Raw genomic sequence first — 121,896 nt, 5'->3', positions numbered from 1 at the left:
GTGAAAAAATGTTCATCATCATTAGCCATCAGGGAGATTCAAATTAAAACCACATTGAGATATCACCTTACACCAGTTAGAATGGCCAAAATTAACAAGACAGGAAACAACATGTGTTGGAGGGGATGTGGAGAAAAGGGAACCCTCTTACACTGTTGGTGGGAATGCAAGTTGGTGCAGCCTCTTTGGAGAACAGTGTGGAGATTCCTCAAGAAATTAAAAATAGAACTTCCCTATGACCCTACAATTGTACTCCTGGTATTTACCCCAAAGATACAAATGTCGTGAAAAGAAGGGCCATCTGTACCCCAATGTTTATAGCAGCAATGGTCATGGTCGCCAAACTCTGGAAAGAACCAAGATGCCCTTCAACGGACAAATGGATAAGGAAGATGTGGTCCATATACACTATGGACTATTATGCCTCCATCAGAAAGGATGAATACCCAACTTTTGTAGCAACATGGATGGGACTGGAAGAGATTATGCTGAGTGAAATAAGTCAAGCAGAAAGAGCCAATTATCATATGGTTTCACTTATTTGTGGAGCATAACAAATAGCATGGAGGACAAGGGGTATTAGAGAGAAGAAGGGAGTTGGGGGAAATTGGAAGGGGAGGTGAATCATGAGAAACTATGGACTCTGAAAAACAATCTGAGGGGTTTGAAGTGGCAGGGGGGTGGGAGGTTGGGGTACCAGATGATGGGTATTATAGAGGGCACAGATTGCATGGAACACTGGGTGTGGTGAAAAAATAATGAATAATGAATACTGTTATGCTGAAAAAAAAAAAAAAAAAGCCTCTGCCTTCAGCTCAGGTCATGATCCTGGGGTCCTGGGATCGATCCCTGCATCAGGCTCTCTGCTCAGCAGGGAGCATGCTTCCCCCCTCTCTCTCTCTGCCTGCCTCTCTGCCTACTTGTGATCTCTATATGTCAAATAAATAAATAAAATCTAAAAATTTTTTAAAAAGAGTAAACAAACAAATGAACAAAAATTACCTCACTGTAGGCTGTCTAAAAGAAGCTCACTTTATATAGAATGATATGGATAGTTGAACATAAGAAGATGGGAAGCAATCAAAAGGAAATGGGAATGGTTATATTAAAATTAGACAAAGTAAACTTTAGAGCATAAAAAGTCGCCAGGAATAGAGATGGACATCATTATATAATGAGAAAAAGGCCAATTCACCAAGAAGACATACCGATTCTGACTACATATGTACTAACACCGCAACATCAGAGTGGATTGGACAAGTATTAAGATCTGGAAGGGAAACAGAAAAAGCCATAATTTTTGTTGAAAACTTCAATACTCCTCTCTCAGTAATCAGCAGACCTCATAAACAGAAAACCAGCAAAAATATAGAAAAACTGAACACCATCAACCAACTAGATCTAACGGATATCTACGTAACACTTCACACACTCAACAGCTGAACGCACATGTCCTCACCAGCGTGTGGAATATTCACCAAGACAGATCATATCCTGGGTCCATAAAACAAGCCCTAACAAATCTGACACACAAAATAAATTTTTTGACCATCCTACAATTAAACTAGAAATCAACAACCAAAAGATAAGAGGAGCATCTCTAGACATTTGGAAATTAACCCACGTTTCAGTAATTCACGGGTCAAAGACGAAGTCATGAAGGAGATGAGACATACTCTGATCTGAGTAAAAATGAGAAACAAAAATGAAAACCCTGATTATCCAAGTGGCCATGTCCATCAGGCCGGGGAGAGCTCTGTGTAGAGAGGAGCTTTTCTCTGATTCAACGGTTTACTTTCTCTTCAAAGGCACTGCTTTAAATGCTGATGTTAGCCAACAGTTACCTGGGACAGAATAGGCAAAAAGCTTAGGAATCCTGGATCTCCCTGATAAGATTGATCCTTATAATATGATATGGCCAGGCCACCAAGTGTAAATGTCACTGGGCTCTGTAGGAACTGGCCGAATGCAAATGAGATCAGCGGTCCAAGAGGGATCACGTGAATGCAGGGTTTGGCAGGGCCCCCAGAGCACAGGCTGTAACTTCTGAAGCCAGCCTTCGCAGGAACTTTTCACAGAAGTCAAACAGCTCAAGCAGAGTCTAGAGATGTGGTAGAAACCAGGGGGAAAATGTGAATTGTTTTCTTCTAAATAAGGAGATCAGTGGATAAACTGTGCTTCTCCAGTCTGGGCTTCAAAGGTCTCAAAAGTAAGTAAGTCTGATCTGCGTTTGGGGGTTTTTCTTCTTTGCTTTTTTTTTCCCCCCTCTTGCAAAATTAGAAATAAGCCTTTAGGACTGAACGCTGACCCTCAATGGGAAAATCATTTTGAAAACTAATGGGCTGTTTTGATGTTTTTGAATACTCAGTGTTTAATATGATGTAAGTGAAAGCACAGAGTTTGAATATAGTGTTTTATGAAACAGTATGCAACTGCTAAATGATTTTTAACCAGAAACTGACTGTGGAAATAGGCCAAAATTTGCTGAATTGGGGAAGAACTGAGTATCTTGGGAATTGATTTGTAAACCTGAGTTGTTTTCAAAGTGATAGTTATTTACTTTTATTGCACAATAATGTGAGGGCATTTTGGATAAACTGTTCTATGACTCAGAGACTGTTTACCAGAAGCATTTACAGAAATATTTGTCTTGTCTCTGGCTCTCATTTTTAGGCTCTGAGAATTTGGGAAACGTTAGAGGCTATCCAGGATTTTTTACTCTATGCACAGAATGTCCTGAATCAGAATTGAAAAATGCCATGTTTCCTTATCACAATACTATTTCAAATGCACTTTATTTCTGTAAACAGAGAGTTCAAGCATTTTGCTCTGAATCTAACAACCGTCTAAGAGGAGAAAACTCAGAGCCCTCCCAACTTGGAACTGTCTACTGCATGATAGTAAGGAGATCAGGTTGTTGTTAGTCTTTTGATTAACTACAGAACATCCATGATGGAGGGAAATAAATACTAATTTCCGACGGAAAATCAAAGGGACTGGAGCCAGACGGAAGTTCCTGTGCTATATTGGGCTGCAGCAGATTCTACAGTGAGAGATCCCCTCTTTGGTCTTTGGCCAGCTGATTCTCCTGCCCAGCCTTGCACAGTCCCCTTAAAAATGTCACACGGAAGTCGCTGCACTAGGAACGGCCTATCCCTGGATACCTAACCTAATGCCTTTTTTTTTTTCCCCCTTTGGTTGGGGGGCGGGGTTTGCCCTCTGGGAACTATCTTCCTTTCCCCAGCTGCCATTGCCTGGACTTTCTAACCTCTTCACAGAACCTGCTTCCCCCTACACATGCCTCTTAGCCTCCTCAGCAGACTTGTCTGATCTTTCCCAGCGGAAGTGTTCTCTGAGGTTATCTTGGCTCATGTGGCTCCCATCAGAACTGGCTTCTGGACATCTTCCTTGAGCATTGTCTCTAGAAAGTAGCAGAGCCCTCAGGGTCCTCCTGAGGCGTGAATGGGATGACAGGTTCAGACAAGGGCACGTCTCTTCCTCATCGTGATGAGGGACGTTCATGGCAGCCATGTGGTTTCCTATCCCAGGCCAACATTACAGATATGTGGGAGGAGGAGAATGCTTGCCTCGAATTCAGGACTTAAGAGCCGGCTCTGTGCTCCGAAGTCCTGACTCATCTACCCAAGTCACATCCCTGGTGTGCTCATGTGAGGCCAGTGACAGATGGGGACACTACAAGAAGAAAGATATTTTTCCAGGAAAGCCCCTAAATTAAGAGTAATCATCAAAGGAATAGCTTTTATAAGTCTCTGTCCTATCTTTGGGACAGGAAGAAAACATGGGGGGAAACTTGATAAATTTCAGTAGAACGTAGTATGGATAAAACTAGAAGCAGAGTAAAACCATGAGAGACTGTGGACTCTAAAAAACAATCTGAGGGTTTCGAAGGGGCGGGGGGTGGGAGGTTGGGTGAACCTGGTGGTGGGTATTATGGAGGGCACAGATTGCATGGGGCACTGGGTGTGGTGCATAAACAATGAATTCTGGTACACTGAAAAGAAATTAAAAATATAAAAAATTATTAAAAAAAAAAAAAGCAGGCTTCAAGTGAGAATAAAACATAGTGAAAGATCATCCAAAAGGAAAATTTATACATGACTAAATTCACTTCTTAAAAATATAGCATCTATCAGCTTGGATTTCTAAAAATAAATTATGAAACTTTCGCTTTTTTTTCTGTTTTTATACACAGAAGAACTCCATATTTTATTTTTTTAAATTTTATTTTATTTTTTCAGTGTTCCAAGATTCATTGTTTATGTACCACACTTTCTTAATCACATGCACATTTAAAAAATCTATTTTTTATTTTTAAAAAAAGATTTTATGTATTTCTTTGAGAGAGATAGAGAGCAAGAGAACATGAAGAGGGGGTAGTGGGTAGGGGCAGAGGGAGAAGGAGAAGCAGACTCCCCACTGAGCAGGCACCCTGATGTGGGGCTCAATCTCAAGACTCTGGGTTCGTTCATGACCTGAGCTAAAGGCAGAGGCTTAATTGACTGAGCCACCCAGCCGCCTTTCATTCTTTTTCTAAATGTTTAGTAGAATTCACCAGAGAAGCCATCTGGTCCTGGGCTTTTCTTTGTTGAGAGGTGTTTGATCACTGATTCAATGTTCTTTCAGCTTTTCTTTTGTTGCGGATTTCTAGTTTCCTATCCTCCTGGTCAGAAAAGATACTTAGTATAATCTCAATTTGCTAAGACTTGTGTTGTGGCCTGCCATACAATCTATCCTTGTAGCTGTTGGGAAGTCTTGGATATGTGAGAGCTGCTTCTCCCGTCCTTGAGTGACAGCCTCTCTCTGCTTTGTGTCATTGCTGGCTTCCCAAGCAAATCTCAGCAGCAACTCACCTTTGCTTAGGGACAGGGAGGTTTCCTACCCAGCCATGGTGGTACATGCCAATTACTTTTTACTTCATGCAAGGTCATGTTGTGTCAGCTAAGGTGTGTTTGGATAGGTGGTATTGCAACCCACGGACAGTCAAGCCATGGACACAAGGAGGGCACTGGCTTTGCAACAGGGATTCTAAAGGAAACAAAACTCTGGGGGGAAAACTCTAGAGCTGTCACATTCCTGATCTTGAGTCAAGAGCTATTGAAAACACACAGGGAAACTTTCACCATCCCAGCATTTTGCATTGGAGAAGACCATTTGGTCAGAGCAGTAGGGGGAGAAAAAGTCTCTAGGAATAGGAAAAATGAACCACTCCGAGACCAAAGGGGAGAGCCTCTTCTTCCTGCAATGTCTATTCAGTCCTCCTACTGACAAAGCTTTCCATCATGCCGGCTGGCAAAGAAAACTGTTTTAAAAACCCAGATCCATTTTCAGAGAGCAGGCTGCAAAGAATGAATTTTGAGGCAATAAATTGATCACTGACACAAGGCATGACCAAAAAAAAAAAAAAAAATAAGAGAATAAAGAGTTTGGAAGTGGGAAGAAAAGAAAGCCAGGGGAGTCATAACATGCTAACTTTGGAACTCACAGATTGCAATAATCAGGTTGGCCCTTTCCTGTTTGCGGGGTATATCTTCTCATGAAGATGTCACATTAATGTTATCTTCTCCTTTTTTTTTTCTTATTAAGCAGGGCAAAATGATGAAGAGAGAGATCAGTGTGTGTCAACAGACTTGGGCATTATTATGCAAGAACCTTCTGAAAAAATGGAGACTGAAAAGAGAGTCCTTTATGGTATGATTCAGTATCCCTGTTACTTCTTATTTACAATGTAGAAATATATCTTCCCTGGGAAGTAACTATACTTTGTTTATCTCTCCTTCCAAAAATCAGACCAAAGCAGAAAACCTTTCTTTATGAGAGAAGGAGCTGTTCCTCAAACCTCAAGCTGTCCACAGACATATCAGTTGACATGGACCCCAAGTCGAGGTCTAAAGGCACTGAATTCGACCCAGCAATAGAAAATCCAATAAATATTTTAAAAGTCAGTGGTCACATGTTTGCTAATGTTTCTACTCGTGGACAGTCAGGTTTAGATACTGAGATTCTGAAGGCATGGTTAATCAAGATACTGACATAGGGAAGTGGTATATTCTCTTTTGAATCCCTTTCTCTTTTTTTAAAAATAAATTAGTCTCTTCAAAAGAGCAGAAAACTTGGAGATGTCATTAGTGCCAAGAAGAAAATTAGCATTAGCTCCTATCATTTTTACCATATAACAAAAATCCTGGTTGAGCTTTGATCTCTTCCAAAAATCAGATAGATATAAATTAGTAGCATTTCTAACTAAATCACAACTTTGATATATATCTAGTCGTGAATTTCTTCTATCTTCATCCATTTAGGAAATAAAGTGATGTCTTATTGGAAGTTTGCAGGTGACCAATAATAACTAAAAAGACAGTATTTCTCCAGTTGCCTGAATTGTGCTGAGTTTCTACTACCAGGATCTTGGCATGTAGCCAGTATATTACTTCTAAGTTAGCAGTGCCTTGGAACTGTCTCATGTAACACTAAGCTCTCAGTAGAACCAGAAACTGGATGAGTAGGTCATACCAGCTGGTAATACTTTGTAATAGCTTCCACTGTTGCCTCTCACCTTTTCATGGTCCGTGCATGCTTTAGACTGGTGCTGTGATCAATACATTTGAATCCTTTTAAGAGCTCATTGGAATTACTCAGACTGCTGAATTTTGCACTGTGCATATTTTCAGGGGTTCATAATGTGGCATATATTGAAAGCAGAAAAAAATGTACAAGACAAACTGTATGACCAAATGATTGTGGATAACTAATACAAAATCACAATTTTCTTTATTCTTTCTCTTGGATTGTATAGGAATGGTTGACCCCATTGCTCCTCCTACTTTGCTTGTCTGTATATCCTACTAGTCATGAATTTAATGATTTTTCTTCATTGCCTGCCATGGACCTGGGACGGGTAGACTCATTTAAAGATTCTACATTTTCTGTTATATACACACCTGTCACCAATACAACCCAACAGATAATGAATAAAGTAGCTTTAGCTTCCTTCATGAAAGGTGAGTTTTCTAGCAACCAAGAGGAATTTCTGATGTCAACTTTTGGTTCATCTGACTGCAGATGCATGCTTTTAATTTGTATTTCAGTTGATAAGCTGTGGTAATTGTCAAAATTTATAGATTACGTGAAATTGGGTACAGTCTCTCAACAAAGAAATCTTGATCTTGCATATGGTTTGGGGAAGCATGGAATATAGAGTTTGGCAGATTTTGAAAAACAGGAGTGTCTAATGGTTGACCTTTGGCTGTGGAAGCATTGTGACTAGACAGAGATTGTCACTCTAGCATTTGCTTATTATTAGAGACAAAAACAGTGAGTCTTTCTTGAATTTGATTATGGAAATTTTATCTCCAGGTTTTTACTACCAAAAAAATGTCTTACTAATTTGAAGATTCTATTGATGAGTATTCTGTGTTTCAAATTTTCACCCTTCATCATTAAGATACTTATCGATGAAAAATAAGAAGAGCATTATGACTGTCAAGGTCGCTTTCCTGAAGAATAATTTTCTGAAATCAGGAAAAACAGCCTAGTGAATAGACAAGAGAACTAGTCTTAGAGTCCAAGAACAATTTGACTAAAAATACTTCTGTGACTGGGTCCATAGTGCATTTTGCAAGTCATCAACTTCTCTGAGCCACTTTATCACCATACTCAAAATAAGATCAATAGTACTATATTTTTTGTGAATACTTCAGTTGAGAATGAGAGAATCCCAATTCAACCTGTCTCAAAGAAAGGGGGGCATCTTTTGTCTAACTTTAAGGAAATGAGTATGGATAGAGATGGGTCAACAATAGAGGAAGAAATATGTCTCCAACTGTCGGGTCTATAGTATTGTGTGCTAGACTCATTCTCTTACTGGCTCTCCCCAAATAGAAGCAGACTTAGTCTGCAGAATCTCCATATGTAAGCCCTACCACAAACAACTCCACTGAAAAGTATACAGACCTTTCCCAACTGTTCAAAATTATTTCAGAAATTAGACCCATTGGAATGATAAGCTGTGGTAATTGTCAAAATTTATAGATTATGTGAAATTGGATTAGTGTTGCTCTTGGTCCACCAAGAACGAATCTCACTGAATAGAAGAATACAGTATTGTCACTGTTATACAGTATTGGTTGAGTTCCTAGTCATGTTGCAGACCATATCCAAACCACATGGTATGTGAGTGGAAGAGTGTCAGTATCCCAAATGAATTTTAGAGTGTTTACCAGAAGGAGGAGTGAATGTCAGGCAAATAAAAACAATTCTTCTTTGCAAATATAAATGCGTACCTCAAAGGGAAATCTATAGTGATTGGCCCATAAATGTGAGTTGAGTTATAATTTATAAACAATTGAGAGCTTGCACAACTTTGTGGATAGACTAGAAATCATGAAATTGTACAGTTTAAAAGGATGAATTTTATGTTATATGAATTATATGTCGATTTAAAAAAGAACGTAAAAATGTGACTTGGGAGCACCTAGGTGGCTCAGTCAGTTAGTTAAGTGTCTGACTTTTGGTTTTGGCTCAGGTTATGATCTCAGGACCATGGGCTTGAGCCCTGCATTGGGCTCTGTACTAAGCATGGAGCCTGCTTGAGATTCTCTCTCCCTCTCTCTTTGCCCCTCCCAACAATCAATAAATACCTACCTACCTACCTACCTATCTACCTACATACATACATAAAGTGACTTAGGAAGTACTAAGTATCAATTTTAAACACCATAATTCCTCACCATGGGTATTACTGTAAGGGGAACACCCAATCTATAAAGTCTCTCCTCTTTGCTCTCCTATGTTCATGATTCTACTACAGTTTATGTAACCATTAATTTTGTGCCTGGATCCTGACCTCCTACCTGTATTCAGTATCCAGAAGACCACCTCTGTGTAATCTGCATTTAGTGTCCCACTATTAGGAGTCTCTATGGCCACAGTTCCCAAATTATGTTGGACTTTTCTTTCCTGTCCATGCTTCACTTCACACTGCCAGGACAGGTGGATGAATGGTTTACATCCAAACTTACTTCCCCATCATGCCTCACTAACCACCACCCCCTTGCTTCCACCTGAATTTTCATGTCTGCACTGTGGGTCTTCCCTACAAACACTGACTCCCCTTCTGATTCAAGATGGTATTCTGATCTGCATTGTCCACTTAAGGTCTGGTCTCCCTGTTTATTCAAGCTGTGTTTGCCCTCATCCTCTGGCTCACAGATGTCCTCCTGGGGCAGAGGGGCTCACAATGCCATAACTTTGTGCCTCCCAACAATATCCTGGTTCAAGGTCCCATGCAACTGGGCTAACAAATATTCATTAAATGACTATTGTGTACAAGGTCTTTACATCAAGTTTATCTTTACAATGACTGCATTGTTATCTTTGTTTAATAAATAATGTAATTGCAATTATGATATTCTTTAATGTTCTCATGACCTAGATTTTATAGAGTTTATTCTGTAGTAATAGAATATTATTCTGTATTATATTTTCTGTACTTTGTAGTAATATTCTGTGCTACTAATATAGATATTATTGTTTATTTTATAATGTAAATTGAGTGATAAAGCCTATATGGTTTACTCAAGATCACATGGATGTAAGGATGAGGTTCCAGGAAAAAAAAATAGTTCTATCAAAATAGAACTTTTTCTCCTTTTTCCTCCACATGCATCTTCAACACTCCCACCCCAATCCACAACTTTCTTTGCTTTCCTTCTCATTCTTTGAAACTAAATGAGATATTTGTAATGCATTGTACACAATATCTGCTGAAAGAGGGATTATTTTAGCGATATAAGTATGTTCAATTGACATATTTTTTAAATTTTTTCTTTTTTTTTTTAAGTGTACTTACCCTACTGCCAGGATTGCTAAAGGAAAATGAATTTTTATAATTATTTTCATCTGCTATGGACCAAAGCCTAATTGTGATTTAAACACAATGATCTACCATTCGTGATCATTTTTTTTGCCAACATTGTAGATTTATTTTAATATTAATTCTCCTGTGAATAGTTTAATTGGTATGGAATGATATTATATGTGATTAAAATTGGTTCAAGAACTACAAATGAAAATAAAATAAGGGGCACCTGGGTGGCTCTGTTGGTTAAAGCCTCTGCCTTCGGCTCAGGTCATGATCCCAGGGTCCTGGGATCGAGCCCTGCATCGGGCTCTCTGCTCAGTGGGGAGCCTGCTTCCTCCTCTCTCTCTGCCTGCCTCTCTGCCTACTTGTGATCTGTCTGTCAAATAAATAAATAAAAATATTTTAAAAAAGAAAAGAACTAATCTTCATGTAGTTCTTCTGAAGAGCTATGTCTTTTCCCAAACTTTTTTCTCCCTGACCTACTCAAAGTTGATATTTGATTGTGTTTTATTTCTATAAAGAGCTCTAGTGGAAAAAATGTTCATCATCACTAGCCATCAGGGAGATTCAAATTAAAACCACATTGAGATACCACCTTACACTAGTTAGAATGGCCAAAAATAGCAAGACAGGAAACTACGTGTGTTGGAGAGGATGTGGAGAAAGGGGAACCCTCTTACACTGTTGGTGGGAATGCAAGTTGGTGCAGCCTCTTTGGAGAACAGTGTGGAGATTCCTTAAGAAATTAAAAATAGAGCTTCCCTATGACCCTGCAATTGCACTACTGGGTATTTACCCCAAAGATACAGATGTAGTGAAAAGAAAGGCCATCTGTACCCCAGTGTTTATAGCAGCAATGGCCATGGTCGCCAAACTGTGGAAAGAACCAAGATGCCCTTCAATGGACGAATGGATAAGGAAGATGTGGTCCATATACACTATGGAGTATTATGCCTCCATCAGAAAGGACGAATACCCAACTTTTGTAGCAACATGGACGGGACTGGAAGAGATTATGCTGAGTGAAATAAGTCAAGCAGAAAGAGTCAGTTATCATATGGTTTCACTTATTTGTGGAGCATAACAAATATCATGGAGGACATGGGGAGATGGAGAGGAGAAGGGAGTTGGGGGAAATTGGAGGGGGAGATGAACCATGAGAGACTATGGACTCTGAAAAACAACCTGAGGGTTTTGAAGGGGTGGGGGGTGGAAGGTTGGGGGAGCCAGGTGGTGGGTATTATGGAGGGCACGTATTGCATGGAGCACTGGGTGTGGTACAAAAAACAATGAATTCTGTTACGCTAAAAAGAAATTTAAAAAAAAAGAGCTCTAGTGGGGCACCTGGGTGGCTCAGTGGGTTGAGCCTCTGCCTTTGGCTCCGGTCATGATCTCAGGGTCCTGGGATTGAGCCCTGCATTGGGCTTTCTGCTTCCCCCTCTCTCTCTGCCTGCCTCTCTGCCTACTAGTGATCTTTCTCTCTGTTGGGCAGATAAATAAAATCTTTAAAAAAAAAAAAAGAACTCTCGTAAAAATAATTTATCATGACATCCTGAAGTTGGTCTCCTAGTAATTTACTAACAAATATATTCCCTTCTTGTAATGACAGATGCAAAAGTTTTGGGGCTGTCCGAAGAAGAAAATATTAAAGAATTAATGTCAGATAATCCTGATGAAGTTATACAAGTTATCTTTACTAATACATTCTCATATCATTTGAAATTCTTGCTGGGATACAGAATTCCAACAAAGAAGGAACACAGGGACCATGAAGGTAAGTTTCCAGCTATGTAACTCCAATGCTCTCCACCACAATTATGGCATAAATTGTACATAAGAATGGATGTTAATACAACAGATTTTAAAAACCCTATCTGCAATGTGATGTCAACAGGATAACCGACACATTTAAGAAATGTACATTGGGATTTGGTTTTATTAACATGCTGTATTAGATGGTTGTTACCTATGGTTTCATAGATGGATACATACATACACACATTTCCATATATGCATGTGTACATATACATGTATATTAAATGGAAGATGTAGAGTAAATTTGTTTATGGATAAAATAGAAGAAGATTCTCTTCAGATGTGTCCGTAAGCTTATTTTTGAGGGCCCAAAATGAAGAGGGCACCAAATCCAGAATGATTGATTATTATTATTAATGTTGTATGATTTTTCCAATCTCACTAACCAAGAGATTTGGGTTTTAGCTACATAAGAACAGGTGAGAAGATCTTGGGTTTATATGAGATGAAAATTTCTGTATTAATTTGGAACTTGGAGAGACTATATATTCAGGGAATGGATAGACAAGAAAAAATGCCAAGATGGTTTTTAAAAAGAATGAAATTATAACTAATTAAGACAATATGCTATTACCATAGTAAAACACAGATAGAGCAATGAAATAGGAAAAAACCTGGAAAGCTCTCACACAAATTTGAAAGCTAACATATGACTGAGAAGATACTGTGACTGGTGCTGGGAAAATCATCTGTCCATAAAGAAGAAAGTGAAATTATCTCATACTAAACAACCAATTCCAGGTACAGAACTCAGTGGGGGGAAAATCCTGTAAACTTTCTAGAAGTCAATATAGGAGAATATGTTTGTAACTATGGGATAGAATAGAATTCTTAAACAACAAAAAATAAGTAAACTATAATAGAAAAGTTTGCTAAATTCAACTAGATCAAAATTAAGAAATTGTCTTTATCAAAAGACATCAGAGAGATAATGAAAAGTTAAGGCAAAACTTGTGATGGAGTATTTATATAAGCAAAACTAACAAAAGGTCAATACCAGAATATATAAAGATTTTCTCTAAATAAATAAGAAAAAAAAAGCATAGAAATAGCAGAAAAGTGAAAGATATAAATAGGATCCTCATAAAAGGAGAAACACAGACCAAGAATAAACAGTTGGACCTGCATTAGTAATCAAGGAAATGCATTTTAAAACCACATGTGATACCATTTTATATATGGCCAAAACCAGTAAATAGAACAATACAAAGTACTGGCAAGGATACATAGCAAAGAAAACCCAATATTATAAAATATTTTAAATGTTTAAAATAGAGAAATTTTATTTTTAAGTTGAAGATATCATAATCTGTAGCCCAGCATCATGGAAATTTTATTAGTGAAAGTCTCATGCCTGTGTTAAAAATTTGCTGCCTATTCTCCTCTCCTTCTGAGGACATGGAATAATTGCTCTGTAGCTATAATTAGATACCTAGATTCAAAGCATTGAAAAGCAGATGTGAGTTCTCTATACCCTTTCCTCACCTATTTCTGCAAGCCAGATGGAAACTGTCACCTTGGGACCCTTAGGTGTGAAACAGAGGACCTTACCCCACTCCTTGCAAAGACCTTTGCTGACTCTGTAGCATGAGTAAGAAGTAAACTGTTGCTGCAATAAGACATTAATATCTGGAAGATCGTTTGTTACTAGGTGTATTATTGGCTATCCTGACTGATACACCCATATTCATGAGAAGACATATATAAGGACTTTCATAGCAGTGGCTTTTTTTAAAAACAGCAAAAAGAAAAAAGAAATTAAACAAATTATTATTAATGAGAGTACAGATAAATACATTGAATTGTATTCCTGCAATGTGGTTCTACACAATCATATGCTGGAAATAAAAAAAAAAAAAAAAAGAAAAGAAAATATTTGCTAAGAGTGTAGATAACACGTTAAGTGTTATCTACAACAACCACAAAAAAAGAACACAAGGAAATTTTGGGAGGTGTTGCTTATGTCTGTTACCTTGATTATAGTGATGGCATCATGGTTGTCCAAATTTATCAAGTTACACACATTAAATACTGCAATTCTCTGTAAGTTATATCTCAATAAAGCTATTAAAAATAATACTGGGGCACCTGGGTAGTACAGTTCAGCTCAGGTCATAATCGCATGGTTGTGAGATCGAGCCCCACACTGAGCTCTGCACTCAGAGAGGAATCTGCTTAAGATATTCTCTCCTTCTGCCCCTCCCCTGCACTTGCTCTAAAATAAATAAATCTTTAAAAAATAAAAAATAAAAAAAAATAAAAAAAAGAAGAAAAAATAGGGCCATTTATATAAATTTCAAAATCATACTATAGAGCAAATGAAGCAAAATGAAGAATGATGACTCTAATAAGATAGATAATATAAAGTTTAACAATTTAAAATTACATGTGTGGTTTGGGGATACATTATAGAAGCTTAATGGCATATATAAACACAAAGTTCAGGAAAGCAGTTAGCCTCTTAGGAGCTTGCTGCTAGGAAAAGCAGTAAGATCATAGACAATATACAGAGGATTCCAGTTGGATTTGTAATGATTTCTTCATTTATAAAATTTGGCCATGGGCACATATGTGTTGATTATATCTTTGTTTGTAGGCCTGAATGATTTCCAGTGATTTTTAAATATCTAAAATGTTAATGAAACATGCATTTAATTCCAATACTCAATTTTAATTTTTTACATTAAGTATCACCATCTCTTTAATGCAATTTAATATTCACTAGACTGGTAGACTTTTTTTCTTTTTTGCAGTAAGATGTTTTTTCCTTCAAAAGATGTTCTGATTGACATGATTTAAACATAGTAAGTTATCTCCTCTGAACTCCCAGTTGTTCATTATTGCCTGTGTTGTATGTAATGTTAGGCAAAGTTCTAGTTCTCAATCCATATGAGACCTACTAACCTTTGAAAAATATAAAAAGATTATTTTGACAATACAAAATCATAGAAGAGAAGAACTTTACAAAATTTTTGATGGATGAAGAAACAGGGAAGGTAGTGTGAGAGAGCATAGTATATTCGAATTTAATGCAGAACATCCCCTATATGTGCTCTGTCTGCCGTACTTTGAGAATCATTACTCCGGTTTATGTTTTCATAGGCCTTCAGTGAAAATAACAACATTTATAATGTGCGACCATTGTAAAGTCCACTGTTTCTTATAATAAGGCCTGAAATAATCCGTAGTGATATCTATGGGTTTCTTTTTTTCTCTTAAAGCTCATTGTTCTGAAATGACTGAAAATGTTAGCTGCCAAGTTTCGCAATACTGGACGAGAGGTTTTGTGGCTCTTCAAGCTGCTATCAATGCAGCTATCATAGAAGTGAGTACAAATGTTCCGTGCTAACTGATGTTGCATCCAGATCAATGCTATTAGACACCTCAAAATGTTCATGAAATTAAATATAAATGGTAGGTTTGTTCTTTCACTTAATCACTGGTTTCTTTAGAACAAAGTTTATTTAAGTTTCTATATGTCATGGGGGCTACAGACATAAATAAAAGAAAAATTTTCTCTCCCAAGAATTTAGCCTTGTCAGGATGCCAGGCATACAGTAGGAACATTATTAGAGCCCAAATGTCTATCAACTGACGAATGTTTAAGGAAGTTGTGATATTTATATATAGATATAGATATATAGAGAGACATAGATATAGATATAGATATAGATATAGATACATAATGGAATATTACTCAGCCATCAAAAAGAATGAAACCTTGTCATTTGGAATGACCTGGATGGAGCTAAAATGTATTATGTTAAGCAAAATAAGTCAGCCAGAGAAAAACAAATAACATATGATTTCACTCATATGTAGAATTTAAGAAACAAAACAGATGAACGTAAGGAGAAAAAAAGGGGGGAAGGCAAACCGTTAGAGACTCAACTATAGAGAACAAACTAAGGGTTGCTGGACGAGAGGTAGGGGAGGGATAAATGGGTGATGGGGATTAAGGAGGACACTTGTGATAAGCATTTGGTGTTGTATGTAAGTGATGAATCACTAAATTCTACTCCTGAAACCACATTACACCACCTGTTAACTAACTAGAATTTATTATTTTTTTAAAAGATTTTATGTATTTATTTGACAGAGAGAAATCACAAGTAGATGGAGAGGCAGGCAGAGAGAGAGAGGGAAGCAGGCTCCCTGCTGAGCAGAGAGCCTGACGCGGGACTCGATACCAGGACCCTGAGATCATGACCTGAGCCGAAGGCAGCGGCTTAACCCACTGAGCCACCCAGGCGCCCACTAACTAGAATTTAAATAAAAACTTTAAAAACAAGTTATTAGAAAGGGAAAAGTAGGGTCGCAGTGGGGTATAAAGTGTCTGTAAGTAAACAGGCTTAACTTCTCAGCCTAAAATGCCATGGGAGAATTCCTAATTTACATCACTTAAATTTAAATTTAAATTTAAATGAAGCTTGAGGTAAGAGTTGCCAAGTATATAAGGTCATTAATGTGTGTCAGGCACATTATAAGGCAGGGTTAGGCAGGGAAGTGATAAAACACATAGTCAATTTTGAGAACTGTGAGAAGCTCAGAATGCCTGGAGTCAGTGGTCCAGTGATTGAACACAGAAGTGAAAATTTAGACTAGCATCAGATCCAGACTTAACAGTTTTGTGTTCAGAGGAAAACAGACAGCTGAAAGAAAACAGAGCATGCCATCCATGAATATACAAATTTTGTTTATTAATGTATTTTCTCAGACTGCAACAAATCATTCAGTGATGGAGGAATTGATGTCCGTTACTGGAAAAAATATGAAGATACATCCCTTTGTCAGTCAGGGGGGCATTGAAGCTGATTTCTTCATTTTCTTCTGCATTATTTCCTTTTCCTCGTTCACTTATTATGCATCTCTTAATGTTACAAGAGAGAGGAAAAAGATGAAGGGCTTGATGAGGATGATGGGTCTTCGGGATTCTGCATTCTGGTGAGTAAAGCATAGCACAAATAAATAAATGTAGGGATTTAGGAAAAGTGGGCCTCTTCAGAGCATCAGTATTCAAACCTACTCATTTTCTAACTCTTTCCTATGACTGAGATAAATTGTCATTGACGTAACACTTGCCAAGTTAAGGCTGTGAGTTACTGTGCTTCTCAAACTGAAGGAAGAATAGCACGTTTGGGTTTGGATAGTGGTTGTGAGGTAGGGATAATGAGGGATGCCCGTTGAGTCTACTGGTTGTGAGGTAGGGATAATGAGGGATGGCCATTGAGTCTACTGGTAAGAGTGTGGTAGAAATGGTAGATTTGGGTGTCAAAGCTGATTGGAAATAGAATTCAAGCCAGCATGGGACTGAAAAAAGAAAAAAGAGGTCAAAGACAAGGGGCTCTTTTGAGACTAAAGGTGGGGTTTGATGGATATATTTGAAGGAACAAGCTGGCAGAACAGGCTTGTGAATAGGGGCTGGGTAGTTTGAATTTAAAATGCCAGAAGCTGTGTAATTCCAAGCATGGACAAGGTTCTGTGTGAGAAAGAACTTGAGAATGACTTAAAAACATGGAGGTGGTGTTCATAGTGAAAAGGAAGTAAAATAACACAGAGGCTAGGAAGCCACATGGAATATGCAAATAGCAATAAATTTGCAGTCTGGAAGAGAATGGTATAAGTCAATATTGAACTGCTTATTGAATTAATATTGGAGGGATGTATGACAGAGCCGTGAACTCTAACAGCTCTAGAGCCAGAATGCCTGGACTTGAAATCATAGGTACTTCAAATCTTTGTTCAGTAGGTTCTTTGTCTAGAAAATGAAGAAAATAATGACGCTTCTGCATAGAGCCTTTGTGAAAATATAATGATTTCATATTTGCTAAGTTCATGAAAACACTTACCAGTGCAGAGTAATTGCCGTACATGTAGGCTGTTGTTTTGCTGGTTTTGCTGGTGTTTTGTTTTCATTATTTCATTATACCCTTTAAAGAATGTTCATCAACATGATAAGAGAATTAAACAAAGGAAGATGAACTATCCTATATCTCTGAGGAAATCCATGAAGCTCCTCACCCCTAGAGAGGCCCCAAAGAGGAGAAAAGACCTGAGATTCACTGAGTTATGATGTACTTGGACTATGTCCCACTTGGACATAACTTCATTGAGCTGATACTGTGGTATTATTCCCAGTGTCTAGAACAATTAAAAAAAAAAAGATGAGGGATTACAGAGTTTGCTCAAGGTCACAGAGTATGAATGCAGCAGAAAAACATGTTTGAACCAAAATCAAATAGACTAGAAGACTATTTTCTCCTTTTCCTCACAGTGATGTGTGTGTGTGTGTGTGTGTGTGTGTGTGCGTGCGTGTGTACATGTATGTGTGTGTATTTTTCTGTAATTAATTTTAGGACAAAAAATATCCCTAATTCCTAAGGGATTTTTCCCTTAATTACCTTATATTTACATATCCTGAAACTCAGTAAGTATCTACTAAAAGAATGAATGCATCAATGAATACAGTTAGAATCCATTCTAGATCCTCCTTTCAGTGGAACATGAAATTCTAAAATAACATCTTGTTTCTGTCCTAGGCTCTCCTGGGCTCTGCTCTATGGTGTTTTCATCTTCATTATGGCACTTTCCTTGGCACTCATTATAAAATCTGTCCAGTTTGTCATTCTGACTGGCTTCACGGCGATCTTCACCCTCTTCTTCCTCTATGGATTGTCTTTGGTGAGTTGGTGAATTAAGTTGCTTTCCATCCAACTCTTACCCTAAGGATCAAGTGTTGGTTTCTAAACAGGTAATTATTCCCCATCTCCCTTTTCTTCACTATCCACTGTTTGCTTGAGAACATCCATGTATTTGATTTGTAGTGGTTTTTTTTTTTTTAAAGATTTGTAATGTTTTGTAATGCCAACTTAGAGTGCAATTTATAGAGCACAGTTTTGTATTATAGACAAAAAATGTAACTCTAATTTTATATGTACAGTTCCTTATTGTGTTATACTAAAAATAATCCTTAGGGAAATATAAACCAACCGGATCTTCTCTCATTTTAGATAGCATTGGCTTTTCTAATGAGCGTCTTGGTCAAGAAATCTTTCCTCACTGGTCTGGTCGTGTTCCTTCTCACGGTCTTTTGGGGAAGTTTGGGATTTACAGCATTGTACAGACAACTTCCTACGTCCTTGGAGTGGATTTTAAGCTTTCTTAGCCCCTTTGCCTTCACGCTTGGAATGGCCCAGGTGAGAAACAGCCCAACACTTTGAGAGCATTTCAGAAACATTTTTCCTGTCTGGAATTCTGTTGTTTATAGTCTTTTCTATGATTAGCGTTGTCAGATTCAAAGCCTCAGTGCAGACTACTGTTACATTGTAAAGATGAACTTTTTAAAAAGATTTTATTTATTTGCTTTGGGCACCTGGGTGGCTCAGTGGGTTAGGCCTCTGCTTTCAGCTTGGGTCATGATCTCAGGGTCCTGGGATCGAGCCCTGCATCGGGCTCTCTGCTCAGCATGGAGCCTGCTTCCCCCCCTTCTCTCTCTGCCTGCCTCTCTGCCTACTTGTGATCTCTCTCTCTGTCAAATAAATAAATTCTTTTTTAAAAAAGATTTTATTTATTGAGAGAGAGAGGCAGAGAGAGCAAGAGAGGGGAGAGGATGAGAGGGAGAAGCAGACTCCCTGCTGAGCAGGGAGCCCAATGGTGGACTTGATCCTGAGACTCTAAGATCATGACCTGAGCTGATGGCAGTCACTTAACCAACTGAGCCCCCCAGGTGCCCCAAAGATAAACTTTAAAAAATTATTTATTTATTTATTTGAGAGAGAGCAAGTAGGGGAGAAGGACAGAAGGATGGGGAGAGAGACTTCCAAGTGGGCTCTGTGCTAAGTGCAGAGTTCAATGTGGGGCTCAATCCCAGGACCCTGAGATCATGACCTGAGCCAAAACCCAAGAGTCAGCGGCTTAACCGACTGAGCCACCCAGATGATTCTCAAAGATGAACTTTTAAAAGCTTTGGGCATACTGAACTCAGCAAAATAAGCCATTTGGTGAGTGAAAAAAAAAAATAGGTCAGCATATCATTCTTCAGAGATGATCTAAAGCATTTTCTTTGGCTACTGATTAAATATGGATTTGATATTGCAGATTGAATTCTAATTATTCTAGCTCTTATTTTGACTTTATAATTGAAAAACAAGTGAATGTATAGACCACTGTATAAAAGAAAAGAAAATCAAAACTTAAAACCATAGGGGTGCCTGAGTGGCTCAGTGGGTTAAAGCCTCTGCCTTCAGCTCGGGTCCTGATCCCAGGGTCCTGGGATCGAGCCCTGCATCCAGCTCTCTGCTCAGCAGGGAGCCTGCTTCCCTCTCTGTCTCTGCCTGCTGCTCTGCCTAGTTGTGATCTATCTATCTCTCTCTCTGTTAAATAAATAAATAAAAACCTTAAAAATAAAACTTAAAACCATAATAATTGACGAGCAAATTACATTTCTGCTCATCGAATGTCATTTCTGTTTATCTTATTCTCACATTGAACTCACTTTGCTGTCCCTCCAATTAAATGGCAGTGTTGGTCCTTGCATACATATCTGTTATTTGGTTCTTAGTGAAAGGATTATTCATTATAAAACACCCATTAACTTGAACATTATACCCCACTTTTCGCATAGGTTCTCCTTAAACATACCAGTTTTGTTTTGTTTTTCTAAGAGCATGAATTCTTTCTCATGAAGCCATTTTCAAGCAGGACCACACCTTTTTCCTGTCCTGTGTCTTATTTGGTAAAAATTTATCTAAGGTTAAGCTCAACTGTCATCTCCTATACTTCCCTGCCTCCTCCTATTAGGAGTTCAGTGAACACTTAGGTAGTCAGGCAAGGGTCCCCAACAAGAAAACAGAAAGCCAAGACAGTTAAGATGAAACCACACTAGCATCTTGTTTTATGGACTGCAGAAGACCACAATGGCATCCCGACTAGCAGCCTCTGCAGAAGTGACTTTTGCAACATCCTGAAGCAAAACAATTAACCATAAAATGTGAGGTCACTACCACAAGTTGCAGTTCATGTCCAAATGTCAGCCCAAAGACCATCAACATGTGGATAACACAATAGGTAGTCAGGTGTGTGATCAAAGCCCTCACTGGCACAACTTAGAGACCAATGAACAGGGACCCACACTCAGGATGCTCAAGATACATCTGCAAAAACCTCAGAAAAACCCTAGACTTGAACACCAAAATGGCAACTCTCTCAGGCCCCCTCCCTCTCCGGGAGCATTGTATGCTCACTCAATAAACTTTGCCTTGCTGCCCACCACTTTTCATCTGGTCTACCTCTTTATTCTGTGAAGTGGCGTGACCAAGAACCATGGGCATGAAGGCAACAGAAATCCTGTAATAGTCCTAATGCTCCAGTTTCATTTGGAACATAATTTAACCACAGCAATTACTTAATTTCATTATAGTTGGGTTACACACCTTCCACAAGATTTGAGAATTGTAAAGAAGGCAGTTTTACTCAACTTTGTGCTCCCTGTAGGAGGCAAAAAGTAGCTCTTACACGTTTATGCTAAACCCAATTGTTAACCATTTATCGCAAACCTGATATCCTTTCATTAATTACTTCTTAATTTTCAGCTTCTGCGCTTGGACTATGATTTGAATTCTAACGCATTTCCTAATCCATCAGACTATTCAAATCTGATAATAGCAACAAATTTCATGTTGGCTTTTGATCTTCTCTTCTATATGGCACTGACAATTTATTTCGAGAAAATTTTGCCAAGTAAGTACAGTTATGATTAAAATTGATCATCATTTCCTAAAGACACATCTAACACAGGTGTTATTTATATTTTGAAAACTACTTTGTGCGTCAAAGGCAATGAACAAGGTCATTGCCAACGGCCACATTAGTTCTTTATTTCTTGTTACTTGACTGCTCAGAACTACAGCTTGTATTTTGTTTATAGGGTCACTGATCTTTGAACTTCACTGTGTTCTAAATGCAGTTTGTTTCTTTTTTAAAGTGATGCTTAGAAAGCTATTTCCTAAATGCGTCTGGCTTGGTACTCAGTCATAGAAATTTACGGTTGCTTTTGCCTATTTTGCTCAGTGGTTCCAATTCAACCCTGAGATTATGATTCATTTTGTCAGTGGTGGGATGAGGGTAGGTACATTTTTAAAAGTCTCCCAGACTAGGAAAGTCAATAGGTCATATGTTTTTACTTCGATAGTAGATTTCAGGTGTTTTCACTGCACACACAGAAAGATGATAACCATGTGAGGTGATGATACATTAGTTAGCTGGATGGTGGTAATGTTTCACAGTAAATGCCTATATTAGACCATCACATTATACAACTTCCATATATACAGTTTTTATTTGTTAGTCATACTTCAATCAAGCTGTAAAAATTATGGAAATTACTAATGAAATAAACACATTGAGCATTCTTCTTTTCAAGTCAATGACTCAACACTTGGTCAAAAGATCAGACGAGAAAGAGTGAGGGCCAAGGTGCTGAGAAGTGTCTAGAAACAGCGAATCAATCGTGTTGTTGTTTTTAGATAATCCCTTAAGAACAGTCACTGTCTCTGCCTTTCCGAAAAGTCCAGAATAATAGATGCCAGGATCTACAATTTTGGCTAGAACATTTATGATACACTTGGAATTATTTGTACCATCTGTTCATTAAGCCTGAATTCTAACAAGGTGACTTTATTCAAAATTCTGTGAAAGATGAGCAATATGAACGAAGAAAGGAAGATTAACTGACTGAAATAACAGAATCATGCAATGGTGAATCTGGTGGTAGAAAGGACCCAGTCAAACTCTATGCTTTCATTCACTAGATTTCCTCATGAAGGGAAAGAGATTAAGTCCTAACTAATAACATACCAATTGGCAGGTGTTTAGAGAGTGTTTGATCAATATTGCATGAAGAAATGACTAAACACAGGAAAAGTACATATACGTTTGAAAACACATCATTATTACACTGGCGGTTGTTGCAGAGTATTAGCGAAATGTAATTTTTTTTGCGTCATAATGTCTCTCCACTTGTAGGGAAATAGAAATGCCAAGTAAATGCAAATACATTGTGGATTTATTTCCAGAAAGGGGGTCATGCAGAGTAAATTTGCTTCAGGGGAAAGTTATTATTTAGGGATGGGATAAAACATAAATATAAAGGAGTTTTTAAAAAAAAAATTCCTCTCTGTTAAATTTCAATAAATTATTTTACCCCTTTCTCTCCTTTCTTACAGTGTATCCCTCATTTTCATTAAATCCTGTTCTGTTTCCTCTTGGAATATTTGTATCCAATATTACTGGATACAAATTCTTGATTTCTCAATTTGTTCTCCCTTTGTGGGCGACGTGACAGCTGGACTCCTAGATAACATTTGGCATGCGTGGCAAGTCTTGCATTTATATTCCAATAGTTGGCTTTCTCAGGGTCAAGGAAAGTCTTAACATTTAAAATCCCCCTTGGATATTTTAAAATTCCAGTTGCCTTTCTTCCTGTAGGCACAATTGTTATAATAGAGACATCTTAGTGATTTTTTTTTTCCTTATGCGGTCTACACCTATCAAGGAAAACGTATGCATTTCCTGTGTTGATGATGCATTCGGGTGTCTGGGCAAAGAGGTGACTTTGCTCTGCTTTATTAGGGTGACTCTTTCTTTTAAACTGGTGATTGACCCAATATTTGTCTCCTGTTCATGTAGATGAATATGGACATGGGTACCCCCCCTTCTTTTTCCTGAAGTCTTCCTTTTGGTCACGGCAACAAAAAGCTGATCATGTGGTTCTTGAAGATGAAATTGACTCTGATCCTTCATCTAATGACTCCTTTGAACCAGTGTCTCCAGAACTCCATGGAAAAGAAGCTATCAGGTATGCAGATGGAGAGCAGGCCAAAGACTGAGAAGCTAACAGCCCCTGAGGCTAGCACGGTTCTCTTTTGTGCCCTAAGGACAGCTTCCACCTAACCCCCTCCACACTACCTTCATCATTTCCCACTTCAAGTTTAGAGAAAAATTCCTTTAACCTGTTTTATCTCATATCATGATATTTACATTAAATGCAAACTTAGATTTCACCAAACAAAGATAATCCAAAGAAAACATTGCCTGGATTCTCAATCTTTTATCTGCTGTCTCTCTTCTCCGTCCTTGGCTTCTCTCATTTCTTTACCTGGTCTCATTTATTCATACTTTGCCTCTCCTCCTTTATCATACTCCCTACTTTTTTCTTGCAGTTTTTTTCTCTTTCTTCTATTGATTGCCAAGAGTAGGAGAGAGGAAGGGAGAAAGGATCTGGAGACAGACACAAAGGGAATTAAGGAAGGTGTGCCTTAGAGTGTCATGCACATCCTGGTTCCCAGATGTATGTTTCATTAGAGGCAGGCAACTTTTCTTTCCAGATAAGAAAATAGGAAGAAAGTCCTCAAGATCCCAGGCTTTTCACATCCTCCTTGCCCATCAATGACTCCCCAACCGTCAGCCCTCTGTGAATGGTCTCAGATTACCCTACCCTACAGAGCTTCTATAGCCTGTGTCAGTTTTTATTTCAGCCTGTTCCATATTTTATTTTAGCCTGTTCCTCTATCCTTACATTTGTCCTGTGGCCTAAGCTATGTTTAACTTTCAGAACAGCTGAGAGGGAGCAAAGAAATGCTTTATTTAGTGTTTCTGTCTTTCTTTTGTATTTCTTCTATCTCTTTAGCATCTCACCCAACCATAAGTGCTATGGAGTGATAGTAAATGGGATTAAAATAGAGTAAAGAATCTAATCAAACAATCCACTATGAATGGAGCCTGAATCATTTGATGAATAGTAGACGACAACATAAGAAACATAAATTTGATTTAGTTTATGGATTACATATCTACCTGATAGAATAAAACCAATAGAGTGCCTAGGATTCCAGATCTACAATAGCACCAGGCATATGTTAATTCTTTTCCTTTCTGTTATCATAATCAACATAATCTAACTGGTACCGTTTTATGTTTATTGAATATTTATCGTGTACCAAGCACTATGCATGGAAGATGAAAGATTTCACTCGTCCTTCAGCACAACCCTGAAATACCCAAAAGTTTCAGGTTCAAAAGCTGAAACCTGGGATATGTACATTGATTAAAGTAATAGCTACTAAATGGTATAGATAGTATAAGCTCAATTAGGTAAGATGCAAAACCCATGCTGTCACTGTTACCATCTTTGCCTCTCTTCCTTACTCTACCCTTGTACCCTTGAACCTACTTCTGGAGACCTTGACTCAAGATAACCCAAGATACCTCCAACCTGACACAGTAAGTTCATGATGAACCTTTCAGTTTTGGATGTTATGCTACCTGTTGGTCTAGCTTCTTTGGCTTTGCAATTTAGAGAAGATCCTTGTCCTCAATACTAATGCCAGGCTATACCCTAATCTTTGGAATCAGAAGATCTGGTGATGGGATCTAAGCATAGGTTAATTTACAAAATTCCTCAGGTGATGTTAATGTGCACCCAGGACTGGGAAGTAGTATTCTAACTGATTCTCTCACACAACCATGGCTTCATGAGAGTGAAATCCCAGATCTTCCTATGCCCTGAGGATAAGATTTATTCAATCCTGTCAACCAAACTTAGAATTACAAACTGAATAAAACTGTCATACCTTGAAATATCTTTTTTTTTTCAGAATCAGAAATGTTACAAAAGAATATAAAGGAAAGCCTGATAAAATAGAAGCTTTGAAAGGTAAGGGGGGAAAAAAGAAGATTTAGTTATTATATTGATACTGATTTGTGATCTTAATTCTATATATTTTTTTAAGATTTTTTTTTTGACAGAGAGATCACAAGTAAGCAGAGAGGCAGGTAGAAAAAGAAGCAGGCTCCTGCTGAGCAGAGAGCCCGATGTGGGGCTTGATCCCAGGACCCTGGGACCATGACCTGAGCCGAAAGCAGAGGCTTTAACCCATTGAGCCACCCAGGCACCCCTAATTCTATATTTTTTGCTCTTGGTGAGCAGCTGCTGGTGGTATTTCAGATTTGAAATGAGTTATTTGAGCCACATGACAAAATTTCCCTTATAACACGTGCTTTGATGGAATAAAAGTTAGGAAAAAATGACTATGTTTTAGAATTTGATGTACTTGAAAGATGTGTTATAGTGAGGTAGTCTTGGGATTTTGGGGGGTGGGTTAGTTTCTACAAATTCAAATTTTTCTTCTGTCATTTCAAAGCTGTTGTAGATATTGTATATTTTTCTTTTGTGCAAAAAGAGAAATTTATTTCAAAGGATTTGTTTGTTTAGTTTGTTTTGTTTGTTACCATTAATCTGTTATTAGTCCATAAATATTAACATCCATCCTACCATATTCCAGGCAATGTCAATAAACCTGGAAGTATTAGATATGTAACCTGCTGAGAAACCACATAATTTCAAAATTTCAAAACAGGATAGACATATAAACTGATAAAAGCACATTTTATTTTTATTTTGAATTTAACAACCCATTGTATTAATATTTAGAGAACAAGACCATTCAATGATATAAAAAGGCAGTCCATTAGCTCCATAATACAGTTTTGGGTTTTTTTTGTGATTTTTTCTTCCTCTCTCCCTACTATTTTCCCTTCCTTTGTTTCTCCCACCTTTTTTCCCTTTCTTTTTCTTCCTAGATTTGGTATTTGACATATATGAAGGTCAAATCACTGCAATACTTGGTCACAGTGGAGCTGGAAAATCAACACTGTTAAATATTCTTAGTGGGCTATCTGTTCCCACCAAAGGTAAGACTTTATTTTCCCAAAATCAGGTCAACATGTAAATCAGCTGTTAATATAAAGTCCTTCTGATTATCAATTACAAACACAGACAACAATGGAAAAGTGGAAGTTAACTTATAGTATTCATCGATAGAGGTATGTGATATTTAATTGGCATATATGAAATTTGAGTTGTTTATGAGAACCATTGTCATGGTCATTAGTTACTATTTGACATTTGAACTTGTACCTGTTAGCTTTTGCTGCATAACAAGCATCCCCCACATTAACTAGCTTTATATAAAAAATGTTTTATTATTTCTCATGATTCTGTGAGTTGACTGGCAGTGTTTCTCTCTGGGCTTCATTGGCTGGTGCTGAATGTTTTGGTGTGTCCTCACTCATGAATACAGGGCTTCAGTTAGGACTGCTGCTCCTCTCTGCTTACATGGACTTTCATCTTCTGAGAATCTGGTTGGGATTCTTCACCCAGGGATCCATGATCCCAGAAGCAAAGAGAAGGCTCATCCCAGCGCAGAGGCAATTTCACAGCCTCTGCTTGCGTCCCATTTGCTAGGATTCTGTTTGTTACATAAGCAAACCTAGGAAGGGGTAGATAAATGGATGACATCATGATGGGAAAATCTGCAGATGGGGCATTTTTTTTCTTTCCAGTATACCACACAACTATAACAGAAGCTCATAATGCCTGAATTGTAAAAACCTTGAAGAGAAAATCATGTGTCTAAAATGTAATTAACAAATTACAGTTTGTGTAATTTATTACAGTGATTCTCCATCTAGAAAGATCTTTTTGTAAGTGTTTATTTCAATTCTGGTTAGTTAGCATACAGTGCAGCATTAGTTTCAGGTGCACACTGTAGTGACTCAACACTTCATACAACATCCAGTGCTCATCACAAGCACCAACCTTAAGCCCCGTCACCTATTTCCCCCATCCCCCCAGACTTTTCCCTTCTGTTAACCATCACTGTATTCTCTAGAGTTAAGAGTCTGTCTAGAAAATCTTAATTCAAGTATTACCCTAATACTAACTTTTAACTTTTGTTATAGGTTCAGTCACCATTTATAACAATAAACTTTCAGAAATAAGTGACCTAGAGAATATCATCAAGCTTACTGGAATTTGTCCACAGTCCAATGTTCAGTTTGACTTCCTCACTGTGAAAGAAAATCTCAGGCTCTTTGCTAAAATAAAAGGCATTCAGTCACATGAAGTCAACAAAGAGGTACTAAATAGTTAGAACTAATATACTGGTTAAAATGAGATTGTTGACTCTACGTGCATGGAATTCTTTAAGCTTTCATTAAATTATATTTGTGCAAATGATGTCTAAATGTTGGACCAAAAAAAAAAGTCTAATTTAGATAACAGCTGAAATTTATGTATGATTTATAATGTGTCAAGCATTATCCTTAATTTTAGATATAATAATTGACTTACTCCTCATAGCAACTTTATGAAATAGGTACATTATCATCCCCATTTTACACATGTGAAAACTGAAGTTCAAAAGCAACTTACTTGCCCAAGATTACACAGCTAGTTAACATGGTATGGTTTCCAAATCCAGCCAGGCTTTTAATCATTACACTTCATAGCCTTATATTTCCAAATTTAAGAGGAAGGGGAAGGGGTGGGAGGGATGGAGAAGAAGGAAGGAGGAAGGAAAGGGAAAAGGGTGCTTGGGTGGCTCAGTCAGTTAAGCCTCTGACTTTGGGTCAGGGTCCTGGGATCAAGCTACACATTGGGCTCCCTTCTTGGTAGAGAGCATGATTCTCCCTGTCCTGCTTTCGCAGCTGTGTGCTCTCTCTCTCTCTCTCTCTGTCTCTGTCAGATAAGTAAATAAAATCTTTTTTTTTTTTTTTTTAAAAAGAAAAGATGGGGCGCCTGGGTGGCTCAGTGGGTTAAGCCGCTGCCTTCGGCTCAGGTCATGATCTCAGGGTCCTGGGATCGAGTCCCGCATCGGGCTCTCTGCTCAGCAGGGAGCCTGCTTCCCTCTCTCTCTCTCTCTCTCTGCCTGCCTCTCCATCTACTTGTGATTTCTCTCTGTCAAATGGATAAATAAAATCTTTTAAAAAATAATAATAAAAAATAAAAAATAAAATAAAAAAAAGAAAAGAAATCTTGCTTTGTGACATAAATGTCATTTGGCTAGATACAAAGAGTCTTGCTGGAATTGGAGATGAAAAATATTCAAGATGTCCTGGCTCAAAACTTAAGTGGTGGGCAGAAAAGAAAACTCAGCTTTGCAACTGCCATTTTAGGAGATCCTCAGGTAAGTCAGACTAAATTTAGAGATGAATTCAAATTTTTAAAAATGAAACTTCTAGTAGTAGTTCAAATCTTTTGTTTGCAAAAAACACCTGTGATAAAGTAGTTGTGATAGAGCATTAAATATAATAACCTGGTCCTAACTATAATATCCTTTAAAATATATAAGCAATATGGTTTCTGCATGTTTTCTGGAAGAACTTCACTTTCCTGGAAATGCCCTTTATATACATCCATCCTTGGTAGGTTTTCCTGTTGGATGAACCAACTGCTGGATTGGATCCCTTTTCAAGGCACAAGGTTTGGAATCTCCTGAAGGAGCGGAAAGCAGACCGTGTGATCCTCTTCAGTACCCAGTTCATGGATGAGGCTGACATTCTGGCTGGTAACTGTTGACTCCCCCCTAAGTGTCCTGATGAGGTCTCTAGTAGGAGACTGGATTGGTATTCTCAGCAGTTGTATTTAATAATGTGGTCATCTAGGGGCGCTTGGGTGGCTCAGTGGGTTAAAGCCTCTGCCTTTGGCTCAGGTCATGATCCCTGGGTCCTGGGATCAAGCCTAGGATCGAGTGCTGCATCAGGCTCTCTGCTCAGCAGGGAGCCTGCTTCCCTCTCTGTCTCTGCCTGCCTCTCTGCCTACTTATGATCTCTGTCTGTCAAATAAATAAATAAAATTAAAATAATAATAATAATAATAATAATAATAATAATAATAGTGATGATGTGGTCATCTAGCCTTACCTGGCAATCTGGACCACTGGTAATGACATGAACTGGGCCCAAAGAGTCACTCCCAACCCTTTCCATGTGTCTCCCCAAATTTTGTATCATTTGATTACACCGGGACATGATCTGCCAGGAAAGTCAATTCTTGTGAAGTGAAAATCTATATTCTACTACATTAATCCCCTTACACAAAATTAAGGTGAATCAACTTGAAATATTCAAATGATCTTGGTGTTTGGTCAATTAAAATAAATAATATAATGGTAGTCTATATTAGAAGACATATGTGCATTACCTCCCTGGCTGGATGGATGGCAAAATAATAGCCTGAAATACACAAATAAGATTAAAGGGTACCTGTTCCAATGAGTCTTTATTAAGTCCTGGATTTAAAGATGCAGAAGCTCCTGAATTCCAGCTGGATCATGATTACCTGTCTTTTTCTTGGGAAAGAATGGACAACTTCCTAACAAACTTTCTTCTTTGCTTCTTCTGTTTCAGATAGGAAAGTGTTTCTCTCCAAAGGGAAGCTGAAGTGTGCAGGTTCTTCTCTGTTCCTCAAGAAGAAATGGGGCATTGGATATCACTTAAGGTAGGACCATGTCAGGAGGCTGGGAAAATGAGAAATGAGCTAGAGGAGACACAATGCTTGACCCAGTACATGACAGCACACAAGAAACTGTTGATTTGTTGCACAGAGATGTTTACATATCCATATGTGGAGATACTTGTGCACATATATGGAATTGCTGTGTGTATATGAGAGACACTGATGGGCAGATGTTAGAGATTGAAAATGTAAGATAACTTGGGGTGCCTGCCTGGGTGGCTCAGGTGATTAAGGTCCATCTCTTGATTTCCACTCAGGTCATGATCTCAGGGTTGTGAGAGCATGGATCCTCATATGTGCATGCACTCTTTCTCTCAAAAAGAAAGAGAGAAAGAAAGAACGAAAGAAAGAAAGAAAGAAAACAAAACAAGAAAATATAAGATAACTTAACAAAAAAAAATTGAGATAAATGTGGTAGAAAGTGTATCTACAACACACTGTTTGTTAAGGAAGGTTTGTATTAAGGGAACTTTCACAACTGACAAATTGTTTCATACATCCCTACCCTCTCTCCCCCATCTGTTAACATCATTTTTTAAGTAGACTCCTTGCTTCTCCTCCTCCTCCCAGCTACCCTCTTCTTGTGCTTCCTCTTCTTTCCATCCTCCTCATTTTATTTTTATCATCATTTTGAATAGTAGGATATTCTAGCTGTTAATTGACCTCAGAGATAAGATACTTAACATTATTTTACTTAAATCCTTTGTCTATTGAGATAGAAACTCTTGTTACTTATATTCTACAGATAAACATTTGGTTTCCCTAGGTTCATAAATGATAGAGCCAGAAATGGAGACTGGATATTTTTAACTTTGAAAACTAGTATCCATATCCATATTTTAAATTGATTTTTGATTTGTTCATGAATTGGTCAGTTTATCTGAAGTACAGCTCTGATTTAGACCATTGATATACCTTAAAAAGAAAAAAAAAAAATACACGACAACAACAGAACAAAAAAAAAAAACTTAAATGGTTCCATTTTACCTACTGGAATCCAGATTTTGTAGTCATGAAATGTTGGTGTGGCCCACCCCATCATGATTTCCTTATTATTTGCCTTTAGCCAATTCAGTATCCTTTAGTCAAAAATAAAATGCTCATTGTTCATTGCACATGTCCTACCATGACCTACATTTCCCCTTGTTTGAGGTTATTTACTGAGCTTTTCGGATTTCTTAGACCCATTACCACTTGTTCAAGTCCTAAAGCATTATTTTGAATGCCATCTCATGTAGTCTTTATTAATCCTCCAGCTCTGTGTATTTTTCCAGTATTTCATTTCGTAAGCTACATTGTTTGAATTGCTTCTTGGAAATTAATTAAACTTTCCAAAACTGTTTTCTCGCTTATGAAGTGGGAATAACAATTCCTAGTTGCAAGTAAAAAAAAGTAAATGAAAAGTAAATGACATGGTGCCTAGCACATTAGCATGGCAACAAAAACGCTCCTTAGGATCTCTGCCCAATTCACAAATCTCTTCATGGGCTCCTGGACAATACTTCGTGTAATTGCCTTCTTTCTTCTTCTAAATCAGGGTCAGCCAACTATGATCCATGGGCCAAATCCAGCCCACCTCCTGTTGCTGTAAATAATGTTTGATTGGAACACAGCCATACCCATGTGTTTAGATGTTGCTTGCATATGATGGCTTCCATGTTGCAACAGCAGTGTTGAATAATTTCAGTAGAGATCTACTGGCCTGTAAAGCCATTAGATCTCTACTGAAAAATAAAATAATAAAAAATTAAAAAATTAAAAAATATTTACGACATAGTCATTTTCAGAAAAAGTTGGCTGACCTCCATTTCCAAGACATACACTCTTCGAGAGAGGATGCGTGAACTGCTCGTGCCATCCTATTTAGTGCCCCACACAAATTCTTCTTAAGTGACCAAGAAGTATTTCTTAAATTATTCTTGTTTCAGGGGGCAGCAACCTCGTGGAGAACAACTATACTTTTTTTGGTTTTTGCTTTATTCCCTCAGTGGGTTTCACAGCTTCTAAAAATAGCATGTATTCTCAGATGTTCTTAATACTTGCATAAATAGCATAATTTTAATATGAGCAATTGATCAAATAAAATAGGCATTTTTAAAGGACTTGCTAAGTGCAAACATCACTATTATTCAGTTCTTAGGATAACCTTAGCTATTAATTTTTGCTGATGAGCAAATTACCCAGAAAGGTTAAGTAACACATTTCAAATGGTAAAACCAAAGTTAGAAGCCAAGCCACTACTAATATATTGTCCATTGCATACTTTATAAACTTGATTAATACATTTTTATTTGTTCTCCTATACTGGGGAGTTATCCACGGTATTTTTAAGTGGATAGACTGGTTTTCTCTCTCTTTGCAGATGACATGATTGTTTATATGGAAAACCCAAAAGACTTCACCCCCAAACTACTAGAACTCATACAACAATTCAGCAACGTGGCTGGATACAAAGTCAATGTACAGAAATCAGTGGCTTTCTTATACACTAATAATGAAAATACAGAAAGGGAAATTAGAGAATCGATTCCATTTACTATAGCACCAAGAACCATAAGATACCTGGGAATAAACCTAACCAAAGAGGTAAAGGAACTGTACTCGTGGTTTTTTCTATAATATTTTTTCTTAGTCATAGTTCTGAGGTTAGCATACAAAAAGAGCAAAATTAGTGATCTCAACAACCCATACCCACATTTATCCACAATTAATTTCTATCTATAACCCATTTCCTTCACAGCATTTACCACTATTGTTAATCATTTCTTTATGCTTGTTTATTTTTTTTCTCCCTGTCTCCCCACTGGACAGTGAACTACATAAGAACAGGGCAGTGCTCTCTTTTTCATCATTGTACCCTCATCCTAGTGTTTAGGGATATTTTTATCACAGACTAATAATTTAATAAATCTGTATAAAAAGGTAAATTGAATAACTAAACCTGCTTTATGTCTTTGCCTGTCAAAAATTCCTTCTTCTTGACCAATACGATAATCCTATTAAGCCAAATTAAACTCCTTTGAAAAATTCCATTTTATATAGTCCTGTTTGTGTCCTTGATATCTGTACTTCACCACTATTCTCCTTTTAAGGAATTGAGTGTTTATCAACCTTGTCTGGGCATTAGAACCTGAATGCCTAACCAATAGTTCTGATTAGCTCTCTTTGTTTTCTCCCATTACATTTATATGATCTGATTTTTTATCCTCTCTTTTCGTGTTTAAATGGCTTATCTCTTGCATTAGATTTTAATTTTTTTTTTGATCTGCCAGAAGCTAGTAATTTTTGTCACGCCACTGGAGACTATGTCAAATAACATAGATTCTTTTTTTTTCAAACACCAGTTTGCAGTTGAATGAACCGCATGTTCAGGAAAATATAACATCACTTATTAAACAACACATCCCTGATGCCAAATTATCAGCAGAAAGTGAAGGAAAACTTGTCTACACATTGCCCTTAGAAAGAACAAATAGATTTCCAGGTAATGTACAAGAACACCACAAAATGAGATACATAAATAATATTCATAGAAATAATGATAATTCTTGTATATTGAGAGCTCACAATGTGTTCAGCTATTTGAAACATGATGCAAAGAATAATACAGTAACTGAATGATTTTATTTACAGTGGGAAATATTATATTCTAATAGTGGCTTTACAATGTCTGGATATTTTAGGGAGCTTTTTTAGTCTTTCATTCCCTTTGTAGTACATAGCAAAATATTCTAGTGTTCATATATGTGAATAAATAGAAATGGTTGAAAACCTCTAGTTTAACCATTACAAATGGCTCTGTGATTCTTCTTTTCATAAGATTATTGTGATGACATTGGGGTTTTTAGGCCAATGCATAAAATATTTTTGTATGACCTTCTTTTGTGTGTGTGTGTGTGTGTTGGGGGGGGCAGCTATTTTGAATTATTTGTCAGGCAGATTGTGTCACTTCATTTCATGAGAGTTTGCTTCTGCGGGTTTACCTTGTTTCCTTTTTGGGAACATCTTTCACTTTTTCATTTTCCTTGACACTCTGCTGATGCCTAGGCACTAGATAAAGCAGACATCTCTTCCAGTCTTCAGAGACTGGCTTTCTGCAGGAGAAGACTTTAGCGATCAGCTTTGTCAGAGATTCTGAGCACCCCCGTCAACTCTTTTGAAGCAGGAAGCTGTGGTTTTGGTCAGGCCCCTCTATGGAGAGTCAAGAGAGTGAGTTATAGCATTACGTAAACTAGAGTAATCAGGATAATGTGCTATTGGCAGGATGATCAACACAAAGATAGAACGGACCTGAGAACCCAGAAATAAACCTACACAGATATGCCTCACTGATTTTTGACAAAGGGGGAAAAGCAATTTAATAGATAAAGGATAACCTTTCCAACAAATGGAGTAAGTAGATCCACAGGCATAAAAATAAACCTTTACCTAAATCTCCCACCTCATATAGAAATTAACATAATGTAAATCATGGACTTACATAAAATGTAAAACCATAATTTTTTTTAAATGAATAAGAGAAAATCTGCAGGTTCTACTACTAGACAGAGTTTTTAGACTGGACACCAAATTCATAATTTATGAAAGGAAAAATAATTATAAGTTTTCCTCCATCAAAATTTAAAAATTGCTTTGTGAAAGATCCTGTTAAGGAGATGATAGAATGAGCTATAGACTGGGAGAAAGTATTCACAAAGTATGTATCTCACAGAAGACTGGTATCTGAACACTTAGAGAACTCTGAAAACTCAACTGTAAAAAACAGACAACCCAACTGGAAAATGGGCAAAAGATAAGAACAGACAGTTCACTGAAGATGTGCAGGTGGCAGACACACATGAAAAGGTGTCCAGTATCATATGTCAGCAGGGAACTGCAAATTAAAACCATTATGAGGTTGCATTACATACTTAGCAGAATGGCTAAAAACTTTTTTTTTTACACAGTGATTATATCCAATGCTGGCTAAGATGTGGACAAAATGGATCACTCCTACCTTGATTATGGCAGTGGAAAATGGCACAGCCACTCTGGGAAAAGTTTGCCATTCCTTTGAAACACTAAACCCTCAACTCCCATACAGCCAAATGATTTCACTACTGGATATTTATCCTAGAGAGATGAAAACATATTCACACAAAAACTGGTATATGAATGTTTGTAGCAGCCTTATTTGGAGTAGACAATAGCTGAAAGGATCCAGATGCCCTTTAACAAGTAAATGGTTAAATTGTGGTACATTCATGACATGTAATACCACTCAACAATAAAAAGGAACAGGCTACTGACTGCCATATGCAACAACCCTGAGGAATAGTCAGGGAACTATTCTCAGCAGACATAGCCAATTCTAAAATATTGTATACTGTAGGGCTCAATTTATATAACATTCTTGAAATAACAGAATTCTAGAAATGGAGGGCAGATTAATAGTAGACATGGGTTGGGAGAAGATGGGATCAGGAGTGATGGGTGTGCTGTCTATGAGTAGCATGATCTTTGTGGTGATGGAAATGTTCTGTATCTTGATTGTATTAATATCAGTAGCATGGGTGTGATATCCTATAGTGGCTTTTTAAGATATTACCATTGGGGGAAACTGAGTGAAGTGTACAGATCGCTCTATTATTTTTTTTTAAGATTTTATTTATTTATTTGACAGACAGAGATCACAAGCAGGCAGAGAGGCAGGCAGAGAGAGAGGAGGAAGCAGGTTCCCCGCTGAGCAGAAAGCCCCATGCGGGGCTCGATCCCAGGACCCTGGGATCATGACCTGAGCTGAAGGCAGAGGCTTTAACCCACTGAGCCACCCAGGCGCCCCCTCTCTATTATTTTTTATAACCACATGTGAATCTAAAATTATCTCAAGGGACACCTGGGTAGTGTTGTGTAAGCATCCAACTCTTGATTTTGGTTCAGGTCATGATCTCAAGGTCATGAGATCAAGACCCATGTTGGGCTCTGGGCCGGATGGGGGGGTCTGCTTGGGATTCTCTCGCTCTCTCCCTCTGCCCTTCCCCCTGCTTGCACTCTCTCTCTCTCTCTTTCTAAAAATAAAATAAAATAAAATAATCTCCAAAAAAAAGTTTAATTAAAAAAGAAAGAAAAAGTTAACTTATTATGTATGTTATTCAGAAGATTTACTCCCTGGTCATGGAGCACAAGGAGGGCTGCACTGGGTGGTTGAAGCAATTAGCTGGGCCGTAAGTGTGGTTAACAGACACATAAATTACCCCACAAAGTCATTCAAATGTCCATTTTATGGTGACAGCACAAGCATTCCTTAAAGCCATAGGGAAAATGTTAATTGAACCCTAATTAATCTGTTCTCATGCTAGTTCTAATTTAGAGGAGGCTTGTAAGATTTTAGGTGGAATGGAGAATGACACATAATGTTCACTAGCAGTTTGAATCTTGCTGCTTCTCTGCTTTTCTGTCTATCTTGCTCTCGCCAGGATGGAAAGCCTTTAATTGATCCTTTTGCCCAACGAGAAGCTGCAGGTGGAATCCTCAGGATGTATGTAATCATGTTAAGATTTAAAATTAGCTTTTTATTCAAGCTTTGTTGAATTAGCTGTTATTATTCTGATCTGTGTAGGCAGGGACATTGTTTATTGTTGTAAGAATACCCGAAGTATTTTTGGTGATCAAACTGAGGAATGAGTAGATACAGAATTGCTTGCGGGAGACTGATTGCCCCTTCCCTACCATTCTAAGATACCCTGAGTCGGCTGTGTTTCTCTGTGAGATCTTGTGAATTTTTTCTTCCACAGTTAAAAGCTGAAAATTTAGAAATATGATTTATAATTTGTGTCCTTCCTTTAACAGAGATTTTTGGAACTGAAAAAAGCTCCTGCACCATCCAACTAATTCTCAAAAAAATTAGTTCTTTCCCTTCAGCCGGTTAAAACACAAATGGTCCTTTGGGACGCCTGAGTGGCTCAGTGGGTTAAAGCCACTGCCTTCAGCTCGTCATGATCCCAGGGTCCTGGGATCGAGTCCCACATCGGGCTCTGCTCAGTGGGGACCCTGCTTCCTCCTCTCTCTCTCTCTCTCTCTACCTGCCTCTCTGCCTACTTGTGATCTCTCTCTGTCAAATAAATAAATAAAATCTTTAAAAACACACACACACACGGATGGTTCTGGAACAGAGTCTTCAGTTAATTCGGGTTAATTAGTATATGGGCTATAACACAATATACAATTACAAATAACGTAGGAAATTTGAAGAACAAGGTTCCTTATTAGGAAATGTGAGTTTTAAAATGTCTGACCTATCACAAGTATGACTTCATACTTTTCATATATTTGTGCTTTTTGTTTGAAAAGTGGTCCTCAGCTCACTCGTGATCTTTGTTGTTTTGATTTTCTGTTGTCTGTGTTCTGCAGCACTTTACAATGATCTGGATAGATGTTCTGACCTGGGAATTGAGAATTATGGTGTTTCCATGACAACCTTGAATGAAGTGTTCCTGAAACTGGAAGGGAAATCAGCAATTGATGAATCGGGTAAGCAAAGTGCATGAGAGTGATCACATAGCACAATTTATAACAATGCAGTATAGATTTCCATAAGACACAAGTCCTTTCCTGACAGGGATGAGTAAAGCCAAAATGCATCCCTGTGACTTCTGCTACCTTTCCTGTCAGTGGTGCCTTGTTATTAGAGGTGACTCATTTTCTTCTAAACAGGGATCACTGCCTTCATCCTGCTTCCCAAGAGCAATTTCAGACAAAACATTGATTTTCAGTCTCTCTCTTCCAGCGTTCTGATTACGTCCTTTCATTGCCTGCTGGTGTCCCCAGTTTTTTTTTTTAATTATTTAATTTAATTTAATTTTTTTGTTAACATATAATGTATTATTTGCCCCAGGGGTACAGGTCTGTGAATCATCAGGATTACACATTTCACAGCACTCACCATAGCACATACCCTCCCCGATGTCCATAACCCAGCCACCCTATCCCCATTGCTCCCGCCCCCCAGAAACCCTCAGTTTGCTTTGTGAGATTAAGATTCTCTTATGGTTTGTCTCCCTCCCGATCCCATCTTGTTTCATTTTTTCCTTCCGTAGCTCCCACAACCCCCCGCCCTGCCTCTCCAATTCCTCATATCAGTGATACCGTATGATAATTGTCTTTCTCTGATTGACTTATTCACTCAACTTAATACCCTCTAGTTCCATCCACATTGTTGCAAATGGCAAAATATCATTTCTTTTGATGGCTGCATAGTATTCCATTGTGTGTGTGTGTGTGTGTGTGTTTGTGTGTGTATACACATCTTCTTTATCCATTCATCTGTTGATTGACATCTAGGTTCTTTCCATAGTTTGGCTACTGTGGACATTGGTGTTAGAAACATTCAGGTGCATGTGCCCCTTCGGATCACTACGTTTCTATCTTTAGGGTAAATACCCCGTAGTGCAATTGCTGGGTTTGGGGTAGCTCTATTTTTCAGGTTTTTGAGGAACCTCCATGCTGTTTTCCAGAGTGGCTGCACCAGCTTGCATTTCCACCGACAGTGTAGGAGGGTTCCCCTTTCTCCACATCCTCACCAACATCCGTTGTTTCCTGACTTGTCAATTTTAGCCATTCTGACTGGTGTGTGGTAGTATCTCATTGTGGTTTTGATTTGTATTTCCCTGATGCTGAGTGATGTGGGGCACTTTTTCATTGTGTCTGTTTGACCTCCCTGATTTCTGATGAGAAGTCAGCTTTAGATCTTATTGACAATCTCTTGTGTGTGATGTGTTGTTTTTCTCCTGCTGCTTTCCAGATTCTGTTTTTGTCCTTGGCGTCTGACAGCTTGACCCTGATATCTTTAGGTGTTGGTCTCTTTGCATTTATCCTGCTGGGAGTTTGGTGAGCTTTTTTGTATGTGTGGTTTGTGTTTTTCAACAAATGTGAGCAGTTTTTAGCCATTAATTTTTCAACGATACTTTCTGACCCTTTCTCTCTCAACTCTCCTTCTGGAACTTCCATTAATGTACGTGGTAGTGTATGTTACTATGCTTAATAATGTCTCACATTTGTCTGGGACTTCATTTAATTTTCATTGTTTTTTCCTTCTGTTCTTCAAACTTAATAATCTCAGTTTATCTTTTGTCACGTTCACTGATTTCTTTCTTCCGCCAGGAGGTATTTGTTGAGCTTTTATTTTTTTTTTTCACTCTTTTTATTATGTTAAGTTAGCCACTGTATAGTACCTCATTAGTTTTTGATGTAGTGTTCAATGATTCACTAGTTGCATGTAACACCCAATGTTCATCACAAAATGTGCCCTCCTTAGTGCCCATCACCCGGTGACTCCATGCCCCCACCCCTCCCCCCTCTGAAACCTTCAGCTTGTTTCCCAGAGTCCATAGTCTCTCACGGTCCGTCTCCCTCTCTGATTTCTCCCCCTTCAGTTTTCCGTTCCTTTGCCTGTGGTTCTCTGTGCCATTCCTTATAGTTCATATATGAATGAAACCACATAATTCTTTCTCTGCTTGACTTATTTGACTTAGCATAATCCCCTCCAGTTCTATCCATGTCGATATAAATGGTAGATATTCATTCTTTCTGAAGGCTGAGTAACATCCCATCGTATATATGAACCACACCTTTTTTTGTCCGTTCATCTGATGAAGAGCTTTTATTTTTTCAGTCAATTTTTAAAATCAGTTATTACACATTTCAACTCAAAAATTCCCAGTTGGTTATTTTAAATAAGTTTACACTTTTCATTATACACCCTATTTGATGACAGAGTATTGTAATACTTGGTGATTTCTAAATGTGTCATTCAGTGTACAAATATGTACAAATATGTGTGGATTTCCAAGATACTTTTATTGATATTAAAGTCATATTCCAGCACAGGCAAAATTCTGGAGCTCTCTCTATGGGATACAAGCCCACTGCTCAATTTCTCAACAATAGCAGATATCTCCCTGATTTTCAACTTGCTATCATTTTTTTATTTATTTGGTTTTGGGGGGAGTTTCAGTTTCTCTACTCCTGGGAGGTAACCTGACTCTCCAGTCTTGACCATGGCTCACCATGTCTTGGGAGATCACTCCTCCTCACCACCCCATACTCTAAATTAGTCTGTCAATGCCTGTATCCAGCCAAGATCTAGTCTCTCTTAGTCTGTCTTTCTCCACTCATTTGTCTGGTAACCAGCCCCTACTGGATTTCCTTTACAAAGGAAAGCCCCATGTACCTTGATGATATCTTGCCCAAGACTCTATGGACCTGATATGTATCTTTCTTAGCTTTTCTTTACAATCTTCGGCCTTTGTTCCTAAGTATTTGGTGAAATTCTCATGGGAAAGAATTGGTAAAAGGTGTGAACTCAGTGTGTGACTTGGGTACCAGGCCACATATGATGAGAAGAGTTTGTTTAAAGCTCTCTCCTCATTCATGTCTGAAGTTGTTTTTTTCTTCTTCTACCATACCCCTAACATGAGAACACCCATATGTATCATCTCCTCTAGGGATGGCTCTTCCCTTTCTTTGTGCTTTCATTTATCTAATAGGTTAAAAATAGCAGGTATTATTCTCTTGGGAAGAGAGGTGACCACCTCTGGGGCACCTGGGGGGCATGATGTGATCATGCATATTTGTCATAACCTCTTTAATGTACTGTCTGTATCCATATGATCTAAGATCCCCTTTCTACTTTTGTTCAAGACATGAAACTTCATTGATGTTTCTAGCTTGTAGCAGCAGCCAATAGCTCCACATAAAACTACAGTTTCACAGAAGATTGTGATATCGTTGCTAAAACATCTCCTCCAGGAAGCTCCAGAAGGTCCATCTGAAGTGGGATTTTGTGAATTGCTTTTTTTTTTTTTTTTTGTATTTTGTAGATATGGCCACGTTGGGAGAAGCACGGGCAGAAAGAACTGGAGACACAGAGAGGCTTGTTGAGATGGAACAAGTTCTCAGCTCACTCAATGAGACGACAAAGACCATAGGGGGCCTGGCTCTCTGGAAACAGCAAATCTGCGTGATTGCACGTGCTCGCTTCTTGAACTTAAAGCATGAAAGGAAAGCTCTCTTATCTCTGTGAGTGTCAGAGGGCCACAGATGGTTTTTCTTTTTTTTTTTTTTCCCAATCAATACATTAAAAAACAAATCTGAGATGTAAAATCAAGAGAAGATAATGAAAAAATTAAAATAAATATCTGCACCTACAAAACTGGATAAAGAATAATACCCCAGTTTGGTTAATGGTTTTGGTGGTTATCTATTGGCAGTCTAAAGGGGAAATTTGTCACGTTTTTGAAGTGAATTTTCAGGAAAAAGTTCAAGTAATGTAGTTTTCCTGTGTTATTCCATCTCTTTCAAATTTTCCACTGGGTAGGTGACTGAAACAATGGGATGCAGATTTATGTCCTGCACACCCCCCAACATATCCATATGCCCATGCCTTATTTTGAGTATTGTACAGTAATGCTCCTGACACTTCCCTGGATGTCCTGATGCTCCCACTGGGTTCCACTTGGTCTTACCTAAATGTCATGACTTCCCACCAGCTCTCCTTAGTGTTGCTAGTTCACTCTCCATACTTCCTTTCTTTTTTTTAAAGATTTTATTTATTTGACAGACAGAGATAACAAGTAGGCAGAGAGGCGGCAGAGAGAGAGGGGGAAGCAGGCTCCCTGCTGAGCAGAGAGCCCGATGCGGGGCTCGATCCCAGGACCCTGAGATCGTGACCTGAGCCAAAGACAGATGCTTAACCAACTGAGCCACCCAAGCACCCCCCATACTTCTTTTCTTTAAAAAAAAATATTTTATTTATTTATATATCTGAGTGACAGAGCTTGAGCAGGGGAAGTGACAGCCAGAGGGAGAACAAGCTCCCCACTGAGCAAGGAGCCTGATGTGGGACTCAATTCTAGGACACTGGGATCATGACCTGAGCTGAAGGCAGATGCCTAACTCACGGAGCCATCCAGGCTCATTCCCCTGTACTTCCTGTGTGCACACTGGCCACTATCTCTGCTCCTCCGAATCGCATCCCCTCTCACTGGCTCACTTGTGTCTGTGGCACTTTGGCTACCAATCAGTACCTCGTCTATGAATACTTTGATGAAGCATCAAAAAGATAGGACGCTTGTTAGCACATAATAGAGTCTCCATAAATACTCATGAATAGGAAAGTAATGGGAATTCATTAAGAGTCTATGACAAGGAGATAGCATGATTTAAGAAAAACCTTTATTATTTATCTTGCAACCTTGTATAACAACGTCTGGAGAGATGCTGGGCATTTAGCAAGAATTCAAACAAGCTGTAACATTGTAAAACAAGAATTTAGGAACAGAGAAAAGTTTTGAAGCAAGGTATAAGGATGGAACGATAAAAATTTTCAACCGAGGGGTAACTGGGTGGCTCACTTGGTAAAGCATCTGACTCTTGGTTTTGGCTCAGGTCATGCTCTCAGGGTCGAGAGATCAAGTCCTGTGTTGGGCTCTGTGTTCAGCAGGGAGTCTGCTTGGGGATTCTCTCTCTCTCTCCCTCTACTCCTCCCGACCTGACTCATGCCCTCTCTCTGTCTCTCTCTCTCAAATTAAAAAAAAATTTTTTTTTTCAACTTCCTTGAAATGGTGACTACAAGAGAATAAAGAATAATTGAAAATTTGAGCTCGGTGACTAAAGAAATCCTGCTGTCACTGACAGCAATAGGGACTATCTGAAGAGGAGTAGCTGTGAAGAAAATGGAGTCCAGAGCATTGATGGATTAACTGGCAGGAAGGAAGAGCAAAAAACTGGAGTCTCAGGAGAGAAGACGAATCGGCAGGCACAGTTCAAGGACACCTGACCCTTGACACTGTGTGGGATAAGCCATAGCCTAAGAGTAAGAAGAGAAGGGAACCAAGGATAAGTGTCCATTTTGTCATCTTTAATCCAGAGGTGGGAAAGGGGCAGAAACTCAAGAAATGAATCAGAGAGCTCGATGTTTAATTTTCATAATCTCTTGATCTCATCACATCACCATCCACTCAGACAGTTCTGAAAGGTTCAGAAATGACTGTGCATTCACGCTGGCCCTTTTCTTCTGGGTAGGCTCTTGATTCTAGGAGTTGGAATTTGCCCTCTTCTTTTGAGGACTATCCGCAACAGAATATATGAAATGAGCTACACTTGGGAACTTTCTCCTCATTTATACTTCCTTGCTCCTGGACAATCACCACACGATCCTCTCACTCAATTACTGATCATCAATAAAACAGGTAATGATGGGGTGTGTCTCCATTCCTAAACGCATTCCCTGTTATGAGCATTACTTAGAAAACATAAAATGTGAGAGAGAAAAATGAGCTTTGGGCTTCTTCAGCATAAAACCACTCATGAGTCTTGAGGGTGATGAGTACAAGCCCAAAATGGAGAAGGAACTAGGGAAGGATTTGCTGAGGAGAAATAAATTTTTTGGTGGCTGTGCACAAAATGAAATGCTTACAATTCAGTGGGTTTGAGTGTATTTCACAGAATTGTGTGACCATCGTTACAACTTATGTTAGGACATTTTCATCTCAAAAAAGAAATTTCATACTCACTAAGTACTCACTCCCATTCACTTGTCCCCTGCTCAGAGAAAGCACAAGTTTTCTTTCTGTTTCCATGGATCTGCTACTCTGGACATTTAATATAAGTAGAATTATGCAATGTAGGTTCTTTTATGACTGACCTCTTTCACGTAATATGATGTTTTCAAGGTTCATCTATGTTGTAGCATGTTTCAATATTTAATTTTTTAATTGTGGAATAATATTCTTTCCTGGGACTGTGCTACATTTTATTTATTATTCATCAGTTGATGGGTATATTCCTCCAATAACCGGCTATTATGAATATTGCTGCTATAAAAGTCCAAGTTTTTGTATGAACATACTTTTTTTTTTCATCTCCTTGGGGTATAAAACCCAGGGGTCATATGGTGACAGTATTTAGCCTTTTGAGGAACAGCTAAACTCTTTTAAAGTGACTATCCCAATTTATTGTTATGCGAAAAGTTTGTGAAAACTCCAGTTTCTACACATTTTCACCCAAATTTGTTATTTCCTTTTTTGGTCATACCCCTTTTAGTGTGAATCAAGTAGTATCTTGTGGTTAGATTTGCATTTTGCTAGTAACTAGTGACCTTAGGCATCTTTTCATGTACGTCTTTTCATTACTGACCATTGTATATCTATCTTTGGAGAAATGTCTTTTAAAATATGGGTTGTATGTCTTTTTTATTGAATCCTAAGTGTTCTTTATATATTCTAGATACATGTCTCTTCTTAGATGCAATAGATCCTCACTATTCACAGATTCTGTATTTGCAAACCTATCTAGTCAGGAAAATTTATTTGTGACCCCAAAACCAATACTCTTGGCTCTTTCATAGTAAGTCACAGACATGCTCAGAGAAATGAAAAATTGGAGTCGCCTGATGCACAATTTCTAGCTGAGGTAAACAAGATGATGGTCTGCCTTGTTCTTTTAGGTCTCACACTATACATAAATATCCTTTCTGTAGTCCATTTAGGGCCATGTTTTTCACACTTTCTTGCTTTTTTGGGTGATTTTGCTGTTGAAAATTACCCCCAAGAGTAGGGTCGAGGTGCTTTCCAGTGTCCCTAAGTAGGGGAGGCTGTGAGGTAACTTACAGAGAAAATATGTGTGTCAAATAAACTTTGTTCAGGCATGAGTTATAGTGCCATTGGCTGTGAGATCAATGTTAATGAATCAACAATATATACACCAAAACATAAAAATATGGTGATATATTGATTGATCAAAGAAACTGTTGTGACCAGAAGCTCACAGGAACTGAACCTTGTGTTTCTCTTCAGAGCAATAATTGAGAATTCACTAATTCCATGTTTGTGGTGATGTTAGAGAATATATGTACCATGAATAATAAGAATCAATGGCAAATATTTTGCAAATATTTCACCTCACCCTGTAGATTGCCTTTGCATTTTCTCATTGGCATCCGTTGAAACATAATGTTTTAATTTTTATGAGGTCTAACTTGTTTTTTTTTCCCTTGCTTGTGCTTTTGGTGTCATATCTAAGTAAGCTTTACCTAACCCAAGATCACAAAGATTTACTTCTATATTTCCTTCTAAGGTTTTTATACTCTTAGTTCTTATATGTAGGTCTCTGATCCATTTTGAGTTAATTTTTTTGTATGGTGTGAGGAAGGGATGCAACTTCAATAGCTATCCAGTTATCTTCCTAGGAGGGTCTGGACACCAACCTTCCAGTCCCGTGTTGCAGAAACTCCATCCCAGGCAGTGAGAGGTCTGGAGTTCTCTTCTTCCAACCATCCCCTACTCATAAGTTGGAAGCTCTATCCTAGGCACAAGTTCTTGACTAGATCCAGTCAGAGGGGATCTTCTGTCATACTAATCAATGACAGGGAATGAAGGTGTAGATTTTTTTACTCAAGTGCCATTTTCTTAGTGTTCTTACCCAGATTTATTAGATTATCTTAAATAAATGTGGAGGTTTTTTCTTTCTTCATTTTCTGTATGCCCTTAAGGCAGTCAGGAGACTTTAACTTATTGGATTTTTAGTGATTTGCACAAGTTATGGTTGCCTTTCTAGGGGAAAGTCCACAAACCTCTCCATGCCTTCATCCAACAAGTTATCTTCCCAATTCAAGACACATTTTGAAAGTCAGTTAATAAGGTAGCAGTAGTAAAATGAGATTTAGCAATTTTGGTTGTTAATTACTGGAGATTATCTGTGTCACTAAAACTTGAATTGTTATGGCCACTCAATGCAATATTCTAGGGGAAAACATCTATTCTAAATGCCATATTGTGGTAAAAAAGACTTTCACCTTTCACATTAGCAGTAATCAGAAGCAAATAAATATAAAGTAAGTTGAATGACAAGTGAATAGACTTAATTCAAAGTAGCAAGTATGTTCTGATGTAGAAAAATATCCTGACCATATTACAGTAAGGATCACATAATGACATTAATTATAATTTTACTATACAACCTGATATTGATTTTCTAAGTTTTGTGATATACCTATCTACAACTCAGGGGCAAGCATTGATGACTTTATACATTCTGTGGAGCATCAGAACATAGCTTTGGAAGTGGATATATCTGGAACCAAAACTGGCGTCGATGACCTGTCTTATAATGGAGCCATCATTGTATCTGGTAATACAGAGGTATGCTGGTTTCTGTTTCATAATGTTTCCCAAAGGTGTGGAAAAGCTAATATAATACCAGTGTACTCAGTTCTCCCCTTTAGGAAATAAAATGAAAAACAAATATTGCTTTTATTACTTAATGAGTGGCAGTCATTAATATGATGAATAATTCATACCTCAGTCATTGTCTACCAATACAAATGACGTGTATTAGCAAAATAAATACTATATAATACCCACTGTCAAGTGCACATTTGAGTCCAAAGAACTCAGATTTCCTCTCAGTGATTTTACTATACATATATTGTGAAACCTGTTTTATTCTTTTAAAGATGTTATTTATTTATTTATTTGACAGACAGAGATCACAAGTAGGCAGAGAGGCAGGTGGGGGTGGGGGGCAGGTAGAGCAGGCTCCCTGCTAAGCAGAGAGGCTGATGCGGGGCTCTATCCCAGGACACTGGGATCATGACCTGAGCCGAAGGCAGAAGCTTTAACCCACTGAGCTACCCAGGCACCCCTGTTTTATTCTTTAACAATAATAATTGATTCTAGTCTTAAGCCAGACATCTGGTGTCTTGAAAATAAGATTCAGCCTACGTATGTGTTTTGTTTTCCTTACACAGTGTGTGTTTTTTGCTTTATTTGACATCATTTTAAAAACATGATCTTCTTGTTAAAATATTGAATTTGGGGGCACCTGGATGGTTCAGTTTTTAAGCATGTTCCTTCAGCTCAGGCCGGGATTCCAGGGTCCTGGGATCGAGTCCCACATCAGGCTCCCTGCTCGGCAGGAGCCTGCTTCTCCCTCTCCCACTCCCCCTGTTTGTGTTCCCCCTCTCACTGTCTGTCAAATAAATAAATAAAATCTTAAAGAAAATAAATTGAATTTTGACCTCTTCAGAAAAAAAAAAGATCTTTGAAAATTTTTAACCTTTCTTTTTTTATTTTAGAATTACAGTTTTTCATTAGCATGTAATACCAAAAGACTAAATTGCTTCCCAGTTCTTATGGATATTATTAGTAATGCACTACTTGGAATGATTATACCATCAGCACATATCCAAACTGACAGAAGTACCTTTATAGTGGTAAGTATATTGACTCTCCTCCATCAGGATCTGGTGGAGATCACTCTTCTAAGTGCTGTGATCTTGTTCTTATTGAGTAAACGACTGAATAATAAATCACCATTTGGATTCATGCTAGCTCCTGGTTTTGAAAAATCAATACACTTTTAGAGCTTCAATTTTTTAAATAATCTCTATACCCAACATGGGGCTTGAGCTCTCAACCACGAGATCAAGAGTCACATGCCCTACTAACTAACCCGGCCAAGTTCCCCTAGAGTTTCAAATTTTTTAAGGCAAAACAGAACTAACAAAATATTTTTCGAAGAGAATGGGACAAAAATGAACTTATGCGGCCCTGAGACTAGTGCAAAAATAGCAAAAGATGGACTGAAGGAAAGGAAGGAGGAAAGGGGGGAGGGAGATAGAGAGGAAAAGAAGTTGAAGTCTTAGTAGTACTTTTAGAAATGCTACAAAAGGAAAAAAATTTAGGACAAAGTTCAGGCCAAAATTGCAGACTGGTTACATTAGAATTACTCCAATTTCTTGTAATAAATAGTCATTATCTGAGCCAACTCTAGACCTACCAAACCAGCTTTTTCATACCTGGGGGAGGCATTGGGGACGGGGGGGGGGGGGGGGGGATCCCGGGTGATTAGATTATATACCGTCTTGTAAGTTTGGAAACCAGAATACCTATTAGAGTTTGTAACTATTCCTTTTTTATTATTTCCTAAATATATTTCTTCTCTTAGAGAGTTCTTCGAACACAGAGACCATATATTTTTAATACTACAAAGTATTTTGTACCTGAGATAGGGCCTGGAACATGATAAGCACTAATTAATTTATTTGTTAAATGCATAAATGAATGTCAGAGGTCAGCCAATTATCTATATTCCGTACCACTATAGGGTTTTATATACGGGTTTTATATATGGCCAACCCACTATTATTTTTATACACTCCTGCAAGATCTTGAGTTAATTTCTTACAACATACGTCAAGTCATGGTGTGTTCAGAAAATAAAAATCCCGTTCATTAAGAATGTGTACGAAGGTAAATCATTAAAGCAAAAATTCTAATTCTCCATTAAGTATTAATTGATTTTAGAACCTACTCTATGGTTCATTTCATTAACCTCCTATCAGTTTTCTAGTTTCTGAGGGAGGATACCAACTGAGTAATTTGCCTTGAGCTTCCATCTATGAAAACATTCTGTTTTAGCCACAAGAAGTTTGACACCAGCCACTTTAATTAACCTTGTATTTAGGTGCCCAACATCTGAACTTTGGTATCTCCAGCAACTCATTTCCTGTTCTCTTTGAATTTACCTATTCACTGCTCAAGTAATAGTCTTCCATAGCTTTAGACCTTGTGTCTGTCCTGCTCAAAGTCACGGGCTTACCACTGAATACTGAACCCACCCAGCTTGTAAGGTGTTCCAAAAAGGTCCTGTCAATAAGCCCAGATTTCACCTTCCCGTAGTTAGCAAGGGTTTCTCTCACGGTCAGGTTGAAGAGGACCAGACTCTGCTTACAACTTTTTTCAGTAATCTGTGTAATCAAACACTACCTAGGTAGATCATGAAAGTAACATGGGAACTGCTTTCAGGAGAGTCTGTGAATCTTCGGTCCTCAAAGAGTTTTCCAAACAGGAGCAACAAATGTGTGTAGCCAAGGTCAAAGGTTTTTCTTGGAGATTTCACTTCCCCTTCTCAGACTGTAATTTATATCTCCTTTTGAACCCTCGAGCAGTGTTTATCTGATTTCGAGGTATACCTAGACAGATACTGATCATCACTGTGCCAATAAAACATCTGATAGGATTTTTTGACTCAAGCTATCACATTTGAAATAATTAAATAGGAGTTAAAAATGGAATGTGAATGATCATGATTTATTGTTTACCGTAAGAGATGCATAACATGAGAAAATGACAAACCTTAATCCTTTTTTATCTTCCAACTCTGTCATATTATCAATTCATTCACCTTCTTTGAGTCATTTTCCTTACCCATGAATTGGGATAGAAAGCCAAGAGTTAAGCTTCAAATTTGGAACCAAAAATGGATAAGGAAAGGGTTTGGGGACCTAAGGGAGGAGTGTATATCATTAGTTTAATATTTTTTAAAATGTATTCCAGAAAACAAATTTTGAATCTGTTATTCAGCTCATTGTATTCTTTGCATTTTCAGGACAGAGAGAGTAGTAGTCCATTCGAATTCCAAATATATACCATATTCTGGTTGATTTTGATATCCTCATGTTCTCCTTATATTGCCATGAGCAGCATTGATGATTATAAGGTAATAATTAAACCTTCATTATTTTGTACAGATAGAAGCTGAAGGTAATATAATTATAGGATTTTCCTTTGGGCTATTTATGCATGTTTAACAGAGCAGCCAACTCAGCAAGAAGTCCTAAGATATAACGTGTTTTTTTTTTTTTTTAAGATTTTATTTACCCATTTGAGAGAGAGAGAGTGAGAGAGAGCATGAGAGGAGAGAGAGTCAGAGGGAGAAGCAGACTCCCCATGGAGCTGGGAGCCTGATGCGGGACTCGACCCTGGGACTCTAGGATCATGACCTGAGCCGAAGGCAGTCGCTTAACCTACTGAGCCACCCAGGCATCCAACATTTTTTAAGTCTTTATAAATATAGGGATAAATATATAGATTGCAGATAGAGAATGATTCTAAAATTTACACAGAGCCTAGAACAGACAAAACTTTGAAAAAGAAAAAAACAATGTTGGGTGAGTTATGCTTCTGACTTCAAGGCTTACTACAAAGTTATAGGAAAGAAGAATGTGTTGTATTTATTTAGGAGAGTAATATGGGCATATGAAATGAAATAGACCACTTAGATATTACCAGTTGATTTTCAGTAAAATCAGGGAATTCAGCAAATTTTACCAGAACAACCTGATACTGATATATGAGGAAAGAAAATTGTTCTCAACACTCACCTCATGCCATATACAAAATTATTTTGAAATAAATCATAGGTTTTGTGGTAGGCAGTTATTTCCTAGATGGGACAGAATAAGCATATGCTTCAAAGAAAATGAGAACTTGAAACTCATCACAGTTAAAACCTTACTCTTTGTAAAACACCAATAATAGAGTAAAAAACTTTGCCGGGAGAAAAATATTCACACACTCGTACATTTAACAAAAGCCTTGTATCATGCTTGTGTTGGCAGCACAGAAATTAGATTGGGAAGATTTGCAGAAGCGTAACAGTGTCCCTACACAATGTCACAAAAATCTGTGAAGCGTGCCATCTTAAAAAAATATTATGTCAAGAATATAAAGAACTTTTAGTAATAGAAGACAGCCTAAATTTAAAGATAGCCTAATTTTAATAAAATATAGCTTCAGTAATAAAAGGTAGCCTATTTTAAAGATGGACAAAAATTTGAACAAACACTTTACCAAAGAAGATATACAGAAGGAAAATGCTCCCATAAAAGGAGGGCCAATATCAGAGTAATCAGGAAAATAGCCCCAATGAAGTCCCTCTACTCATTTAAATAAAATGAATAACATTAACATGACTGAGGATTTGAGGATTTGGAAACACTGCAACTCTTACGCTTTGTCAGCAAGAATGTAAAATGCACAATCACTTTGCTAAGCAATTTGGCTCTGTCTTGTAAAGTTAAAAATACATATATTGTATGGCCCAGAATTTCTCTCCTAAGTATTTACCTGGGAGAAAAGAAAACATCTTTCTGCATACAGACTGGTACATTACCATTCTTGGTAGTTTTATTCATAATGGCCAACAATCTGAAACAACCCCAATTTCCATCAAGCTGTGAATTGATAAATAAACTCTCATGTGGCCATATCGTCATGTGATTTCATGTGTGATTCCACATCACGGAATACTACTGAACAATACAAAAGAAGGAACAACTGAAAATGTGTCGGCATGGGTATGGCTCAACTTAGACTGAGGGAATTAAGACAGAAAAGAGTAAATCCTGGATGATTTCATTTATAGGGAATTCTCAGAAAGGTAGAATAAATTCATAGTGACAGAAAGCAGACCTGATAAAACAGACCAAGGTAAAGGCTATTGACTGTAAAGGAGCATGGGAAATTGGGGGTGACAGGGAATGAAAATGCTCTACACTTGATTATGAGTGTGGTACAGGGATATATGCATTTGTCAAACCCCATGCAACTGTACACTTAACAGGGATATTTTTCTTTTTTTCTTTTTTCTTTTTTAATTAATTTGTGGAGCATAACAAAAAGCATGGAGGACCTGGGGAGTTAGAGAGGAGAAGGGAGTTGGGGTAAATTGGAAGGGGAGGTGAATCATGAGAGACTATGGACTCTGAAAAACAGGGATATTTTTCAAAATTACATTTCAAAAGTTAATGAGGGGCACCTGGGTGGCTCAGTGGGGTAAAGCCTCTGCCTTCAGCTCAGGTCATGATCCCAGGGTCCTGGGATTGAGCCCCGCATTGGGCTCTCTGCTCAGCAGGGAGCCCACTTCCCCCAACCCTCTCCCTCTGCCTGCCCCTCTGCCTACTTGTGATCTCTGACTGTCAAATAAAAAAAATAAAATAAAATCTTCTGAAAAAAAAGTTAATGAAAAAAAATAACTGAAATAAAAGAAAACAGTATTTTGAAAATGGGACAACTCAGATTAAAAAATAAATTTCACTTATGGTTTGTCTCCCTCCCAATCCCATCTTGTTTCATTTATTCTTCTCCTATGGACATTGGGGAGGGTATGTGCTTTGGTGAGTGCTGTGAAGTGTGTAAACCTGGTGATTCACAGACCTGTACCCCTGGGGATAAAAATATATGTTTATAAAAAATAAAAAATTTAAAATCCTTAAAAAAAAAATAAATTTCAATGTTTAACGGACAATCTGTTTATAATTTTCATTTACAGGTACTCTTCCAATAATCCCAGTGAATTTTCAATGTATCTACAAGTATTTGGAGGACCTTGTAAGATGAAGATTTTGATTCAGTAGTTCTGGGTGGAGACCAATTTTGAGCGGCAGTCATAGGCTGGTGAACTTATGACTAATCAACCCAGGCCAACTCGCTTCAGCTTTATTTACACATCTTAATAGAATATCCTTTAATGGTTCCATTTTGGTAACTTCTACACAAAATGACCTTGTCTAACCATCTTTATCTGTTTGAAACTTCCTCCCTCTTCAAAGTAATTCTCTTGTCCAAAGGAAGGGAATGCTATCAGAATAATGTCCTCTTCTCTTCCTAGTGTAGAAACTCCAGGAATCCTCCAGGAATCTTGGGGAATGCTATTTGCTGGCCTGATGTAACTGTCAGCCATCCTGCTGTCCTAATTTAAAAATGTCTCCCACGGGGAGGGTGGCTGGTTAAGCATCTGTCTTCAGCTCAGGTTGTGATCCCAAGGTCCTGGGATCAAGTCCCACATCGGGCTACTTGCTCGGTGGGGAACCTGCTTCTCCTTCTGCCTTCTCCTCCCCTTGCTTGTACCCTCACTTTCTCTCTGGCAAATAAATAAGTAAGATCTTTAAGAGAAAAAAAAAAAGTCTCCCATAGGAAACACACACACTCTTTCTCTGGCCTATGTGATGCCACAGTTCCATCATGGTTCCAACACCCTGCCACTGTCTATCTCCCTCTAGTGGAACATCTCATTCTTACCCATTGTCTCTAAATTCTGGAACTCCTTAGACACCAGCCCTTATCTCTCTTATCATGCTAGATGTCATTTTCTCCTCAGTAAGCTCATTGAACCTGAGGGCTTCAAACTCCCTTTGCCTAACCCATCACTCACAGATTTAACTGCACCCCAGATCTCTAATTTCTAACATTCCCTCCAGGGTGATCTGAACTCCCTTCTCAGGGTCCCCACTGCGAGCAGCATCACACACTCAAACTTCACGTCTCTAAAGCTGAATTTATGGTATTCTTGAATGTGGACCCCCTTCCATATTTCCTGTCTCTGTAGATGGCAGACCCAGGCACACAGGTGCTCTGTCAGTAACGTGAAATCACAATTCATCCTTCTCATGGCTTCACCCACAGATCAGTCCGGCACTAGAACCTTGTTAGACATTGTGTGAACTCAACAGAGCTGTGATGGGAGATTTGGATAAGTATCCTTAGGTCCGATTACATCTAAAACAGGAGCCTCATTTAGCTAATCAGAAACCACCAGCAAATGAATTTAACTATTTATAAGTAGTTAAGTAGTATTTTTAAGTAGTTGATAAGTAGTTTTAAAAAATGTAACTTAGGATGTTTATTCAGAGAAAGACAAGGAATACAAAGTATATAATATTTATGAATGTAATATTATTTTATATATATTTATTATATACAAACAGTGAGCACAAATCTCTCCCCAAAATGATATAGTTTATAAGTATAAAATACTACACTTTATATTCTACATAAATATATAATATAGTATGTATTCTTATATAATATAAATTTGCTTTATTCTTTTAATTATAAGTGAATGATGCATTGGGGTTGTTTTGGCATAACACACATTCAAAGATTTATTAACCATCCAAATATTTATGCATACGTAGATCAATGTTATTACATGAATAAATATCACGTACTTTGTATTCTTGTCATTCTCTGAATAAACATACCAAATCCCATACTTTAAAATTACTTATCAAGTGGTATGGGGTTTGGCACAAATTAAACAATTATGATAAACAATTAAACAATTTTGAATATACTTTTTCTTTTAAAAATAGTTACATTCGGGGAGCCTGGGTGGCTCAGTCAGTTAAGGGTCTGCCTTCGGTTCAGGTCATGATCCTGGGGTCCGGGGATCGAGCCCCACATTGGGCTCCCTGATCAGTGGAGTATGCTTCTCCCTCTGTCCCTCCACCACTCATGCACTTTTTCTTTCTCTTGGTTTTTCAAATAAACAAATAAAATCTTTTAAAAAATAGTTAATTTGCTGATGGTCTCTGATTAGCCAAATGAGGCTCCTATCTGAGATGTAATTTGATTTAGGTTCCTGTACATCATTCATCTCTCTGTAGTTTACTGTCATTACACTTGGACCTTCCTTCACATGATTTCTACCGGGTGTGGGATGAACATCCATGCTGTTAACCAAAGCAGCAAACTGATTATGTTTGGGACTCTCCGTATCCCTTGGTCCAGCTGCTTATAGCATGTTGCCGAATTATTACAAATGAAAATTTTGCTTGAATATTTCCTTCCATAAACCACATTTTCTGAAGCCTTAAGTTGAAATACCACTTTGTGTCTTTGCCGTGTTTTAATCAGAGCAAAGTTCAGTCCCAGCTGTGGATTTCGGGGCTCTTCCCTTCTGCGTACTGGTGTGGGCAGGCGTTGGTGGATGTTCCCATGTACTCCTTGAGCTTCCTTCTTATGTATTTAATGGACTACGGCTTAAACTTCGACGGCACTCTGATGACCCTTATAAGTGAGATTATACAAGTGAGTGACCATCTTCATAGAACCAATATCATTGTATGCTTTAAGGAAAGCATTTGAAGGGGCAAACTGTTTGCCTTGATGTTTACATTCTTGCAAATCAAATCACTGTAGAACCTGGTGCTCTGACAATCTTTTGGACCCTAACATTTTCTTAAATTGCATTTGTCTTTAACTAAACATTCCTGTTGATTTCAGATCCTGTGTTCTTTTGGCTATGCTGCCTCCCTTATCTTCTTGACATATGTGATTTCATTCATTTTTCGCAAGGGGAAAAGAAATAGTGGCATTTGGTCTTTTTGCTTCTTTATGGTAAGTGTATTGCTTGTGAACATTCATTTTATGTATTTAAATAAAGAATTCTGAGCCATTCCTTTAAAATGGGCCCTCAGTAGAATGAAAAATTAGTATTATAGTCTAAAATATTTTGTTTTCCTTATATAGGAGCCTTTTCAAAATCTGCATCTTTTTCCTCTTCTTAATTTCTACCATTGTCTCTTTTAAAAGTCACTGAATTGTTTCTACAATCATAAGGTATTTGCCAGACGGAAACCTGGAAACCATTTTTATCTTCTTTTTACTGAGAATAAATAAGCCCCAAGACCTCCTCAAAGCCATGAGGATTACAAATATGGTTGCTAGCAAGTTAAAACTAGAAACTTCTTCTCTATACTCTACTAGAATTAATTCCATAAAAGCAACACTTATTTTATCTAAACTGGGAAGGAAAAATATGTGTCATCTCCTAGTATCTATTCTAATTTCCTGTCATTCCAGCGGCCAAAAAGTAAATTATCATTTCAACAAGTATTAGTTGGCTTCCAACAATGTGTCACAAACTAAGACCAATAACACAGAAAAGATAGTTTCAACCCTGAGAGGGAACTCAGAGGGTAAACAGAGAAGTAAACAGCCACTGACTAAAGCAAAGTGGGAAGGAAAAGATTCTCTCTTTTTCAGAGATTGTTTCTATGACAACCGGAGTCGGGAAGGATTAACTTAGGAAAATGAGAGCACAGATTTGCTTGAGGAGTTTAAACCTGAAGAGTGAGATTTTAGTAGCTAGAGAAGACTGGTGGTTCTGTGCGTGAACAGAAACTCAGGGGAGAAAGTCCAGGTTTGTCCTGGGAACTGGTAATCATCTGGCATGGTAAGGAGAGGAAAACGTACAGCATGGGCATGGTCCTAGTTATGGTAAAAATATTGGTTGGAAGCACATTGGCCTTAAATGACACACTCAAGAGGGGCGCCTGGGTGGCTCAGTGGGTTGAGCTTCTGCCTTCGGCTCAGGTCATGATCCCAGCGTCATGAGATCAAGCCCCACATCAGACTCCACATGCAGTGGGGTGTGTGTTTGAGATCCTCTCTCTCTCTCTCTTTCTATGCCCTCCCACCACACCCCATTCATACGCTGTCTCTCTCTCTCTCTCTCTCTCTCTCTCTCAAATAAATAAATAAATCTTAAAAAGAAAGAACTATATTTTTAAGAATATGCTGAATGCCTTAAAAATAGTAATTTGTTACACAAAGAAGTACAAAGACTTTTAGGAAGCTTTTATGATTGCAGTGTTTTAGAAGAAAAAGTCTGAGAGCTCCTGTTATCCCTGTAACTACCTCTTCTCCCTGAATTGTGAATTGGAGTACTTCTACTGAAGCCACTCTAGGCTGTTCCGTGTGTTTCCCCACTGGTGTCCCTAATGGAAGTCTCCCCTCACTGTCGCCATTCCATCATTCCCAGGAGATGTCCGTTTGTGTTCCCTCGGATTAGTGCTTATCTACTAATTTTACCTGCAAAACAAATATAATGCCAACTTTCTTCCTTTTCTGAAATGAAAGTAAGCTATCTGTTAGATCCTAGATTTATCCCATCACGTCTCATTCATGACGCTCTGGGTTAAAGGAATCTAGCTAAGTCACTGAGAGAACATGTCAATGGAGATACACTGATTGCCCTTGCGTTTCTGAGGTGGGAGTTGAAATTAGGAATATCCTCAAGATGAACCATCTCAATTTGGAGAATATGTGGAAATGCAGAGTGGTTAACATGCATGTCCGTATCTTCTTTAGATCTGCAGCATCTCTGTGTTTATATTGTTCTTTGAGAGCTTTCAACATGTCACCCTGTACTGCATCACCTTTCTGGTACCACAAGCCACGTTAATTGGCTGTATGTTGTTATATTATGAGGTAGGTAATGCCACTGTCTGCCCCATGTCGCGGAAACGCTTAACCAGTTGTGGAAGCTATGTTCAGCGTTGGGGCCCTTGCCCATGCTGAATATACATGACATTTAAAGATGTCTACCTCATGGATGCCAGTTGAATTCCTCCCAGATAGGCGGTGTGTTCCAGTTAGAAAACCTGGTCCTGGTCCATGTGTGGGGAGACAGGGCGAAGGGTAGTGGGCAATAGAGCAGCCTTTCTACACTCCTGGGTGCTCAGTTTCAGGAGGAGGCAAATGAAATATCACTAATCTTTGGGATCTCAAGATTCTAGAGAGGCTTTCAATAGGAATAAAATCCCCCTCCCCTTTCTTTCTAACTGATTTTTAGAGAACTATCAACTTCTACAAACATATAGATAGAGAAGTAGAATTATAGACTTCTACAAAAGGAACAAAGATACAGTACATGAGTGACAATGGGGAAAGGGAGGGGAAAAAAAGAAAGGGGTCTTCTAAAGGATCAACGGGCATAGGAAGCTGTATGAAGCTCTGGTAAAAATATTGCTTGGAACCACATTGGCCTTTAATGACGCACTCAAGAGGGGCACCTGGGTGGCTGGCTCAGTGGGTTGAGCTTCTGCCTTCGGCTCAGGTCATGATCTCAGGGTCATGAGGGGGACAAGGAGAAACCCCGTTTCTCTCTGATTATTTGAAGAGGCTAACAGAGATGCCCAAGATTGTCTTACCAGGTAAGGCATAATTGCTAAATCCTGTCGCTTCAAATAAAAGCACAGTGCCTCATCGACCTTGGGAGGAAGAAATACCACCACTTACTACACATTTTGGAATGGGCATCTACCAATACCCGTGGTGAAATCAGGCAACGTGTTAACAGAGCTGTTCAGTGGGTCAGTTCACATTCATATAGAAAAAACTCATGAAACCAAAAAACTTCCTAATTTCACCATTCTTTTTCCTTTTGCAGGTGGCCATATTTTATTTCTTGACTGAAGAAGAATTAGAAAGTATAGAGGCATTTCTGATAGTCTTAATTGTAAGAACACTCTTGTCTTTAACAGTATTTGTGTTTTTACTCTACTGAATCTTTTTAATTCCTGTACACACAGTGAAACATTTTTTTATTAAGATAGACCAATGGATATTAAGATAGACCTATGGATAGACCATGGAGATAAAGTATTTGTAAAATATGGAACAAATTTTTCTCAAAGATTGACTGACCAGGTAACATGCTTCTCAATTTTTGAAAACACTGTACCAGTTTTGGAGGAAGTGACATAAAGTAATGGCATTCTATAATTAAATTTGTTTCCATTGTTCTGTAAACAAGATTGAAAATGAATTTGATAGTTTCACAGTTTGACAAATAGATCATTGGAAATCCGTAATGGTTTTTTCAACTGTGTCTTTGGAGAAGTCTGACTTCTCCTATTTTACTTCCGATGTGAAATATTTTTCTTTGAGTGTTCCTGACCATGGATCTCTCTCTCTCTTTCTTCCCAGCCTTTCCTTCATTTTATCATCTTCCTTTTTATTCTTCGATGTCTGGAATGGAAATTTGGAAAGAAATCAATGAAGAAGGATCCCTTCTTTCGGTTGGGAGAAATCAAATTTACTTCTTTTATTTCAATCATTAATACTTAAAGTATTTTTTGTGCATGAACTTAACCAATCAGTAAAGAACTGCCAAGTCCTGGGATAGACTGAGGTAGCAACCATGCAGCAATACAAAAAACAGAGGTCTAAATATCTAAATCAAAGAGGATTTTAAGTACAGGGGGAAATGGACCTGAGACATTGAGTATTAAGGGCTTGGACACTATGTGCAGTAGAACGGTGGGAAAAGCTACATGTCACTACTTCAATTAAATAGCAACCCATTTAAGCAGATTGGCAGTTGAAGGAATGTTGTCAATCCAGGAAGGAAGAACGAGTGAGCAAAAGACCAAAGACAGCAATAATTATGATCTTTGCCTGTGTAGTAAGAAGCCCAACTGATGGGTCACAGACTGGTCCAGGTATTTATGGGACTTAAAAGCTGAGATTGTCTTTTTTGCACTGTGCGAGGATATGGCCATAAGCATCTTACTCCCTCTGGGTCGCCCATTGGTTTCATCTTTACCTGTTAGAGACAGTTGAGTGGGCAACTTCCAAGATGACCTTTAACTCTTTATCTATTCATCTTTAACTAACAGTTAAAGATTAACACAGTTGAATGGGCAAGGCGAAATCTAAGATCAGTATGGGGGATTAGGTTGAGGTGAGAGAGAATAGAATATGGGTCTGAAGGACCAGAGGAGGAGAAAGTGAATCTGACACATTATTTCCAAGAAATAGCCAGGTTTCACAGAGACCAAGCATCTGATTTGTATTTTCTGAGACCATCCTGACTTCAAAAATTCTGACTCATTATCCCCAAGGGAATATAATCATACCAACATGGCAGTGGTGTTAAAGCTAAGGTTTCCAGAAAAATCACATCATTCAACTCTGCTCTTGAAATCCTCTATAGATCGGAGAAAGACAATGATCCTATGATCTCCCTGATATGAGGAAGTGGAGATGCAATGTGGGGGTTTGGGGGGTAGGAAAAGAATAATTGAAACAAGATGGGATCGGGAGGGGGACAAACCATGAGACTCTTAATCTCACAAAATAAACTGAGAGTTACCAGGGGGAGGTGGGTAGGGAGAGGGTGGTGGGGTTATGGACATTGGAGAAGGTATGTGCTATGGTAAGTGCTGTGAGGTGTGTAAACCTGGCGATTCACAGACCTGTACGCCTGGGGCTAATAATACATTATATGTTTATTAAAAATTTGTTTAAATTATAATAAGAAAAAGATACAAATTAAATTTTTGGAAAGAAAAGGCAAAAAAAAAAATCCTCTGTTAGATAACAAATACTAAGTTGCCCAGTGAACATGGAAAAAGAATGTTCCACAGATAAGTAGGATGAAAAGTGTATGTAAAGCAAGCAAGGGTCACTAAATATAGCAGTGCCCTTGATAGAAACTAGGCCAGGAAGGGAGGACGGGTCACCTCACTGAAAAGAGGTTATAATCTTTTATTAATTACCCAACCTACTCAAAGCACAAGATTTACAGAATGCAGTATCTTTTTTTTTAAGATTTTATTTATTTATTTAAGAGAGAGAGAGCACAAGCAGGGGAAGGGGCAGAAGGAGAAGGAGAAGCAGACTCCCCACTGAGTAGGGATCCCCATGTGGGGCTCCACCCCAGGACCCTGGGATCATGACCTGAGCTGAAGGCAGATGTTTAACCGACTGAGCCACCCCCAAGAATGCAGTATTCTTAATACAAGGATGCCCCAAGAATGCAGTATGTCTAACACAGGTGCCCCCAAGAAGGCAGTATTCTTAATACAAGGATGAAAACGTCGGATCAATGACTCATGAATGACTCTTGACTCTAGAATTTCTCCAAGAAACCCCGATGTTTGTCAAAATCCGGAAGCTCCCGAAGGGGAAGATGAAGATGTTCAAATGGAAAGAATGAGAACAGCAGATGCCTTGAATTCCACAAACTTTGAGGAGGTAACCCCTGGGAAGTCCTCATTTCATCAAAGAACACAAACGTTTGTCAGTGAACGTAGTCGATCTAAGAGTCCGATCCTCAAATAATTCTGAATTCTTTGGTCCATACAAGCACAGATCACGACGAGTTCCTTTTAGGAAGTCGTCATCTTGTTTACCTCAAACAAACAGATTAAAAGTCATGTCACCTCCGTTTGTCGTTCTTGGAATAAAAGCCAAGAAGCGGAGTACCACTGAAGTTGCAAACGCCAAGAAAGAACTTTATTTTCTTTTTCAAAGATTTTATTATCTATTTATTTGAGACAGAGAGCACACAAGCCAGAGTTGGGGGGTGGGGGTTCGGGGAGGGGAGGCAGAGCAGAGGGAGAGGGAGAAGCAGACTCTCTGTTGAGCTGGGAGTCTGAGGCAGGGCTCGATCCCAGGACCCTGAGCTGAAGGCAGATGGTGAACCAACTGAGCCAGCCAGGCACCCCAGAACTTGTGAATTTTAGAATGGGAACAAAGTGACACATTAGCACTGTTCCTTGGATAATGGCACTGTATGGACTGCACAGCAAAGTCTAATTGGCAGCTGGTTGCCTTGTCCTTAGAACAGAACTCAGTACCTCTCCAAGTCTCTTTCCTCCTGTTCTATACCAAATACTGTGCTTCTGAGTAACTGCATTGGTAGGAGGGGAAAATGACCATCTCTTCTCTCCAAAACTGAGGACCAGGACTGGAGAATGGCCAGGAAACGTGTCCCCTTGTGGAAGGTCTTCTGTGATGGCATGTCTTGTGCCATGAGGGGCCATGCCAGTGGGAAGACAGAGCTTCAAAGTTCATGGAGAGAAAGTCTGATACGATTTTCTTATCACTTACAGAAACCGGTCATCATCGCCAGCTGCCTCCGCAAAGAATATGCAGAGAAGAGGAAATGCTGCCTTTCCAAGAGGAAGAAGAAAATTGCCGCAAGAAATGTCTCTTTCTGTGTTAGAAAAGGTTTGACCCCCGTGGCCCTTCCCCAGTTGGCTTGGGGCCCTCAAGAGCTTTATGTCTTGATGAGAATCATTTCATCACCTCCTAGTTTCACACAGGGACCCAGCAGCACATGACCATCAGCAGCCCCCTTTACAGGTCCCATTTCTTTTATTTTTTTTTTTTAATATTTTATTTATTTATTTGACAGAGAGAGAGAAAGGGCACAAACAGGGTGAGCAGCAGGCAGAGGAAGAAGCAGGCTTCCCTCTGAACAAGGATCCCAAAGTGGGGCTTGACCCCAGGACCCTGGGATCATAACCCGAGCCAAAGGCAGATGCTTAACCCACTGAGCCACCCAGGTGCCCCTACATGTCCCATTTCTAAGTAAAATTAACCAGCTCACCCCATGGATGGGGCAGAGTGACATCGACATGGAAACCGCAAGCACTCTATTAAAACAAACCACTGAAGCCATATTTCTATTTCACGGGCATGACTGAGTTCCTATTTTGTTCAATTCATAAGAGAATGAGCTGGGGTTGTGCCAGCTAGGTCGGAAGGCTTGACCAGCAGCTGTGAGATGACCTCATTCTGTGTCATTATCCCACGGTGTTTAGGGTCACAGGAGACAGAGTCTGACACACTGGCTTCCAAGAGTGGCCTTACCCATTCCCGTCAGTGTGACGTGCGTGGGCAGCTAACCTCTTCTCTGAGAGCTGTCCCGGGATATATATGCAACCTCCCAGGCTTGACGAGTCAATGAGATACCATATTTCCATACGTAAAGCACAGAGCACAAAACCTGCCTTGTAGCAAGACCTCAGACAATGTTTTATTCTTAATTTTACTATTGAAGTCAATTCATATTAAGTGTAACCAATTTTTTTTTTCAGGTGAGGTTTTAGGATTATTAGGGCACAATGGCGCTGGTAAAAGCACATCCATTAAGATGATAACTGCAGACACGAAACCAAGTGCTGGACAGGTGGGTGAGTTGTGTGGAGAATGTGCTAGCTTGGGGTGCTCAGAATAAACCTGTAAGATGGGAAAACTTTGTAAAAAGCAAATCTCATTTAATCATTAGATGACAGAAGTAGTTAAAGTCGCAGAATAACACATTCACAAAATGAACATATTCATACATAGAAAAATTAATCACTGGCAGGGAATAATTACTTATGCCTTCAAAGACACCTAGAGAGAATGTCCTATATCTGATCAGAAATCAACATCAGACTCTATACAAGCTTTAGTTATCATGCCTTAAAACGCACGGATTTGCACTTTTTTTTTCTTGGCAAACTGTTTCCATGTGTTAACAGTGAGTGCAGTATAACATATTACATTTTTGGTTTTGATTTTTTTTTTTAATGGGAGTATAGTTGACCTACAGGATTTGTACTTTCAATGGGCATTGTTTTCCCAGTAGGTAATGCTTTAATTTTAAATTAAAATTAATTTAATTAAAATTTTTAAAGAAAACCTTTATTAAGCAATTGTATTCATTGTCCTCCACAAAGTGCTTGGATACTGAGACATGTCTTTTTGTAGAAAGACACTCTTTCTTGGGAGTCTTTTCAAGGAATGACTCAAAATTGAGCAACAGGGATATACATGAAGTCAACTTGAGTCATACATGCACTTGACCTGCAGAAGGTGGCCAGACACCAGGAAAAGAGCTCAGATTTAGTAAAGAGAGAGACAACATCAGATATAGAGAACCTATTTCCCCCCCCAAACTCTGTGGCAGAAAATAGACAACTTGAAGAGCTCCTTCAGAAAGGATGTCCAGGGATTGTGGAACTCGGAATATAAGGCAGAGGTCTGTGGAAACACACCAGGGGAGATGGGGTGGTGTTCAAGCCAGGAAGGGAAAAGACCTCCAGGAATGTAACTGACAAATATCCCACCAAAGAGGGAGGGGAAAATAAATCTTCACCTCTCCGAAGCCAAGATGGGAGCATGGGACGGTGATCGGGGACACACAGGGATGTTGGTGTCTCACTCAGACCTAACTGAGCTCAGTGGAGACCATGCTCCAATTCAATCACCATCTGGACCCTAAATCATTATTTTAGTTCTCATTCAGCATGGGCGAAAAAAAAAAAAGGTATAATTGTTTATAAATATACGGTAATGAACTATTTAAAAGGTAAGTAAGATCTGATTTAACAAAGTGAACTCTGGGTGTCATGAAACTAGCTTTAATCAGATCAGCAGTTTGTGATCTTTATAAACAATGTCATTGTCCTACTTCAATATTTTCAACAACCTCTTACTGTACTAAGGCTGAAGTACCCTCCTCCCCGAAACCCCTGGCTCCCCCCAAGGGGCTGATTGTCACATCCCTTCCTCAATGCTGAGCCGGGCCTCCAGCTTTGCCTTGGGTCTAAGAACAGATGGAGATTCTTTGCAACACAGGGCTTTGCTCTGCTCCAAATTCCTTTCATCTGGGCTTTTTCCATGGCAGGTGCCCTGTCATTCTAGTGGTCCCTCAGCAGAAGGGCCCTTTCTGATCATCCTCCCTAGTAATGTTAGTTAGTCCCCGCCCCCAGCATCCTGCTAGTCCCCGCCCCCAGCATCCTGGCTACTTCCCTTACATCATCACTTAGGAGCTGTCTGTATTCCAGCCTCTCATTTTCCTACTTGCTTATTGTCCAGTTTGCTCAGCAGAATGAAAACTCGCAAGGAACAAGGGTGCTGGCTAATCCATTCCCACTGCATCCAAAGCAGACAGCACATTTGTTACGTGCTCAGAAAACATGGACTCACTAAGTGCGTTCAACAGTGAGGAATTATGTTCATAAATTCATAAACTTCTTTCCTGACTGTGTGTTTTTTGTTTTTTGTTTTTAATGGATATAGGGATGCCTGGGTGGCTCAGTTGGTTAAGCAGCTGCCTTCGGCTCAGGTCATGATCCCAGCGTCCTGGGATGGAGTCCCACATCGGGCTCCTTGCTCGGCAGGGAACCTGCTTCTCCCTCTGCCTCTGCCTGCCATTCTCTCTGCCTGTGCTCGCTCTCTCTCCCTCTCTCTCTCTCTGACAAATAAATAAAATCTTTAAAAAAAATAGATATAATCTGTTGACTGCGATAGCAAGACATATTTGCAAGATTCTTGATCTTTCAGCTTAGAGGGTGCACACACATTTGTTTTCATGTGTTTACTCTCTGACAACCTCTCTCCAGCAAGAATGATTATAGATTACGCAGCCCGATTAGGACTTAAAGAGCCTCTAGTTTTTCTAGGTTTGTAAAGAGAAAGAGGCCGCTGAGAAGTGCAGGACAAACAAACCCAGAGGGCAGGGGCTGAGAGTGAACCTTACCCTGCAGGTGCTACTAAAAGGCAGCCATGGCGACGCCTCCCCAGGCTTCCTGGGGTACTGTCCCCAGGAGAACGTGCTGTGGCCCAATTTGACTGTGAAGGAGCACCTGGAGGTGTTTGCTGCCATCAAAGGGCTGAGGAAAGTGGATGCAGCAGTCACCATCGCCAGGTGGGTGGGAGTCACACCTGTTCTCTACCTACAGGGGCAGGCGATGGTTGGGGGTGAGGAGCTTCACCGCGGGTCCAAGACAGGAGATTGAATTCTGACCCAGATCACACTGCGTAGATTCCCTGCTAGAAACTGGTTTCCTGGACTTCAGAGTGTTAATTTTCTTCTCATAGTAAATATAAAAATAGTAGCCACTGGTGAAAGTTATCAAAAATCCTAAAATTTAAGTGTAAAGTATTTCTCAGAGACCTATTTAGAAATCATGAAATGGGCTTTGAGTCTTTTAAAAGGAAAAGCTATCCATCTGGAGGGATCAAACCAGCCTGTTTAAGAGTGCCTGGAATTGGGGCACCTGGGTGGCTCAGTCAGTTAAAGCATCTGCCTTTCTCTGTGGTCACGATCTGGGATCCAGCCCCACGTTGGGCTCCCTGCTCAGCGGGCAGTCTGCTCCTCCCTCTCCCTCTGTCCCAGGCTCGCTCTCTCTCTCTCAAGTAAATAAATAAAACCTTTTTTTTTTTTTAATTGCCTGGCATCTATTTTCCAAACTGCATTTTTGAGCTCTGCTCCCCATCCCTGTGCCGCGGGATCCGCCCTCCCGCCAGCTTCCTTGCTGTAAAGCTCCACTGTGTCTCCTCCAGGTTGGTGGATGCGCTCAAGCTGCAGGACCAGCTGAAGCAGCCTGTGAAGGCTTTATCCGAGGGAATAAAGAGGAAGGTAAGAGGGGGGGCTCAGCGTCACTCTGCGCACCCCAGGTCGGTGCCAGACTCGCTGTCTCTCCCGTTGCAGCTCTGCTTCGCGCTGAGCATCCTGGGAAACCCGTCGGTGGTGCTTCTGGACGAGCCCTCCACCGGCATGGACCCCGAGGGGCAGCTGCAAATGTGGTGAGGGGCTCTACCCAGTCACGCCCAGCCCCCACGCCTTGCGGGAAATTTGTGAATTGTTTTACTTGTGTAAAAATGGTCCCTCAAACTGTTTCTTAATGGGGGAGTGGCAGGGAGACCACCTCTCAGGATCATTAATACTGTACATAGTACAATATTTGGCAGAACAAGCCCAAACCCTCTCCCTGGTAATATTTCACCATTGAACTAAAAGCAAGTATTGGCAGGACCGAGACACACTCACTGTCAGTAGGACTATGTATTTTCTCCTACTAGGTTGTGACACCTCGGTGGTTGAATTCTGTGTCTCTGTTCCTTGGCTCAGGAACAATCTCTTGCTCAGCATTTCTCTCTCAACACAACCTCGCGAGAAACTCCGTGTTCTGTGACGGCTTCCCCAGTGCTTGTCTCCCCTTCACCGGCCCTTACCTGGCTCACCTTTCCTCATCCACCTGCCCTCTCTCAAAGGTCGTCCTTTGCTTGAGCTCCTTTTGCTTATTACTCACAATGCATGCCGGTTAAAAATTCTTTTCTCCACCCATTTGTGATTAATTAGAAGGCTTTCTTAATTGCAAATGGTCTTTTGACGATGTAGGCAGGCGATCCGGGCCACCGTTAAAGACACAGAGAGGGGCGCCCTCCTGACGACCCACTACATGGCAGAGGCTGAAGCTGTGTGTGACCGCGTGGCCATCATGGTTTCCGGGAAGCTGAGGTGGGCGACCGTCCCCGCCTACATTTGCCCCTTCCTCCCCCAACCCTCCCATCCCCCCAAGTTCCCCCACCCCACATGCACAGGTGCATGGCGGGAAGAGTTTGTGCCCAGTGCGGCTGTGGCTGCTGCATCTGGGTCTAACAGTGACGCCCTGGAGACAACCCTCACGGCAAAAGTCTCAAACATTGTGTGTCCCATCTCTTTCCCCTCTCGGTGACAACCTCATCCTCCTTGACCTTCAGATGTATTGGTTCCATCCAACACCTGAAGAGTAAATTTGGCAAGAATTACCTGCTGGAGATGAAGATGAAGACCCTGGAACAGAGGGAGAGCCTCCATCAGGAAATTCTGAGGGTTTTTCCCCAGGCTGCCCGGCAGGAAAGGTAAAGATGGATGCTGGCTTTGATCTGGTACTTAATGTCAACTTTTCCTTGTGGGTTTCATGCATTTGTCCTCAGTAGAGTGCACATTTAGCCCAAAAGGAAACCTAAAAGATATGGATACTGCAGAAACTAAATTAAAGAGGGGAGCTGATGGAAAATCAGGGGTAACATGTGTTGTGGTCCTACTAGCTGCCAGGTCCTACTAGCTGCCTGGTCTCGTGCTATCTTGTTTAATCCTCACTGACTTTCCATGGTAGATACTGTTTTTCCAGTGAAAGATGAGATTATTTCAAAAAAAGCATTATGGGAGTCTGGACCCTACAAGGACCTTAATAAACGGAATTGGCTCTTATCTTTAAGCATAGGAAACTGAGAAGTTAGGTCACATGACAAAGCTAACCAGGGGCATCGGTAGGACAGAAAGCTAATTATTTTCTTTCAAATCTATTAACACGTCCAATTTTATTCACAGTCTGGTCATGGGGTAGTTCTCAGGAAAATCAAACAATAAAACTCAAAGGTCAATTTTAGGACCATTTTTAAAATCTAGAATTTACTGTAGAAGACATATGATGTAGGAGTTAGGGGAGAAAACTGAAAAGAGTAATAAGAAGTCATAACAATATGGTGGGAAAATATATTTCTACGTGGGTATAACTATCGAAGCCGTAGTGTACCTTAGTGCACAGCCCACGACTGAACAGAAATAGGTCATAAAGGCACAGGGAGTAGCAGAACAGATGAGAATGATCACCCCATACAGGGAGGAAATAGTATTTGATGAAATGAAATCGAAATCTTCCTGATTTTCAAATGATAAAAGGACAACTGTTAATCTGGCAAACAAATTATTTTTAAAAACTTGTTGCTGAACATTATTTGGTGCTGAATTCCTGGTGATTTCCAGTCCTCATCGGAGACTCAACGATATCGTCCTACATTAGGAAAGTAGTTGGAGTAGGATGGGACCTGTTTGGAGAGGTAAGGTTCTCTGTAGAAAAGACTTAGACCACCACCTGCGCAGAGTGACTTTAAGAAACGACAGGGCTTGGGTCCCTGGTGGAAGATGAAGCTGGAGAAGCAAGTGTTCAGCTGAAAAGAGAAGGTAGCAGACAACTTTGGCAAGGGTCTGTGTTTCATCTACACTGCATCTGCCCTCTCCATCCCAGGAGCCAAGGACAGGAGCCTCTCCCACCCCGGGATCTCCTTGTGAACCGCCTCACCCTGGGCATTTTGCCTGCCCCACACTGACTCTTCTTTACCAGGATAACAACCAGAGACAGGATGGCAGCCCACCTGTCCCGGCACGGGGCGGCATCAGCCTCAGCCCTGCTCCTCTCCTCGTAGGTACTCCTCTGTGATGGTCTATAAACTGCCAGTGGAAGACGTGCGACCTTTAGCACAAGCTTTCTTCATGTTAGAGAAGGGTAAGAGCCATAAACTTGGAAATAAATCCCAGAAAGCAGATAATTCCAGATCATAGACTAATCCATCAGCCTGACAGAAATGGAATGTGAGCTCAGGTGTTCATTGTAAAGATTTTGTCTATTTATTTATTTTGAGAGAGAGAGAGAGAGAGAACGAGGGGGCAGAGGGGCAGAGGGAGAGGGAGAGAATCTCAAGCAGACGCCCTCCAGAGCACAGAGCCGACATGGGGCTCCATCTCACGACCCTGAGAATCTGACCCAAGTTAAATTCAAGAGTCAGATCCTTAACTGACTAAGGTACCCAGGCACCTCGAAGGTGTTAATTTTTAAAGTTAAAAATCTTCAGTTGAATTTTAGGGGCACAAAAATCGATGTTGGGGTGTTGATGGGCAGAGGGATAATGGGAATGATTTTACTTTTGCTTGGTGGTGGTTTTCCATATAGATATATGTATTATCTATATATTATATGTATTATCTATCTATCTATCTATCTATATATTTCCATATATCTATATGGAAAACCTAAGTCAAAATTAAGTCCTGTAAGCATTCAAAGAGGATACTTTCTTTGGGAACATTGATGCATGATGCATATTTACAATTTAATTTTATAGGGACTTGAACATTACTTTATGGCTTTAGGCTGTGTATGAAGAAACTGGCCTCCTGTCTGGTCATTAAAACAATCTTCCTGTGTCTGTTGCATCTCCCATCTGACCACACTGTGTCTGTCATCACGGCTTCCTGTTTGTCTTGCCACCTGAGCCCGTTAACTCCTCTCTGAACTAACTGTGCTGGCCAGATCTCCCTCCCTCTATGTTTTTTCCATTGTCATGACTCAATGATCTTTGTCCTTGCTTGTCACCTTCCCTGGGGAAGAGAGTCAAGTGTCCTGGTTCTAGAAGACTCTTTGTACTCCTGCCAACAGCATTCATGGTCCCAGTGACACCCTGTTGCCATTCTCTGAGCCAAGCACCCCAACTTTCTGGACCATGTGATCACACCAACACTCCACAGATTGGCACTGTGACCAGTACTGGCCTGGTACTGTTGGTGACATATCCAGGCTGCGGCCTCCTATCAGGGCTGTGACTACCCTTCCCATCTATTCTGGTCAAGGAGAAAGGTTTTCAACTCAGTTAGAAGCAAGCGGTCACCATGGCAAGAGGGTCGCAAAGGGTATCTGCTCCCCAGGAAACCTCAGACGTCTTTCTCCATAATCTTCTGGGGCTTCCTTTTGCAAAACGTGTCTTCCTCCCCCCCATACCTGAATGCGCAGAAGAATTGGGTCACATGTACTGGGAAGGAAACCTTTCAGCACTGTCTTCTCCTTAAATAGAAATCTCTAACACAGGGGCGACTGGGTGGCTCAGTGAGTTAAGCCTCTTCCTTTGGCTCAGGTCATGATCCAAGGGTCCTGGGATCGAGCCCTGCATCGGGCTCTCTGCTCAGTGGGGAGTCTGCTTCCTCCCCTCTATCTGCCTGCCTCTCTGCTGCTTGTGACCTCTCTCTGTGTCAAATATATAAATAAAATCTTAAAAAAAGAAAAAAGAAAGAAAGAAAAAAGAACTCTCCAACACTGTGCTAAATGAGCATAGCATACGTACTTTCCTCCCCAAACCCATGTGAATGGATGGGTGTATTTCGAACTGCATTGCCATACTTAAAACAGGAACATTTTTACCTAAACTTTTTTATTTAAGATGTTTTTAAAAATTGCTGTTTGTACGGTGTGCTGACTTCTAAGGCCATTTGGGTATAAAAATAGATGAACTCCTAACGTCCATCTGTCCTTCTGCAGTTAAACAGAGCTTCGACCTGGAGGAATACAGCCTCTCCCAGTCCACACTGGAGCAGGTGGGTCGGTGTGAGTGACTCTGTTTCATCCGGGCATTATAAAGGGACACCGTGTGCATACGCCTTGCACTCACTCAGAGCGACAGAAGGCAGTGTCACCTCTCTCTCTCTTCATTTCTTGTCCATCTCAGGTTTTCCTGGAGCTCTCGAAGGAGCAGGAGCTGGATGACTTTGATGAAGAACTTGACCCTTCAGTGAAGTGGAAGCTTCTCCCACAGGAAGACCCTTGAAGCTCCAAATAGCCTATGTTTCCATTCAAGCCTGTGGTTGTTTTTGAAGACAGCTATTTTTACAGCATTAATGTCATATTTTCAGAATTATATTATATTATAAACACTGACATGGTTCTTCCTGTAGTGGACAGTAGGAGCAAGGGCTGGGCAATTGCAGCCACTATGTGGACAGAGGTACGTGGCTTAGCCCACCTCCCAGTCACTGCTTCTGTGTCTCTGCGGGTCTCTCTGCTTCCACTTTTCTGAAAACCTTAAAATACTTTTTTCTAACCTAGGCTCAGAAGTCCATACATTTATTCTTCTACAAGTTTGATACTCGGTGAAGCTAATATTTTAGTAAGAACTTTAAAGGACCATGTCAAAAACATCATACTTTTTAAAATAGATTTCCATGTATATTCTTATGGCTAAAAATATTAAGCCATCATTGACCATAGTATCTGATATCAATATATTTGAAAACATATCTGCTGGTAACACTATCAATAATATAGTCTGACACTTGCCATTAGGAATTTATTGTACTTTTAAAATTTGCGTGAGTCAATGAAGTCTCACTTTCATTGTGTTTTAAAATCAAGGTTTTAGAGTTGCTGGTTTTTGTTTTTTTAAACTGATCTTTTGTGGGTATTTTCTACTTGGTCTAAGAATATTGATCCGTATAGTAACAAGTCAAATGATGAAGTTGGTGGGAAATATATGTGCAGTTTTGAAATACATTTTCCATTTCAGGTATTTTCACGTGTCTTTTTCTTGACAAAGTGGCCTCCCTATTCACAAATTCATTGAAATGAAATTGAAAAAAAGTTCTGATCTAACAGCTAGTTCACTGCTTTCATCAACCTGTTGCCAAATGTAAAGAAAGAAAACACCACAGATGATTAAGGAAGTTAAAGGTGGTGGCAAACAGACATTTCCTGGAACAGTGTTGCTTTGGGTTTTGTTTTTGTTTTTGTTTTTATTTTCCAAAAAATACGGGGTGTGATTACCAGGCATAAAATGTAGACAAGATTTTCTGAGTGGTGGAGATGATTGCCTCCCACCCTAGTTCTGACTTTACCTGTCCTTTCTTCCCTTTGGAATCCCTGACCCTCTCAGACTCCAGTAACTTTTAGCAGTTCAGAAAATTCTGTTCTGGAAAGCTTGCCCCCCACGCTCATTTCCCAAGGTCCCTTTGCTCATCTTGGGCTGGCGTGTGGTATGTGCCCACAGGCTGGTTTGTGCAAGCAAACCCTGACTGCACCTTCAATCGCTACCTTGAGAGGGTAGGGATCCCATTCTCCTTCTGGATTCCCATCAGGCAGAGTGTGCAAAAGAACATGCTGTTCAGCGTTCAGTGAGGTCTGGGGTTCTGGGGGTGGGCAACCTGGAGGGGCTCCTTTGCAATGAAGACTATCCAGAGGGCAGGCTTTGCTCTCCTGGGAACGCTGCCCATGAAAGAAGGGGAGAAGTTACAGGAGCGCAGCTGCGAAGTGGGTTCTATGCTCCACAGCGTTGCTGCCGGTAGATCCCCGTGGCGGATGCTCTGTTCAGCTGCCACTCCTGGATGCCCAGTACGTAAGCTCCCACCGATAAACCCGCATCTCCATCAACATCTTGGGTCATTTCTTCATTCTCTCTGGGCCATCACCCCCACTTGGCTTAGAGTCTGCGTGGTTGGGGGATGCAGCTAAGAACAAAAACATGAGCAAAACTCAGTTCAGCGACTGTTGCTGGGTGATACAGTGTTCATAGTCTGGGGTCTATCATTTACTACCCGTGCACACCTAGTTTACTGTCCTCAGCATGGAGCTACTAGTACCCACCTCCGAGGGTTACCTCGAAAACCCAAAGCGACAAACGCAGTAACAGCGCCAGCTGCTGTCCAGCTGTAAACAGCATCAGTGACTCCAAGAAGCTCTCGTCTGCCCTGATGGCTCCCTCTCGCTCCTATAGATCCTCAGTTCTCAAGGACACATCAGCATGGACCTGTTTCACCTCATTTCCGAAGGGCCAGCCCAGGTATCTGTAAATAACACCAAACAGACTTATTTTCAGGCACAAGGCATGTCTCCTTGACATCCTACACCTGGTTGAAAAATAAAGATATTGGTCCATTAGCAGGGGTATTGTTTCTACCAAGTCAATCAATTTACTTTAATTGAATGTTTCCCTTGAATACTATTTTGTTGGCTCTCTACATAGCCAAAAGAAAGGCAAAACAAACAAACAAGCTGTAGAAGACTTCACATCACAACCCAAAGAAATCATACAAAGTAGCTCTGTTTTCTTCTCTGAAGTTATTATCTGAGAGGTCAGTGGGAGAGACTTCTTGAAGGATGGAGAGAAATTCCTGAAGGAATTTCAGGACTAAGCAGCTTTTCACTCAACCTGTGGATCCATCCAGCCTTGACGTTACAGACCACCAGCGCTGTGGACCAATGAAAGGGACAATCTTGTCAAACCAGAACTTAAGATTTGTACTTTCTCCTTTGCCAGGAAAAGCCAGCTGGCTCTTCATGTGGCTTCGTGTGGGGCCAACATCTGGGGTTGTCTTCACCTGACACACCTGCAGAGGACATCTGCTATTTCACATGCCACTCAGAGCATGATGAAGCATGAAATGATGGTGAGCCTGTGGCAGATGTTGACACCTCTGAGGCTGGTGGGGAAACCAGAAAGTATAAGCACAGACTAACTCTGTGGGTTTTACCCCCAACCTGGAACAGCCCATTATATGTGCAGACCATGGAAGACAAGGAGCATTACTGTGCTAGAAACAAATCATTCTGCTTCTTATGGTCCATCTTACTCTACCCATCCCTTTCCTGCTCATCTCACTGGTAGCCTATAACATCCTTCTGACTTCCTTTGATTTTTTTTTTTATTTGTTCGTTTTGTCTTTCCTTCGGTTGTGTAGAGATCCAGCAAAATACTATTCAAGGGAAACATTCAATTAAAGTGAATTCATTGGCCTGGTAGAAACAATACCCCAGCTAATGGACCAATATCTTCAGTTTTCAACCAAATGTTGAAGACATGGCTTATGTCCCCCTGTCCCCAGCTCTGTCTTATTCCGATTTCCGTGTTTGATTCCTTTCCAGCCCACTTGTTGGTTTCCCCTCCTTTTATCCAGATCTACACCATTTTCAGAGCCTTTCATAAAATGTTGAAGTAAAACTGTGGGGAAGAGTTTTTCCCACAATTGAAAAAAAAAAATGCACTGTCTTCCAAGATCCCAGAGAGGTCAACTATTACATTATGTTGAATAACAAATGCTGAAGACATCAGGAAAATTATGCAATGACTTTAAGATGGTGGGAACCAAGTGTCTCAGGAGATACCCTTCGTCTGCTTCATCCAAGAAGAACATGCACAGCTGTGTAAGACTTGAAGGGCTAATTAAGTACCAGTCATGTCACATAGAGGAAATGCAACATTCTGAAGGCGGGAGGCTTAGTACTCTATACTCTATAAATTCCAAAATGGCCTTATGATCTTCTGGTGATTTAAAACTCGTGTCTTCTTCCTGCTTCTCATGTCCAAGAAAAAGAAAAATGCACCACATCTAAATTAAGTAGAGATTCTAGAGTTGAGGTCTTAACCCCTGGAAGCCTGAGTGATCTAAGTCTCACTTTGGGGATTGAGAGGTAGCTTGTAGTCAGGTTCTAGAGAGGTGGATGCTGCTCTGCTTCCACCAGTCGGGGCACTCATGAGGACAGACGATGAAAAATACCAAAAATTCTTATTATCCTGGTGAGTTGAAATCTGACTCCCTGGACTGGTTGGGGTTGCCCTGAAATGAAGGAGAGGAGAAATTTCCAGCCTCTACAATACTGGAAAGTGCCCTGGAAGGAGGGTGATTGATGCTGGAGTTTAATGTATCAAATGCAAGGAGACTCTCCCAGAAAGCAGGACAAATAGTGAGCGAGAGTAACTGGGAGCTACTTTAGATTGGGTGGTCAGGGTGATAGTTTTAAAGAGGAGGCATTTGAGGTGAGGCCTGAAGGACAATCAGGAGCCAAGCATGGGAATGTCTGAGGGAAGGAAGTTTTGACAGAGGGAAAAGTAGATGCAAACGTCCTGAGGTAGGAACAACTGCTGGGGATTCATGTCCCTTCAAAAGTCCTTCTAGCTAGACTAAGAATCAACTTGACATGAGAGAGAGTCACAGAAGAAAATAAAATTTAATAGGCATACATATAGGGAATCCACAGAGACATGGAAATTCCAAAGACAGGCAGAATGAGGTCATTACGTCCTTCTGAACTAAGAATAAGGGAGAATGGATCTGGGATTTCAAAGGACAAGAACACACTTCACAGGGTGGTAAGAAGAGCAGATGTTTCACAATTAAATGTTTGACCCACCATGCAGATGGGTCACTAAGATGAAAGTTATTTCTGTTTTTAACCCTTATTCTAGCAAAGATGCCCACTGCCAATTTAGATTCTTCTGCATGGTTAAGGGAAGACAAAAGTTTCTCTTGCGCCCACAGCATTTCAAGTGCCTTCAGCTCCAAATAATACACAGGCCGAAGGGGCCCATTCAGGGAAGGGGGTTAGCCTCTCCCGAGCCCGCTCACAATCTTGATGTGTTTAAGGAACAAAAAGACTCCATGTTGCTGGAGTCTCAGAGTGGTGGGCAGAGGTCACATCTTATGAGGGTCTGTAAGCCTGAACAGAGAGATTGGATTTTATTTTAGTGCAGTGGTGGATTAAAAAAAAAAAAAAAAGAAGGGGAGAGAGAGAGAGAGAAAGAGCAAGAGATACGCAGAAAGACTGAGTAAATCCCTGAAATGGTCGAAGCCAACACCCCAAGTGCCAGCTGAAAACAGAGACAGGGAGATTGCCCTTGAAAATGTAAATTTCCCTTCCAAAAGGGTAACTTCTACTTGGTTTTCAAAGCTTCTCCTATGTCTGCTGTTTCTTAAAAATAAGCAGTTCAAAATAATCCCTCTGCCAAAGAAGCATGTTGTGGAATGGTTTATTTTCCTCCCCAACAAAAGGAAAGGGCCATGTTTCATTTGTCTTCGTATCCCCCAATCCCAGTACATACTACACACTCCGGAAATGTCAGGTGAGTACTCTGAGAAGTGGAGAATATCTGAAAGAGTAAGGGGGAAATTATCTGAGACAGACTGTTCTTACTTCAACATAAGGTATGTGGCTGAAAATAACATGAACATTGCTGGACCAAAGGACAATGGGCATTTGAGCAACAGTGACTGATTACAATCTGTGAGCTTCTGAGACCCCACCCCCCGCCAATAACACTTGAAAATTCAATTGAAATAGAAAAAAATTACCAATGAAAACCACAAAATTAATGGCTAGGAATATAGATCAAAGTTGAGAAAGGTGGTTTGCTTCTTTCAAGATGAAAAATAACATGACATGTAATCTACTGTCCTAGAGGTCTTCTCATTCATTTCTTCAATAACTAGGTACTTAGGAACTCCTTCTGTGCCAAACACCAACACACTTACAGGAATGGCAAAATAAGTCAAACACTATCAGGAAGCGGAGGGAAAAGGACTTGTGTTAATTAATCATCTCTATACAGACATTCAGACGACAATCTTAAAAGGATAATTATTATCACTTCACAGTAAGAAAACTGATTGCCAGTTGGAGTAACTCACCTATAATCCCATACTTGGCAGAGCTGGAATCTGAACCCAAGTTTGTCTAGTTCCAAAGCCCCCATGATGATTCCAATATATCCAGAATGAAAATAGAATATGATAAATGCCTGGAAAATATAATCACCTAAAACCACAATGGGAGCAGAGGAGTATAATTGACTCTTGGCTCTTGCTGGCAGCTGGAGAGCATAAAGTTTTAAGCAGAAAAAACCTCAAGGTGTCCTTGAAGTGAGGTCCTACAGGATGAAGGAGGTATATGGCAAGTCATCAAGGTGGAGAAAGAAAAAGCAAGTGGAGTGGTAGGGAGTCATGAAACTGAATAACCTAGTGCCCATTCCAATCTGGACAAGACCAAAACCAATAAACTGTAAGATCATTATTTTACTGCCTAGAGAATTGAAGGAAGAAGATTGGGAAGGGGAGACCAAAAAAGTTCCCAGGGCCCATTTTTCCAGACCTGAGCCTGGGACTCAAGATTATTTGCCCATTTTTTGGTATAATGGCCATGGCCATGGTGTGTGGCCATTCCGTAAACCACAACAGCTGGTCATTTAGCTGCAGCTGTCTAAGCAGTGACACATTGAGTTTGTGCTTGTTGGACACTCTGTGGGTCCCTTTGTAAATGGCCATTTCCTTTGTTTTCTCTGAAGAGGGATTTTAAAGAGCAGAGAGGCTTACAAGACAGATGCAGGGAAATGGCTATTTCTATGTGAACACAGATTTCAGATCCTCTATGCTGTAAATCTGTTATTCAAAAAAATGGGATGTCATGAAGAACCTGTGTTCTGTGCTTCAGATTGGTAAAGAGCCTGGCTCCTTCAAGAAGTTCCAGTAGGACAGAAAGAAGACATTGGTAAAGAACACAGAGAAGGAGGAAAATGAGTTGTGGGATCAGAGGGATGTGCCAAGGGACCCCAGACTAGAGAGGCAGGGAGCTGATCTGCCATTTTCTGTACTAAGGAAGACTTTGCCAGAGTTCTGGAAGGGCGAATGTTTGCAAGGTTTGAATACAAGGAACCAGGGAAGGTCTGTGAAGCTATGAAGCCGTTAAGACTAATGAGAATGAGTAATTGGTACACATACCCCAATTCAAGATAAAACCATGTTAGCATTGTTTCTGCACTCAAAACCACCATGCAACTTGCCTCTGATGGTCAAGACCCAACGTATGCTCTACACTTCTCTAAACTCTCTAAATGTAAGGGCTTGGTGGAATACTGCTTCCCCAGCTTTCAGTTGCGATAACAGGCAACTGTAGAGTTAGTGGTGATGTCACTGGCCCCTTGAACAAATGGAGATCCAAGCTGTCTGCCCTTCCCAGTGGGTCCATGTTGCATTTAGGCCTTTGAAGCTACCAAGTCAAGTACCTCAATTCTTTTCTCAGAGCCTCTAATGCCATTTGTGAACTACCACCGAAGTTGAGAAGTGTTCTAACAGGATATTAGAACTCTACCTCCTCCATTAGGGCTCAAAGAGATTGAACTGATGGGTTGAGGTGTCCTCAAATTAGGCAAGATGATTATGGTTTCTTTGTTTTGCATTTCACATAACAGCAATAACCCAGTGAGAGTGAACTTGGGAAGTAAAGGGAATTTGTTTTTAAAAGACTCAGAAACATAGATGGAGGGGCTTACTTGTTTCTGGTCAGTGATTTATGCTCTTGAGATGTTTGTAAATATTCGACGCAGAAAGCACAGACGGTAGTTGTCCATATAGTGACTATGCCTCTTAGCTTAAATGTACAAGAATTTTAGAAGAAAATGATTGAATTATTGAGTATAATCTCATTTATTTTTACTTATTATTCATACCATGTCACATCGATTGAAAGAGTTGAGATAGCTTTCACTGAACAAAATACAATCTGACTATTAGAGAAGGGTAACAGAACAGAAGAACTAAAAGAGCAATCAAGAAAACACACAGGAAGAGGAGGAAAATGGGTGGATAAAAATCTAGGCACATGTAGAATGATATGCCATGTCTGCAGATGGGCTTAAGAGGGAATGGAATAATTTTTCACCATTAAAAATGGCAGCAGCCATATCTCAAAGGAATTCATCTAATCTGGCCAGCCGAGTTTCACAATAAATGAAATACTTGGAAATACTGCAGCTGCACAAGACCTCTGAGGGAATGAGCCATCCATCTCAGCCTGGAACATTCCACAAAACAAAGGGAAAATAAGCTGCCTTTGTAGGTAGGTAAGAAAATACGTCCATAATGGTGACATTCTATTAAGAAAAACTTTGTTTTTCCTGCAAAAAGCATAAACACTGGTTGGTATATGAGAACTTGACATCATGTGGAAATTCATTTGTCTGGTTTCATAAGCCAAGTAAAAGCATCATAGAGCAGATCATTTTCCTTTATAGAAAACATGCAGAAAACTGAACAAAATTGTTGGAAACAACCATTTGCAGGTACCATTGGAAATGATCGATGGAAGGTAACAAACTGTGATGCTTTCTTTCCCTCCTGAAAAAAGTGCCCCTGGACCTGGCAGGACAGTGGGAACTGCGTGGCATTCTTACCTGAACATCTCCAGGTGAGACACATTGCCATCCCTCCTGCATACACTCTGGCAGCAGAGCCTGCAGCATTGCCCTTGAATGGAGGGGTCCCGGAGCTCAGCTTGGAGCTGGCCACAAGGACCCACCATTCTACTGCTGGAAGAAGGGAGCTGGACTCTGGGAAGCTAGAATTATAACAGAGAGATTCTTGAAGTCAGCAAGCCACAGGAAGGGGAGAAGATAAACTCACCACGTGTGGGTGACTGGCAGACACGTGAATCTGATGGAAATGGGGAGCTTCCTAGGACTTTGAATGCAACCCTTAACTCACACCCAGCTCTGGCAGGAGAAGGAGGACACCTCACAGGCTCCAGGTGCCCTGGAGCAGAATTTCTGCTCAAATCGTTGTCTGACCTTCAAAGTGCACAGATGCTAGGCAGAGCCCTAAAAAGCCAACAGTGGTCTACCCGCATGCTTCCCCCATCCTGGGACCCACTGCTACCTCTTTTCTCACACAATCCTGGTTTTCAGGTGGCTTTGGAGCAACTGGGGAAAAGGGATATGATCCTTCCTTATAAATCATGACTACCTAGCCAGCAGGGGCTGTGGGTAAGGTAGAGACAGGTGTGCACTGTATGAAATATACACAATAGACCTGCAGAGCAAGACAGAGAGGACTTTGTAAGAGTGTGTGTGATGTGGAAACGGACTCCTTGGGAAGGAAAAGGCACAGGAGTGTCTACACCTGAGGATTTCCTGGGTGGAGTCAGGAGCCAGCATGAGTCAGCGGATGTGCACCCCTCTGCCTTCCTGAATGCCTTTTAGCCAAAAGACTGAAGTTCATATAAAAAAAGCCATGGATTAAGGTAATGAATTCCACAGACACCCTGTCATCTTTCTGCAGAGAAGCTAACTAATCTTTACAATGACTCATGGATAAGGACATTCCTAGTTTTGTGCCACCCCCAGAAACTCAAGAAGGGTCCCACTCACAAGCCAAAGGTTTAGTCAAGGAATTGTTCTGTAGATTACCTAACACTCTGAAATAATAGAAATCAAATCTGGCAGCTGTAAAAGATACTGGGATACTTGTAAAGATACTGGGAGCTCACAGAAATTCTAGAAAAGCTACACACCTTGTCTCAGAAAATGGTCAGGAACCAGAGATTAGGCAAGAGGGAAATCACAGCTAATGTCACTCCTCAGGAGCCATCTGATTTGAGGTCACACTACCAGCACCATCAATGCAAGACTCTTGACATCCGAGGCAATGGCCACAACTACTGGATTCTCAAGGTTACTGCTGCTGGACTCCCCGCACGGCCACCACAGAAGACTGTCTCTACCACCCTTATTTCTTTACCTCATTTCCCCTGGGTTCAAAGACTCTAGCTGGAGCATTTTGCTGGACGGATTGAGAAGGAAGATGGGTCCACTTGGCATCCATGGTGGGCAGCCAAATCCTGCCTTCCACCAAGGCTTAAACTTCATCTGTTTTTCTCAGTGTAATGTGCAAAAGAAGAGATCACTAAATTTAAGAAGGTGTGCATGAGGATGAGAAAAATGGCTGGCTTTGAGCAAGCAACGCTTCAGGGAATGGAAAAGGCAGACTTATCATGGAAGGAGCACGTGCCTCGTAAAAGACAAAGCTTCACAGAAGAGGACATCTAGAAGATCCGCAACTGTGAAAGTAGGAGAGGCTAAAGATCCCTCGACACACAGAAAAAAATCAGATTTATCACAGGACGTTCCTGTTCTGTTTTTTCTTGTGGTCTGTTGTTTCTTGCTACTCCGGCATCTTCACACTCTTTTGGATCCGTATCAAGTATTAGCTATCTTCAGTTTAAAGATTTTAAATATTTGGACTTCCTAGGAGATTTTCTCCCATACCTAAATAAAATATCCTGAACCCCCCAAAATTCACTAAACAGAGGCTCTTCATCTCAGAAAACTTTCTCGTTTAGTGCTTTTAGGTATGGTTTTTGTATGGTGGAGAAAAGAATGACAAAATGGTGGGATGGTTGATTCCTTAGATTAACTGATAAATCCCTAAGGGAATGAGTGATAATTCCCTACATGAATCAGACCTCTGTGAAGACCTGCTTCTATCTACCTTGTTGTGCTTGTAAACCACAATGTTGATGGCTTTTGAAACCTCCTCAGAATTTCAAATAGCTTCCTGCATGTTGAGAAGGTGGATGGCCACTTTTTTCAAGTTCTGATTCACTCTTTAATGACACAGTGATGACACTGTTGAGACCTTCCAGAATCACCAAAAATTTTATTGGATTCCAACTTCCTATTTAAATTATACTCTGGGGCCTTCCCCACCCCCCTTCTCTCCTGAAATCCGAACTTGCAATGTCTGTACATTTCAAGCCAAACATTGAGATCGTCCTTCAACGAGGGACATTCTACAATTTGGATAGTTTGCCAAATGAGAGCTATTCGAGGTTAAGAGGGAAATCCAACATTTCACAAACTTTAGGTTATATAAAATCAATAAAAGAAAATCTCTGCAATACTGTTTTTGCTTTAAACTAACCGAGAAACTGTCACTGGGTCATTAAAAATGGGGTCGACTGATTCTGTGCCTTTTACAATCAGAAAAAGAGGCTCAGATCTGAACCTTTGTATCGTTGATAAATGCTGGAAGGAAAACAAACCACAGGGCTCTTACATAACATAGCTTTTTAAAAAAAATCAATTAAAACCAAGTGCATTTTATCCTTTGGCTTGTTTTGTTTTTAAATATTGTATTTATTTATATGACAGAAGAGATCACAAGTAGGCAGAGAGACAGGCAGGGGGTTGGGAGGGTGGGGAAGCAGGCTCCCTGCTGAGCAGAGAGAATCCCAGGACCCTGAGATCATGACCTGAAGGCAGAGGCTTAACCCTCTGAGCCACCCAGCGCCCCTGTTTGGCTTGTTCTTGATACCGCCGCAGAGTAAATCTAGTTTTCAATATCCCGTCTTGCGATGACTTGAAGAACTCATTCCTTACACACACAGACTCAAGGTTTTGCTTCAACAGGAGGACAGTGGGGCCTCACACTTCTTTCCTTGACTACTCCCATTGTTCAGTCAAGGCTTTATGTCGAGCAATATGCCCATTCTTTCTCCAATATACTAGAAGGTGGGGAGTCTTTGTCGGGGGAGGGGCGAACGGAAAGAGGCTGATGCTTGGTGTCCTTGTTATTTGCCATCTCAATCTAAATGGAAGATTTCCATCTCAAGACGAATAACTACATCCCTCCCTCCCACTCAGACTCCTCAGAGATTATGAAAATGATGCAAAAACAAATGAATAGGGAGTATGAGAAAAAAAAAAAAAACAGAAACAACTGGTAAATGGGAAAAGTTGAAAGAATCCTGGAATAAAATTAAAAGCTATCAAAAGCACATTGAAAAAAAGGAAACTTTGCCCAACACGTGGATCAGAGAGGGCTATAAGAGAAAGTGGGAGCGACAACAGTGCTCTGCCCTCAGCCTCGGAGGTGATACCAAGAGTAACCAAGGCCAAAAACCAGATGATTTTTTTTTGGAAAGCTGACCCTGCACAGCACCCTCCGTTTGGGCAGGACAGGTCATGCTTCAAGGCTGCTGAACGTCAGAGAGAAGAGGTCAGTGTGTGACCCAACAAGACTGAGGTGCTGGCATGTGTTGGGACCGACACTGCCTTTCTGAGAGACCGGTCCTGACTCCATCTGCCGGCAAGCTGTTCACCTCATTTGGTACTTACTGGATGAAGCCACATCTGTTCTCCTTATGAGCGGATTGTTTATGCTACATTCGACATAAATTTTTCCCCACTGAAGTCATTAAGCTTTGTCCTTTAATTCTCTCCCTGACTTGATTCTCTCCTTCTAGAAAAATCAGGCTTGTTCTGGGGAGGGTTGCTTGGTCTCTGAGGGATGTTCCAGCGTTGGTATCTCTGAAGGAGCATCTCGGGACCCATCACCTCCAGACCTGGGCTTATCGACGTGGTGTGTTACCCATCTTTGCTCCAAATATCTCTGGCTTTGTCGTCCCCTGGGGCTCACTCTCTCTGTCATGTGTCTACCTCTGCCTTCTACTCCAGAAACACAAATTTCCAGGGAATTCCCCATTGCTGGGGAATTCTTCCTTTCCTAATCGACACAACTAATACAAGGGCAAAGATTTAAACAAAACATCTATGGGATATACAGACAGGAGAGACATGATCCAGAAAGACCAGTATGGGTATTTTCTGTTAACTGGGGCAATAGATTTGAAAGCTGTTTGTACTAAACAAAACAAAACAGAAACATCTTATACGAGACATAACAATTCCATCCAATATAGTCACATTGGTTAGTATGTCAATGATCACATTTTTTTTTTTTTACTTTCTTCCAGCATAAACTTTCTTTTTTTATTTTTATTTTTATTAACATAGAATGGATTATTTGTTTCAGGGGTACAGGTCTGTGATTCATCAGTCTTACACAATTCACAACTCTCACCATAGCCCAGACCCTCCCCAGTGTCCATCACCCAGACACCCCTTCCCTCTTACCCTCCTCCCCTCCAGCAGCTCTCAGTTTGTTTCCGGAAGTGAAGAGTCTCTTATGGTTTGTCCCCCTCTCTGGTTTTATCTTGTTTCATTTTTTCCTTCCCTTCCCCTATGATCCTCTGTCTTGTTTCTCAAATTCCTCCTATCAGGGAGATCATATGGTGATTGTCTTTCTCTGATTGACTTATTTCGCTTAGCATAATACCCTCTAGTTCCATCTACGTTGTTGTTAATGGCAAGATTTCAGGTTTTTGATGGCTGCACAGTATTCCAGTGTGTGTGTGTGTGTGTGTGTGTGTGTGTGTGTGTTATACCACACCTTCTTTATCCATTCATCTGTTGCTGGACATCTAGGCTCTTTCCATAGTTTGGCTTTGGGGGACATTGTTGCTGTAAACATTGGGCTGCACGTGCCCCTTCGGATCACTGCATTTGTATAATCACATTTTAAACATAGATTGGAATTACATCAGTCTGGAGTTCACAATAAGTATAATCTGTCCTACTTTATAATTAGGCTGGTTTTCTAAGGATGCCTCTTCCTTCTGCCCTCCACCATCTTTCTTCCCTCACAGGCCATAAGATTGAAGGAGAGTGTAGATCTTACATGCTATCTTATTAAATACAATTTTTGAATTCTCAACCTAAATTAAAAGAAAAATGCATTTAAAATTATTTTTTTACTTATGCAAACATGTTTGAGGATTCATAGCCTTGCATTAAAAAAAATAATAATAATAAATCACTTTTTAAAAAAGTGCCCCAAATATTTGGGGCAGATAAGTAAAATAATTTTACTACCAGTTATGATCTGTCTTAAACTTTACCTTTAGTTTTTGCCTGATAAATTACCTGCCAGCATTCATAAAATATAGTTTCTTCAATTATTATGAGATAGTTAAATACCAATTTTATTAATTTTCTTTCTTATTAATACATTCTTTCTCCTTTGTATCTCTTAGCCAATCGTACCTGCTACTTTGTTGCACAGAAAATACCTACCACTAACTCAATCCACAGTTAAGATCCCCTGGTAAAATTTGAATCCAAGGGCCCCTGGGTGACTCAGGGGGTTAAGCATCTGCCTTGGACTCAGGTCATAAACACAAGGTCCTGGTTTCCAGCCCCATGTCGTTCTCTGCTCAGCAGGAAGCCTACCTCTCCCTCTCTCTCTCTCTCTCAAATAAATAAATAAAATCTTTAAAAAATATATTTGGATCCAGTTAAGGGTGAGTTTTGGAGAATGATCAACCACTCTCTCGGGAGTTGAAGGAACAGGAAGAGTACAAGACTCTGGCTGTCTTGCTGGATTCAGAAGCCAATTGTGGTTTAATATTGTCTCCATCTTACAAGAAATAAGTGAACTACTTGGCCTTTGACGCCTGACCAAAGTGATAGGCAACCCTAACATTCTGAACTCCCTTTGGAAGAAAGGGGCCGGCTTCTGCTATGATTCCTGTTGCTCGAATCAGAGAACATTTTGTTCATCTCTCTGCTGATATGGGAATTTACTCTTGCGCCCACCCCGGGAAGATGAAATATTTATGATGGTTCTCATTAAGTTGTTGACTTCTCTGCAGCTATTTAAAAATCTCTAACTGACATCAGCTAGAAACACCAGAGGTCTGCTCTCCTTATTAATATCTTGCTTCACAGTGTTGCGGAGAATTGAGAAGTATATCCACATCTCCAGCTGATTTGGGCAATTTGAAAGTTTGCAAATCTAAATTTATGTCCCTCTCATTAAACAGGGAGCTGAACAAAACAATCATTCCATTTTGCTTCAAAATTAACGTTAAGAGAGTTTTGCTTTGCAAACAAGAAAATATGGCTTATCAGGCCATTTTCTTATCAAGGAATATAAGAACAATATTAGAAGGTGTGAAGGTAGTAATATAATTAGGTCTTAGTTGAGCCTTCAGGTCATGTGATCAAATCTCATTGGAGCATCCCTTAAGGAAAGGCATTTCATTTGCTGCTTGCTACTCTTTCTTTTAAAATGCATATGACCTGGGACGCCTGGGTGGCTCAGTTGGTTAAGCAGCTGCCTTCGGCTCAGGTCATGATCCCAGGGTCCTGGGATCGAGTCCCACATCGGGCTCCTTGCTCGGCAGGGAGCCTGCTTCTCCCTCTGCCTCTGCCTGCCTCTCTGTCTGCCTGTGCTCGCTCGCGCTCTCTCCCTCTGCCTCTGAAAAATAAATAAAATCTTTAAAAAAAAAAATAAAAAAAAATTAAAAAAAAATAAAATGCATATGACCAACATTCCTGGTATCAGCATCCTCTGAACTTAACTACCTACCTACCTTTAACCGTTCCATGTTCTTCCAAATGTGGTAATCATGAATTTTTTTCAATAATGAACCTCATTCATTGACTCCTTGAAATATGTGCAGCCTCAATGTAACACAACTGAGGTTGTAGACGTGGCTTTTTTGTCTTTGTCTCGAGCAAATGTTGTTGAATATGAAATACTACTGGAGAAGACACTTGATTGAGCAGTCACTACTGTCACAACTCACTTGAAAGATCCACCCTGGGAAGACATACAGGTAAAAAGACTACAGAAAACAAACAAAAACAAACAAACAAACCCTGATTAAAAGGGGCATGGGAAATGATCCTTTCCATTCCGCCATATTGTTGCGTGGCAGCTTGCTGGCTCCGATACCGCCACAGGTCCCAACCCAGATCACACTCAAGGTCTGGCCATCCTTTTCTTATGCAGAACATGGGCTTTTTAGCTCGTGAACCAAAGAGACATTTTCAAAGCACTTCCTTATTTGAAACTCGAAATGCCTTCCAAGTGGCTGTGGTGGAAGGATGGAGGTAGGAATGGGGGGAATTGGGTCACCTGTCTTGGAAAGGACTTATTATTGCCACAGTTACATTTAGAAGGTTGTTCTAGGATCAGAACTGCCTTTCCTTCAGAATGGTGCAACTAAGTAATGAACTTCTTTTGTCCAAGAAATATATTCAGTGAGGTAATGGGGTCTTGAATTGTTTCTTAAAGACCCTTTTTTCTTTCCTCACCTGGATTAAAACTTCATTAGCATAAGAACCAGGAGTTCTGCTCTAGCTTTATTGTAGACTCAGAACACAGTCTTTAATATTGCAGCAGAATTGTTATGAGCTCTTATGCTTCTTCACTTCTCCTTAACTAGATGATCTTCCTTTTCTCCAAATTGTACATTTTCTCCAAAGGCAAGCTCAAATGTCTCACTACCTATAAAAGGCTTTGTCAGTTCTGCGTAACGCACAATGTATTTTTTTTCCCTTAAATTCTCACTGATGGCACACTGTTGAGACCAGGCACTGAAACATCTGATGGTTCTACTCTCTTCCTGGGTTTGCATTAACTATCTATAATTTGACTTCTTTATAAAATTGTGAGGAAATCTAGGAGAAGGACTGAGTTTTCTAGGTCCATTGTCCTCCCCTCGCTCAGTGTCTGGTGACTGCTCAGGCAACTCAGGGTCATGAGGAGACCACCAGCTTGATGATGGCCAGTCTGGGTTTTAATCCCGGCAGGGCTCATCAGTAGTTGTATGGTCGTGGTCAATGTATTAACCTTCTGTGAACATTGATTTACTATCCTGGAAAAAAGAAATCATTAAATTGACCCATCATTTGTCCGTGTCTGAATTCTCTGCATCAGACGGGCTAGAACAGATACTCAGTAAGCTGTGACCTGCCTGACAGCGACGTTTAGATGCTATGAGACAGGACCTTTACTCCGGTTCATTTCAAACATTGCCCACAGCTGAATATGCCTTTCTGCTTCTACAGACTCTGCGTGTCAAGAATAGTGGGATTCAGGAGAGAACCTACTGCCGCTTCTTGAGTTCCCAGCAACCCAGCCGGTGAGCAGGATGGAAGAGAAAAATCAAGGTTTGGCAAGGTTGTGGGGTCACAAAGCTAGAAAGAAGCCATTCTCAGATGGCTTGTGCTCCAAATCCCTTCAGCTTTAAGAAGACAGAGAAGGAATGGCAGGTGAGTGTTTAATGGGTACAGAGTTTCAGGTTTGCCAGAGGAAAAGTTAGTTCTGGGGACAGAAAGGAAGGATGGCTGCACGGCATCACGGGTGTCACCTACCTGGATATGTAACAATGGTTAAGATGGCAAATTTTATGTTACGTGTATTTTGCCACAATTTAAACACTTATACACTCATAGTCTGTGCTCTGTGATAGGTATTTGCTCTGTCTTTTTCCTCATTGTGATACTCATTCCTCTGAGCTTAGCATAGAGCTGAGATTCTGTGAGACCCAACTTCAGTGAAGAAATATTTAATTTTATTTAAAAAAATGGGTTTAAATTCATTACCTAAAAAGATCTCCTTCTTCATTTCTAAAACTTTGAGGGAATACTGAAAAAGCGAGAATGATACAAGAGGGTTGTCCTAGGCTACTGGCCTGGTTCCCAGAAACTAGGTCATTAAATCCTCTGAATGGCAAATCTTTAACAAGGAACAGAAGAGCCTCTGTATTTGAATTTGGGGAGGGACGAAATTCTTATAAAAGGTGAAAGAATTCAACACAAGGAGAAGACTTTCTTTAGTTCCTTTTGATATGCAAAATATGATTCCTACTCTTACCAACTGGTAGGTAAAATACTTTATATTACATTAGGAACGTCCTTATATTACTTGATTACCAACGTCACACAATAAACAAGGGTAATCTTCCATCCTTTAAAGATGAGTAAACTGAGACTCGGCTCAACAAGTTTTCACTCAAGTTTTTTTCCCCCATGCTCCAAAGCTAAGCGACAGAACCACACTTGTGTATGGTTTAATTTCAAATTCTTCCACATTTCCTGGGATTTGGAGATGTTGCCCAGATGTTGCAACTTGTAAACCAAGACCTCTGCCCTAGCAAATACAAAGAGAAGCATTCTTCTCCCTGCCAATGACATAGTTTCACTGTTATAAATTTTAAGCGACCTCAACAACAACTGAAGTTATGCTCTTTGAGGATAAACACAGTTCAGTACAAAATAGGACAAATTTCAAACTAATGACAATTGGTAGATCCACACCTTGGTTTAAGAGAAGTTAACAAAATTAATATAGTATTATTTTTTAAAGATACTTGCTGTCTTTCTTATATCCAAATGTACGCATTATAAAAGATTGTGTTGTGGGCTGAACTGTGTCTACCCTTCACTCCAAATTTGTCTGTAGAAACTCTCACCTCCAGTGCAACCATATTTAAACCCATCTCAGAGAAGAAGAATGAGGGGGGACCTCACAACAGCAGCTACACATGGTTTGGAAGAACAGAGCCAGAATTCCAGCCCGGGCAGGTGGGGCCCAGGGTCCCTGCTGTTTGGACAGACCACACATCACAGAAGATAGAGCATGGTGATCTCTTAATTTTTAAAAAATTAATATATCATAGCGTTATCTCTAAGCTCAGTTTCCGTTCAAAACTAGATGCTGATTTTGGATCTGGGGCCAAAACACACTCCCTTGTTTAAGCTTGAAAGTCACTGTTCCCTGCAGCTCCCATACCTTGGTTCTGTTTTCCGTGACAAGCAGATTCTGGGCACTCGGGAACCACCTCTTCTGTTGCTCTGCCGTGGGAAACAACACGGACCCTTGTACCTTTTTGTAAATATTCAAAAAGAATGAACTTCAGGGGCGCCTGGGTGGCTCAGTGGGTTAAGCCTCTGCCTTCGGCTCAGGTCATGATCCCAGGGTCCTGGGATCGAGTCCTGCATCGGGCTCTCTGCTCAGCAGGGAGCCTTCTTCCCCCCTCTCTCTCTCTGCCTGCCTCTCTGCCTACTTGTGATCTCTGTCTGTCAAATAAATAAATAAAATCTTAAAAAAAAAAAAAAAGAATCGTGGGCATATCGAGGGCCAATCAAGAGAACTCGCTCTTTCACAAATAGAGAGGCTCGAGTCTGTTTAATCAGGTATGATCTGGGCCAAGACTTGGGAAAGGTGAGGTAGTCAAGCACATAAAAGTGTTCCAGCAGAAGAAACAAGGGCAGAGCGAGGCGCTGGGGTGGGAGGCTGCCCGGCAGGTGCGAGGAACAGGAGAGAGTAGCGGGGCTGAAAGGAAGAAGAAGTGGAGGCAGAGGGCGGAGACAATTCCAGGACAATTATAGCAGGAGGCAGGTCTATGTGTGCACATCGACCTGCCCCCGCTGGGAAGCAAACTCACCCGGGAGTCTGAGGTAGATTCTGGAAAGGCACTCTCGCTCTAGAGTGGACCTACGTGCACGTCTCGGGATGTGGATGGTGGAAATCCTTTGAGATCTGAGCAACATGAGGTTGAAATCATTAGACAATAACCAGAGACTCAGCACATAGCCTGATAGTCACGGGAAAGGCAAGAACGTATTCCCCGCCCAATTCTGTCTGTACGAGATGCCTGTGGTAAATTATGGACATGAAATGACCTAGTGGTCACGCTGGAATTGTCCCACCGCGAGCCAGACAAGAACCTCTAAGCCCTTCCTGCTTGTGTGCCAGGATCCAGGCACGTTAGAAAACCCATACAGCGTTCTCACAGCCCAGAGCATTCTTCCAAGCTGTGCCTTCCCCTCACCCTTGGAACTCTTCTATCTCACCTGCTTTTTCCTTCTCATCCTTGTCTTTGGGGATCGATCGCCAGGTTGGACTATGTGAAACCGTTTTGGTCTCTTCATAAGGTAACTCACTATCTCAACCACACACCCTGGAGGTCATGAGCAAATGTCTCTCTGCTCGCTGGCAACAAACCACATTCATTTGGGGAAATCGTGTTCATTTTTAGCTGGGATTCATGAAAATAAAGATGCCGTTGTGTCCCCCCCCCCCCCAGTCCACGGACCCCTGAATTGTAGCCCTGAACCCTTGACTTCTGTGGACCTCCCATGACACAGCTCTGTATCACATGGAAGGAGCGTTAATCCCTGAGTATTAAATCATCGTGATTTGGGTTTCTTTATCATAATATTTAGTCTGTCTCATTAATATGCCCCCTCCACTGTAAACACTTGGAACTCTCTTCTTCAGCTTATGGACCTCAAGTTTCTGCCTAACTCCAGGTGGACTGGCTGGTAGTAGGAAAAATATGGGGAAGACACGGAATTTCGAGACTGCCAACAGGTAGAAATTTATCTGTTTATCTCCCTCTGCAGATCTCTGCAGTCCCAGTGTATCTCCAACCCAGAGAGAGCATTCAGCTACCAGTGGTATCTAGAATCGCGAAATCTTGCTTAGAGAACCTCCCACCTCAAACACAATTATGAAAGCCCCTACCCCTCGCCCCCGATGCAGCACTGCTTCAGAGTTTCCAAGCATGACCTGAAATTCCTGAGTAGTGAAAGTATGTCAGTGTTTGTGGACTGAAGGAGTGGTTAAATATCGGGGTTTGCAATCCTCATGTAATTAACATGTAACACATCAAAATCCATGTATAGACCTAAGTATTCTCCATACCTGTAATAGCAAGTATACCTTCTAATGCTTAAATGAAGCTTAGTAGTATTAAAACGTCACTAAAATTATCGAGGCCTTATTACAAAGGTCAATGTCTATTGTCTATCAACTGAGATGACAATACCATTCATACAAAGAATTTTTCAAAAAAGATTTTATGTATTTATTTGGCAGAGAGATACACAGCGAGAGAGCAAACACAAGCAGGGGGAGTGGGAGAGGGAGAAGCAGACTCCCCGCCAATCAGGGAGCCCTGTGTGGGGCTCAATCCCAGGACCCCGGGATCAAGACCCGAGCTGAAGGCAGACGCTTAACAACTGAGCCACGCAGGTACCCCTACAAAATACTTTCAACACCAACAGAATCAAAATGCAAATATAAACAGGTTTTTTATAATAAAACAAATCAAGAATCCCAGTCAAGTTCTGTAAGCTAAAACATACTTTTAATAAGATTCCATTTTAGTTTGAGGTGTCTGGGTGGCTCAGTTGTTAAGCATCTTGCCTTCGAGTCAGGTCATGATCCCAGGGTCCCGGGATTAAACCCCACATTGGACTCCCTGCTCAGAGGGAAGCCTGCTTCTCCCTCTCCCACTCCCCCTGTTTGTGTTCCTGCTCTCCCTGTCAAAAAGATAAATAAAATCTTAAAAAAAAAAAAAAAAGATCCCATTTTAGTTCAACAGCTTAAGGCATCAGAAGTTACTCTTTTGAATTTTACTTATATTTGTTCTTTCATTAATGTTGTTGCTTGTTTGGACATTAGATCACCCTAGTGTCTCTGCTGGGACTTGAACCCATCCTAGTCTTACTATGCTATGTAGGATGTGTGTGGCTTAAGACTGTGTCTTGGTGCTCAGATGCAGGGAACGCACATCATCGGAAATTTTACTAGCACTAACTGGCAGGTCTGCAGGTCCCCCCTGTCTAGAACTCTTACCGAAGAGATACGAACATTGAATGGGACCCATGGAGCACGACACCCAAACTTTCCTCTTTGTTGTGGTGGTTACAGAAGAGATGATTGAATAAAGCAAGACTAAGATAAAGTGTTGTAATAATGAAATCAACCTGGCACATCCTCACTGGCTGGGAACCCACATTCACATGCAGAATAATGGTTGCATGGGGATCCATGGAATGAAAACGCCAAGGCAGAAACTCACAAGGCAAATTCAAGAGCTTCTGTTGTCTGACACATCAGGGGTAGTTTGCCTAGAGGGCAGAGGCACGTTCCCATATCACATGGAATAAACAGTAGATCGTTGTTTAGCATGGGATAGAAAGTATCAACGTCTTCTGTGGTGAACACACACTGTACAGAGAACAAACGATACTGAAAGTATTTCCAACAATTAACAACTGAGTAGCACAAGCCTCGATTCTAGGAATTAAGGAAACACAACCAGCCCTAAGAAAAGTTGCAAGGCAGGCAATATTATTATCTCTTGGCAACTGCCTGTCTGCCTCTGAGTATTTCCCCTGTACATCTCCCATAAGGTGCTCAGAGCTTAAGGACTCCGTATAGTACTTTCTTGCTAACAAAAAGCTAAAAAAAAACTAGAGTTACATTTTTTTCCCCTCTTCTTCCATCCCACAAACTAAACCCCACTTCTACTTACAGTAACATCACTCCTTTTGGGGAAAGCATCATAAAAAATATGCAGAGGAAAAAATATTCCCATGCTTTACAACTTCTAAGCATAGCAGGATTTTAATTGAATTCTTACAGGGGCTTCTTGGCTCATGATGGGAAGAAATAGTTAACCTTAATGCTAGGTATTAGAAAGTCAATTCACTACACCTACATGTAACATTGGGACAGAAAATCTCATGGCTTAGAGCCTTATTTCACTTCCTGCCTCTTTAGCCAGTAGCTGTTACTACCTAGGAGAGAAAGAGTAAAAAAAAGAAAAGAGCCTCAGACTCTATCCTGTTATGTTCATCAACAAAAAGGGCTTTGTTTACAACTTTCTCAAGAACGTTGTAAGAAGTCTCCATCTTTCCCAGAAAAAATACATGTGATTCCTTTGCCAATTTTTCACAACTGAAAACAGTTTAACAACAAAAGTCCCTCCAACCACCATGAAAATGTTCTGTGAGGTCATTACTACAAAGTCGTTCTTTTCTCTGCCTTACACTTCTGAAATTGACAGAAGTGTAATTCTGGACACCTTTCTGTATTTTTTTTTTATTTTCATTTGCCAAGCTAAATTTTCAAAGGGTGCCATCTTTTGGTCTGATTTCGAAATATCCATGAACTCCCACTTCCAGAATGCTTCTAGAAGCTACTATTCAGTGGTGCTGCATGAATAAATACTTGCTTTCTATTTCCATTCTACTTCCAGCCACCTGGGTGGCATCAAATGTCTCCTTCTTCCGAGAATCTGACCCAACCTTTTTGGCAGGCCCCAGCTGGAAATGCATTCCAACAGAGAAGGATTGCAAAAGTGTCATGCCTGTAGATTTAGAGGCAACTTTTAAGCGTCAGCATATGTTCTAAATGCACTTAGTCTCTGCACTGGGGACAGGTTGCTGCCCCGTAGTGCTCTTTCCTGCCAAAGGAACCAGAAGTCCACAAGTCACGTGCTTTCCAGCCTCTCATACATATTCAAAATGGCATTGACCCCGAAATCTGAAGCTAATATCAACACAAAATACTGTCATTCCATTTATTGATTTGAGTCGTCATGGATCGTGTCAACTTTTAAAGTCCTATCTTACTCCTCTGCGTGCAATGTACAAATCCTTATCAACGTAGGCCAGTTGTGATCACGACAAGATAGTTTTGTCAAAGGAAACTTCTTGGTGATAATAATTATGAAATTTGGGGGGAGGGTGGTGATATTCAAAGGCAGTGGAGGACAGCTAAAGCGTACAAAGGCGGGATAGGCCACGACTCTTGAAAGAAGGGCGCACGTTAGATAAGCTCCATATTTATCCAGCTTTCCCCCTAAGGGAAATGCGTTCCAATTCTGGGAATAGAGCCTAAGCAGAAAGTGAACAGTTGTACTAAATTTAGGGGATGGAGTTCAGAATTCATGGCTTCCATAAGTGACTGGAAATTAATCCAGGAGAGGAAGGAACCACGAAGTGTGAGCCCCCAATTCTACACATAAATAGTCCTGAAATAGTTGGTGTATCCCTCAGTGGGCATGCAGACTGACCCTTCAAGAAATCCAGTGGGAAGCAGCAGGGGCAGACTGAATTGCTAACAGATTTTAGCAGCTACGCACTCTGTGCTTGCAAAGTCTGACGAGAGAGACAGGTCTGTAAACACCTCTTTCAGTGAATCAGCGGACTCACAGACAAGTCATCAGTAAATATTCAAACTAAAGCACAAAAAGAGAAGAAAGGAAAGCGGGAACAGAGCACAAGAAGTATGTGTGATGTAGTCAACTTGTTTACCATACATATAACACGAATTCCCAGAAACCAAGGAGAGGCTGAATGGGATGGCAGAGGTATTTGGAGGAGGACAGAGGAATTTTCCCAAACCAACTCAAGTATTAGGCTATGGATTCAGGAAGATGAAACCAAAGCAGCACAGATACCATTAAAACACATCTAAGTCATGATAGACTTCTGAATTCAGTTCTTTATTTTATTACTGGAAGTGCGACTGGGAACTTTCTCTTACACACATATTTCTGCACAAGTAGGAGTATTTTCCTTGTGTGGACAAGATAAAATCGTTGGCAAACAGTGCTGGAGAAATTGTCTGGAACCAGAGTTTCATTTCAAAAATTGTTGAGAAAGTAAAAATAGATCTCACCTCCCATTTTTCCAGAATAAAACCCTCATGGAGCTCCTGGGGGGCTCCGTTGGTTAAACATCTGCCTTCAGCTCAGGTCATGACCCCAAGGTCCTGGGATAGAGCCCCGTATGTGGCTCCCCGCTCAGCAGGGAATCTGCTTCCTCTCTCTCTGCTCCTGCCCCTACTCCCACTCTGCTCTCTCACTCAGTCTCTCTCAAATAAATAAATAAAAATCTTTAACAAAAAAAGAATAAAACCCCAGATGCTATACAAAGCTAGACTCACATCAAAAAAAACAAAAACAAAATAAAACAAAAACCAAAAAAACAAAACAAAACAAAAACCCACAAACCATTAGCCTATTAGGAGAAAATAGAGAAGTGTGGTCATATTCGGAACATAGTTGTTCCTTCTACCTAAAAGTCTCAATACAGGCTGACTATGGCTTCAGCAAAAGGTGGAGAGGCCTCCCCATCATCATTGTTTAACCCATTCTGATCTCATCTGGTAGATCTTCAGGTGTATCCCACGCTTCTTTTTTCTTTCTTTCTTTTTTTTTTTTTTTTTGGAAGCCATGAAGATGATAATAAGGAAAATCTGTGTTCTAAGATGGCCAACCAAGCCATCAAGGCATCCCAGTCCCTGCCCCAGGGCCCTTCCGTGTTCTTCTTCCTGCCCCGCTTGCCGTGTGCGCCAAAAGTGTGCCATGAATACGGAAGCAGAAGTACATAAATTAACCCCCTTGCTTGTGCTTCAGACCTTTGGAGATCACTCCCCTTGGAGCCCACCAGTGTCACATAAACCTCGTATCCTCCAAGATCTCCAAGTGCTACTTGGTTCATCCCTCGGGCGATCCAGTCCAGGTTCCGTAAAAAGGAGACTAAATGCAGGTCATTGCTACCTAAAGGCATTAAGTACACCATCAATCACTAGAATATCGATGAGTGATGGGTCCGTAATCAAAGGAACGAGACTGGTACAAAGCGAAAGTCAAGCAAGGCTTTATTTCACGCCAAGCATCGAGAATCAAACCGACCGTTGGAGGCTGCCTCTTACAGATAGGGCGACCCCTCCCTGCCTTACAGACTAGCTTTTAAAGGGTAAAGGCCACAAAGGTGGCCAATTGAATTACAGTTTACCCTATAGTAGATATTTGAACTAGCCTATCACCTTGGTCAGAATTGGCGCCCAAAAGGTGGGGCCCACACTCCTTGGTAGCTAGGGAGAGAGTATGCATGCCTCACTGATTGGATGTTTCCACCTGGCCTGACCTGCCCTTGTATTTGGGCTCTGTTACCTGAGACTGGTTTCCTGGACTTGCTTTTAAGTAAGCTTTGCGGATGCGGGGGGTGGGGGGGAGCATGACACAGGGTCAGTTTAAGTTTTACTGCATAAACAACAAAATGGCTATTCAACCAAGATGAAATCGCTCTGGCCAAATAGGCCCTTACAATAGAAGACAACCTATCATATTCTGGGGGTCAGAGCCAACCCCCAGAAGATAGCCACTGTGCTGGGCTCTGGATTTCTTCATTATTTAATTTTGTTCTTTCCTTTTTCTGCAGAGAGAACACCCTACAGCTCTCAAAGACTGAAGACAAAATTGTAAGGACCTATTTAGCCAGAGGCTTCTATCCACGTTAAACAATAACCTTGTTGTTTAACCTTTAAACTATCCCTGCCCTCCTTCCCCCAGGGGACTTACTTAAAAACAGGTCCTGGAAACCAGCCCCAGGTAACAAAGCCCAGATACAGGGGTGGGTCAGGCCAGGTGGACACATCTGATCAGTGGGGGGTTGCATCCTGTCTCCCTAGCTACCAAGGAATATGGGCCCTGCCCTTTGGGAGCCTTTTGGGTGCCAATTCTGGCCAAGGTGATAGGCTAGGTCAAATGTCTACTATAGGGTAAATTGTAATTCAATTGGTCATCTAGCATCACTGTGCAGCTTTCTCTGTGTGTTACAATTTCATTGGCCACCTGTGTGTGGCCAGGCCCAACCACATGGCCTTTGCCCTTAAAAGCTAGTCTGTGAAACAGAGAAAGTTCACCCTCTCTTGTAAAAGGTGCCGCCCCAAACGGTGGGTTTGATTCTTGATGCTTGGTGTGAAATAAAGCTTTGCTTGACCTTCACTTTGTATCAGTCTCGCTCCTTTAATCATGGACCCATTATTAGGGGACCTATCAAAAATCATCACCTGGTGAATATTTGTTCAACTGCTGAATTAAACATTAAGTAAAACATTTTGGCGTTAACAACTGAGATGCAAATGAAAGAAATACTTAATTTGCTTTAGAAATTTAATTTCTCTCCCTTCCTCAGCTCCCATTTTACAAACCATTATACATACTATCCGGGAGGACGACTTTCCTCTGCCCTGTGGTCCTTCTATCTGGACTTAGAATCAAATAGACAGGAGACAGACTAGCAGGAGAAAATCAGATGTAATGGGCATATCCATGGGGAATCCGCACAGACTGTAAGTTCCAAAGACAATGAGGCAACAAGAAGCTTCTAGGAGCTAAGGAGAGGCTAGGGTCTGAGGATACAATGAGGGGGTTAACAGGAAGGAGAAAGGAGATGTTTGGAAAAACAGGGTTGCCCTATTATGCTGGTAAGTTTCTTAGGTAAGGGGAGTCTCTGTTAATAGCTCTCTTCCTGGGACAAGCTCTCCTTTCTGATGCAAATTTGGTAGTTGAGTGGGAAGCAAAGAGCTTTTCCTGCATCCCCTAGGGTTTTTTTTTTTTTTTTTTTTTTTTTTTTTTTTTTTTTTTTTTTTTTTTATTTTTTATTTCCAGCATAACAGTATTCATTATTTTTGCACCACACCCCGTGCTCCATGCAATCCGTGCCCTCTATAATACCCACCACCTGGTACCCCAACCTCCCACCCCCCGTCCCTTCAAAACCCTCAGATTGTTTTTCAGAGTCCATAGTCTCTCATGGTTCACCTCCCCTTCGAATTTCCCCCAACTCCCTTCTCCACTCTAAGTCCCCATGTCCTCCATGCTATTTGTTATGCTCCACAAATAAGTGAAACCATATGATAATTGACTCTCTCTGCTTGACTTATTTCACTCAGCATAATCTCTTCCAGTCCCGTCCATGTTGCTACAAAAGTTGGGTATTCATCCTTTCTGATGGAGGCATAATACTCTATCCCCAGGGGTACAGGTCTGTGAATCACCAGGTTTACACACTTCACAGCACTCACCATAGCACATACCCTCCCCAATGTCCATAATCCCACCCCCTTCTCCCAAACCCCCTCCCCCCAGCAACCCTCAGTTTGTTTTGTGAGATTAAAAGTCACTTATGGTTTGTCTCCCTCCCAATCCCATCTTGTTTCATTTATTCTTCTCCTACCCACTTAAGCCCCCATGTTGCATCACCACTTCCTCATATCAGGGAGATCATATGATAGTTGTCTTTCTCTGCTTGACTTATTTCACTAAGCATGATACGCTCTAGTTCCATCCATGTTGTCGCAAATGGCAAGATTTCATTTCTTTTGATGGCTGCATAGTATTCCATTGTGTATATATACCACATCTTCTTGATCCATTCATCTGTTGATGGACATCTAGGTTCTTTCCATAGTTTGGCTATTGTGGACATTGCTGCTATAAACATTCGGGTGCATGTGCCCCTTTGGATCACTACGTTTGTATCCTTAGGGTAAATACCCAATAGTGCAATTGCTGGGTCATAGGGCAGTTCTATTTTCAACATTTTGAGGAACCTCCATGCTGTTTTCCAGAGTGGCTGCACCAGCTTGCATTCCCACCAACAGTGTAGGAGGGTTCCCCTTTCTCCGCATCCTCGCCAGCATCTGTCATTTCCTGACTTGTTTATTTTAGCCATTCTGACTGGTGTGAGGTGATATCTCATTGTGGTTTTGATTTGTATTTCCCTGATGCCGAGTGATATGGAGCACTTTTTCATGTGTCTGTTGGCCATCTGGATGTCTTCTTTGCAGAAATGTCTGTTCATGTCCTCTGCCCATTTCTTGATTGGATTATTTGTTCTTTGGGTGTTGAGTTTGCTAAGTTCTTTATAGATTCTGGACACTAGTCCTTTATCTGATATGTCATTTGCAAATATCTTCTCCCATTCTATCAGTTGTCTTTTGATTTTGTTAACTGTTTCCTTTGCTGTGCAAAAGCTTTTGATCTTGATGAAATCCCAATAGTTCATTTTTGCCCTTGCTTCCCTTGCCTTTTGCGTTGTTCCTAGGAAGATGTTGCTGCGGTTGAGGTCAAAGAGGTTGCTGCCTGTGTTCTCCTCAAGGATTTTGATGGATTCCTTTCGCACATTGAGGTCCTTCATCCATTTTGAGTCTATTTTTGTGTGTGGTGTAAGGAAATGGTCCAATTTCATTTTTCTGCATGTGGCTGTCCAATTTTCCCAGCACCATTTATTGAAGAGGCTGTCTTTTTGCCATTGGACATTCTTTCCTGCTTTGTCGAAGATTAGTTGACCATAGAGTTGAGGGTCTATTTCTGGGCTCTCTATTCTGTTCCATTGATCTATGTGTCTGTTTTTGTGCCAGTACCATGCTGTCTTGATGACGACAGCTTTGTAATAGAGCTTGAAATCCGGAATTGTGATGCCACCAACGTTGGCTTTCTTTTTCAATATCCCTTTGGCTATTCGAGGTCTTTTCTGGTTCCATATAAATTTTAGCATTATTTGTTCCATTTCTTTGAAAAAGATGGATGGTACTTTGATAGGAATTGCATTAAATGTGTAGATTGCTTTAGGTAGCATAGACATTTTCACAATATTTATTCTTCCAATCCAGGAGCATGGAACATTTTTCCATTTCTTTGTGTCTTCCTCAATTTCTTTCATGAGTACTTTATAGTTTTCTGAGTATAGATTCTGTGTCTCTTTGGTTAGGTTTATTCCTAGGTATCTTATGGTTTTGGGTGCAATTGTAAATGGGATTGACTCCTTAATTTCTCTTTCTTCTGTCTTGCTGTTGGTGTAGAGAAATGCAACTGATTTCTGTGCATTGATTTTATATCCTGACACTTTACTGAATTCCTGTATAAGTTCTAGCAGTTTTGGAGTGGAGTCTTTTGGGTTTTCCACATATAGTATCATATCATCTGCGAAGAGTGATAATTTGACTTCTTCTTTGCCGATTTGGATGCCTTTAATTTCCTTTTGTTGTCTGATTGCTGAGGCTAGGACCTCTAGTACTATGTTGAATAGCAGTGGTGATAATGGACATCCCTGCCGTGTTCCTGACCTTAGCAGAAAAGCTTTCAGTTTTTCTCCATTGAGAATGATATTTGCGGTGGGTTTTTCATAGATGGCTTTGATGATATTGAGGTATGTGCCCTCTATCCCTACACTTTGAAGAGTTTTGATCAGGAAGGGATGCTGTACTTTGTCAAATGCTTTTTCAGCATCTATTGAGAGTATCATATGGTTCTTGTTCTTTCTTTTATTGATGTGTTGTATCACATTGACTGATTTGCGGATGTTGAACCAACCTTGCAGCCCTGGAATAAATCCCACTTGGTCGTGGTGAATAATCTTTTTAATGTACTGTTGAATCCTATTGGCTAGTATTTTGTTGAGTATTTTCGCATCTGTGTTCATCAAGGATATCGGTCTATAGCTCTCTTTTTTGGTGGGATCCTTGTCTGGTTTTAGGATCAAGGTGATGCTGGCCTCATAAAATGAGTTTGGAAGTTTTCCTTCCATTTCTATTTTTGGAACAGTTTCAGGAGAATAGGAATTAGTTCTTCTTTAAATGTTTGGTAGAATTCCCCCGGGAAGCCGTCTGGCCCTGGGCTTTTGTTTGTTTGGAGATTTTTAATGACTGTTTCAATCTCCTTACTGGTTATGGGTCTGTTCAGGCTTTCTATTTCTTCCTGGTTCAGTTGTGGTAGTTTATATGTTTCTAGGAATGCATCCATTTCTTCCAGATTGTCAAATTTATTGGCGTAGAGTTGCTCATAGTATGTTCTTATAATAGTTTGTATTTCTTTGGTGTTAGTTGTGATCTCTCCTCTTTCATTCATGATTTTATTTATTTGGGTCCTTTCTCTTTTCTTTTTGATAAGTCGGGCCAGGGGTTTATCAATTTTATTAATTCTTTCAAAGAACCAGCTCCTAGTTTCGTTGATTTGTTCTATTGTTTTTTTGGTTTCTATTTCATTGATTTCTGCTCTGATCTTTATGATTTCTCTTCTCCTGCTGGGCTTAGGGTTTCTTTCTTGTTCTTTCTCCAGCTCCTTTAGGTGTAGGGTTAGGTTGTGTACCTGAGACCTTTCTTGTTTCTTGAGAAAGGCTTGTACCGCTATATATTTTCCTCTCAGGACTGCCTTTGTTGTGTCCCACAGATTTTGAACCGTTGTATTTTCATTATCATTTGTTTCCATGATTTTTTTCAATTCTTCTTTAATTTCCCGGTTGACCCATTCATTCTTTAGAAGGATGCTGTTTAGTCTCCATGTATTTGGGTTCTTTCCAAACTTCCTTTTGTGGTTGAGTTCTAGCTTTAGAGCATTGTGGTCTGAAAATATGCAGGGAATGATCCCAATCTTTTGATACCGGTTGAGTCCTGATTTAGGACCGAGGATGTGATCTATTCTGGAGAATGTTCCATGTGCACTAGAGAAGAATGTGTATTCTGTTGCTTTGGGATGGAATATTCTGAATATATCTGTGATGTCCATCTGGTCCAGTGTGTCGTTTAAGGCCTTTATTTCCTTGCTGATCTTTTGCTTGGATGATCTGTCCATTTCAGTGAGGGGAGTGTTAAAGTCCCCTACTATTATTGTATTATTGTTGATGTGTTTCTTTGATTTTGTTATTAATTGGTTTATATAGTTGGCTGCTCCCACGTTGGGAGCATAGATATTTAAAATTGTTAAATCTTCTTGTTGGACAGACCCTTTGAGTATGATATAGTGTCCTTCCTCATCTCTTATTATAGTCTTTGGCTTAAAATCTAATTGATCTGATATAAGGATTGCCACTCCTGCTTTCTTCTGATGTCCATTAGCATGGTAAATTCTTTTCCACCCCCTCACTTTAAATCTGGAGGTGTCTTCGGGCTTAAAATGAGTTTCTTGGAGGCAACATATAGATGGGTTTTGTTTTTTGATCCATTCTGATACCCTGTGTCTTTTGACAGGGGCATTTAGCCCATTAACATTCAGGGTAACTATTGAGAGATATGAATTTAGTGCCATTGTATTGCCTGTTAGTTGACTGTTACTGTATATGGTCTCTGTTCCTTTCTGATCTACCTACCACTTGTAAGCTCTCTCTTTGCTTAGAGGACCCCTTTCAATATTTCCTGTAGAGCTGGTTTGGTATTTGCAAATTCTTTCAGTTTTTGTTTGTCCTGGAAGCTTTTAATCTCTCCTTCTATTTTCAATGATAGCCTAGCTGGATAGAGTATTCTTGGCTGCATGTTTTTCTCGTTTAGTGCTCTGAAAATATCATGCCAGCTCTTTCTGGCCTGCCAGGTCTCTGTGGATAAGTCAGCTGCCAATCTAATATTTTTACCATTGTATGTTACAGACTTCTTTTCCCGGGCTGCTTTCAGGATTTTCTCTTTGTCACTGAGACTTGTAAATTTTACTATTAGGTGACGGGGTGTGGGCCTATTCCTATTGATTTTGAGGGGCGTTCTCTGAACCTCCTGAATTTTGATGCTCGTTCCCTTTGCCATATTGGGGAAATTCTCCCCAATAATTCTCTCCAGTATACCTTCTGCTCCCCTCTCTCTTTCTTCTTCTTCTGGAATCCCAATTATTCTAATGTTGTTTCGTCTTATGGTGTCACTTATCTCTCGAATTCTCCCCTCATGGTCCAGTAGCTGTTTGTCCCTCTTTTGCTCAGCTTCTTTATTCTCTGTCATTTGGTCTTCTATATCACTAATTCTTTCTTCTGCCTCATTTATCCTAGCAGTGAGAGCCTCCATTTTTGATTGCACTTCATTAATAGCTTTTTTTATTTCAACTTGGTTAGATTTTAGTTCTTTTATTTCTCCAGAAAGGGTTTTTATATCTCTCGAGAGGGTTTCTCTAATATCTTCCATGCCTTTTTCGAGCCCGGCTAGAACCTTGAGAATTGTCATTCTGAACTCTAGATCTGACATATTACCAATGTCTGTATTGATTAGGTCCCTAGCCTTCGGTACTGCCTCTTGTTCTTTTTTTTGTGTTGAATTTTTCCGTCTTGTCATTTTGTCCAGATAAGAGTATATGAAGGGGCAAGTAAAATACTAAAAGGGTGGCAACAACCCCAGGAAAAAATGCTTTAACCAAATTAGAAGAGATCCAAAATCGTAAGGGGGGAGAAAGGGGATAAAAAGAGGTTCAAAAAGGAAGAAAGAAAAAAAAAGAAAAAAGAAAAAAAAAAAAAAAGAAAAAAGAAGAGAATTAAAAAAAAAAAAAAGGAAAACACCTAAGAAAAATGTAAAAAAGAAAAAATATATATATTAAACTAGTAAAAAATCGTTAAAAAAGAAAAAGGTAACAGTTAAAAAAAAAAAAAAAAATTTTACCCGAAGGCGAGAAAAAAAAAAAACAACAAAAAATGAAAAAGAAAAAAAATTAAATTAACTGCAAGACTAAAAAAAAATCACAGGGAAAAAGCCATGAGTTCTGTGCTTGGCTTTCTCCTCCTCTGGAATTCTGCTGCTCTCCTTGGTATTGAAACCGCACTCCTTCGTAGGTGAACTTGGTCTCGGCTGGATTTCTTGTTGATCTTCTGGGGGAGGGGCCTGTTGTAGTGATTCTCAAGTGTCTTTGCCCCAGGCGGAATTACACCGCCCTTACCCGGGGCCGGGGTGAGTAATCCGCTCGGGTTTGCTTTCAGGAGCTTTTGTTCCCTGAGCGCTTTCCGTAGAGTTCCGGAGGACGGGAATACAAATGGCGGCCTCCTGGTCTCCGGCCCGGAGGAGCCGAGAGCCCAGGGCCCCACTCCTCAGTGCGCCCTCAGAAAACAGCGCCCAGTTACTCCCGTCTGCCTGACCTCCGGCCGCGCTCCGAGCTCTCCGAGCCTGCGACCGGTTCAAGGTAACACCGAGCTGTGAGCTTACTGTCGGCTCTGTCTCTGTAGCCGGCTTTCCCGTTCCAATACCCGCAAGGTCTGCGACACTCAGACACCCCTGATCCTTCTGTGACCCTGCGGGACCTGAGGCCACGCTGAACCCGCGTGGGCTTCGCCCCGGTTTAGCCTCTGGAGCGATGTCCCTCAGCGGAACAGACTTTTAAAAGTCCTGATTTTGTGCGCCGTTGCTCCGCCGCTTGCCGGGAGCCGGCCCCTCCCCCCGGGGTCTATCTTCCCGTCGCTCTGGATTCACTTCTCCGCAGGTCCTACCTTTCAGAAAGTGGTTGTTTTTTTGTTTCCAGAATTGCTGTTCTTCTTCTCTTCGATCTGCCGATGGATTTTCAGGTGTTTGCAATCTTTAGATAAGCTATCTAGCTGATCTCCGGCTAGCTGAAGCAGTCTCAGCCTGCTACTTCTCCGCCATCTTGACTCCTCCTCTCCCCTAGGGTTTTGATTACTTTTTTTTTCCATTTTATTTTTTTTTTCAGTGTTCCAGATTGTTTTTGCACCATACCCAGTGCTCAATGAAATCTGTGCCTTCCTTAATACCCACCACCAGGCTCACCCAACCCCCCAGCCCCTCCTCTCTAAAATCCTCAGTTTGTTTCTCAGAGTCCACAGTCTCTCATGGCTTGTCTCCCCCTTTAACTGGAATTTTATGCCCAAGTGGCCCATCTTGGGCAGTCTGCCCTTGCCTTGGCCCCTACAGGAATTTGTCAGAATATGGTGACAAAAAAGTCTGAAATCACACCAGAAGGAAATCATACTACACCTTACCTTGGCAAAAGTCAGGTCCCTGGGCTCAAATCCGTGTTCTAGCTCTTCCCAGTTGTATACACAGAGATAATAATAGTACCTACTTATAGTGTTTTATTAACATAGATTACATACACAGTTTTAGAATGGTACTTGATGCATGATTAGTTCTCAATAGATACTAGGTTGTGATTATCACAGTAAGAGTAAAAATTAAAATAAAGCCAGATAAGGCAAGAAAAACAGTGTGGGTACTAGGTGCTCCTGGGGATTCTGTCGGTCACACATTTTTTATGTGAAGGGCCAGATCATAAATATTTTAGGTTTTGCAGGCTACATATGGTCTCCACTGCATATTCTTTTTTTTTTTTTTTTTCACGACAATTCTTTAAAAATACAAAAATCACGCTTAGCTCATGGGCTATACAAAAACAAGCCAGATCTAGCAGGGGCCATGACAACATCTTCACTACAATAGTTACCAGAAGGAAGTTAATCACTGTAATAGCCAAACTGGCTAAGATCACTTTGTAACATATGTGGCCACTGTACATGATGTGGGAACAAAGGCAGAAGAAAAACTATTTAACTTCCTTACTACCTACAGCCCATTGACAAGTCCTTGAAACAAAGAGAGTGACCTTCATCTAGGGACTCAGCTGCCCTGACGTTAATACTTTGCTAAGAGTACAAGGCAATCCTAGCTTGACCGCCTCCCCACCCCCAGGATCCTGTAAGGCTACTTTTGTAAGGGCCTATTTAGCCAGAGGGATTCCATCTTGGGTTAAACAGTGATTTTGTTGTTTATGCAGTAAAACTTAAACTGACCTTGCCCCCCCCCCCCCCCCCCCCCCGCCCAGGGACTTATTCAAAAGCAAACCCAGGAAACCAGTCCCAGGTAACAAAGCCCAAATACAAGGGGGGGGTCAGGCCAGGTGGAGACATCCAATCAGTGGGGGGTGCATACTGTCTCCCTAGCTACCAAGGAGGGTGGGTCCCGCCTTTGGGGCACCAATTCTGACCAAGGTGATAGGCTAGTTCAAATAGGTACTAGGGTAAATTGTAATTCAATTGGCCACCCGTGTGTGACCTAGCATGACTATGCCTATGACTCTATGTGTTAAAATTTCATTGGCCACCTGTGCATGGCCAGGCCCAACCACATGGCCTTTGCCCTTAAAAGCTAGTCTGAAGGCAGAGAGGTCGCCCTCTCTGTAAGAGGCGTGGCCCCAAATGGTTGGTTTGATTCTTGACGCTTGGCGTGGAATAAAGCTTTGCTTGACCTTCGTTTTATATCAGTCTCGCTCCTTTAATCACGCACCCATTGGTGGGAGACCTTTCACTTTAACATACAAAAATTCCTTTGGAAGCTTCCTTTATCTCTAAACCCCCAAGATACATGTTGGCAATCATCCCCAAGCATATGGCTCACCAATCATCTGAAGGGTCTCATAACTCAAGTTTTTTTAGATGGTAATAAATGACCTTTTCCCAACAACAGCTAGCCAGCCCCTCAAGGTCCTGGAAACCTTGCTTCCAAAATTCTTTAGAGACTTATGCTATCCCTAACACCCTCCCAACTTGAAAGCATATAGTGGGCCACTCCTCATGACTCCACTGCAACTTTTTCTGCCCACAGATCCTATCCCCGTGCTTTAATAAAATCACCATTTTGCATGAAAGACGTCTCAAGAATTCTTTCTTGACCGTCAGCTTCGAACCCTGACATCGTCTTTCCTACATCAGTACACACTCCATGTACCCAATCTTGTCTCATTCACAAGTATATGAACTAGGGTTGCTGGCGGGGAGAGGGGTAGGGGGTTGGGGTGACTGGGTGATGAGCATTAAGGAGGGAACTTGAGGGGCACCTGGGCGGCTCAGTGGGTTAAAGCCTCTGCCTTCGGCTCAGGTCATGATCCCAGGGTCCTGGGATGGAGCCCTGCATCCGGCTCTCTGCTCAGCAGGAAGCCTGAGGAAGAGAGAGGCCTTCCTCTCTGCCTACTTGTGATCTCTGTCAAATAAATAATAAAATCTTAAAAAAAAAAAAAAAAGGAGGGCACTTGATTGGATTGAGCGCTATGTGTTCTGGGCAACCAATGAATCACTAAATCCTACTCCGGAAACTAATAATACACTATATGTTAACTCAATTGAATTTAAAATAAACATTAAAAAAAAAAAACTGTACGAGACTGCCAGTTCAGTAGATCAAGAAGTTGAGTATCGGCGATTGCAGGTGGCTGGACCTAAGAGTGAAGCCGTGTGACCTGACTTCTGGATTCCTCATTGTCTTATTATTTCCCCTTTTCGTTTGCAGCTGTAGCATGAAAACAAATTGTCTTGATGGAAAGCCAAAGCCCATCAAACTTCTTGTTTTGCATATCGGAAACAAAAGACACAATAGTTAGGGTTTGGGAGAGTTGGGGGGGGTTTCTGTTTTGTCCTAGGCAGTCTTCAGCCAACTGTCATCACAAAACGCAATCATTCCCTTTACCTTGTTTTCCAGATTCTTCCCCGGTTTTGCTTCTTCTCCTGACTTGGGATTTAACAGCTTCTTACCTTCCAACATCTCCTTTCTGGCTTGCTCGTGTTTATTTTTTCTAAAACTAAAGGGATTACACAGCCTTCCAAGTGAGCCTGGAAGTAAGAATAATGGATTTTTCCCATCAACAATATGGGAAGGGAGAGGGTAGGTGGGCGTTCTGGAAACAAACGCGAGCGTGGGGCCTCCTCCAAGGATTTTCTATGCCCAAACCTCACAGCGAGAACATCTGGTACTGTGTGCAGCTGTAGAAAGAGCTGTTTTTATTTTTCAAAAAATAAATAAATAACTAAACAAAACTCTACTATTTAAAGGGGAAACCATCGTTTTTGTTATTTCCAAGTTACAAGTGCTCCCTCTTCTGTCAGCCTTTAGCCTTTGTGCTCTCTTTGGGCCACCCCACACATCCAAGAACAAGTCCTCAGTTTAAATAGTAAAATGATACAGAATAAAGTTCTTCACCCGTGGAAGCTTGAATTTTGGAAGCCATAGGAAAGAATACTGGAATGTACTGGAACATTCCTGGGGTAGTGACCGCCTGTACTAAATGGAATGTTCCCCGGTGGCCATGGAGGCTGTGGTTCTGTGCTATTTGGATGGCGCCCGGGCACCGCCTGCAAACACGGCCAGTTTCCTGGTGGTGAAGCTCCAGCTCTCATGGTTTCAAGTGATTCCTCGGGCATTGAGTCATGTTTCTTTGATGGCTTCTTTGCAAAGCCATGGCAGTTCTCATTCAAACAGCCCAAGGCCAGCCCACTGGCTCTGTGACCTGGACCCAAATCCACCCAAAGACAAGTGCCTGAGAATGTTTCTGCTTCCTGCTGCATTTTTCACTTGAATCTTTTTTCTTCTTCTCCTAATTCTCCTCCCCCTCCTCCTCCTCCTCCTCTTCCTCCTTCTCCCTTTAATGCCAAGCAGCATTTTTACTTCCAAGACTTTTCCAAGCACATTGGTGGGGTCTTTCTTCTTTAGCTAAACACTGCAAACTTCTAACATTAGGATCTCATCTGGAAGTCAGATGACCTGTCGGGTGGTACCCCAGGATCTGGCTTTCTGGTCAACCTGAGTGATCTGTGAACCAGGAACAGGGATTATTACTATGGTTGGTACTTTTTTTTTTTTTTTTAACATGTTCTCACTGAGATGCTCTGACCCATTTTGCAGCAAGAATCTATAATGACCCACATTGCACTCAAGAAATACTCAGAAGAAAAAGAATTTCCATTTGAGGGAGGAAGAAGTCTCAGAATCACAAATTCTATCCCCTTGGGCACAGACATATGCTTGTCTTCTAAAAAATCAACCAATAATGCATGTGCTTAAATTTCATGGAGCACTTTTTCATGTGTCTGTTGGCCATCTGGATGTCTTCTTTGCAGAAATGTCTGCTCATGTCCTCTGCCCATTTCTTGATTGGATTATTTGTTCTTTGGGTGTTGAGTTTGCTAAGTTCTTTCTAGATTTTGGACACTAGTATCATGCTTAGTGAAATAAGTCAAACAGAGAAAGACAACTATCATATGATCTCCCTGATATGAGGAAGTGGTGATGCAACATGGGGGCTTAAGTGGGTAGAAGAAGAATCAATGAAACAAGATGGGATTGGGAGGGAGACAAACCATAAGTGACTCTTAATCTTACAAAACAAACTGAGGGTTGCTGGGGGGAGGGGGGTTGGGAGAAGGGGGGTGGGGTTATGGACATTGGGGAGGGTATGTGCTTTGGTGAGTGCTGATTCACAGACCTGTACCCCTGGGGATAAAAATACATGTTCATAAAAAATAAATAAGTAAATAAATAAATAAATAAAATTTCATGCTCAGAGGGAGAAAAGTTTTATTTTTTTTAAGCACTCTAAATTTTAACATGTCTGACTGTGGAAAGAAAGTTGTGGAAGCTACTTATTTGCCTTACTTTTAAAAACTTTTAGATTTAAAAAAAATGACCTTTTAATCCAATCATTTGTTCTTAAATTTAGGAATACTATTTTGATACACTCTCTACTCCCATCATTACTCTCAGAAACCCTGAGATAAGTCAAGATTACCAAAAGGAAGCTTTATTTCCAGAAATAAACCCAGAATTAAATTTCTTCCTAGGTCTGGAATTTGAAGGTTGGCTTTGAATTCATCTTGGAATCTAGCGTTCATTAGTCAATGACTATAGATTAAGATAGTAGGATATTGTCTTAGGCAGAATGTGGTTAACTCTACTTAGGTCACGGCTCTGGGGACCTATAGGAGTCACCTGACGTTTACGGTCTGGGTGAACATTGGTAAAGACACCAATAGGTGGTTTTCCAGCAAGTGTGATCTGACCACTATAACACTAGATCCAAAGAGTCACTGTCCTTCATAACTTCGATGTATTGTGTTTTCCTCATTGTGACTATTGTAGGGAAAGTCTAGGCAGAAAGGGAAACAGGATACATAGCCCATGTTTACAGCACATATTCTTGGACCCCAAGGTCAGGAATCAGTATGTAGAAGACATAACATGTACATTGTCAAAATTTTGTCAACTCTGGTTGATGAAAGGAAAGAAAGCAGAGGGTGATGGCTGAAATTCTGATTTCCATTCAAATGTGTCAAGATCTACCCTAACGATAAATTTGTCCCATGGTCTATGGAACCACCAAATAAAAGGGAAATACAGAATCCTCCAAGCCACTTACTCACAACAAAAGCCTTCTGTCTACAATGTTCACGAAAGTAACAATATGGAGTTAGCCACTTACTACGTTGGTATATGGGAAAAGTATTTTTCTTGCTTCTTAGTCTTACTTGGATCCTGACTCTCTTCCAACGGCTGTGTATGCAAGTTTCAGGTAGATGAAGCACTAGATGTTTTACTGAGTCTCTTTCTCTCTGCTTCGACCTGTACTCCACTTGCTTTTCTGCCTTTTCTCCATCTGACATTGTGAGAAAAATATGAAAAATATGAAAAATATATTGTGAATTATAAAACCTTCTGCATGGCTGGGTTCCATTACTTGTTCTCTCATTCGCTGTGCCCCTCAGTGCATGACCATATCATGAATGCTCTTCTCCCCGATATTACTCTATTCCCCACACCCTGTCTCACATTCTCCAATCATCTGCTACGAATCTTGGAGTAATATCAACATATTTGTTTCGAAATGAGGGAGAAAGGATAGAAAAAAGTCAAAAACTGTTGGCTTTCCTCTTGCTTCCCAGAACATTTAGTACGGTTCAATGTCTCTCATTTGAGTCTCAGAAATATTAATCATAAATAACAAATGACATACCTTACTTATCCTCTGAGGACCAGCTCAAGAAACAACTCAGCAACTACAGCTGAGTCCATTTTCTTTGTATCTTGTCACAAGGATCTCCACGTCAAGCTTGGAATTTAATGGTTTGGACACTTAGCTCTTGTAGCTTGGACATTTTAGGTAAATGTGACGTTTGGTATCAGTGGCTGATTTCACGCAACTGCTGATACAGTTTTAGACCTTAGAGATAAAGAGCCAAAAAATATTTCTTCTCATTTCTTCCGTATCCACTCTGCAGTGTCCACGAGTCCCATGAACCCAATGTCAATTGTGTTCTCTTTAGAGCTACAGGGTTCCGAGGACATAGGGAGTTTATAATGAAAGGCACATGGACATGTCTGTCCTGACTCAGTCCACAGTGAGTGGCCCTGTCTGTACAATATGGTGGTTCGTTGCATCTAACACTGTAGTCGCATTTCCAGTTTGTATCGCTTCAAACTTATTCTCATCTTTGAATATGAACTCTGCCAGTCACTTATCCTTTGCTTTCATAATCTTGAAACCCATCTGCAAGACTGAACTCAAATTGTCCCTGACTGTTAGCACGGACCTTTGTACTTCACCACTGAGCTGCAGGGTGGGAGCTTGTCCTTCACAGCTGAAGGACCTGACTCGCAGTTTGGATCAAGTTCTTGTGTCTGTCCAGCCTTGGTCTCCTCACGTTGGAATATATGGTTGGTAAGAGTACCCACCTTATAACTGAATCACAATGATTAAGTGAGATGATGACTAGAAAACCTATTACAAACATATATCTGCATCCCCCTAAGAAGTCATTAAATGTTAGCAGAAGCATCACCATCAACCTCATCATCACCTCAGATCTGAGGAGCAGTTCATGGCCATTCATGGACACTGAAAGCTATTTCATAGCATGGGGTTCTTGACACTATAATTCTGTGTTTTCTACCAGGAATGTAATCAGAATTAATTCCACTCAGATATGGACTGTACTTAAACTACTTGCAAGGAGCAAATAAGTGAGTGAGATAAATAGAGTGGAAAAAAGTTTTCCCACCAAAGAGACAAATTCTTAGAGTAAGAGAGGCTTCCTTTGCTTTATGTGGAAAAAAAAAAAAATTCCTCCCTCCTTATTCTGTTATCCCCTTTCTACCCAGTGTTTAAAGTCATTGCATTCACAGAAATGTTCCCATGACACTGACCATCGGTGTCTTGGAGACTGTCTGATGGCAATATGGTCTAGTCCCCTGTGCAAGGCTGGAAATTCACACATGATGCGACAGAAACACAGCATGAGCTTGATTCATGCCAAGGGAACAAGTGGTCCCTTCTCTAGGAAATTTACATCCTTAGAATTGGCATTTGGTCAAAGATGGGCAATCTTAATAATGAAGAAACCCAACTCCTATCACCCTGTGGGGTGATACAACTTCCATTCCAGACTCTCCATGGGGGCCAGGAAAATTCATGCTTATTTCATAAGAAACACAACTCAGAGCTACGAATCATCACTTGACCTAGTCCAAGGGGACAATTCATGCTTGTTTCATAAGAAACACAACAACTCAGATCTATGAATAATCCCTCAACCTAGTCCAAGCATCTGTTTATGTGGGACTTTTTCGCTTGAACCCAAGGTCAAGGCGACCTTACATTTTAAATTTGGTCCAGTGGCAAGTTTTTGTTGGGAGAGATGGAGGGCCCCTTGTCACAACTATTGATCTTAATTAAATTTTTGAACACTGAGTATTAATCAAATTGAAGAATGGAGAGATGATTCCAAAAAAATGAGGGCCCCCCCATGCCCATGAAAGCTCTACAGAACCTGACTTTTCATCAAGTGTGAAAAAAAAATAGCTCACCCATTGCTGAGCAGGAATAAAAATTCTTGATGACACTCACTTTAGTCTCCTAATCTCTCCTCTGTGGAAAGGGATGGATTGTTCGCATTTTTCTGGGTCTGGTAATGTCTCATATTTTTAAGAGCCAATGATGTACAGAAAAAAAGAGAAAGACCCTAGGGGAAAAAAAAATCCCACTGTCTTCCCTGAAATTGGGTCATGAACTGATTCTAACATCACATTATCTATCTTCAGTCCCAGAACTCAATGTTGCAAAATCCCTATGAACCAAATACCATTAACCAACTGCCATCCCCACCAAAATCTCCATCTGCCTAAAAGATGTCTCTTTCCTGGAAAATGGTCCCCTTCCCTGGGACATAATCTCAAGCCTCCTGAGTCCATACAGAAACTCTACATAGAAAGGCCAGCAAGAAAATTTAAGAGTCTTTTGGGGTTTGCTAGAATGAGATTCTGTCCCCTAATCCCAGTTCCAGCCACACATGCTCATAGCTGGAATCAAGTAGTCAGTTTCCTGATTTGAAAAGTACATAATAGCAAAGATTTTACTAGGCTTTTTCCCAACATAGAAGTACAAGTCAAGAGTACGTTCAAGGATATTCCCATGCACAAGGATGAAAGTGGACCCATTCCTCATACCATATACAAAAACTAACTCAAAATGGATCAAAAACCAAATGCAAGAACTAAAACTATAAAATTAAGTACACTAGGTATAAATCTTAGCAACCCTGGATGAGGCAATGATTTCTTATATATTATGCAAAAAGCACAAAACAAAATTAATAATTTGGGATTCAAAATTTAAAACTTTTATGTGTCAAAAGGCACCATAAAGAGAGTGAAAAGATAGCCCAAAGAAAGAGAGAAAATTTTTGCAAGTCAAAAATGACAAAGGTCAAGTATCCAAAACATGGATTTCAAAAATGTCACAACTCAACAAAAAAGATAAAATGCCTGATTTTTAAATAGGGCAAAGATTGGAATAGACCTTTCTCTAAACAAAATCTACAAATAGCCAATAGGCACATAAAAAGACACTCTATGCTGAGACGTGAGGGACATATGAACCAAAACCCAAATGAGACAGCACTTTACACCCACTAGCATGTCTCTAGTGAAAAAGGTGAACAGACAGAAACCAGCAAGTGTTGGTGATGATGTGGAGGTATTGGAACCCTCAGACCTTCCTGTTCAGAATGTAAAAGGATTCAGCACTGTTAAAAAAAAGTTCAGCGGGTCCTCAGAATGTTAACATAGAGTTACCATATGACCCAATAATTCCCCATTAAACACCTCTCTATCAAGGGAAGTGTTAAGTACAAGGTTATACTCAAACCAAGGTGGCTGCTGGCTGGCTTTGGGGCAGGAAGAGTCAGGGGCTGCCAGTGTGTAAATGCTCAAGAAGAAGAAAATCTGTCTTATCGGCAGCTGGGTAAACTTGGGCTCTGATCCTGGAGGGGTTATAGTGAAGCTGTGGTCTTGGGACTATGACACAATAGGCAAGGATTAAGATCTGGGAAGCAGAGATCCCTGAAGTAGACTGAGTCTCAAAATCATGGTGCTGTGGCAGGGTCTTCTTTGTGTAAGACAGATAAAAGGACTACAAGCCCCATACTGAGATGCATCAAGGGAGAAGTAGGGTAGAACAACAGAATTCTCCATAGCAAAGATGGTACAGACTGCGAGGGCAAGTCCACTTTCCCTTTGGCATGACTCTGGGCCACATGCATGAGGTAAAATGTCATGGGTGTTTGACAGAGTGAGATCCCTGGGTCCTAGGGCTTGGGAGGTTGTAGCACCTAGCTCCATCTTCTAGAGGAGGACCAAAGCAGAACGTCTGGGATGGAAGGAACACTTCCCTCTGCTCACCTGGCTTTCCCCAAAGATGCAACTTCATTGATTGTGTTGGCCAAACTTAGAGGAAAGAGCCCACCATGGCTGGAAGACAACTCCATGAAATGTGCTTGGAATATCTAGAGGCATCAAAAGACTTTGGAGTCTTGTCAGGGCTTACACTGACCTTTATGGATTAGGGTAATCAAAAATTCTGAGAACTCATCTGATATTTGCACCTCAAACTCAAATTACAGGAAGGAAAGACTTTTTCAGACTCTTTCATGTTTGCTGGAAGGTTTTGCAAATGGCGTATGTCTAAGAATGAAGAAGAATGTCTAGCAGGCAGAGACCACCAGAGTTTGAGTGGGACCTCTTGGCTTGTAGAGCTGAATCTGTCCCAAATTATTCCATGCATGCATTTCCCAAGATGACAAACAGATGTTCTATGAGCAAAGGATTCTAAAGTCGAGATTGGACCACATTGGGTTAAACAAAGTTATATTGGTTTCTTCTGGGTACATGATAAATCTCCCAGAAGGGCACATAATAGACAAGTCTTTGGTAAGGAGTCTAATTACATAAAGTTCCATGGAACGCATTCGTAGGAAACATTAGGAAGTAAAAAAGGCATTTCACTTACTTTGAAAGACTTTAAATGGAAAAGAAAAATACACCATCATCACCACTATCAATGTCTCTTGAGGTCTTTACTTTTATAGACTCCGTTCAGCCTGAAATGGGCAAGTTACAGTAGGGACTGATAACTTTCAATCACGATAAAAACTTTCCCCTAGTATAATGAAATCACTTTAAGCCATGCTTTCTTTTTCTTATTCAGGAGAAATAGATGAAAACACATCAGCCCCTTCCTATATTTGAAACAGCCCCTACAGCCCATTCTCCCCCATAGGATTTTTCTAGCAAACAAATTTTTTTTAAAAAGTGGATTTTATGCCTAATGAATGCAGTCGAAACCCGACTCGGTCACTGCACAATGCAGTAAAAGTAATGGGCTTAGACTGTACACATGTAAGTGATAGAAGTAAATGGAAGAAAAGAAAGAGTGCCAGGATTAGACGAGGAAAATAGTGCAACTTGAATAGACAAGAGGAATTTTCTGAGTTTACCAAGAGTCTTCTAAACTAAAATATTGTGTTTTGAGCCCATAGTAGACTCTTAAAAAAATAAAGAATGAATGAACAGCTGAAGAAAGTAAGGATCAACTACCCAGGGAGGATTGTATTCCCTGGGCAGCAATAATAAATCTTTTTTTTTTTTTTTTAAAGGGTAAACAGCAGAGTCTGCGGGTGATGGGATCAGCTTTATTTTTAGAAGAATGCATTGACTTGTATTTTCTCATTGGTTTTGCACCAGGATCCCTTGGAGGAGGAAGAGAAGATATAGTTTTTCCCATGTGTTTGATCCATTATTTTGCCAGCAAAACAGCCATGTGGGGCTCTCAGGGAGAAAGGTGTCCCAAGAATGAGCAAATGGCAAGTCGCAGAAGGTTGCAGCAGGGCCAAAGAGACCTACAATAAGGGAATAGAATCCCAAGGGGATTAAATGGTTTACCCAGGGTCATGTGCTAACTGGTTTGGTTTTAGCAATATTTTCTGAACCCGTATCCTCCCACTCTGGGCAGAACAGCTGTGCCCATCAAGGAAAGCAATCACGCCCACTGATTTGTAGTGTGGTCATTTTTTTTTTTTTTTTAAAAAGAGAAACATTGACAAGTGAGTTGGCTACAGAGAGAGCCAACAGGGTAGTAAAAAGGCTCAAGTCACGTCTTTAAGGGAACAGTTAGAAAACTGAGTCTGCGTGGCTTAAAAAACATCTAGGGCATGAGTGCCAAGATACGTTCATAGCACTCAAGTATTTGAAGGGTTAACGTGCGGACAAAGGGGCATTAGAGTGAGATGCTGAAGATGGATCCAGATGCCCTATGAGGCAGATGTGCCCAGCAGGGTTGAGATGAAAATGCTCGGGTGGCAGGGTGAGAAGATCGGATCCCTATGGGGTTGTCCACATGCTTTGGGTCCACGGAAACAGTATAGTTCTGTGTATGAGCTCTGGGTTAGGCGGGTGGCTCAAAGCAAGCTCCCGGCCACGACCATCAACACTTGCTAGCTGGGGTCCCTTGGACTTGGGCTCCCTGTGGACAAATTACCTAATCTTTGAGCGTCAGTTGCTTTACCTGCAAACGGGATGTAATGGTACCTATCTCAGGGGCGGGTTCTAGCCTTTAGTAGGGAAAGACATATAACCTGTTTCATTCAGTGCCCAGCAGGGGACGCCACGGACGTGTACTGATTACCCAAGTGGATGTCCATTTAATGAATGGATCATGAAAGACAAAAGTGTTGAATGAGCAGCATTAGGAGTATCAGGAGCTCGACGAAAACAAACATCTCACGTGCAGGTCCAAGGATGAACGGAAAGATGTGTGCAGCTCCCACTCCCCCTGAGACCTTTGTAAGGAGACAACGTGTCTACTGTCTACTCACGGGATCGATTCCTGTGCTGGATTATCCTTGGACCAAATGTTCTCTAAAATCCTTCCCAGTTCTTAAATACCATGAGAATAAAACATGTCAAATGGTCTAATTGTAGAAGTCAGGAAGTTTCTATTCCTCCAGGGCAATAGGAAAGGTCACGGAACTGGAATCATGAAGCGGCTTCTTTCTAGAAAAGGAACGAGGAGTCCTTCTCCCACTCCTTTCTCCCGTTTTTTATTGAGGACAACTGAAGAGCGCTTTGTTTTCGTACCTTTCTCTAAAAGAACGTGGGGCGCCCTCTCTACAATTCCCAGAAAGTACACAGGAGATTTCTTATTGCCTGTTTTGTTCCCCCCCCCCCCCCCCCCGTTTGGGCCCTCCCCAAGAAATACACCCAGGGACTGCAAGAATCTGCAAGATATGAATTATGGTCTTTGACAGTATTTGGTCTTCTTCCAGTTCTGCTTTGGATCTTTGACCTCGCTGTGAAAAAAGAGAAACTTGTTTTGAGCGAGATGCCGAAATAGGTTTTCAAATTGTGCCACCTCCTGGTCAAATATGGAAACCAACATGGCGGATGCCTTGCCTGTTTCTCACACAACAGCAAGCCTAACCCGCCAGGGAGGCTGGCCAGGAAGGGCTTCTTCTCTTCTCTAGAATTTCATCCAGGCCTCCTGGGTGGTGACAGCTTGAACTGCATTCAAAGTAAGCCATGGGAAGCAGTTTCAAAAGTTTAGTGCTTATTTATTTGGAAGTCCATGTGCCTTTTTAAGAATAATTACCCATTATGCTCAGAGGTAGGTTCCGCCTCTGGGCAGGGAAATTGGATGGGGATCTTTCCAAAGTGCTCTCTGCTGCCAATGTCATCAGATAGATAAGCCATTTGTTTTTAGTTGTCTGAACGCACTCAAAACGACTTTTGTGTCTCTGATAGGAAAGATGAAGAGAGAAAACCGGGATCCAGGATCTGAAATTCCCCTACCTACTAACGGGCATACCTTGTTCATTTTACCTCAGTTTATGGCGTTTTGCAGATACTGCATTTTTTTTTTTTTTTTTTTTTTTACAAATTGAAGGTTTGTGGCAACTGTGTGTTGGGCAAATTTATTGGTGACATTTGTCTGACAGCATTTGCTCACTTCTCGTCTCCGTGTCCCGTCTTGGTAATTCTCGCTGTATCTTGAACTTGCTCACCACGATCCTCTGTGTGATGAGCTGACTGCAAGCTCAGATAACCGGTCAGCATTTTGGGGGGCAATAGAGCACCTTTTAATCAAAACATACGTGTTTTTAGAGATAATGCTGTTGCACCCTTTAAAGGCCACCGTGTGGTACGGACATAAATTTTCTATGCACTGAGAAACCAAAATATTCCCCTGCCTCCCTTTATGGTGATTACTATTATGATTGAAGGTTGACCCAGGATACAGGCACACGAGCCGTTCTAGAGAAACCCCATCATTTCAGCACCACGAGCTTTGGGTCTGAACCCTTATGCAAAACCTTTTCTCCATCCAAACCCCCAGGATTCCATTTGAGCCTCTGCCCTGAGCCCAAAAGTCAGAAGATCGAGTGACGTCCTTGGACTCGCATCTTAATCTAAGCCCATGTCTGTAAAAAGAGGGCAAGGGAAAAAATGAACCTCAGTGAAAGTGTCCCCGAATAACAAAGTTTCTTCATGAAGATCAAAAAAAAAAAAAATCTAGATTAAATCATCCATTCGAGCCTTCCCAGAGTGACACGGCAGAGAAGGAAGGCAACTTTACCTGGGAGGGAGACAACTCTACACCCACCAACACTACGCTTCATGGGAGACCAGAACCTTAAGGAGACAAACCCAAGACTTGGCATCCCGAGGCACAACACGAAGGGCTCCCATCCCTGGGTTTGTCTCAGTAGCCCCTTCAAACCAGCTCTGAAACCCGGGGATATCCCGCAAACTCCCTGTTCAGTGCCCCTCTTGATGAGAGCACAAAGGGAAGAAGGGTGCTCTTCGAATGAGCATCCTGGGATGGGCTGCTTTCACCAGAAGAAAAGTCAGAGCATTTTTTGAATCTGAAATAGGTCGTCTTGTAAGGCGCACTGACAGCTGATGCCAGAAGACGGTGTCTTTCAGAGAGCTGGCATGGGACCACCTGTCGGCATGTTTTAGGGCAGAAAGCTGACAGCATGGTTTTTTGAGGAAAACAAATATTTCCGAAAATAGCAGTATGAAGGAGTTACGCTCCACAAAACATGTCACTATAGATGCTTTCCAAAAAAGTGTAATATGAAAACATATTTATACATAGGCTTTAGTAAGTACATGATTTGTCATAAGGTAGATCTTTGGACTACAGCTGTATACTGCTTAATAAAAAGTTTATATGAAAACTTCAGTTTGTAAGTGTTTTTTCAGGAACATATAAGGTACTGGTTGGTGTAATTCAGCATTTCCCAGAGTTGGTTCCTTGGGGCGTCATCATTCCCTGAAGATGTTGGCCAAAACAGTGTCTGCATCGAACGAGTTGGAGAAATTGTGTTCTATCTGCCTTTAAGAGACTCACGATGTGCATAAGCTCCTGAAGAACGAGAAATCTGGAGGTTAAGGAAAATTTTTTTAACAGATGAAATTTTATTTAAAAAAACTTCGAACACTAAATTCGCTTTGCGTCAAAACTTTCAACCCTCATGGACCAAGAAATACTCATATAAGGAACACCCGATAAGATATCTAGGGTCCAGAGCCCTAAGGAACGGACCATAAGAAACTTTGCTCATAGAACGAGCAGGTATGCGAGGGATTTGTTGATGGTGATGATGATTTCCTAGCAGCCGGACGGATGGACCTCAATATCGGGACCGCTGTGCCGTTGCTATGTGACCATGAAAGCACAACTCTCCACGTTGTGGAGAAATGACAACAGCGTGTTGTTATGACAACCACAAAATCAGCTTCCCTATAAACAATTAAGGACACAAATTGACCCAGTGGTATGCAGAGAGCTGGATTCTAAGTGGGTATAGGAACACTCTGCGTCAGGAAATCGCCAAGAACTCTCGCACTAGAGGGCACTCTTCCAAAAACGACTGGATCCCTATGTCTTCTGCGCCGAAGGACAACACGTGGGTTGGGGGGCGGCTTGCAAAGACCCCTCCAGCCTTCAGTTCATAACCTCGTGAACGGTAAAAAACAGTAGAAAAAGAAATCCATCATGTGCTACTTTTTGCTGCCTTTCCTAGAAATTTACATTTGTATGGAAACTTTTTGTACGTCTTACTTCTGGGTGTTTTCCTGGTTGGGTGGGGGCGGGTGAAGTGTGTTCCATAATCATTGTCTGGGGATTCGCAAATGGGTTTCTCTGACTGAACCAGTTGAAGGTTGAGCAAATTTCCCCGGAGAAATGCAATCTGCTTTGCCTCTCGAGAGCACGAGGTCCTAACTAGGTCACTTCTCCCTTCCACTTGACCTTTATCTCCCACAGAGGCTTCCTCTGGACTTGGTACTTTGTATCTTGCTACTTTAAGCAAAAAAGAAAAGAAAAGAAAAGAAAAGAAAAGAAAAGAAAAGAAAAGAAAAGAAAAGAAAAGAAAAGAAAAGAAAAGAAAAGAAAAGAAAAGAAAAGAAAAAGAATAAACACCATGTCCTGAAAACCTACTCTGGGTTTCTTTAAACACACAAATTGTACTAAATGACCCTACAAGGAGACTTTTCACATGCTGTTGGGAAAGGAGATCTCATCTCTTTCCCACTGAGAAGCACAAACTGGTGTGTCATCTACCAGAGAGAAGGTCATCTGACCAAGAGGTGCTCTTTTCAGTGAAGGTCAGAGAGGAGCTACACTTCCGGTTTCATGAACACAGTCTTTCTTTTCATGTGAGGATGAGAGACCTGATCTTTCCAGTTCTTTTCCGCTCTGCTATGGGAACATTTATACACAGTCAAGGGGGCGTCCATGGTCACTTCTGCCTACACTGACAGGTGATTCCTGATCATAAATTGCTACCACCATGAAGCAAGACAAAGTAAGAAATTTGAGATGGGGGCGGGGGTGGGGGGCAAGTCAAGAGACCAAGATAAAATTCAAAGACCTATCTTGGACTCTCTACCAAGAAGACGTCCTGCCATCTGTCACTAAGTCCTATACTGTTGTATATCTTGAAGATACTGTTGGACTTTTCCCAATAAGTTCCTGACGGTTTCTTTGAGTTCCCACCTGTCTCCAAGGACCTGTGCAATTAGGAATATTCTAGAGAACAGATGTGCTCATCTCACGGATGAAGCCCTTGCTAGAGTATGTCTTCATCTAGCTGCGATCCAGGTGAAAACCTCAGAAGAGTTAAATGTCCGTCATTTGCAGGGTGTGGAGGCACTGTTTGCTTTTCTTTTTAGGATTCTGAAACAAACAAACAAAACAAACAAACAAACAAACAAAAACGGGATTCAAAAGCTGAGGGGAGGCTATGGGATAAGATTCCACCAAGTAAATTTACTACCCCGTCCCCCTAGAATTTTGACTCTTCAAGAGTTCCAGAAGGCTCTATCTCACTTCCTGGGCTTGAAGTATTGAAATGGCCAGAGTTCCTTTTCAATAAGGTATCCATTCTCCTCAAGATTTAAAATCTAAGCCTTTGAGGCATGGAGTATGAGGCAGGCCTCCTGCCGAAGGTAAGAGAACTCTGGTCCAGGAACGGGACAGCACAATCCTTAACCCAAAATAGAGATTGTGGTTGTCGCTTGGTCTTATGAGAGCCTGAATTCCCAGCTGTCACTATGAAACCGTCTTCCTTCCGGGCATCTAGGCTTTCTCAGCCTCCCATCTCCCGTCTTCTTTCATTCTACCCCTTTCTTCCTTAATGCAACCCTCAACTCTGGCCAAGGAAGCTGAAGGAACCAATTCTAGCAATAACCAAGTGAGTCATCAATGATTTCTCCCTTCCGGGGGGCGTTTGTGGTCATTCCTGAACCCAGATGATTTCCTTGGATGTAGCTACTTGGCTTTACCGAGGTGTTTGAAATAGTACAGGCGTTTTAGGGAAGGAGAAATGCTGCCCTCTGCGGGGTTTGTGACTCTTCAGCATCTCCTAGGTTACCACTGGGGAGCGTGGCTCATTCATTCCTCTTTTACAGATTGTTCACTCTTGTCTTCTTTGACTTTAAAACTAATACAGCTGGGGTGCCTGGGTGGCTCAGTGGGTTAAAGCCTCTGCCTTCGGCTCAGGTCACAGTCTCAGGGTCCTGGGATCAAGCCCCTCATCGGGCTCTCTGCTCAGCGGGGAGCCTGCTTCCTCCTCTCTCCCTGCCTGCCTCTCTGCCTACTTGTGATCTCTCTCTGTCAAATAAATAAATAAAATCTCTAAAATAAAAATTTAAAATAACAAAAATAAAACTAATACAGCCAATGACAATCTTATTGACCAGAATGTCTTCTGCACACATTTATTGCTCTAGTGGAAAAGGAGAGACAAGGCTAAGAAACATATTTGAAGTTCCTTTCTTTTTTTTGGTGGGGAGGGCAGATCCAACCCATTTTTCCCAGATCAAGTGCTCATGAAGATGTTTGAGGATCCCCGGTATTATGGGGGACGCATGGGAACCCGGAGCTCCATTATTAACCTAGTTATCTCATCTCTCCCTTTTTTTTTTTTTTAAGCAGGGAAACCTGAGTTTGTAATTCTGAGGTTTTTTTTGGTTTTTTTTTTGTTTTGTTTTTTAAAGATTTTATTTATTTATTTGACAGAGAGATTACAAGTAGGCAGAGAGGAGGAAGCAGGCTCCCTGCTGAGCAGAGAGCCCGATG

General features: G+C 40.6%; 1 protein-coding gene and 1 long non-coding RNA gene across 5 annotated transcripts; one reads left to right on the top strand and one right to left on the bottom strand.

Annotated features, from left to right (window-relative positions):
* The first annotated feature begins 2,010 nt into the window (after positions 1 to 2,010).
* On the top strand, positions 2,011 to 71,158 carry ABCA8 (ATP binding cassette subfamily A member 8). 3 transcript variants are annotated; one of them, XM_032320132.1, is made up of 39 exons: positions 2,011 to 2,209; positions 5,605 to 5,709; positions 6,815 to 7,019; positions 11,490 to 11,654; positions 14,917 to 15,020; positions 16,413 to 16,639; positions 18,235 to 18,376; positions 18,706 to 18,891; positions 21,286 to 21,433; positions 23,381 to 23,549; positions 25,348 to 25,406; positions 26,333 to 26,443; positions 27,494 to 27,669; positions 28,600 to 28,719; positions 28,962 to 29,100; positions 29,942 to 30,032; positions 33,395 to 33,534; positions 37,440 to 37,559; positions 40,907 to 41,105; positions 43,110 to 43,276; positions 46,092 to 46,225; positions 47,161 to 47,298; positions 49,476 to 49,586; positions 54,566 to 54,739; positions 54,935 to 55,048; positions 56,804 to 56,923; positions 57,885 to 57,953; positions 58,424 to 58,515; positions 60,355 to 60,475; positions 61,336 to 61,453; positions 62,326 to 62,417; positions 64,765 to 64,925; positions 65,564 to 65,639; positions 65,712 to 65,806; positions 66,402 to 66,521; positions 66,764 to 66,904; positions 68,252 to 68,331; positions 70,135 to 70,190; positions 70,322 to 71,158. In XM_032320132.1, exons 2-39 carry the CDS (start codon positions 5,614 to 5,616, stop codon positions 70,418 to 70,420), a joined length of 4,875 nt encoding a protein of 1,624 aa, XP_032176023.1. In that variant the 5' UTR covers positions 2,011 to 2,209; positions 5,605 to 5,613; the 3' UTR covers positions 70,421 to 71,158. The 3 variants fall into 3 exon arrangements, 2 of the variants coding, with proteins under 2 accessions (XP_032176023.1, XP_032176024.1); XM_032320133.1 differs by having other exon boundaries at positions 2,029 to 2,209; positions 5,608 to 5,709; XR_004280452.1 differs by lacking the exons at positions 2,011 to 2,209; positions 64,765 to 64,925; positions 68,252 to 68,331; positions 70,135 to 70,190; positions 70,322 to 71,158 and having other exon boundaries at positions 66,764 to 66,877.
* LOC116577219 lies at positions 70,992 to 79,800 on the bottom strand. Of its 2 annotated transcripts, XR_004280454.1 has the most exons (3): positions 78,584 to 79,800; positions 72,229 to 72,428; positions 70,992 to 72,092 (listed from the first exon to the last, which is right to left on the bottom strand). It is a non-coding gene; the product is annotated as an uncharacterized LOC116577219 (long non-coding RNA). The 2 variants fall into 2 exon arrangements; XR_004280453.1 differs by lacking the exon at positions 78,584 to 79,800 and having other exon boundaries at positions 72,229 to 74,576.
* Between the last annotated feature and the right edge of the window lie 42,096 nt (positions 79,801 to 121,896).

This window comes from Mustela erminea, chromosome 18, assembly GCF_009829155.1.
Source record: "Mustela erminea isolate mMusErm1 chromosome 18, mMusErm1.Pri, whole genome shotgun sequence".
Taxonomy (NCBI): Eukaryota; Metazoa; Chordata; class Mammalia; order Carnivora; family Mustelidae; genus Mustela; species Mustela erminea.
Note: the sequence above shows the minus strand (reverse complement) of the source record. Positions and strands in the feature narration are given on the sequence as shown.

What these genes read in the sequence shown, in the direction of transcription:
- ABCA8 (XM_032320132.1), top strand. Translation starts at nt 5,614, where the DNA reads ATGATGAAGAGAGAGATCAGTGTGTGTCAACAGACTTGGGCATTATTA. An exon ending in GTATGTTGTTATATTATGAG is followed by an intron (nt 56,924 to 57,884) that starts GTAGGTAATGCC and finishes TTCCTTTTGCAG; the next exon opens with GTGGCCATATTTTATTTCTT. An exon ending in GCAGCAGTCACCATCGCCAG is followed by an intron (nt 64,926 to 65,563) that starts GTGGGTGGGAGT and finishes TGTCTCCTCCAG; the next exon opens with GTTGGTGGATGCGCTCAAGC.